This window comes from Rhinatrema bivittatum, chromosome 4, assembly GCF_901001135.1.
Source record: "Rhinatrema bivittatum chromosome 4, aRhiBiv1.1, whole genome shotgun sequence".
In the NCBI taxonomy this organism is placed as follows: Eukaryota; Metazoa; Chordata; class Amphibia; order Gymnophiona; family Rhinatrematidae; genus Rhinatrema; species Rhinatrema bivittatum.
In genome coordinates this window covers 328,442,486-328,564,381 of record NC_042618.1, presented here as the reverse complement: position 1 = coordinate 328,564,381, position 121,896 = coordinate 328,442,486, and the positions used below count along the sequence as shown (strand labels likewise).

Genomic DNA, 121,896 nt, shown 5'->3' with positions numbered 1-121,896 from the left:
ATTAACACTTTTTTTTTTTTTAAAGAGCCAAATCCATCCACAAAAGATAAAATAGAACTAGACACTAACAACTAATTCTGAAAATTAACAGGGGAACTGTAGGTGAGACCCGCATCTGCTGGAGTCAGAGGAATACTGAGGGGACACAGAGGGCGCTCTTACTAAAAAGGGTCCGCCTTCTCAGCTTTTGCTCTGACTCCATCTGCTGGAAGGGGGAAACAACCCACGGTCTGGACTGATCCTGGTACGTACAGGGAACTACATATTACCCCCATGCCTCATGGAAATGTTTACTAGAAAATGAAGTACCATCTGTCTTTATGGGCTAAATGGTATGATATTTAAACATAATTAGTTGTTTTGGTGTTTTTAAATATGTTACAGGCATTTTACTTAAGAACTTGATCTTTCTCTTTATAAATGCACTTCCACCTTTTTATCTAGACAAAGACAGGGATTAGTGTATCAGACGCAAGTCATCAAAATTTGGTTTGCAGAAATATTTCTAGCATCTGGATATCTGCTTTCAGAGCAGGAGCTTGTAATCAACAACCAGAAAACAAGTATAAAAAATTAATTTGAATGTCTTTCTCCTGCTGCCCAGTCTATGGATTTCCCCGTTCCTCAGCTAAAGGAGGGAGTGAACAGAGGCCCTTTCCAGTAATCTCTGGCTCCAGAAAACTGCAGACAAAAGTATATGGACTAGTCAAAGGGGACTGGTAGCGAAGAAAGAGGGACCATGTGAAAGAAAAAGGCCAAAAAGCCTGCAGGAATATAATACCAGTCTTATTCTTCATTCACCAGTCATAGCATCTTAGACTTTTACTGACAGGTAAAGATGTTTCAGTATAGAAAATAGTGATATACATTCTTTTTCTGTGGTCAAGAGCATAAAATGTAATTTGACAAAACAACTGGCAGTGAAAGAATAAATCTGAACCATGAACATTTTCAGAAAAGCATGATGAAAACTACCACCAGCATTGACTGTCAGCATGGTACTCTCACTCCCACAAGTACACACGCCTATGTGGGAAATGCCACTAGCAGCCTGATGGGCCCTCTTCTTCAACTGCTGGGCCTTCCTGTTGTTAACAGGGAGTCAGCATGTCATTTGAGTGCACCCACCACCACCATGGGGCCTTCCTAATGCTGACAGGAAATCGGCGTCTCTGCCAACCCGGCACATCATTTGACTGCAACACTGGTGCGTGGTCTTTCAAAAGCTGGCGGGGAGTGAGCACTCTGCATACTTAACCACTCGACCACTAAGATTCTCACACAGATCCTCTATCAATTCTGTCCTAGACAACTATAAAAAGAACAAACACCTCAAGCAGATCCTTCTCAAGAGCAGCACCTGCTTCTGGCATTTCCTCCCAGAAGAGCTCAGAGAAAACAGTACACAGCGTAATAATAACTCCAACAATCACAATTATGATCAACTATTCGCTATCAGAAGGATTGGTCCCAGATAGAGCAAAATTTAAACCAATCCTAAAAAATAAAACTGGCAGAATTGATGATTGGGACACTTATTGACCAACCTCCAGCCTACCTTTCATTGCCAAAGTCCTAGAAAAAGCAATGCTAACACAATTAGAAAGCTACTGAGAAGACAACAGTATTCTATACCCAACCCAATTTGGTTTCAGAAAAAATCGGTCAATAGAAACCCTACTCATTTCCTTAACCGACCCAGTACTACAGGGATTTGACTATGATGAATACTATATCCTGGTACTAATTGATCTTACAGCAGCCTTCAACACCGTGGACCACACCCTACTGTGCCATCGGTTGAGAAAAATTGAAATAGGTGGAAAGGTCAACAACTGGTTCTCTTCCTTCCTGACAGATAGATCATTCCATGTAAAATTAGACAATCACTTATCCGACACCTTCCCAATTGACACAGGCGTTCCCCAGGGATCTGCACTCTCAGCTACACTATTCAACATGTACATGCTACCCCTATGCACATTACTAGCTGATCTAGGAATCAAATTCTTCCTATATGCAGGTGACATACAATTCTACATATCATTCAACAAATCATTTGAAAAAACTGCTTAGTCCCTGTCCACTTACATGAAGGCAATACAACAAAAACTATTGCAGCTGAAACTAACTAAACATCAAAAAACCCCTGAAATTGTGTGGTTAAGGAGGAACACCACGTTAATCAAACCACCAACCTTAGACCTTGGAAATTTTAGCATTACACCCTCAGATCAAGTATGAGATCTAGGAATTCAGATCAATGAGAACTTTTCAATGAAAAAAACATATAAGTAAAGTAATTAAATCAGTTTACACCAAGCTGAGAATACCACACCGACTGAAACCATTGCTAACACTACAAGACTTTCACACAGTTTTACAAATATTAATATTTTCTAATATAGATTACTTGAACGCCCTATTACTAGGCTTTCCCGCAGGACTACTTAAACCACTAAAGTTACTATAAAAGGCCTCAGCCAGACTTTTATTAGGGACAAAGAAATTTGACCACATCACTCCCTCGCTGATAGCGCTGCACTGGCTTCCGGTACAATCCAGAATTCACTATAAAGTATTATCTCTAATTTTTAATACCATCAAAACATTAACCCAGGCTTAATAGGAGTGACTCTTCAGCCATACACACAGCAGAGAGCCCTAAGATCACAAAACAAAGGACTTCTAAAGGTACCTACAATGCAGAGCACACACCTAAAACAAATGACAGACTGTAAATAACAGAAAGAAAGTTTCAAACGAGAACTAAAAACTTGTCTCTTTATAAATGCATACGCACTAACGTAAATATGTTAATAACATAGCTGTTGGAACATTAGACTATGCTAACAGACTGAGCAATAAGTATTGAGTGATGTATACTGAAAATAACATGAAGGATAATTTATTGGAAATCTTAGATTATAACTCTACTTTGAAGCACCCCAATTAATGTTTGATGTATCAACCCAGAATATGCATTTACCATTGAGATTAAATAGATTATATATAAAATCGACCTAGAAAATATATTTGCTAGAAAATGCATATGCTGTTTTATATCGACCTGGAATATGAGCCTTGATCAGAATGAGAATGTTGACCCAGCAAGTGTCGGCTGATATTGTAAACCATTGTGATCTGATGTTGGAACGACGGTATATAAAACACCAAAATAAATAAATGATTACGCTTATTTCAAGAAACCTGGCTTTTCTATCAGGCCTTTAATGCCAAACCAGAAGCATAAAGACACTATGGGACACTATGTGGCATCATCTCGCATGCCTTACACATGCTGCTACAAAAAAACCAACATGTTTTACATGCTATTTCCAGAATTAAATCACTAGTATTTCCACTGTATTTGTAAAACTGGCAGGCAGATACAATACTCTGTCCATTAAATCTGCACTGAAGTCCAGCACACAGTTTCTTAATGCAGATTTAAACGTTTTTTTAAACTCCCGATGCAATAAGCTCATGCTATGCTAATGGATCGGAAGTTTAAAAAAGGCACAGACAGCAAAATTTGCATTCAGTGCTGGCTGAAAGCACTTTTTAAACCTTTGCGCTGTTACAGTAGAGGGGTGGGTGGGGTGGGGGATGGGCGGACGAAGGCTCTAGCCTGCCTGATGTTTGGCTGGGAGAGGACGAGAGGACTGCAGACCTTGGTGGTGGGTCCCTGAAAGGAGAATGAAAGGAAAAAAATCACAATGATGCCAGAGTCAATAGGTAAGGCACTGTGGGGTTTGGGAATGCTGCAAGGCAGGGGCAAAAAGACAAATCCCTGGGTACCTTAAACTTGGACCCTGTAGCATGAGATTGCTGCTGTTTTAACTTTCAGTGAGGCGAGGGCCAGGCCCTTGGCTAGGCCCACCTGAAGAAAGTCCAGATGTGTGCAATTTCAGCTTTATACAGGGAGGTTTCTTGCTTGTTGCAGAACTCTTAAATAGTCACCAGATCCCTAATGTAAGCTAATTATGTCAAAGGCTCACATGCTTCTAACATAGTTGAGATCACAGCTGAGGAGTAGCCCTTCTCTGCGCAGGCAAGCCCTCTCAAGGGCCAGGCTGTAAGCGATAATGGAGCTGGATCCTCCATTAAAACTAGTCCTTGCTGGAGGAGGCCCCTCTCCTTGGGCAAGGGCAGTAGGGCCTTTGCCAGCAGTCTTGTTAAATCTGCATACATGGCCTCCTTGGCCAATCCAAGGCTACCAGAATCACTAGGAAGGTCTGCCTCTCTATCCTTTTTATTGTCCTGCCCATCAAAGACCATGGGGGAAAGGCATACAGCGGGTTGACTTGCAGTCATAGGCATAGGAACACCTCTATCCCTGGAGCCTGGATCTGCCCTGTGACTGAAATAGACGTTGATCCTGACATTCTGTCTCTCCATTAGGTCTGCGCCCAGAAGCCTCCGGTGATCTGCTATCATCTGGAAGGCTTCCAGACTCCATTTCCATTCCCATTTCCCTGGTCCAGTTTAGTCCTGCTGAGGAAGTCAGCCAGACAATTATCCTTCCCTGCTATACATGCCATTGAACGCAGGAGTAGATTGTCTTTTGTCCACTTGCATAGTTGGGCTGCTTCTTATGCTAGAATATGGCTGAGGATGCCCTCTTGTTTGTTTAGATATGCCACTTCTGTGGCATTGTCTGACATCACAAGATTAGCCTGATGGCTTTTGTATCTAGCCTGTTTATTGTTCACTGATCCTCTTCCTTCATCCACTGTCCTTGGGCCACCTGGCCCTGACAGTGGGCCTCCCAACCTTCCTGACTGGCATCTGGGGGACCACAATCTAGTCGGGAGGCTCTAATGTTACCCCTTTCAACAGATTAGAGGACTGGGTCCACCAGTCCAGATTCCTCCTTACTTCTGGGAATACCTGCAGCTGGTACTGGTAATCCTGATGAATAGGAGACCAGCGTGATGGCAGGGATTGCTGTAAGGTTCTTATGTGGGCTCATGAGCTTATGAGGCCCAGTACCTGTAGGTAGTTCTGCACTCTGGGTGCTTCATGTCTGCACCCCTTGTATCAGTCTGGTCTCCCTTTTTGGGGACAACATATCAAATAACACTCAAAAATTAAAACATTTCCCACTGTCCACAACTGGGATCTTCTGATGTTATGATTATGTTATTGTTATGGATGGTGGGGTTGGGTACCACACAAACTTTATCCTCACTCACACTCCCACGCTTACACATGTTTATTCTCTCAAACATTCCCCGCATGCTCTCACACACAGGTAGGCACTCATACATGCAGGCAGACACACTCTCATAAACATACACAGGCAGGTAGGCACTCTCTCATAAGCACACACATTCAGAGAGGCGCTCTCATAGACACACATGCAGGCAGCCAGACAGACACTCTCTCATATATACACACATATGCAGGCAGGCAGGCTCATACAAACACACTAACACACACAGAGGCAGACACTCTCTCAGAACCTTGTCTTTGGCTGCCATAGGATGGGCTCCGCAGCAGCCCAGGCTGCTTCTCCAGCCACTGTGGCAGCACAGCTGGACTTCATTTTTGATCGTCACTTGGGGAGGGTAGGAAGGAGGTGGATGTGAAAGCAGGCAGGAGGATGGGGAGCAAGAGAAGAAAAGTTGCTGCCCTTCCAATCACGAGCTAAACTTATACAGGATGATTTTCAATGTCACTAACCCAGTTTGTTTGGCTTGGCTCTAGAGCAACAAAGCGTGACCGACCATCTGCTCCCATGTTTAAAGGGGAGCTGCAGGTCTGGTACATGCCTGGCAGCAGCAGAGGCAATTCTGAATCCTGATGGTGGCAGGTAGTCCGGTTGGCAGGTCAGCAAAGAGTGCACATCCAAAAGCAAAACAGACCTACATGTTCTAAGCCCCTTTTAAACTTGCTCACAGTGGGAGTTATGCCTTTAAGATGTAACTTCCCCTGCATGCAAGCTATAGCTCAGGCATGAGGAGGGGAGGGGGAGGAGAATTTGCTGCTCTTCCAATTGCGAGCATAGGAGTAGGGGAAGGGGCAAACTCACTGGCTGTGATGGCCTGAATTTTGGGGGGGATATGGCCCCTGAGGTCCTCCCTGTTCTGACGCCTCTGTGCTGCTGCCAGACCTAGAGAGACACACATATGCTCCCTATAGTATAACACCTGAGGCAGCCGCTGCATTTGCACCCCTCCTAGTCCCAGCAGTGGGACTCAATCAGGCAGAGGATGTACCAGGATTCTGTCTAACCATCACTACTGCTGGAGACCGAGACTATAGGGATTGGACTAGGACCACACCTCCCTTATAAGCCTAGAGTGAGGTCAAAAAGAGAGATGTCCTCTGTCTCCGTCAGCTATGAAGGAGGGAAATTCCATAAATATGGACTGGTCTAGCAAGAAGAAAAGGAAATACAAGTTAAGCTAGCACACCTCTCTACACTGAGAGAACATAAGAATTGCCATACTGGGTCAGACCAAAGGTCCATCAAGCCCAGTATCCTGTTTCCAGTAGTGGCCAATCAAAGTCACAAGTACCTGGCAAGTACCCAAACATTATATAAATCTCAAGCTTAACATCGCATCCAAATGTCCACATCTAAGGCACTTGCTGTGTCCAGTAATCCCAGCCCTGAAAGCTTGGTATGGAAAGTAAAACATTCTGATCAAAATTCTAAAATGCAGCTCTCTAAACACCACCCCCTCTGATAATCTATATAATGCATTCACACAAAGAAAAATATCATCATCATCTATATCGACAGCTAGCTCTAGTCTCCACACTTTAGCTAAAAATGTCAAAAGGCTATATGAGGACGTAGAATATAAAAATTTATATCAACAGAGTATGTTTAATGCCTTGGCACATTGCATAAAATCTTTGGACTGCACCAGAAGTATATTGTACCGTCTGAAGCTGACATTGAGATAAAATATAACTCCTAATCTGGAGATAAATGAGATACTGATACAGTTGAAACCCCAGACTAGAGATGCAATAGGAAAATGGGCGAATCCGCTTTGTTTGCAAATCAATAAACGGTAAGATCAATGCTCCTCGTTTGCTTTCAAGGTCTGTATAGAATGCCAAATTGTCCCCAGAAGGGAATCAAGGATTGCCCTTGAGAGGCAATAGCAACAATAGCTTCCAGGGGAGCGACGAGTGGCTCTTAAGGATCTCGAGGCAGCTCATGCAGTCAAATCCAGTTAGCTAAGTGTGATGGAAGGGATGTTCGGGAAGCATGAAGAACATATACCAGTGAGAGAGGAGCGACTAAGGTTCTTTCTAACTCTAAATCTGAATATAGGCTTGTGTTTCCCAGCCAATCTCCTCCCTGTCTTAAATTGCAGGCGATGTTATAAAAGCAAATATTAGGGAACCCACCCCCATCATCCTCCTTCGGCATCATAAGTTTTGCATGGGATAATCTCGTTTTCCTCTCTCTCCAAACAAACTTCAGCTAAATGTGGGAGATCAATAATACCTCTTTGTGGGATAAAAGAAGTGGAATCATCTGAAAAAGGAATAATAATTTAGGCAGCAACATCATTTTTATAAGAGCTATCCGTCCCATAAACACACCTGGAAAATGCATCCAGCGATCGCAGGCCTTCTGAAAGCCAGAAGTGAGAGGAGCCATATTTAAGAAGTGCCACATTTTGAGGTCCCTATGGATGTAAATTTCTTTTAATAATAATAATAATAATTTTTTAATAATTTTAATAATTTTTAAATATTTTTTATAATTTTAATAATTTTTTAATAATCATAATTTTATTTAATAATACTATGATTGTTAAGGATTGTTACACATTACTACATACAGTTAGTTGTAAAAAAGTTAAAATTTCTCTGCTGCTAATGATAACACCAACCTGTTGTTAAATATGCTGCTAACTATAACCTTTCTGCATTCACTGCTACCTCTCTGTATCTATTTTCGTTCCAGTTATGTTCCTATACCAGTTGTCTCCTCAATTGTATTGCATTGTTTTAACTGTAAACCGTAGTGAAGGCATCTAGCTAAACTTCGGTATATAAAAGCGTATGTATAAATAAATAAATAAATAAATAAATAAATACCTAGATATTTTAAATTGTCTGCTGTCCATCGCAGGGGAAAATTGGGCCAAGAAGAATGCAAGGTACCCGTAAGGTCCAATACCTCCAATTTATCCAAATTGAACTTCAATCCTGAAAAACTCCCATATAAAGAAAATAACTCCAATATACGAGGCAAATATTCTCTAGCCTTAGGCAAAAAAAGCAATATGTCATCTGCAAAAATAAGAACTTTAGAAAAGGGAGATTGTACATGGCCTTCCGCTTCTGCAATTAACTTAAGTAGTGTGGCTACTAGAGGCTCAAGAGTTAATATGAATAGCAGTGGTGACAATGGGCAACCTTGTCTTGTCCCTCTGTATAGTGAGAAGGGCAGGGAAAAAGTATTATTTACCCAAAACCTTGCTTCTGGGTTTGAATACAGGACTTGAATAGCCTGTAAGATAAGACCCTCAAATCCAAATAATGGCAATATTTTATGCAAAAAAGACCAAGAGACTCTATCAAAGGCCTTTTCTGCGTCAAAACTAATAAGTACAGGATCCTGAATACCAAGCCATTCCCAATATTCCAAGAGAATAAGGACCCGCCTCATATTTATGACCGCCCATCTGCCTTGTACAAACCCCACTTGCCCTTTAGAAATTAGGTGAGGAAGGAGCATCTTAATTCTGTTGGCAAGTACCTTAGCATATAGTTTAATATCTAAATTTAAAAGGGAAATAGGACAATATGATGTAACTAAGGATGGATCCTTCCCAGATTTCGGCAATACTATTACATTGGCACTCTTAAGAGAATTAGGCATCCTCCCCTGGTGAATCATAGTATCAAATAACTTCTTGAGTGCTTCAGGAATTTTCAAGTGAAGAGTTTTATAAAATTGAGCTGTTAGACTGTCTGGGCCAGGGGACTTTAATAAGGAGGGTTCCACTATAGCCTGTTGTATTTCCAAGGCATTAATTCAGAGATTCCACCTGGGAGACAGACAACCTAGGTAACCCAACATTACCTATACATTGGTTCATATTATCTATATTACTATCTTCAGCGGCAAAAAGATTGAGGTAATAATCTCCAAATGCTCTACATATCTCCTGGGAAGAAATAACAGATATCCCTCTACTGTCTCTAATATGAGCTACAAAAGAAGACTGATGTTTAGATTTTACTAAATTCGCTAACATTCTTCCGGGCTTATTACCATATAAGAAAAACTTATGTCCTAACCTCTTTAGTCTCTCCTCATAGGGAGACTAAAGAGGTTAGGACATTTTGGTAGCCCTTCTCTGTACCTTCTCCATCGCAATTATATCTTTTCTGAGATGCAGTGACCACAATTGTGCACAGTATTCAAGGTGCGGTCTCACCATGGAGCGATATAGAGGCATTATGACATTTTCCGTTTTATTAACCATTCCCTTCCTAATAATTCCTAACATTCTGTTTGCTTTTTTGACTGCTGCAGCACACTGAGCCGACGATTTTAAAGTATTATCCACTATGATGCCTAGATCTTTTTCCTGGGTAGAAGCACCTAATATGGAGCCTAACATTGTGTAACTACAGCAAGGGTTATTTTTCCCTATATGCAACACCTTGCACTTGTCCACATTAAATTTCATTTGCCTTTTGGATGCCCAATCTTCCAGTCTTGCAAGGTCCTCCTGCAATGTATCACAATCCGCTTGTGATTTAACTACTCTGAATAATTTTGTAAACAAGGAGTTATCTAGCTAGATCCTCAGCTGTGGAAACTGCACTCCTGAAAGCAGCTAAAAGTACAGATTAAAGAGAGGCTTTCCTTAAGGAGTGTTTAGAATGGGGAAGTAAATGTGTGTTTTACCCCCTCCCATTCTGCCATTTGCAGAAATAGCAGGATCCAAATAAGGGGGCACTTTGTACATACATATATCTACTAAAGCATGCACATACCTTGTCACTAGTAAAAATTGTCCCTTTAGGGGATAATTCTGTACCTGCCCATATTGATGTAAAGTCTGCAGGTATTTTTTTTTACCAGTTTTCAAAGGGAAAGTGCATGTGCACTTTCTATTTGAAAATTATCCCTCCTATACACAATTACACCTGCTAATTTTGGCACAGATTTTATTTCGTGGAAGTTCACACATACTATTGAAAATGCAAAAGCATGCATGTAATTCCAAATCACACCAACATGAACACCTCTATCCATTGCAGGCAAAAGTATGCACATAAAAGTCTATGTGCATACACTTTTCAGGCGGGGAATATTTAAAAAGCCCATTTGCACAAGTAAAGCTCCATTTTACCTGCCAACATTGCTTTGAAAATTGCTCTTGAAGGGGGTCAATTTTCAAAAGAGTTTACATTCATAAACTCTGGATTATGTTTCTAAATCAGCTTTTCAAAATTGTCTGGGAGGTTGTCTGGGGAAAAGTATGCGCGCAACTCGATTGTGTGCGTAATTCTCCCAGCACTTGCAGTAGGTGTTACAGGGGACCAAGCTGGGGAGGGCAGGGAAATTGTATGCTTTTCATTCCATAAATTATGCAAGTAACTGTATATCCAGAAAATTACACCTCCTTGGGAGCAGGTGTAACTTCCTGCACATATCATCATCATCTTTTATTTATTACGCCCTCTTCCAGCAAGTGAGCTCAAATCGTGTTACAAAATAACAAGGTCAACAAGGACCAATGTACAAAAGGCAGAGCAAGGATTACACATCGCAAGGAATGTGGGTAATAAAAAACAGACAAGAACAAAATGGCCAACTGGGACCACATCAGAACCAGATCCAGGGATTACAAAGGGAGCATGTGTTCACGCATACTATGGACACCTGCAAATTTTCAAAGCCGACTTCTGTGCATAAATCCACTTTAAAAATTCAGGTGTGTAATCATGTTGCGCACATACTTTTCCCCCCACACAATTTTCAAAAGCTGGGTGGCATCGGTTTTTCATATTCGTGTCCTGCACTGAATGGTTCCACTCACCCAGACTTGCTTCCCCAATCATGTAGATCTTCCCAGAGTCTGTCTGTCCTTAAGCAAACACCATAGTCTTAAATCCCTCAAGAAGGGGATGAATGCAAGAACACATGACTGAGTAGAAACCTCTCTAACAGGTCATTTATCAAATTGCTATAAGGTGTTTTTGCTTTTGTTAAGCCCCTTTAATGCCTGTGAAAGCACCATAATGCATGGTGTGATGCAAATCAGAAAAGGGAGGAGTTGCTGTGTGATAGGGCTTTATTGCACTTCCTGGAGGGCTAGCCTAGCTGTCAGGGCCCTTCTACAAGGGAGGGGGAGGGGGAGAGAGACTACCCATAGTGCCCTCATCCTAGGTAGGTATTTATATCTCTATAGGAGGCCCACCTAGTAACTCGAGGTGAGGTTTAGGTATTAGTGTAGGAGTTAGGGCCACTTTGACATTCAAAGTGAGACATACGAACAGAATAGTGCTCTCTTATGAAGATTTAATGACCTTCGGAGTGAGGAAACTCACCCAAAGATGAGATTTGTGCAATGTTCTCTCAGCCTAGCTTGATGTTACCCAGGTAGAGAGTCCATGAGGGCATTATGGCTAGTCTCTCTCTCTCTCTCTCTCTCTGTCTTCCCCTGGTTGTACTAAACATGGTCCCCCTAGTGGTTGGTTGTAGGAAATACAACAATTCTAGCACATCACATAGCAATTTGCAGTAACTTAGCGCTTTGCATAGGTATTAGTGCAAATTGCGATAAACTGCCTATTACCATAAAACACACCCCTTTTCTTATCACATGTGATATTTAGTGCATTTTGATAAATCCAGGCCTAAGATGGGCTCTGAGCATGATTTTTTTTTCACAGGTTATGTATTCCTTCCATAGATGATTGCCTGGAGTAAAACCTAGGTTTCCTATTGCATTCTGAGCCCCAAAAAATTGATATTGCTTGTCATCTGCTGATCACCCATCGAAGCCCCCTCACCCCTTCCCCTCTACCCTATCACTGGAATGCCTTTTATGATTCACTTATGACAGCCTCAATGCCATCTTTTGCTCATTAAAAAAAAAAAAATTGTTTTCTGACCTGAAGAAGAGAGCGTTAGCTCTTGAAAGATAGTCAAGAAATGCATTGTTAGTCCAATAAAAAGGTAGTGTAATTTTTTGTTTTTATTTGTTAACCTTTATTTTTGAAGAGTAAAACAGAAAGCATATTTAAGATTCACCTTTGGACTCATAGGGCACTCCCTGCCTTTCCGAAACATTCCGTAAGCTTTCAAGTCACAGATGCTTTCAAGTCGCAGATGCTGTTTCTGTTGGTAAAACTAAAAAAAGAAAAAAAAATATATTTTATAACAGAAAAACAAACAGTAGTAAAAAAAAACAACTTTACCCTCACCTGTGATGTGGTGTATGCGTCAGCAGTATCAGCAGTACAGGAACACCTCGGCACCCTTTTGTGGCTCACTTAGAAATGGATGTTTCACCTTTTCTTCCTCCCCTGCCCAGGGAAAGATGGATGGGGAACATTTCAATTAATTTTGCTTACACTGTATACAATATGCTAATAATTATATCTTAAATAGTATTTGATGCATTTGTTAGTACACTTACAATAATGAGTCAACACACTGACATCAATTGGCAACAGTTTCAAAATGCATTAAGAAATCAAGTATCAGGGTACCAAAACAAAAAATGATTAAGACAAATCTGATGAACTTTTTTTTCAGGAAAATTGGGCAAATAGTTACATTTATTATATCTTTAGTGTTTCTTTTTCTGCAACACATAAAAATAATTCCGGCCTTTTGGAATTAACATGGATAATTCACATCTGTCTGTCCATCACACTTTTTGTGTCATTTCTAGATGGAATCTGGGATAAAATTCGGTATGCATAAAAGGAAATCATTATTTATGGCCCAGAAAGATTTTAAATCTGGGAAAAGTGCAGGGGCGATGTTCCTGCTGATATTTTCCCATAATCAACAACAACAAAATAAGAATTTGAACATATCACAGAGTAGACCAGTGAAAAGGCGAGATCTTAGCCCAATAATAGCTACCAGGAAAAAGAAAAGGAACCCAAGGTCAAATGAAGAAAAGCACAGAAGGATGTAGACTTGCAGATGAAGAGTGCAAAGAAGAGTAACAATTGTAATTGTTTGTGAGGATGTGCACTGTTATTGTGCACATAACTTTGTAAGTGTCCATGCAGATGGGAGCAGTGGACCCTATTATGCCCTATTTCTAATGGAGTGCTGCTATTGTATATCTGCAGCGCAAGAGACAGCTTTAGCAGATACATTGTGTATGTGTGCAGAACGGCAATGGTGTTGCTCAAGAAACATTGCCAACAGGGAGATTTGACAACCAGACAAAAGGGACTCATGACAAAAGAGACTTATAGCAACCACAGGAGAGGTGGTGGGGCTGAAACTCAAATAGAAGAGAGAGAGCCTGTTAGAAAAGGAAAGATACTAATCTTGGGGCAATATGGGCTAAGATGAAAAGAAACACATCTATCTGTCTTGATGGGCGGAGATAAGAGGAAGCTGGTAAACAAGAGAGAAATTTTCTATATAAGCAACTAATATGCAAGCAGAAAACTGAAGGAGCTCTGACAGTGACTGTCAGGTCATTTGTCTCTCCTTCTCAATACTCAGTCTTATTTTGCATACCAATAAATGCTTCTAACCTGACTGAGTACAGTGAGTGTTTATCTGTAAAAACAGGGATACACACTATAAGAAGCCTTTACTATCTACCACTGCGGCCACCAGGGAGCTGTGCTACAGCTGCTTTCTTTCTTCTCCCTCATTCTCTCCATCTTTCTTGTCTGTTTCCATCCCTCTTCCTTTCATTAGCATCTTTTCTCACACCTCCTGTATTTTCTCATCTTTCATCTCTGCCACTTACAATTTCACTCCATGTTCTACCATTAAGTATTAGGCCAGATTGACAAATTAAAGAGTAGCAAATTACCTGGACCAGATGGCATGCATTCCAGGGTTCTGAAGGAACTGAAAAATGAAATTTCAGATCTATTAGTTAAAATTTGTAACTTATCATTAAAATTATCCATTGTACAGGGTGGCCCATGGAAAAGTAGCCCACCTCCAATACCAGTGCATTGGAGGCAGGCTACTTTTCCATGGGCCACCCTGTACCTGAAGACTGGAGGGTGGCCAATGTAACCCCAATATTTAAAAGGGCTCCGGGGCAATCTGGGAAACTATACATCAGTGAGCCTGACTTCAGTGCCTGGAAAAATAGTGGAAACTATTCTAAAGATCAAAATAAAAGAGCATATAGAACGACATGGTTTTATGGGAGGTATTATAAATGCTCTTTCTTCAGGTGCTTCATAGTTAATTGGGCTCTGCTTTTTCTGCATTGTTTTCTTTCAATGCACCCTATGTTTTGTATAGAAAGTATATTCCTGTGTGCCCTGCTATGATTGTTGTAATCTTTGCTATAGCTGAATAGATATTGTTATTTCAAAAAAAAAAAACAAGAAACACATGGTTTAATGGAACATTATGGATTTATCCAAGGGAAGTTTTGTCTCATAAATCTGCTTCATTTTTTTGAAGATGTTAATAAACATGTGGATAAAGGTGAACCAGTTGATATAGTGTATTTGGATTTTCAGAAGGCATTTGACGAAGTCCCTCATGAGAGGCTTCTAAGAAAACTAAAAAGTAATGGGATAGGAGGCAATGTCCTTTCATGGATTACAAACTGGTTAAAAAATAGGAAACAGACTATGGGATTAAATGTTCAGTTTTCTCATTGGAAAAGAGTAAACAGTGGAGTGCCTCAGGGATCTGTACTTGGACCGGTACTTTTCAATATATTTATAAATGATCTGGAAAGGAATACAATAAGTGAGGTAATCAAATTTGCAGATGATAAAAAATTATTCAGAGTAAGTTAAATCACAAGCGAATTGTGATAAATTGCAGGAAGACCTTGTGAGACTGGAAGATTGGGCATCCAAATGGCAGATGAAATTTAATGTAGACAAGTTCAAGGTGTTGCATATAAGGAAAAATAACCCTTGCTGTAGTTACACAATGTTAGATTCCATATTAGGAGCTACTATCCAGGAAAAAGATCTAGGCATCATCGTGGATAATACTTTGAAATCGTCGGCTCAGTGTGCTGCAGCAGTCAAAAAAGCAAACAGAATGTTAGGAATTAGTAGGAAGGGTATGGTTAATAAAACGGAAAATATCATAATGCCTCTGTATCGTTCCATGGTGAGACTGCACCTTGAATACTGAGTACAATTCTGGTCGCCGCATCTCATAAAAGATATAGTTGCGATGGAGAAGGTACAGAGAAGGGCAACCAAAATGATAAAGGGGATGGAACAACTCCCCTATGAGGAAAGGCTGAAGAGGTTAGGTCTGTTCAGCTTGGAGAAGAGACGGCTGAGGGGGGATATGATAGAGGTCTTTAAAATCATGAGAGGTCTTGAATGAGTAGATGTGAATTGGTTATTTACACTTTTGAATAATGGAAGGACTAGGGGGCACTCTATGGAGTTAGCAAGTAGCACATTTAAGACTAATCGGAGAAAATTATTTTCACTCAACACACAAGCTCTGGAATTTTTTGTCAGAGGATGTGGTTAGTGTAGTTAGTGTAGCTGGGTTTAAAAAAGGTTTGGATAAGTTCTTGGAGGAGAAATCCATTAACTGCTATTAATCAAGTTGACTTAGGGAATGGCCACTGCTATTAATTGCATCAGTCGCTAACCAACCTCTTTCCCTTTTCAACAATTCACCAACTCGAACATACAAGGGAATCCTTGTGTGGTGGTAATCTTGTACGGAGGTTTTCGATGAGGATAACCGATTTGCAGTTATCCTTTCTTTTGCCTCCATCTATTATTCTTTTATTAAGGTCAAAAATATTTTTTAAAGGTGCTCTTTCGTGTGCTTTTTCTTAAAATCCCTTCTCCCCTGCTGCTTTTCCGACCCACTGCTAGTCTTACGTCATACTTATCAAGGTCGTCGCCTTTGTTGATGTCTCATGGGTACGGAGCTGCTTGTCCGACACGGGCCATGTTTCGGCACGGGTGCCTGCTTCAGGGACTATGGGAGAGTGTGCTGTGTCCTATGTAGGGTTCACAGCATTCTAAAGTCCTTCAATGTATAAAGGTATTTAATTAAACATCAAAAACTTTGTGTCACATTCATTCATAACTCTCTAATTCTTACCCACCTTTTCATGAAAAACTTACTTGTCAAAAGCTTCTGCTGTCTCTCGTGCGACGCCTTCTGTGTTTGCCTGGGCGTCTACTCTATTCTCACTGTTCCTATAAGCCTGCCTGGGAAGTACACCACCCTCTCTGGCCAGAACGAGGCTATCTCAGGTGTGTGTTATGAGACTCATTAATTCTATTCTAACTCTCATATACGATGCTGGACCCTTATTGTAATCAAAACTCGATGGATAAACATCTTAGCAACGTATTATATATTGTGTTGACTTGTAACCGTGTTTAACTGGTATTGATTTCAGTGGTTTTGCATAGTTTCATATGCGCGGCTTTAGAGGACCTGATGGAGAACTTCATCTGATTAGCAACTAGTTTCCTCCTTGTCTCGGGCGGACCTGGTGGTGAACCTGTGCGTACCACGTCCGCTCATACTGCTTCTGACTCATTAGGTGTCGGTGCTGGTGGGCGTTTCCCGGGCGGGGCGCTTGTGCCGCACCCATTCATACTGCTTCTGACTCATTAGGTGTCCGTGCTGGTGGGCGTTTCCCGGGCGGGGCGCTTGTGCTGCGCCTCTCTGTAGATTAGCTGTCCACGATGCTCTTTTCCTTGACCTTTAATCGGATACTGTGCTGAGTTTCTGGGGCGAATCATTTAAGCCACATTTGTATACCAATCTGCGATCTGTTTCGTGCTCTCTTAAAAGTGCTCCGTTTTAATCCTGATGTTCACTACTCGAGGTTTTTGTGTGTCGGACCTGGTGGAGGACTGTAAGTCTGCTGGGTCCGATCTGTTGTCAACATGTGACTTAGCCATCTTCATTAGATGCTTCTCCTAGTTTTAAGCTTTTGATTGGTGTTTTTGAATGTGGCTGATGAACGCGGTTTTGTGTGGCTAAAAAGCCACGTTTACTAGTCAGTACTTTGTTTCTGCGGCACTGTTCATTAGTGCAGTGCTCTGAGACTTTTATTAATGTGATACGGGGCTGTAGGCATTTCATAACATTTGAGCTTTAAATGATGTAATAAACTCCTAAATTTCTTAGAGTTAGATTCCTTATATTAAGGAATCTAATCACAATGTACATTGTTGTCTTCTTGTTATGACCTCTTGTTGATTTCTTGTTGTTTAATCTATTTTCCCTACTGCTCTAGGTTAACCCCCTGCCCAGTTCGCCTCCCCTGTTGAAATGTACTTCTAAATCTTTTGTTAATATGTGAACCGGTATGATGTCCCCACTAATACCGGTATATAAAAGTTTCTAAATAAATAAATAAATAAATAAATAACATAATGGAAAACTAATACCCACTATTATTGTCAACTTAAATTAATATTGAACAACAGTCAAATTTATGGTTTCCTATACATCTTCACGGTGTGGATGGATGTGGTTGCTAATGATGTTCTCCTTTATGGTAGTGAACACCTCTATCTTCACCAATGATGATGGTTGTCAGTACACTGTCCAATCTATTTCTCGATTGAGTCCTTTGGGAGTCACAGTGTCCCACGTGTATATGAACTTCTGTTCCATCTGTATTAGTTTTATATTGAGGTCACCACCCCTTGGATGTTCCTGTAATTGAAACAGTACTGCCACTTTAAACTCTTCTGGTGGATGTCCCATTTGCTGCCAGTGGTCAGTTAGAGGCGCACCTTCAATTTTATGTCTCAATCGGCTAACATGTTCTTGAATCCTATTTTTAACCTTCCGCATTGTTTTGCCAATATACACTTTGTGGCAAGTACACCACAGTGCATATATAACTTTTGTAGATCCACACGTGTAATGGCCTTTGTAGGTGTATTTCCTCCGTCCCGGTATATTTAACTCAGTGCCTACATGCATGAACTGGCATGCACTGCATTTCCCACATGTTTCTTGACCTCTTCGTGTGTCCTGTGTCCTGTGTCTGATTCGCCCCAGAAACTCAGCACAGTATCCGATTAAAGGTCAAGGAAAAGAGCATCGTGGACAGCTAATCTACAGAGAGGCGCGGCACAAGCGCCCCGCCCGGGAAACGCCCACCAGCACTGACACCTAATGAGTCAGAAGCAGTATGAATGGGCGCGGCACAAGCGCCCCGCCCGGGAAACGCCCACCAGCACCGACACCTAATGAGTCAGAAGCAGTATGAGCGGACGTGGTACGCACAGGTTCACCACCAGGTCCGCCCGAGACAAGGAGGAAACTAGTTGCTAATCAGATGAAGTTCTCCATCAGGTCCTCTAAAGCCGCGCATATGAAACTATGCAAAACCACTGAAATCAATACCAGTTAAACACGGTTACAAGTCAACACAATATATAATACGTTGCTAAGATGTTTATCCATCGAGTTTTGATTACAATAAGGTCCAGCATCGTATATGAGAGTTAGAATAGAATTAATGAGTCTCATAACACACACCTGAGATAGCCTCGTTCTGGCCAGAGAGGGTGGTGTACTTCCCAGGCAGGCTTATAAGAACAGTGAGAATAGAGTAGACGCCCAGGCAAACACAGAAGGCGTCGCACGAGAGACAGCAGAAGCTTTTGACAAGTAAGTTTTTCATGAAAAGGTGGGTAAGAATTAGAGAGTTATGAATGAATGTGACACAAAGTTTTTGATGTTTAATTAAATACCTTTATACATTGAAGGACTTTAGAATGCTGTGAACCCTACATAGGACACAGCACACTCTCGCATAGTCCCTGAAGCAGGCACCCGTGCCGAAACATGGCCCGTGTCGGACAAGCAGCTCCGTACCCATGAGACATCAACAAAGGCGATGACCTTGATAAGTATGACGTAAGACTAGCAGTGGGTCGGAAAAGCAGCAGGGGAGAAGGGATTTTAAGAAAAAGCACACGAAAGAGCACCTTTAAAAAATATTTTTGACCTTAATAAAAGAATAATAGACGGAGGCAAAAGAAAGGATAACTGCAAATCGGTTATCCTCATCGAAAACCTCCGTACAAGATTACCACCACACAAGGATTCCCTTGTATGTTCGAGTTGGTGAATTAATTGCATCAGTAGCATGGGATCTTCTTAGTGTTTGGGTACTTGCCAGGTTCTTGTAGCCTGGATTGGCTACTGTTGGAAACAGGATGCTGTGCTTGATGGTCTGACCCAGTATAGCAATTTCTTATGTTCCCTTTCCTCTGTTCTTCCCCAGCATCTATCCCCTTGCCTCCCTCAGTTAATCTGAGCAGCCAGAGCCTGTCCTGCTCTTGCTGACTGCTCTGCCTCAGTGATACTGGCACCATTAGTGTACTCAATACTCACTAGCCGGCACTTCCTGCTGATTTCATGGTGCATGAGATTAGCAGGCAGGAGATGTTAGCCTGCTAGTTGCTCCCGTTATTCCTGTGGGGGTATGTGTAACAGACACATTAGAATGAAACTTTCTACACAGATAATTGTAAATGGCAATGTTGGATTTGGTTATGTTAATTCAATTAATAGAATTTAAAGTCTGGTTGATTTTGCACACGTAGACCAGTAAGTTCATGTATATTCAGGCAGCAGTGTAATAAATTGGTTTTACTGCTAAAAACTTGCAATTCCCCTATATAATGTTGCAGGATATTTAGCAGAGGGGGCAACATTCAAATTTTGTTATAGTTTTCTAGGAAGTAACCAAATTAGTGTGCAGTATATGCTTTTCTGGAGAAAGAAAACAAAAAAATAGCTTCTATTGAGATTTGAACTCACACATCGGATTTCAAATCAGGGATGTTAACCGTTATACCAAGGAATCTATCAATAAGGGACATTATCTACGTCTAAATTAAATAGCGCCCTCTACAGTGCAAACATGCATATTATTTCAATAGTATTGGAACTTTACTAGTTAATACTAATTTTAGTTTATTCAATTTATTGTACCATTTTTCACCCTGTTCAAAGTGGTGTACAATCAAAGTTACTACTCTACGTTAATTGCAAAAAAAGTGTTCTTTAATCTCTTGGTGATCCCAGTTCACAGTTGTAAGAACAGAACAAACCTTCATAAAAAACTGAAAATAAAATCACTAGCTTATTCAGTATATATACATTTTTTTATTGTATATCTCAGAAGCTAAACATTTTACAAAAATCAACTCATGGGTCAATACTACTGTTGTATGAGTTCTAGGGACATTTTTTTCTTAAAAATTTGAAAATTGTTTCTATATTAAAAATAAATCTACTTCTTAGAAAAAATCCTATGTCTTCCAATCAAATGGTTCAGTCATTATAGTGAACTAGCTGTCACCTGCTAACATTTCAGCAGAGGTGATTTAGCCCACTATTCCAATTTCCCTGTAATCCATATCCTGCTAGTCAAGTGGGAGGTCAACATGTGGGCCACCTTCCTACCACCAGAGGTCTAATGGTATGTACATCAGTGGACACGCACATGTGTATACTGCTGGCTCCAACAGAGCTGCCATTCACCATGACCTACTAAGCTTAAACCAATACCTTGAAATCATTTTGTTGACATAAATCTTGCTCAGTATTCACTTTCTTAGCAAACCTTTTTTTATTTTAAGATTTATAATGGAAAAATAAACAGTAATTATGCAGTGTCTATGTCAGTAGGACAGGGATATCACTGAATACTGTACAGCTCACTTAGAAAATGATATACATATTTTTTTCTATTCCGTAACCAGAAAGGATATATGTGAAATAGCAAACATGAATATTGTAAGTCATTAAGGTGCATTTATTACTGTAAATAACAATCAACAGTGACATCAATTGTTATAAATTAATATTTGAATTTGCATCAGTCTTTTAAAATGCTTTAGGAATATTAAGCACCCAGATACCAAGAAATCGATGGTTAAAAAGTGTATGACCTATTTTTGGCAAAAACAGACAATTGTATTTACATTTATGATATAGTTCATATTATTTCATTTTCTGCAATATATACAAAGAGTTCCAGTGTCACAAGCATTTGGGGTCTTTTCATAAATGTTCAAACAAGTAGCTTAATAAATTGGTTTTGGTGCCAAGAGCTTTAATTACTTTTGATTGTGTTAGAGGATTTCTCTCAGATGGAGCACATAATTGAGTTCGATGAAAGAATAGTTTTAAATGATGTAATAAAACTAGCATGACTCCTAAAGGGAAGAAAACTATCAAAACTTGAGGTCCCACCGAGATTTGAACTCGGATCGCTGGATTCAAAGTCCAGAGTGCTAACCATTACACCATGGAACCTGATCAGCAGTACTTTTCTTGAGCTAGATACACCCTCTACTAGGCAAACTAGTTCCTCTGTCTTGAATTTAAATAGTGTTACACAAATTATTTTAAAAAAACCAAAAGCAAGCATTCTTAAATCACAACTAGAAGCACAGATTAAATCCATAGAGAAAACTGATTAAAAAAAAATCACTAGTTTATATGTATGCATTTTTAATTCCATAACCTCACAAGTAATGCCTTCTAAACAAACATTTTTTTAAAAATCAGCTCATGGACAAATGTTATTGTTCCATTTGATTGAATCTTTCTTTTCTAAAATTTGTCTCTCCATATTCAAAATGTTACAACTAAATCTGGTAGTTTGACTGCAAGGAAACACATCTTTTAGCTGCTGCTCTGTATATTCAAAGCTACTTACATATTTCTGGTTTAAATATTTTATCAACTTAGATGTAGGCCACTTAAAAGTCTCCAGGATTCTCAAGAAGAGCAGATTCTACTAAATAAACACAGTATATTAACCCTGCAGCCACTATGTGATGGCTTTAGAGGTTTAAAAAATACCAGTAAAGTTATTGTGCCAAAGATGCTAGGCTTGGATGGATGAGTTGAAAATCTATAGTATGCCCTAAAGCTTATACTGTGACATTGTATGGGGCAGGTGGAAGCAGATAGTGAGATTCATAACAACAAAAAGCTCTCTTTTTAGGGTTATTAAAATCACAAAATTCTTTATGTTTAGATAGTTAGTACATAGGAAAATATTGCTTTATATTCTCATGTTTTTAAGCTTTTTCTGAATGCTATAACATGTTCCTTTCAGTATTCTTTAGCAGCCTGTTAGACCAGCTTTTGTATGAACTGCTCCTGATCACATGGCTCACAGATTATGACAAACATGCGCATGGTAAATGTGAAAAAAAAAAAAAGTCAAACATAAAAAGTGGAGATCTGTTGGTAACAATTTCAAAGGAGTGCAACCCATAGCAAAATTAAGTGCAATTTTCAAAGAATCAAAAGTCAGTTCTCCCTATCGGTAATAAAAGAAAATACCCATGTGCAAAACATTTAAATCTGAGGTAATAATTAAAAATAAAATATACCATGCAATTTTATTAGTTGCAGTTATTAATTTAAAAATGAATTCTAAGAAACTAGTAAAACAAACAATTTGACAGTTTAAAAATATTTAAATAATATAAATAAAAATGTTCACTAGCAGAGGATGGTTTCGATCCATCGACCTCTGGGTTATGGGCCCAGCACGCTTCCGCTGCGCCACTCTGCTTCTTTATGGAAGTGAACTCTAACTTACTGATATTTTCTTTTGTTTTTCCAGTGATTGCATCTGTAGAAATTATTTGAAATTTCTTTGTCTAACTGTAGAGAAAGCTGACACATTTTACTAGAGCCACCAACATCAAGAATATTAATTTTTTCAAGTACAAAATATTTCTTTTTCCTTTTGTGCACGACTAGAACACAAATGACAAAGTGTAACAATCTATGTTGACTTAGAAAATAGCCACTGTTATTACTAGCATCAGTAGTGTAGGATATACTTAGCTGTGGGGTACTTGCTAGATACTTGTATCCTACATTAGTTATTGTTAGTAACAATATGCTGAGCTTGATTGACTCTTGGGCTGACCCAGTATGGCAATTTCTTATGTTCTTAATAACCATCCTCAGAAATCTCATTTACTATATTTATTCCCATTTTGTCCTAACAATTAAATATGCATCCTTCCCCCATTTTACAGTGACATCATATGCATTAGAATAATAGAATTTAGTTTTTATCCTTACTTTTTTCCCATTACAAAGAAAACCAGATCTTGTGTAAAGTTTTAATTTTTATTTAATTCCTATATAGAGCTGAAATATAAATAGAAGAAAAATTCCAGTATTGGTCTCTTGTTTAATACATATATATTAAAAAAAAAAAAAACCAGCCAAAAGCATCTAACTTGACACTAATAAGGTATAATGCATTTCATTATTTACAATCAAGAATGTAATAATGAACTGGTAAAAATCTAGTAATGCAAGATGTAAAGACAACTTAAAATACATGATAAATGTTTTTTAAAAATAATAATTAAAACAATCCAAGAACAGCTTGAATCATTTACTGCTAAACTTTAGATCCAGCATTCTTTAGGTAGCCATTCCTCTTGAAAAATGCTTAAAAGTTTATTTGACAGATTTAGAAAAATAAAATAATATCTTGTTTTATGCAAAAAAAAAAAAAAAAAAAAGGACTAGGTTCCACCGAGATTTGAACTCGGATCGCTGGATTCAGAGTCCAGAGTGCTAACCATTACACCATGGAACCCATATAAATCCTTACTACTGAACATAATTCAAAATAATTACGGTATTTTCTGCATAAAATTAATTATAGACTAGATTTTTTTTAAGTGTACTAACTCAGTTCATCTGTGATTTGCTTTCCAGAACTAAAAATCCTTCCTCAGTTCTCCATGTTCAAGTGGATAAAAATTAGAAGATAAGGCTTTTAATTCATCTACTTGGGATTATAAATCCAGAAACTTTCTGTTATGCTAAACAACAAGAATTTATTTGTCCTAGGCAAGCAAGTATGTAGGGGCGGTTCTATCATGCAGCAGGGTGCAAAATTTGGGGAGTGGCAAAAAAGCCTCCCCCCCAAAACACTTGCAGGCCGATGAACTAAAGTGCTCACAGCCTAGCACACAGGTTAACCCATGGTTGGATGTGTGTTTTGGACATGCTAGACTAACACCTGATGCAATAAGGGGATTAGGGTGTCTAAAATGTGCATCCAAATGCATAGAGGTTGATTTTCAAAGGTATGTGTGTGGTTCCTGGCATATGGATGCACCTATTTTATAACATGTTGGCACACACATATTATAAAATATGATTTCTGTGTGCACATGTGCACCGGATTTTAAAACCTGCATATGGGTGTGAGGCCTCTTGTATGTGCAGGGTGGGGAATTTAGTAAAGTACACACGGCAACGCAATGGGACCTTTTCCCATTCGTTCCCAGTCTGAATCCAATTAAGGAGCAGACTGGGAGGGAACTTTCCTATACCACTACCTACCCTTCCTCCCATTTCCACTCTCCTCCATGACCCCTAACCCCTACCTAGCTACTCAAATTTTTTTTGTTTTTTGCCTTGTTGCTCTTTCGGAGCAGATGTAACTTCAGAATGCTGGCCTGCTGCAGGCACGTGCTTCCTCAGGACAAGACCTAATGGTCTAACTAACTTTTATCCTTCAATTTTAGATTATTTTGTTTTGGAACTGAATTGTAATAGTGATTAATATTTAGTTTTACCGATACTTTGTAATGTGTGTTTTAATTACATTTTGTATAGGTTTATTGCTATATTACTATTTTTTTTTATTTGTCATGTTTTCCTTATTTATTTATGTTTATTATACATTGCTTTGGTTAGGTGATTCATCAAATTAAAATAAACTAAACTGAACTGAACTATTAGTAATTATACTAGTAGGGCAAATGTTGTTTGGCATTGATTTATCAGATTTAAATGAATACAGTAAGAAAATGTTTTTCAAGAACATATTTATTAAAAAAATTTAGAAAGTTCTTGTTTAAAAAAAAAAAATGAAAGGTTCCACCGAGATTTGAACTCGGATCGCTGGATTCAGAGTCCAGAGTGCTAACCATTACACCATGGAACCTTCTATAAAGAACCCTTCCTAGATGTCAATCATGAGATAGCAAAGCATTGGGTTTGGATTTTATTTTTATTAAAGTATTGAATAATTAAATTCTGTAAATATAGAAAAACTGAATGCGTATTTTGATTTGTATTTAAGCTTTTCACTCCTGTTTCTTGCACAGAGCACTAGGAACTTGTGCTTCAGACTAAGAATGTGCAAAATGAACATTATTGCATGGAAAATGAAAAGAAATAATAAATTAAAGGAGAAAATCGATTTATCTACTGCTTTAGTTTTTCAAAGCAATATAACTGGTAACAAAATAAATTGCATCAGATTCAACAAGATTCATGAAATTAGTTGTCCCTACCCTTAGTGACAAAGAATTATCTAAAACATTTTGGTAAAATTATAAATACATTCAATTTTATTATTTACAGTTATGAATTTGATAGTGAATTGTAAGAAATTTAGTAATGCGGGCTACAGAAATAAAGTTTATTAACGATTAATTTTAAAAATGAGAGAAGAAAAAGTATACTTAGCAGAGGATGGTTTCGATCCATCGACCTCTGGGTTATGGGCCCAGCACGCTTCCGCTGCGCCACTCTGCTTCCTTGAAAAGCCAAACTTCTCTCTCTCTCTTTCTATTTTCCTGCGCTAAACATCAAGCTCCGACGTTCTATTCTTTATTCCAAACACGAAACTTTGCAAACTCTCAGCGGGACACACCGCATAGGGTTTCATGCAGCTGCAGCTCGTGGGAAAGGGACCGTACTCGGGTCCAGTAGCGCTAAACCCTTCTCTCGACTCACCGGACCATGAAACCGAGAGTCGAAGAAAAGGGCTTGAGCATATCCCCCGAGTAGCGTCTCGACTTTAAAAGTCCTTAATGCTGCTAATATGAACCACAGGAGCGAGGGAAGTGCGTCACGGCGCCGTCTGCAGAGAGGGTAAGCGAGCGCCCCCCAGTGCTTGCATTCAACAGTGCGGCGGGCGTGACAGAGAAAGACTTGCAGTGTATACAGCTTGAGCCTTTTATTTAATAAAGAAGAATTATTATTTTACTTTGGCACAATAAGGGATGGGGGGGGGAGGGGGATCATTTTGAAAGAAGGTCTGTTAGGCTTTCAGTACTTCTCTGCAAGCTATGGCGAGGTGGGCGCATCCTTCCCAGTATTTCATAAGGATAATTTGAGGGTCTGGAAAGGAAAACTTGATAGTTTGGGGCCAGTTTCTCATAACCGCCGCGCCCTCAGCTTTTCTAAAGGTTCACACACTTTTCACCCTGAGATTGGCAGCCTTCACTCGCTCTTAGAAGGGACTGTCGGACGGTGCAGCCCTCTGATCTTACACGATGACTCTTCCTGCGCCTGAATCCCATCTCCCCTCACCTTGTAGGGGCCTACTTGTATACTTTGGCCTGGCTGGTTACATTCTGACCTAACACACTCCCTCCACCATCTGCCACCCAACCAGAGGGCGTCATTTAAAGAGGACTTGGGGTGAAGAGGACGTGCAGAGACTTAGCCCTAGTCCTCTACCCCTGGGCTGAGTCTGAGGCCTCCACGACGGGACCCGGCCTAGGCCTGGCCTACTCGGGCATTACTATGAGGTCATCCGCATTTTGCATATTAATGTAAAGAATTCAAACTTGGAGGTAAAATATGCAGTCTTTTGCCATGTCACTGGGAAGTAAACATCCTGAGCCCATATACCATTGATTGTTTTTTATGTAGTTTGTGGTGGAAACTTAATGCTTTTGTATATTGTACACAAAGCACCTAGAAATACATCCCAGAAATGACTATCAGATTTTAAAACTGATTGCTTTTATTTCATTCAAATTTTAATTTGAAGCAAAAAGATTTTTCTAGACAGTATATTCCAAGGTAAGTGATATGGAATAAAAAATAGTACAAACTAATTAGAACTTCAAACATCATGTGAAACATTTTTAATATCAAATTGTAATCACATAGAGTTGGAATTAATACATTCTTGAAATCAAATGCATCTTTCAAAAGATAAGTAGCCAAATATACAAACCCTTTTTGTTTAAAATAGGTACAGATTGTTGCTAGAGATTTAAAAGATAAAGCTAGAACTAGCCAAACCATCATCTTAGTTTGACACTACCACAGTTAGGGCCTGATTTTAAAAAGCATTTACTCGAGTAAAAACCAGGTTTACTGGAGTAAATTCACTTTACTTGAGTAAGTGGGTTTTTGAAAATTGCTACAATATATGCCATTGACTTGTCTATAGGATTTACTCACATAAGTGCACTTTACTTGAGTAAATGGCTTTTGAAAATTGCTACAATAGTAGCTACATTTACGCATGTACCTCCTTTTGAAAATTATCCCCTTAGAGTAGGATTAGATATATAAATGGTAGATGTCCAATATTTTGAAAATTACATGTGGATGTCTAAAGGAAAACCATACTTAGGTGGCCATTTAACGATACATATTTGTTTGTGAATTTCAAACCCCAAAGCGAATAGAAGCTCGAATCAGGATGTTGGAAAACATTTATTTAATTAATTATTTATTTACTTGCATCTTCTTATATACTGCTAATTCCCAAAAATGGTTCAACATGTTTTACAACAATATATTTTATAGACATATTCAGAGATATCCATTGTAAAATTGACATCATTAAATAATTTTAGACTTTATAAGTGATGAAAAGGAGTTGATTTGTACAATGCAGCTAGCAGAGACTGAAGTGTACAAATCAACTCCTCTTGTTGGAATTTCATTACTTGTAAAGTCTAAAATTCATTAATGATGTCAATTTTACAATGGATACTTCTGAATGTGTCTGTAACACTCCCCCACCCACCCCTGAAAAATCACCCCGAATCAAAGTGCCCCCTTACAATTGTCATATATAGAGTATCAAATTGAGCCTTATAAAGAGGTTTGGTCTCTATCTCTCTCTCTCTCACATCTACTGAGGAGCTGTAGCAAAGTGGCGCGCATAACATACATGCACCAGCTGAGGAAAATTAGGAGTTATGTGCATCATTACTGGCCCTGCCTCTGGAACACCCATGCCCTGCCCCTTTTCTGCCTGCTTTTTCTAGGTGCACGTACATCTTCCCGGCAATTTAAAATTTGCGTAGCTCCCATTCGGCCCTCTTACGCACGTAAGTGGTGGGTTTTGCGCATGCAAGGCTTTCAAAATCTACCTCTTTGTGTATAACTCCTGAAGTTTTGACAACTACTAATAAGAAAAATCTATTGCATATGTTTCAAGAGCACTCATAAATGGTAAAATTCTTAAGTTTTGTGCATATTCCCTATTTCTCATATGTTTTACTATGTGACTGTACATTAAAAAAATTATTTACTGAAATTAGCCTTCCCTTAATGCATTAAGTAAGACTTTCTGCAATTGTTTTATGTGATAGAACAAGTTTTTGTTCACTTAATTTTTGTATTTCCCGTCGATAGCAGGGCTGAATTAGCCATGCTGTCATGGGATCTGTCAATCAGGCCCGGGAGGCGGAGCTTGTCAAAGCAGAGATTAGATTTTTGCTCTCTGCGGTTGTGCGTGTGTTCCCGTGCAGGAAACTAACGAAATCTCCCCAGTCTGTTCTTTCCATGCGCGGGATTGCACGCGGAGCTGTTTTTCTCATCAGCGTTAATTTTATTTTTCAACAATGTCTACGAAATCGGGGTTTAAACCCTGCGCTTGCGGCATGGTAATGTCGGTCACGGATAGCCATGACCGGTGTTACCGATGCCTGGGGCCAGGTCACAATCATGAAGATTGTGAATTTTGTTCAAGAATGTCCCCGAGAGCCCTGAAACAACGGGCCTACAGGCTTCGGGAACTTTTTGCCTCACCGGAGCCATCGGAGGCTCATTCGTCACCTGGCCCCGCGATCTTACAGGCTCCATCACAAAAAAGGGCATCATCGTGGGATCCTCAATCTTCCAAGCTTGGAAGTAAGGACTTGGCACACCGACCTAGGCCATTGAATTCGAAAGAACCGATAGAGCCAGACTCACTGGCGCAAAAGACAATGGCGCCAAAAATCTCGGCGCCTAAAACTTCTGTGCCTAAGATGCCTTATGCGCATAAAACAACGACAGCGCATATGACTTTGGCGCCCGAAACAGTATTGGCGCACAAAACATATGCGCACATGGAGCCGAAGACACTTGCGTGCACGATGCCAAAGACAACTGCGTGCAAGGCGCTGAAGACATCTGCGTGCATGGCGCCGAATGTATCTGTGCACACGGCGCCGGAGACATCGGCGCCGATAACAATTGGGCGCACCAAGCCGAAAACATGCGCACAAGTCTGGATCTGCGCACAAGCCAAAATCTGCGCACAAGACGCAGGAACACTCGAAACACCCATCTCATCTAATACAACATGGGTTGAAACGACGACGTGAATCCTCACAAATATCTTATTCCACCTCTCCATCTATAACCCCACCTCGCTCGGGTACTTCTCGCTCTTCAAGATCTACTTCGACAGAATTCACAATAAAACGTAGAAAACGATCGCCGTCTTCACGTAGAAGTCATACAGGCTCGTCGTCACACCATTATCATAAACATTCACGTCACTCGCACCACAAAAAGTCAGCAAAGATGAGTGCAACATGGGAAGTAAGCCCTTCGACTTCTATGTCGTCTCATACACAAGGTGCAAGCACCTTATCCCACAGAGAGGTAATACAAGTTACTTCCTCTAATGCTTCTACAGCCTCAGATGATTCAATGACCATAATACATGAAAAGAAAGACTATAAAGTTTCCAGTACTTTACCTCAAAACACTCCAATGCAACCTAAAGCATGTGAGTCACAAAGACCAGCTGGTCGTTCGATAATGCCCCCTCGTACAAAAGAGGCATTTGTTCAATTGTCCCAATCCTTAGCAGGGTTTTATGAAACCCTTGAGTCATTATTCAAAATCTCTAATGATAGCACAGTCAGTTCCCTGGAACATAAGACACATACTACTAGAGAACCGTCGGTGGAACCTCCAGCATCTCCAATAACAAAGCGACCAATTTCACCAATTCATAAACAGGATACACCTCTCGATTTCCCTTCTCCACAAACATCCCCATCATCATCTATAGCAGTGGTTCTCAACCCTGTTCTGGGGACCCCACCAGCCAGTCGGGTTTTCAGGATATCCACAATGAATATGCATGAGAGAAAATTTGCATGTTATGGAGGCAGTGTATGCAAATTTTCTCTCTTACATATTCATTGTGGATATCCTAAAAACTCGACTGGCTGAGGGGGTCCCCAGGACAGGGTTGAGAACCACTGATCTATAGGATTCCCATTGGACCCGCAGGAGCAACCTCAGGAGCCGTATTCCCCTCCAGAAGACCTTACATACCCAAAATGTTTAGAAAAATTGGGTACAATATTGCATCTAGAGGTCCAAAAAGAGACAGACCCTAGATCAGAAACCTTTGGTCTTCTAAAAATTTTCGATGCTCCAGGAGAACCAACATCTCTTCTAACACAAGAACTCCATCTCTTCTAACACAAGAACTCCTGCATTCAATCTAACAGAAATCCTGGGAAACACCTTACACAATCTCAGCGGTTTCCAAGAAGATGGACATAAAATTTTGTATGAGGAAAACATCACCTTACTCTATACCACAATTACCACATGCTTCAATTGTGGTAAAGTTGGCAATGCAAAGGTTCAAGAAAACAAAGTTGCATTCCTCATATCCACCGGGCAAAGGCAACAGATATTTAGATGAGTTTGGCAGGAAAATATACCATAACTCAATGTTGAATGCCCGCATTATGCACCATCAATTCTACATGGTACAATACCTATATGAATGCATACAAGCTACAAAAAGTATGCTTTCCTCAACGGCAGATCAGATACCTCCGCCTCTTCATGACATGGAAGAGTGTTCTCGACACCTTTTGAGGTCAATATATGAAGCATACGAAACATCTTCCAGGGCATCTGCAACAGCCATTGCAGCCCGAAGACTGGCATGGTTGCGCTCCAGTACGATATGGGAAAATTTACATGAGAAACTAACAAACCTCCCGTGTCAGGACATAACCTGTTCGGAGAACGATTTCAGGACACAGTGGGCAAACTGAAGGAGGAAGCTTTAGCAGTACAATCATTAACATCACAACCTCACTATTCGACAACACGTCGTTATGTGGGATCTACTTGTCGACAGCCATATGCACGGAGGCCTTACAGGTCTTACCAGTCTTTTCGTACCCAATCATACCCTTCTTACCAGCGTCCTGCTCTGCAACAGAATACCCCAAACCAACGTAGGGGTAAACCACGTAACCAAAGACAGCAGGCACAACAGCCGGCTGCTGTAGTGAAAACAACGACATCTTTTTAGTTACCCAGGCACCACTAAAACATCAAGCACCACTCGGCAGAATCCATTCTTGCCTGGCAGCCTGGGAGAGGATAACATCCGATCAATGGGTTTTAGAGATAGTACGACACGGCTACCAACTCCAATTTACGACAAAACCCATGCTACTTCATCTTTCCACTCTAAAGATTGCTTTGCTTCGCAAACAACAAGCAATTCGACAAATTTCCCCAGGGACCCAATCAGTAGGATTTTATTCCCTATATTTCCTCGTACCCAAGAAGTCGGGTGGCCTTCATCCTATCCTAGACCTAAGAGAATTGAACAAATTCATCACAAAAGAGAAATTCAAAATGATATCGTTGAAATCAATCCTTCCTCTGATTCAACCCAACGACTGGATGTGCTCCATCAATCTGAAGGATGCTTATACGCATATTCCGATCCATCCCTCCTCTTGGCGATACCTGTTTCCGCTACAAGCATTATCACTACCAATACAAAGTTCTCCCCTTTGGACTATCGGCTGCACCCAGAGTTTTCACCAAATGTATGGTTGTGGTGGTGGCTCATCTCAGACAACACAGTATAACCATCTTTCCATATCTGGACAATTGGCTCATAATCGCCTCAGCTCCACACTTACTCGATCACCTCCGTCAGGTGATACAATGCTTACAGGAATTAGGATTAGTGATCAATTTTCAGAAATCACACCTACAACCGACACAGCAGTTACAGTTCATAGGAGCATGCCTGGACACCTCTTGCAACAGGGCATACCTACCAAGCGACAGAATATCACAATTCCGTCCCCTTCTACATGCCTTGAACCATACTCAGAGACCTTCGGCGAGACAAATTTTAGTAGTCCTAGGCCACATGGCGGCAGCTATTTTCACGGTTCCAAACATCAGGCTACACATGAGACGCCTGCAATGGGGACTAAAACGTCAATGGAAACAACACTCAACCATTGACACAGAAGTTATCGCTGACCTCCGAGATGAGAAAGGACATAACATGGTGGCTCCTAGACTTCACCCTGTCCAAGGGAGCATTGTTCAGTTCCCCTCCTCACAATGCAGTATTAACCACAGATGCGTCTCGCAAGGGCTGGGGTGCACATCTCGAGATTTACGAAACACAAGGGTTATGGACAATCTCGGAACAAAACCTGCAGATAAATTTATTGGAACTCAGAGCGATTCAAAATGCATTACAAGTGTTTCAAGACCACCTGAAAGGCCACAGGGTCATGATATACACGGACAATCACGTAGCAATGTTTTACATCAACAGACAAGGAGGGTCCGGTTCATGGTCCCTTTGCAAGGAGACCCTGACAATCTTCGAACACGGTCACCAGAATTGCATACATCTGCAAGCAACTTACCTACCAGGCATGGCAAATACAAGAGCGGACAGGCTAAGCCGCATCTTTCATCCTCACGAATGGGCACTCAAGTAGCCCAAGACATATTCATGCAGTGGGGGACACCTTCGATAGATCTCTTTGCAACGGAGATCAATGCTCAAGTTCCCAAATTCTGCTTGATAAGATCAAGCCAATTCAGGATCGCTCAAGATGCCTTCCTCATCCCGTGGACGACAGGCCTTCTGTGCGCCTTTCCTCCCATACCACTCATAACAAGGACAATTCAAAAGTGCATAGCAGACAAAGCTCAACCAATACTCATCGCCCCGGCCTGGCCGTGGCAACCATGGTACAGTTTCCTTCTCCGACTATCCATCACGGATCGAATTTGGTTACCGAACCGCCAAGATCTTCTCTGCCAAGATCAAGGGATGCTTCTACACCCACTACACTCATCTCTCCACTTGACAGCGTGGAGATTGAGAGGCTCCTTTTAACAGAACAGGGAGTTTCCACTTCAGCACAATTCATCTTGTTAGAATCCAGGAAACTCTCAACAAGGAAAAATTATAGCTATAAATGGAAATGATACTCTACCTGGTGCACTTCAAAGGTGTACCATCATTGGACTGCTCACCTGAGTTGCTCATAGATTATCTTCATACACTATACGCAGCTGGTCTAGCAACATCATCCATTAGAGTTCATCTGAGTGCCATAGGGGCATATCATAGACCCAGCATAACAATATACCGATATCCAATCACCCCTTACTATCTCGTTTTATTAAGGGGTTAACTCACCTTTGTCCTCCGATCTCTAAGCCTCCAGTTCCATGGAACTGGAGGCTTAGAATATAGTTCTGGAACAGCTCATGCTTTTCCCGTTTGAACCCATGGATTCGGCACATATTAAATACCTCACATGCAGGCCGATACAGTACAGTGTGCTCCGACGGAGCACACTGTTAGCCTGCTATTGGACGCGCGTTTTCCCTTACCCCTTATTCAGTAAGGGGAGGAAAACGCGCGTCCAACCCGTGGCACCTAATAGGGCCCTCAACATGCAAATGCATGTTGAGGGCCCTATTAGGTATGCGTGCGGGATACAGAAAGTAAAATGTGCACTGGGAAAGTGCACAGAAAAGTAGTAAAAACTGCTGTTCTGTGCACCCTCCGACTTAATATCATGGCGATATTAAGTCGGAGGTCCCAAAGAGTAAAAAAAAGTAAAAAAAAAATTTGAATTCAGCCTGCGGCTGTCGGGCTGAAAACCAGTTGCTCAATTTTGCCGACGTCTGGTTTCCGAGCCCGTGGCTGTCAGCAGGCTCGAGAACCGACGCCGGCAAAATTGAGCGTCGGCTGTCAAACCTGCTGACAGCCGCCGCTCCTGTCAAAAAGGAGGCGCTAGGGACGCGCTAGTGTCCCTAGCGCCTCCTTTTCCCCATTTCTACCGCGCCACCCAATTTGAATACTGCATCGCGCGCACCGGCCCCTTGCCGGTGCGCGCGCCGGGAGAGCGGGCGTTCGTCCGCTCTCCCACGGACTTTACTGAATCGGCCTGATGGAAAGTTGTATTCCTGGTTGCAGTAACATCAGTGCGAAGATTCAGTGAATTACAGGCCTTGGTCCATTATTCTCCATATTTGCAATTTCATCACCAAAAGGTGGTTCTCCGAACTCACCCGAACTTCCTACCAAAAGTAGTTTCTCAATTCCATCTCAATCAGACCATAGAATTACCCACCCTTTTCCCTAAACCTCATGCAAATGATAGGGAAAAGCTACTGCACACACTAGATTGCAAAAGAGCTTTAGCATACTACAAAGAGAGGACAGACTCGGACTCCCATGCTTCTCAACTCTTTGTCTCTTTTGACCCGAAGGCACCTGGACTACCAGTGGCTAAGTGCACCATCTCCAGCTGGATAGCACAGTGCATCAAATTCTGTTACAATAAACAGAAATTATAACTACATTCGGACCCTAAAGCTCACCAAGTCAGAGCAGTGGCAGCCTCCTTGGCACACCTAAAGAATGTACAACCCATAGACATTTGTAAGGCAGCTACATGGTCATCGCTCCATACCTTCACATCTCACTATTGCCTTGATCAACAAACAGCCACTGATGCGAAGATAGGGCACGCAATTCTGCAATCTCTATCCTCCTGTCCACGGTGACTGCCACACTGACAAAGATCACGTACAAACATATATATCATAAACAACGTGATCGGGAGCTCGGGACTCCCATGACAGCATGGCTAATTCAGCCCTGCTATCGACGGGAAAAAGCAAGTCTGCTATCTACAGAAACGGTGTCTCTGCTATCTACAGAAACGGTGTTTCTGTAGATAGCAGGATGAATTAGCCATGCTGACCCACCCTTCTCCCTGGCAGTCACCAGTTTTTCGACTACACTACAGCTTAATCACAGACTGAGGAGAGTCCGTTCCTTTCCTGCGCGGGAACACACGTGCAGCCACAGAGAGCAAAAATCGAATCTCTGCTTTGACAAGCTCCGCCTCCCGGGCCTGCTTGACAAATCCCATGACAGCATGGCTAATTCATCCTGCTATCTACAGAAACACCGTTTACGGTAAGCAAACTTGCTTTTTTATTTGTATTGTATGTTTTTACTTTGTGAATGGAACACTTGTAAATCGCTTAGACAAATTTGCATTAAGTGATTAATACATTTTAATAAATGAAATGAAATGAAAATGACTACTACCTAAAATAATCTTTAAATTTAATATAAGCTATAATCAACATAATAATAAAAGGTTTTACTGAAATTAATCTGGATATATGCTAGGTGCTTTCAGCTTCAGCCTTTTTTCAGATTATATGCTGTGCTTACTGATGTAGCCAGTCAAGGAATAGGTTTAACTCTCAAAATACTAGTTGGCTTCAAATAAGTAGCAATCCTATGGTCTTATCCCCATTTTTTGCACAAGGGGGGGCTATGAGCTGTGTGCAATGAAGGGGAAAGAACTGTGTGTAGAGTATTCAAGGCTCCTTCTAACAAAGGGGGAGAAGGGAGGCGGGAAAAGATCAGGGGGGTTACCCACAGCCCACAAGCTTGTATTTTCTTTCTGTGTTATCTTTACTTAGCAAAAATATGCAGTACTCCCTACAAGCTATGTGCCAGCCTGGTGCACAGTGTTAGGATTTATAGTCATGTGGGCCCTGGGCTGAGGTGAGAGATGGTACCGCCCACAGGGAGGAGCCCTGTGAGCCTCACCGTCGGGAGGCGAGGTCTCAGCGGACGTCAGAGACAGCTGTGGAATAGAGTCTTTATTAGAGAGCTAGAGAGGCACTGCCCGTGAAGCGGAGAAAGACACAGAGTCTGTGCAATGGGGTATACCCAAGGGGAATACCTCTATAGTGAAGATACGGCAATGGTCCACGGAACGGGGTACACCGAAGATGCTCCTCAGTAGAGATGATACGGTAGTGGTCCGTGGAGCAGGACACACCAGTGAAGGGTCCTCAAAAGAAATGATATGGTAGTGATCTGCAGCGCGAGGTACACCGATGAGGGATCCTCACTTAGAGATGACATGGTAGTGGTCCGCAGCGCGGGATACACCGATGAGGGTTCCTCACTAGAGATGGTGTGGTAATGGCCCGCAGCGAGGGGTACACCGATGAGGGTTCCACACTAAAGATGTTACAGTAGAGGTCCATAGAGCAGAGGTATTCATAGTAGTGAAGGTTCCAGGAGAAGCCCCGGGAACGGGGCAAGCAGTAGTCCAAGGCAAAGGCCTTCCGAGGAGCAGATAGCCAGAGATGAGGAAGGCCCCCCCCCCGAGGAGCGGGTACCCAGAGCATCTCACGCCAAAGTAGCAGGAACTGGAACAGGAAGTCCTTAGTGAGCGAAGTGGATTCAGCAATGAGGGAGCTCGTTGCCAAGTCGTAGGTAGGCAGGGCTAGCCAGCTTAAATGTCCTGGAAGGATGACGTCATCCGGAGGGGATGCCCCCGAGGTTCCCGCCATGGTGTGCTTAAGACTGGTCCGTGCACATGTGCCTAGAGGATTCCGAGGGCAAGATGGCAGTCGGCAGCATCTGCGGCGTCCAGGGAGGCCCGGGAACGGTAGGCAGGCCGGCGATAGCTGGCAGAGGTCGCAAGTCTTCCCAACGGAGTCAAAGCTGCAAAGAAGGAGGTGAGCAACAGTGGTCGCAGCCGTCTGCGACCGATGGGCGTAACACACAGTATTGGAGTCTAAGTTGTACTTTCTGTAATACTAAGGGGGGAAAAGGGGGCTGGAGAATATATTAAAGCAGGAACTGTTTTTTAGTGACACAGAACTACATGCAATCTCCATAACTATATGACAGTATTTTTCTTTCATAAAGGACATAATTATACACACTAATACATTTGGTTCAGGCTACACCCAAGCCTTCTGTTAAGGTTAGTAGCAGCTGCCACTTTATACAGGCTACCCCCAAGGTATAATAGAGAAGTTACCCCATTTCTTCATTTCTATTCTATAGCCATCAGGGATCCTCTGTGTTTGTCCCATGTCCTGTTCAATTCCATTACCATTCGTCACCACCCTTTTCGGGTGAGCATTCCATGCATCCATCACCCTTTCCATGAAGAAATATTTCCTGGCATTCTTCCTGAATCTTCCCCCCTTGCATATCGTGACCCCCTAGTTTTATATCTTCCTTTCCACCAGAAAAGATCTGATTTTTCTGCCTCATTAATTCCTTTCAAGTATTTGAAGGTCTGTATCATATCATATATTTTTAGCAAAAAAATAATCACTGCCTGAATATTTTCCAAACGTTTTCCATGATAAAGTCACTTATAAGAGGTCAGTGAAACTTTTCTGCTTTTAAAAACTGCTTTTGCCTACCCTAACGTTACATTAGTCTATATAAAATATATACCATGTCTGTTATTCTGTTTTGAGCCTTGTTTTGTTGGCATTCATAGCTTTACTCGCTCACTTTTTTTCTCTTATTCATTCTGTCACACCTCGCTCATTCATACTTGCATTCCACATACTTTTGATATACATACAAACTTTTTTCCACATATATACTGCTTACCTACTGAAAAGTGAAAAGTGCAGCAAACACCCATGGAACTGCAGTGATTTTAAATGGCACATACAGTACTGACAACACTGCTGCACTGGTAAGCAGGACTCATTCATACAACGTACCCATCTTACGCATCCTTCATACCACATGCAAAATACCTTTTGACTGATGTGGGAGCCAGGTTTCCTAGCTCTGCCTTGATGCCCTTATTAAGGCATATATGAATACATCTGTAATTGGGATCCTCAGAACAGAGTTTTGCTGGGTGATGTGAGTGTTGTAAATTGTTCTATGCACTTGTTGTGTTTTTAGATGATAATGAATATATTCTCTTGCCCTGATTCTTCACTTTGGGGAGGATTTTAAAAGCCCTACGCACGTAAATCCAGAGGATTTATACACATAGAGGGGGGTTACATGCGCCGGGCCTATTTGAAAAAGGCCTGGCGACGCGCGTAACGCCCCGGGACGCATGTAAGCACCGGGGCTTGAAAAAAGGGGCGGTATGGGGCGGGGGCGAGGCCTCTGACACAGCAGCCATTGCCGCTGTGTCAGAGGATCGCGTGCCAGCAGGTTGCCAGCGCGCGCAACTTGCGCCTGCCCGGAGGCAGTCGCAAAAGGTAAGACAAGGGTAAGGGGGGGTTAGAGTTGGGCTGGGGGAGGAAAGGTTAGGGGAAGGGGTGGGAAGGTCAGGCTAGGGGGAAGGGAACGGGGGAAGGCAGCGCAGCTTGGCGCCCGCAAGGTGCACAATTGTGCACCGCTTTGCACGCGCCAACCCCTGATTTTATAACTTGCGCGTGTAAGTTATAAAATCGGGTGTACATGTGTGCACGCCGGGTAGCTCGCGCACATGTACGCCCGCGCGCACCCTTTTAAAATCTACCCCTTTGTTTCTTCATGCATTTGCTTGCTCAAAAGAGGACCACAGAATTACCCATCAGTCCACGTGAAATGCACTTTTGCTATGTGAACCACAATGCAGGCTTTCTGCTGCTGATTCCTGTCAAAATCTTCATGAGACCACTTTAAAAAAGAATGAGTGTAACATACATGAGGCATTTCCCTAGCTCTTATAAAACATTCTTTATTATTTCTTTTTTTGCACAATGAATGGAAGATTTCAATTTTTCCTTTATTTATCCTTGTTGCCCTGTTGATTTCTAAGAAGTAAGGCCATTTAAGTATTTTGGAGCACACTTGAATAAAGCAGTGAGGTGACTGAGCTGTGAGCAAACAGTTTTAACTTCTTAGCTGGAGCAGACATGATAGTCAAAGTATGCTCATAGTTCTTCCTCCATCCACTTCCAGATGTTGGTGACATCAGAGAATAACTCTGCGTACTGGCAAAGGGAGAATGATGTTCATGCACCTTGCAATGAAGCTGTTGCAGAGCGAGGGACAGTGTAAAATACATTTATATGGGGATTATTTGGTTTTTTTTAAAGATGTGCAGGGCCTTTGAACTGAATTTTTAAATACAGGGTCTGATCATATTTGTTCACCCAATTCAGCAAATATCATTCTGTCAGAAGTTTTTCTAAGTCCTGATACTGGATAAATTAAGGCGTATGGACTGGATTTTAAGAGGTACGCATGGGCGTAGATTTGTGTGCGCAACCCGGCACGCATAAACCTACGCCCAGTTTTATAACATGTGTGCGCAGCCGCACGCATGTGATAAAATCTGGGGTCGGCACGCACAAGGGGGTGCACACTTGTGCAACTCACGCGCACCAAGCCTTAGGGGAACCCTGATGGCTTTCCCTCTTCCCTCCGAGGCCGCTCCTTCTGCCCCCCCCCCCACCTTCCCCTCTCTTCCCCTACCTAACTCGCCCCCAGCACTACCTAAACCCCCCCACTAACCTTTGTTCCATAAGTTGCGCCTGCCTCTGGGCAGGCGTAGGTTGCGCGCGCCGGCCAAGTGCCGGCGCACGATCCCCTGGCACAGCCGCTGTGCCGGAGGTCTCGGTCCCGCCCCTGACCACCCCGCCCAATCCCCGCCTCTTTTTTCAAGCCCCAGGACATACGCGCATCCCGAGGCTTGTGCACATCGCCCTATGCAAAATAGGCTCGGCGCGCGCAGGAGTGGGGTGGTCACGGTTACGCACGTAACCCTTTTAAAATCCGCCCCTATATGTCTTCTTTTATAGTATTAAAAAAAATCCTTCAAAATATATATTTTAAAATTGTATCAGAGATGAGGGCCTCACTTTTTTCTTTTCTGTACTTCTATTTCTGTTTGCACTTTTATCGACTTATCATAAGAACATAAGAAATTGCCATGCTGGGTCAGACCAAGGGTCCATCAAGCCCAGCATCCTGAAGATCCAAAGAATTGCTTAAAGCAACTTACAGTTCATAAATATACAATAAAATATAATTCATAAATACAAAAGATACAATTCATAAATATAGTACAATTCAAAAATACAAATGGGGAATAGATCAGTGACACCACAATAAATACTTAAACAAACTGATATAGTACTAATATAAGTTTTATCCTCAAGAAAATCAGGGGAAAGCAAGAATGCAACCAGAAAATAATCCATGCTCCTCCCCCACAATGCAGTTGGGAACCACCATGCTTATCTGGATTTCCCTGGCAGTCCCTCAGGACCCACAGCTAAATACTGCCAATGCCTTCCTTCCCATGGCCTGCACTGCTTTCTGCTGTAGCTGAAATCTACAACTTCTTTTCTTGTCTTCGGACCAAGTGGCTCCATCTGCACAAGCAACATTAATGCCAGCAATGCATAATGCAGCAATCAGTGGTGGCCTTGTACCAGCATGCTCCACCTATGCTGTTCTGATGTGTTGCACTTCTGACTTCAAGTAACTAACCACATCATTCATCAAAATGCGTTATGGCGTTATCGCACATGAAAAACACTGTAGCACATGGCACAAATGCAAATTTTTGAGGAGGGCAGGATCGGGGAGGAGTTTTGGGCGGGAATTAGTTAAATTAGGGGTGATATCGCACCATGTGATAGCATAATGCATGCTATCGCACGGTTTTAATGCTGGTAATAGCTACACCTTTTTCCCTGGCATTGAGTGAGAGAGCCTCTGGAGAGGGCCTCACTGTGTGATCCTATTTATATATCTGTAGGAGGGCCATCTAATAGGGCGAAGTGAGGTGTTAATGGTGGTTTAGGGTTTAGGGGCCAGTTTCGCATATAGAGTGAGACGTACAAATAGCACAGTACGCCTTGGTGAAGATTTGACATCATTTGGAGTGAGGAAAGTCTCACAAAGATGAAATTTTGTACTATGTTCTCTCACCCTAGCTTGATGGTACCCTGTTATAAGTCCATCAACCTAAGTTTACCGCGCCATGCGATAATAACTATGTGTTATCAATGCTTTATTAACTCTTTTTGATGGATTATGGGGTAAGCTGGTGTTAGCGGCCCCTCCACCGCTACCACTGCAGGCCAGATCAAGCTTCTTTTGTCATTGCTGACAGTGGCTGGATGAAATTCTACCAAGTGCTGCATCCAGCCCTCCGGCCATAGTTTGGGAACCCCTGGAGTAATTTCTATGAAAATGCTCACAATAGCAAAAAGTATGCTTTCCAGTTTTTGGTGAGTTCTTCAACACAAAATCCTATTTTCTTATTCTAAACATCATGAGTTTATTCCAATTAAGAGGACAATTTTATAACATTCTGTATGAAAAGGTCAGTGCATAAGTCTGTCTGTGAGTTACTTGCATAAGTTCACTTTGAAAATTACTCCATCAACACTTCTGGTACAAGTTATACCTGCTAAATCATCTTCACAATTTTTTCCTGCAAATTTGCACTCAGGACTTTTTAAAATCCAAAAGTATGCCCATAAGTCCAAACCCCTCCCCAACTCTGCTCCCAGGAACACCTCCATTCAATCCAGGCAAAGTTACATGTGAACATATTTGCATTTAAGTTTACCCCCCCCATATCAAGTAGACAATATAGTAAAAGGCCTTTTTTGCATGTGAATCACTGTTTACCCACTGAAGTGCTTTTAAAAATTACCCTTTCAATGTTTAACTCTTTACTTACATGAGCAACTTTTCCTGCACAGCTTTATTTTAACCATTCAGAAATGTAAAATCTTAATTTTTTGAAGATGTAAAGGAATAGTTCTATATTCACTACGTACAATCTTGAATTGGGTTGGCTGTATATTCTGACCAGTACCTAAGCTGTAAAAATATATTGCTTTGTAAATGCTTTTCTCTTTTCATTTTTATCACACAAAGTATCACATTTTTAGAATACTTAAATATAATCTTATTTACAAATATTTATGAAAAACCATTTAGAAGATATACAGTGTGTATATATCTTCAAATCCAATCGTGATACTGCTGCCATCAAATGGACATGTCATCACATATGGTTTTTCATCAGAAGAAGCCATGGAAGCACAGCACATAAAATGGCAACCACAAAGACCATCGTTAATAGCGGAATTAATACAGGCCATTGGCAACAGCGTCTTTGTCTTGATTGTCTTGGTGTTGGCCTGACACTTTCCTCATTGTCCATGGGTCTTCCTTGATCACTGATAACAAAAATTTGGGATCCACTGGTAAACCTGTTTTGTGCAGTTGCAGAATCCAGAGGAGAATTGGCATGATAACTGGTAATGTCGAGTTGTCCATTAGTGGTTTCTCCTGGTAGCACACCGGAGTTGGGGATAATCAAAGTGTTACTGGGTCTCAGTGCTGGTGAATACCATGGGCATGTGGGTGAAAGAGGCATCTCCAAAGTCTGGTTATTTTGTACTGAACTGTTAGACCAGAGACTTTTCTTACTGAGGAATGTCACATACCTACAAAGCGGGCAAATTATATTCTTTTGCATGTGTCCCTCTTCATTGTTTGACAACAGGTACTTCACTAGACAGTCATGGCAAAAGACATGCCCACAGTTTAATCTCCTCTCTGCTGTGCCCATGCTGTGAAGTCTTTCGTAGCACACAGGGCACTCGTTTAAGGCATTGTCTTTGCTACTTTCTTCAGCAGACATTGTTGCTGCTGCTGAGTCCTCCCAACTCTGTGAATAGAAAATAATGCAGTCATACAAATTATCCAAAAATAATAAATCTTTCATGCAGTTAAAAGCACTAAGCAAGTCATAGAATAATGAGCTTGTCTTATGAAATGGACAGAAAAAAAGAGTTGTGCATATATTATTTATATGGGAAGAAACACAGAGGTTAAATTAACTAATTGAACTCCTTTATATTGTTTGTTGAATGAAATCATTTTTAGAAATTCTGTTTCAGGATTTAGACATATTAGATGGGCTACAGTGTCAAGTATTTATTTATTTATAAATTTGTCACCCGCTCAATCGAAAGCACTTGGTGTCTAACAATTTCCATACATAAAAGTACAAAATAAAAATGATGAAATAAAATAAAATAGCAATAAAAAACAAGAATTGTTACAAACATAAGAAATTAACGGGTATATTTTAAGAGCTGCATGTGGGAGCACATGTACGCGCGTTTGCCAGCTCACGCACATGGACATGGTGATTTTATACCATACGCGCGTATATGCACGCATGGTATAAAGTTGGCTATACAATCGTATATGTGCACATGGTATAAAATCAGCTATATGCGCATACATGTACGCACAATTTTTCATTGATGCGCACATCTGTGTGCAGATGTTGCCTCGATCACGTAAGTGAGAGGGATTTTAGTAGATACACACTCTGACACAATTACCTGTTTCCCCAGTTTGTTCCCAGTTTGCCCCAGAAAAGGAGAGGACTTCCTAAACACCCTAGCTATTTTGCCTCCCTTTTCCCCTTCAGCCCCTACCCTTAAAACCCCACTGACTAGCCTAGGTTTTTTTCTTCATGATTTACATGCCATCCATAGCAGAAGTAAAGTTACATGGATAGGGACCTCGGTGTGTGCTGGTATGCATAAATACGTGCTGGTTTCATTCATATTTCCTGGAATGCCTATGCCCCACCCAGACCATGCCTATACTCTGCCCTTTTCATCATAAAAATTTTACTGGTGTACTGGGAGATATGCATGTACCCAGGCGCTTCTTAAAAACCACGCGGTGCGCACTGGGCCAATATACCTGCATAGCTCCAGGCTTTGACACGTGCAGGGCTTTTAAAATTCGCCTTTAATGTTATAAAGGAACACATAGACCTACCAACCACAAAGTTACATGGTCGTACATAATCTGAAAAGATGGAAACAATTGCAAATTAGATTTTATAAACTTGCTGATAATAAAGAGCTTTTACATGTTTCTGGAAGGTAAGGTAAGACTGAATGTTACAAAGATCATTGGGCAAGCTGTTCCATAGACTAGAGTCTGCAACATAGAAAGTACATTCTCTAGTTTCATCCAAGTGTAGTTGCTGAGCCATAGGTATTTCCAACAAGTTGCGATTGGATGATCTCAAACTGCGCTGTATTGAATAAACTACTAGGCACCCTGACCTAGCAGATGCAAAAACAGTCAGAACTTCACCAAAATAATGGATGCTGTAAGGTGCTTGGACTGCACATACTGATAAGATGTGAAACAGCAAGGAATAGACTTGAAGAAACACTGACTAATCGATAAACACCATTTCCGCTTTGTATTCCTTTGATGTTTATTGTCATGTATGTATTTTGCTTTTATTTTTATTTGAATCTTAAAACAGTAAAAAGAGAAGTGTATACCCAAGGCTCAGGAATGGTAACTTTGATACTGGCACGCAGGCGCACATTTACATGCATATGCCGTCTTGTCAAAGAATGAGGCCATTTTATAACATGCATGTGTATATGCATGCATGGTATAAAATAGGCTGTATGCATGTTCATGTGCCCACAATTTTATATGGATGTGCACGTAAATGCCATCTCTACCATATAAGTAGGGGGATTTTAGTAGACACATGCACCAACGCATTTACTTGTTTCCCCAGTTCGTTCCCAGTTCGCCCAGGTAAAGGATAGGACTTCCTAACTCTCTATTTATTTATTTAGGGTTTTTTTATACCGACATTCGTTGTTGGACATCATATCGGTTTACATGTAACAAGGATTCAGCAACAGAGCTTTACAGTGTAACCAATGAAACAGCTTTTACAGAGTAACTATATTAACAGTTTAACAGATTAGCATAATCAACTAAGCAGACTATAATTGTTTAGTGCATAAGTAATAGGTTATAATGTGATAAATAGGGGTTGCTAACTAATACAGTATGGTACATGTATATATCTACAATTGGCTGGTATAATTAATGTCAAAATGTAATTAGGTATGTGAGCATTGCTGTTCTCAGTAGGGTCATTTTTGGGTATGTTGGAAAGTCATATTTATGGGAGGTTTAGAGTTCTCTAGGAGGAGAGCTATTGTTTGGTGAGGTGTTAAAGTAAGGGGGGCTTAGGTTGCTGTGATGTCAGGGAGTCGGGGTGGTATAGGATGTAGTGTGATGTCCTTGGATTCATGAGTATGCTTGTGTGAAAAGCCAAGTTTTTAGTTTTTGTTTAAATTTGTGCAAACAGTGTTCTTGGCGTATGTCGGCGGGCATTGAATTCCAGAGTGTGCGGCCGGCAATGGAGAGGGCGCGTTCTTTGGTAGTGTTGTAATGCGTGAGTTTGGGTGTGGGAATGTTTAGGATTGCTAGGTAGCGTGATCGGGTGGGTCTGTTTGTGTTGCGGAAGGTAAAGGAGTTATGGGGCCAGTTCATTTCCGGGTTATGTAGGGATTTGTGTATTATTGTGAGGGTTTTGTAATGTATGCGGTACTGGATAGGTAACCAGTGTAGATCTTTGAGTATTATTGGGGTTATGTGTTCATTTTTGTGAGTGTTGGTGAGGATGCATGCAACTGCGTTCTGTAGCACTTGGAGGGGGTAGATGGTGTTTTTTGGAAGGCAGCCTGTTAACCCTAGTTAAACAGCTTCCCTTTTACCCTGTTAGACCTGACCCTTAAAACCCTGCTGTCTAGCCTAGAATATTTTTGTTTTAGGGCATCCATAGCAGAAGCAAAGTTACACAGTAGGGGACCTTGGTGCACACAGGGCCAGATTTTCAAAGCCCTATGCACGCCGGGCCTATTTTATAAAGGCCCAGCAACATGCGTAAAGCCCCGGGACGCGCCCCGCCCCTTTTGTAAAGTTCCAGGGCTTTACAAAAGGGGCGGGGCCAGAGGCCTCTGGCACAGCGGCCATTTGCCGCTGTGTCAGAGAATCGCGTGCCCCTCTGTTATAAAATCGGGCATACATGTGTGCGCGCCGGGTACCGTGTGCACATGTATGCCCGTGTGAATATCTGAAAATCTACCCCATAAGTAGTTAAGTGCTGGTTTCATTCATAAATCCTGGAATGCCCATGCTCTGCTCAAACCACACCCATGCCCTGCCCCTTTGCGGTAAAAAAAATTTGTGCACATACCAGGAGATCCACGCATACGCGGGTGCCTTTTAAAATCCGCGCAGCTCACACCAGTCCAACTTCTGTGCGTATCTCCTGGCTTTGGCGCATGCTGGGCTTCTAAAATTCACCCCTTTGTTTTCTGTGGTAGCTTAGAAATAGATTTTGCAGTAAAGGTTAGACAATTGTGCAGCATATTTTTTTTTTAAGAATCTGTGGCAGATTTGCATAGATTTACATAAATATGCTTCTATGTGTGAATTACTTGATGGAGGTAATTTTCATAGAAATTACACATCGGTATAGAAAAACTCTTAAATAAATAAATACCATCATAGCAGTTTTCAAAAACTCATTTACATGCGTAAAGTGCATTTACATATGTAAAACCCAGTTTTAAACATGTACATCCTTTTGAAAATTACCCTCTTTGTGCACAAAAGGCATTTTATTGTGAACATTTGCAATCTCCCATGGTTCCTCATCAAATTCAGTCTTTCTCCCTCTGTCTCTCGCCCCCTCCCCCTTCCACTCTTCCCCTCCTTTCTTCTTTCCCCAATATAATGTCTCCTCTCACTCCTTACCTCTCATCTTACCTCTCACATTTGTTGCTCTCTTATCCCACTCTTTCCATGTCAGTCTTCCCCTCCTGAAAATAACACTGATTAGCTATACAGTGCGAAGAATCATACAGGACACCAATTGTTGTATAGACTAAAACAGCACTTCTCAACCAGTGTGTCGTGTCTCCCGGTGTCCCACTGCCCCATTGTACTTTCCTTCTCCCTTTTTCCAGCCCCCGTGGGCCAATTGGAAGCTTCCTTTCTTCCTACCCCCACTGCCCAATGGGAAGCCTCCTTCATTCTCCCTGCCTCCGCGCAGGCCATTCGGAAGCCTCCTCCCTTCTACCTGCCAGTGGGAGTAGGAAGAAGGGAGGGAGCCTTTGATTGGCCGATGAGGCAGGCATCGTATAGCCCGGGGGTTGGGGTGGGAGGAATAGCAGTGTTGAACTCCGACGAAGCAAGGCCGCCATGAGAGCCCATTCTCATGGCAGCGAAGAGGAAAACCAGACCCTGACAAAGCAAGACCAGCTCGGGAGCCCATTACCATGGTGGTGAAGAGGAAAACCCGACCTCGACCAAGCAAGGCTGCCACTGGAGCCCATCCCCGTGGCGGCGAAGAGGAAACCCGACCCCGACCAAGGCCACCACGGGAGCCCATTCCTGAGGCGGCGAAAAAAGAAGGCCTGCCAGAGTAAAGCCGCGGCGGAACTGGAGCCCATCCCTGCAGTCGTTAGCCGGCGTGGCCGTGGGAGACTGCGGTCGGCCCCTCCGACCTCCGTCTCCAGCGTCAGGAGTTTGGTCGGCCTCCATGCAGCCGCGGGAAGGTTCCCCCGAGGACGGCTCTTAGCTCCATCAGGTGCCATGGCTGCCGCCGCCGGCCCTGCACTGTTCTCTGTGGCAGGGGAGGCCAACCCCTGACTGCCTCTTCATGGCACTAGGCCGCAGGACCATGCTTCCTGCTTCCTCTCCAGGCAGGTTCTTCCTTAGTTGCACGGCTGCGCCCCCTTCACTCTTTTAAAGGGCCAGTCTCACCAAATTGAGTCCAGCCCTCTGGATGACGTCTGAGGCCTGAGGACTACTTAAGGGAGCTTCCTCCTCCAGTTCTTTGACTTGGCAACGAGTCTGCTGGCCTTGGTGAGGTCTTCTGTGCTTCCTATTGCTCCGTATCCTGTTCCTGCCTTCTGAGTCCTGTTCTTGCCTTCCGAGGCATGTTCCTGTTCCCATGCTCTGGCTCCCTCGGACAGATCTTCTGGCTTCTGACCTCGGAATGGCTTCGGTGAGTCTTCTGGCTTCTGACCTCGGACTGGCTTCAGTGACTCTTCTGGCTCCTGACCTCGGACTGACTATCGGTGACTCTCTGGCTTCTGACCCCGGATGGGCTACTGGTGACCCTCTGGCTTCCGAACTTGGGCTGACTATTGTCACTTCTTCCAGCTGCGATTCCACCATCTTCACAGGGGCCCACCTAAGACCAGCCGGCCCCATGAACCCAAGGGCTCAACCCACGGGGAACGGGGTTGGTATTGGTGAAGCTCCAGTCGGTCCCTGCATCAGTTCAGCCTCGGGACCTGTGGTGGTTTACCCTCACAGGTGTTGTAGTTATGTGTGTTTGTGGATCCTTGGGTGCTGTGGAGGTGACCACGCCCACGGGGAGGAGCCCCGTGAGGAGCCACAGCACTGGGCTAGACTCATACTACACAAACACAAGAGTTTTTTTATTAGATAGCTTGAAGAGAACCACCAGAGATGGCAGTAGTGAGGCAGTCTAGTAGTTGCAGTCTCAGGGACCTCGGCAGAGGGAGCCCTTCTCTCCTTGATGACAGCAGGAGATTCCGCAGCAGGTCTCCCAGCGAGGCTGTGGATGAGATAGACTGAGAGTTAGAGAACTCACTAGGTGTTTGCTGTTGATATGTGATTCCACCAGGTCTGTTGTAGAAGGTACAGGCACCGAGGCAGGGAGAGCAGGCCCTTGAGGAGCGAATACCTGTTCCCTGTAAGGCACCTGAAATAAAGCACAGGGCCCCCGAGGAGCAGGTACCCAGGTTAGCATATACCTCGAAGGGCAGAGAGAGAGAGAGCTTCCTGTGGCAGCATGGAAGCAGCAGAGTAGCATAGACAAGAATGGATTTGAGTCCTTGCTAACTCGGGGAGCTAGCAAAAGAGTGAAGGTAATATACCCGGATGGTGTGACGTCAGCTTGAGGGAACGCCCTCGAGGTTCGTGCCAAGGGTGGTACAAAGGCATGGGGTTGCGTGTGCGCGCGCACCCTAGTAGGTACCTGGGAAGAGCCATGGCGGGAGGCTGCACCATAGCCGTTCCGGGGACACCAGAGAGGTCAGCTTGTAGACGCGGCAGTAGCCATCTTGCCCAGGTAAGTGGGAGGAGCTGTGAATAAGGTGAGGCAAACAAGGTGAAACCGTCGAGGACCGATGGACGCAACAACAGGTAGCGCCAACTCCTCCTCGGGGAAGGGGTCTACTTTCTCCTCCGTGAGTACAACAGCAGTGAAGGAAGAAGAAGTTTTTGGGGAGAACTGGTGTGTCTGTTTGTAAATGAGTGCCTGGGTGAGAGCTTGTGTCTGCGGATATGAATGGATGCCTATGTGAGAGTCTGTGGGTGTGAATGGATGCATGGGTGAGAGCTTGAGTCAGTGGGTGTGAATGGGTGAGAACTTGTATAAAGTTCTCTTTGTTTTCCACAAAGTTTTTGCTTAGTTTGAACTGTTGTGCCACTCTCTGAGTAGCCTGTTCCTATGTACTTCCTATTCTGCGTTTTATAGTTCCTATTCCCCCCCCTACCTGTTTTATGTAATTTCCAACCTTTTTGTTTTTGATGTAAACCGATATGATGTCCCCACTAATATCGGTATAGAAATTTTAAATAAATAAATAATAAATAAATAAAACTTGTGCTGTGGGTGTGAATGGGTGCCAGGGTGAGAGCTGGCGTGAATGGGTACTTGGGTGAGAGCTTGTGTGTGTGGGTGTGAATGGAAGCCTGGATGAGAGCTGATGTGAATGGGTGCTTGGGTGAGAGCTTGTGTGTGTGGGTGTGAATGGAAGCCTGGATGAGAGCTGATGTGAATGGGTGCTTGGGTGAGAGCTTGTGTGTGTGGGTGTGAATGGAAGCCTGGGTGAGAGCTTGTGGGTGTGAATCAGTGCCTTGGTGAGAGCTGGTGTGAATGGGTGCGAGAGCATTTGTGTGTGATTGAGAGCTTGTATATAAGAAACCATGAGTGTGATTGAGAGAGAGACTGGTCAGAGAGGTGATGTGTTCTGTGTGAGAGAAGAGACTGGTCAGGAAGATGACTAGTGTGCGTATGTGAGAGAGATTGTTCAGGAAGATGACTGGTGTGAGAGAGACCGAGACTGGTCGTGGGATCTAATTGGGTATGTGTGTGTGTGTGTGTGTGTGTGTGTGAGTGACTGGTTGTGGGCGCTAAGGAAGAGGACTGTGAGGACAGAGCTTCAGCAGCCCTTGCTGCTTCTGGTGAGTGCTATTGGCCTGGAAGGGAAAGGAGTAGGAGAGTTGCTGGAGAGGGTAAGTAAAGGTGGCTTTTTAAATGTATTTTTCTTGATTGACTGCCTTTTTAATTATTGGGTATTATATGATGTCTGCTGTTTGAAATATTTTATTGATAATTGGACATGTTTTAATAATTTTTATGAGTTTTTAATTGTTGGATATTATTCTGTTCAGCAGCTGTTTTGTAACATTTTTAGTATAGCTTTACAATTATTTCTGTGTGGGGCTCTATAGCAGCTTGGCTTATTCTGTTTTCCCAATAGGAAATGTATTAGTGTTTAGGACCTGGTTTAATAGTTGTATGTCTTAGATAAGGTTGTTACTGTTTGAGTGTGTTCCATAATATAGATGTAACTTTGTGCGGGTTAGTTTGTGTGCATTATTGCAAATCCTGAGAGTCTGTTAGGTGCTATATTTCTCTTTTCATTTCTCCAGGTTGGCACTGCATGCAGAGTGGCTTTTTTGGTTTTCCATTCCAGTTTCTGTCTCCATATTTATAATTTGTGGTTTTTCTGTACTTGGTGAAGGGTGGGTGACCGAGGTGAGGTATTTAACTAGCATTTAGGCATTTGTATCAATCTTATTTGTTGTGTTTTCTCAATAGGATATGCATTAGTGGTAAATTACTGTCTTTTCATAAGGAAGGCTATTGTGTCTGGTAGTAAAAGGAGTTTGCTTTGCTTTTACTGGGATGTCATCAGAACCAGAATATCTTTTTTGTATGGCGAGTTGTACAGGGTAATGCCCTAGATCTGCTCTGCACTCATTGCTGGGGGTTGAGGGGATTCCTGTGGATGCAGAGTGCATGTTTACATTGAGCCCCGTGACGGTCACATGTTCAGTGTGTCACGCATGTGAGAACCATCTGTCAGGTGTGTCCCGGCCAAAAAAAGGTTGAGAACCACTGGACTAAAATACAGTATATTTTTTCAAATAGGTACAAACTGGAATGGTAACTTTGAAACAGTTGTGTGGGTGTATATGTATGCGTGTATGCAGGCTCGCGCGAATGGACGCTGCCATTTTATAGCATACACATGTGCATGGTATAAAATTGGTAGTACGCGCGTACATGTACACACAATGCTGGCAAATGCTGGCTCTACCACGTAAGTACGGGGGATTCTATTACATACGCGCCAACGCAATTACCAGTTTCCCGAGTGCATTCCCATTCGCCCAGATAAAGGCTAGGACTTCCTAACCCCCCTAATTAACCTGCCTCCCTTTTACTCTTTTAGCCCCAACCCTTCAGTCCTTGCTAACTGGAATCTTTTTTTTATTTTTTTATTATTATACTAGTTACACGCCATCCATAGCAGAAGTAAAAATACGTGGATAGGGACCGCAGTGCATGCTTGTGCACGTAAATAGTTAAGTGCTGTTTTAATGCTAAAATCTGGGAATGCCCACGCCCCATCCAGACGACGCCCCATCCCATCCCATCCCTTCCCCCTCCCCCCTCCAAACGTTTTATTCGCTTACCGGGAGATATGCGTATACTCGCGCTTTTTAAAAAATTCAAGCGGCGCATGTTGGCTTGAGAGGCGCGTATCTCCCGGCTTTGGCATGCACCGAGTCCTTAAAATTTACCCCTAATAGGACATCTTTCATCTTTCTCCGGCAAGGTTTATGATCAGTTCAGGGAAATCTCCTGATCAGTAATTTTGCAGTTAGCAAGTACGCTAGCTTGAAATCCTGTTTCCTTTACTAAATCATTCCCAGCACTCCTTGAATAGAAATGGCTGGTTTTGAGAATTGATGGCATCATAGTCCCTCCCACAGGGCAACTAGAATTGATATGTCATTGTCCTGAAATGTAAATTATCTCTTCAGAGTGAGTCGGCAGGTTGGAAGGTCTGTAAATTTATTGGCTTCAGTAGTACCTTGGCTGACATCATCTTACAGTGCAAAATGGTGCGAAATGTAATTGCAAATAGGTGAAGAAAAAGCAGCAGCATCTACTGTCTGACAGCGAAGAAATGAGTTTAAAACAATATGGGGGGTAATTTTCAAAAGGATTTACGTGCAGAAACCCCAGTTTCTGAGAATAAATCACTGTCTGAAAATCAGTTTGAGGTGTATACACCGAAAAGTATGTGCAAAACCCGATTCTGATCATACTTTTACATGCACAGTAAGAGCAGGCATTTCGGGGCAGGATTGGTGCAGGGAAAGGATTTACACACTTACTTCCATTTTCAAAACTATGCGATTATCTCAACATGCAGTAGGTTACATCTGCTCTCGAGGAGGAATACCTTTATGTATATGTGGCACAGAAGGGTCTGCGCACATCTGCACATTTTCAGAGTGGGTTTATATTCATAAATCTGCTTTGAAATTTCTGGCTAAGGTCTGTGGCAAAAAGTACCTGCAGAGTTTAGCCTGTGTGGGCCATTTGAAAATTACCCTTCCTAAGCCCTGGGAAACATGGGCAACTAGGCAGAGTTCCTAACTTCAGTTACTAGGTGAATGTTTACTATCTCTGTTGAGAGACTCATGAATACATCTGACTCTTCTTGAGTATATTTGGGGAGGGGAAGGTGTTAGCTTACATAAGAATTGTTCATTTTGTGTTACAAATGCATGAATCCTAGTACATGATGGCAATGGTAATGGTAATATTTATTTTGATTAACAAGTTTTCAGAATATGCATGTGATGGAGAAATAACTTTAAATTATGTTTTAAATGGTGCAAAATTTGGCTTTCATAAATGATGTCTCCACTTACCATCAACCTCAGGAGGTTGATGGTAAGTGGAATAATTTATGTAAGAAAACCATTCAGCCTGTATTAACATACATATGTTAAAATTCTCAGTGGAGCACAGGACTTGGTGAGAGAGGTAACGGTGGTGGGGCCGCTTGGCAATAGTGATCATAATATGATCAAATTTGATTTAATGACTGGAAGGAACAGTGTGCAAATCCAAGGCTCTCGTGCTAAACTTTCAAAAGGGAAACTTTGATAAAATGAGAAAAATTGTCAGGAAAAAACTGAAAGGAGCAGCTACAAAAGTAAAAAATGTCCAAGAGGCGTGGTCATTGTTAAAATATACCATTCTAGAAGCACAGTCTAGATGTATTCCACACATTAAGAAAGGTGGAAAGAAGGCAAAACGATTACCGGCATGGTTAAAAAGTGAGGTGAAAGAGGCTATTTTAGACAAAAGATCTTCATTCAAAAATTGGAAGAAGGATCCAACAGAAGAAAATAGGATAAAGCATAAACGTTGGCAAGTTAAATGTAAGACATTGATAAGACAGGCTAAGAGAGAATTTGAAAAGAAGTTGGCTGTAGAGGCAAAAACTCACAGTAAAAACTTTTTAAAATATATCTGAAGCAGAAAGCCTGTGAGGGAGTCAGTTGGACCGTTAGATGATCGAAGGGTTAAAGGGGCACTTAGAGAAGATAAGGCCATCGCGGAAAGATTAAATGATTTCTTTGCTTCGGTGTTTACTGAAGAGGATGTTGGGGAGGTACCTGTAATGGAGAAGGTTTTCATGGGTAATGATTCAGATAGACTGAATCAAATCACGGTAAACCTAGAAGATGTGGTAGGCCTGATTGACAAACTGAAGAGTAGTAAATCACCTGGACCGGATGGTATACACCCCAGAGTTCTGAAGGAACTCAAAAATGAAATTTCAGACCTATTAGTAAAAATTTGTAACCTATCATTAAAATCATCCATTGTACCTGAAGACTGGAGGATAGCAAATGTAACCCCAATATTTAAAAAGGGCTCCAGGGGCGATCCGGGAAACTACAGACCAGTTAGTCTGACTTCAGTGCCAGGAAAAATAGTGGAAAGTGTTCTAAACATCAAAATCACAGCACATATAGAAAGACATGGTTTAATGGAACAAAGTCAGCATGGCTTTACCCAGGGTAATTCTTGCCTCACAAATCTGCTTCACTTTTTTGAAGGAGTTAATAAACACGTGGATAAAGGTGAACCGGTAGATGTAGTATACTTGGATTTTCAGAAGGCGTTTGACAAAGTTCCTCATGAGAGGCTTCTAGGAAAAGTAAAAAGTCATGGGATAGGTGGTGATGTCCTTTCATGGATTGCAAACTGGCTAAAAGACAGGAAACAGAGTGTAGGATTAAATGGGCAATTTTCTCAGTGGAAGGGAGTGGACAGTGGAGGGCCTCAGGGATCTGTATTGGGACCCTTACTTTTCAATATATTTATAAATGATCTGGAAAGAAATACGACAAGTGAGATAATCAAATTTGCAGATGACACAAAATTGTTCAGAGTAGTTAAATCACAAGCAGATTGTGATAAATTGCAGGAAGACCTTGTGAGACTGGAAAATTGGGCATCCAAATGGCAGATGAAATTTAATGTGGATAAGTGCAAGGTAATGCATATAGGGAAAAATAACCCATGCTATAATTACACAATGTTGGGTTCCATATTAGGTGCTACAACCCAAGAAAGAGATCTAGGCGTCATAGTGGATAACACATTGAAATCGTCGGTTCAGTGTGCTGTGGTAATCAAAAAAGCAAACAGAATGTTGGGAATTATTAGAAAGGGAATGGTGAATAAAACGGAAAATGTCATAATGCCTCTGTATCGCTCCATGGTGAGACCGCACCTTGAATACTGTGTACAATTCTGGTCGCCGCATCTCAAAAAAGATATAATTGCGATGGAGAAGGTACAGAGAAGGGCTACCAAAATGATAAAGGGAATGGAACAGCTCCCCTATGAGGAAAGACTAAAGAGGTTAGGGCTGTTCAGCTTAGAGAAGAGACGGCTGAGGGGGGATATGATAGAGGTGTTTAAAATCATGAGAGGTCTAGAACGGGTAGATGTGAATCGGTTATTTACTCTTTCGGATAGTAGAAAGACTAGGAGGCACGCCATGAAGTTAGCATGGGGCACATTTAAAACTAATCGGAGAAAGTTCTTTTTTACTCAACGCACAATTAAACTCTGGAATTTGTTGCCAGAGGATGTGGTTAGTGCAGTTAGTATAGCTGTGTTTAAAAAAGGATTGGATAAGTTCTTGGAGGAGAAATCCATTACCTGCTATTAAGTTCACTTAGAGAATAGCCACTGCCATTAGCAATGGTAACATGGAATAGACTTAGTTTTTGTATACTTGCCAGGTTCTTATGGCCTGGATTGGCCACTGTTGGAAACAGGATGTTGGGCTTGATGGACCCTTGGTCTGACCCAGTATGGCATTTTCTTATGTTCTTATGTTATACATTATAATTAATGTCTCCTTCCATGCATATTGTGAGCGTAGCCAGATTTCACTTAACAGAGGAAAAACCTGCCAATAGTCAATTTTTCATAGCCATTCATATTCATATCACTGTCTGTTTCTTTCTCACATCGACCGGCACATTAAATAAAAAAAACTGCTTTTTTGACATTGTAACCACAATGTGTCCAGCTATATTGTTATCCATATGCAGTCACAATCACGCCTACAGCTATTAGTGTAAGATAGTTTGGCGTGACTCTCAGCGTTTTTAGTTCATAATTTAAGTTCTCCTTTTTGACATTCTGTTTAGTAGCAGACCAGCGCGCTGTCAGTAATTTAGCGTTCAGTAAGGTACACTTTTCTCTCGCCGATTACTGCTATTATAGTAAAGGTTTCGTTTGACTGTGCTTTAAAATATTTCCATATCATCATTATTATCAGTGTGACAGTGTCTCGTTTCCTCCTCCCCCCCCCCTGTTTTTTTGAAACTGTAATTCGCTTGTAATTTGCATCTGAATTTTTCTGGCATGGGTCTTATAGTCATATTGTTACGATCCCCCCGTTGCTGCGCTACAGGAGGTATCTCACCTTTCCACTGGAGGCTGCTTCGAAGCCAGGGCCTCGCCTGTGTACCATCCAGGATTTGCTCCAGGGCCTGGGAGGCCTAGCTGTTCCTGAGGCCTGCCTGTGGCTTGCTTGGCTGTGTTTGGACTTCCTGGTTTGGCCACTCCCTTCTCCCTAGGGGCCGGCCCGCAGCTCTCCACCTCAGTTATAGGGCCAGCGAGGGGCGGTCCAGGTGAACTCCTCCCAGGGAGTTGCCCACATACAGCAGTATAAAAAGACTTTCTCTTCAGTTCCTGTTGGCCTTCGGATTGGGTTTTTATTTAAGTTTATTTAAGTTTTTTTTTTATATACCAACATTCAAGACAGTAGTCCCATCATGCTGGTTCACAAGAAACAGGGGTGCAGTTATAATAAAACTTTACAATTTGAACAATAGTGCAGAAAAGCAGTTACATATAACAAGGAAATCAATAACTTGGAGTGAGAAGGAAAATGGAGATCAGATAATTATATATATGTATACATAACATTGTATAAATAACATTGTAAGAGGTGGCTATTAACGCTATTACTAGCGAAGCGAGTTGATTGATGGGAGTTAAATAATGTTGGAGTTAGGAAAGGCCTGCGTGAACAGCCACATCTTGAGTTTTTTCTTGAATGTTGAGATGCTGGGTTCCATTCTGAGATCCGGGGGAATGGAGTTCCATAAAGTTGGACCGGCTGTGGAGAATGCCCGATCTCTAAGCGTGATGTGTCTGGTAGTTTTGGCTGGAGGTACTTGAAGTGATCCTTTGTAAGCATCTCTTGTCGGTCTTGTTGAATGGTGTAATCGGAGGGGGATATGGAGATCGATTGGAGCTAATTGATGGATGTTTTTGAAAATGGTGAGAATGGCCTTGTAGATTATTCTGAAGTGGATGGGCAGCCAATGATGGTCCTTCAGGATAGGGGTTATGTGTTCTCTTCTCCTGGTGTTAGTGAGTATACGGGCGGAGGCATTTTGGACCATTTGCAATGGTTTGGTGTGTGATGAAGGGAGACCAAGCATGATGGTGTTACAATAGTCCAGCTTTGCGAAAATGATTGATTGTAGAATCGTTCTAAAGTCATGTGTGTGGAAGAGAGGTCGTATTCTTTTCAGCACTTGGAGCTTATAAAAGCAGTCTCTGGTGGTTTTGTTGATGTTAGCTTTCAGGTTTAGGTGATTGTCAATTAGAACTCCTAGGTCTCTCACTTGTGTAGTATTTGGTACGGTAGGATGAGTGTGTGTGAGGGAGCTGTTTTCTGGTGTGATGAGTAGAAGTTCAGTTTTTGATGAATTTAGTATCAGGTTGAGACTTGTGAGAAGCTGTTTGATATTTTGGAGGCAGGTTTCCCAGTGAGACAGTGTTTTTGCGAGCGACTCTTCGATGGGGATCAGGACCTGGATATCGTCAGCGTAGAGGAAGTGTTTGAGATTGAGGTCAGTGAGAAGTTTACATAAGGGTAACAGATAAATGTTAAACAAGGTAGGAGACAGGGATGAGCCCTGAGGGACTCCTACTGACGCGGGGTGAAGAGAGGATTCTTTATTATGAATCTTAACCTTATATCCTCTGTTGCTGAGGAAGGTTCTGAACCATGATAGGGCAGTGCCTGAGATACCTATGGCTGTTAGTTGGTTGATGAGGAGGGAGTGATTGACCGTATCAAATGCAGACGAAAGGTCGAGTAGTATCAGAAGGAAGGCTTGTCCTTTGTCTAAGCCTAGGATGATGTGGTCAGTCATAGAGATGAGGAGGGCTTCCGTGCTTAAGGTTTTGCGGAATCCGTATTGTGATGGGAATAGAAGGTTATTTTCTTCAATGTAGTTTGAGAGTCGTGAGTTTACCAATTTTTCCATTATCTTGGCTATGAATGGGAGATTAGCTATCGGTCTAAAGTTGTTAGAATCGTTTGGGTCGAGATTTGGTTTTTTGAGAAGGGGTTTGAGTGAGGCAAGTTTGAGGTTGTCAGGGTAGAATCCTTGTGTAAGGGAGCAATTTATGATATCTGCCAGGGTTTTGGAGATAGATTCTGGAATTGATAGTAGTAGTTTGGCTGGGATGTGATCCGAAGGGTGAGAGGAAGGTTTCATTTTCCTTAGAATTCCTTGGATCTCAGTGGATGAAGTTGTGTCAAGTTCTTCTAACCGAGTGTAGTTGATTGAGGGTTGAGGAGTGGTTAGTGGAACAGTGGGGTTCGTGGGGTTCGTGGGGAGCTGCGATAGAAGAGTATTGATTTTGTTGCTGAAGAATAGAGCTAATTCTTCCACTTTTGATTGAGCTTGGTCATGAGCAATCTCTGGTTGGTTTAATTGTGTGAGGTTGGCTACATAGCTGAAGAGGGCTTTGGCATCGAATACAAGGTTGTGTATCTTCGAGGCATAGTAGTCCCTCTTGGATCTTAAGGTGCTTGATTTGTATTGATGCAGAGATGATTTGTAGATTAAAAGGGTGTTGGTTCCTGGGTTTTTGCGCCATTTAGCCTCATTTTGTCTTAGTTGGAGTTTGAGCTTTCTTAGTTCTGAGGAGAACCATGGCTGTCTTTTGGAGGAATTCTGGTGTGGTTTTTTTGTAATAGGAGGGCATAGCTGGTTAGCTATAGTTTCGGTGATTGTATTCCATGATCGAAGTGCTGCGTTCGGATCTGTAAGGTCCAGTTGGTGGAGTTGTGGTGATAGGTGATTGTTAAGGTCTTCTGGGGAGCAAGTTTTCCTGTATTTGAAGGAGGGCGAAGGAATGCAAGCCGGGTTGGTATCTTTTATAGAGAATGAAGTTGTTATGAGGTAGTGATCTGACCACGGGACCTTTGTGCAATTTGGGATAGATATGGGCTTGATTGCAGCGTTAACGAAGATCAGGTCTAACGTGTGGCCGGCTTTGTGGGTAGGTTTGTTAACTAATTGAGTGAAGCCTAGCGCTGTGAAGGCTGTGAGTAGTGTTTCACAGTTAGGTGATGGGGTAGGGTTATCAACGTGCATGTTGAAATCACCTAGAATGATAGCTGGCGAGTCAAAGTTTATGAGGGAGGAGGTTAATTCGACCAGTGGTGAAGCATCTGATTCCAAGAGTCCTGGGGGAGCATATACGAGAAGGATTTGGAGCTTGTCTGAGGTGAAGAAGCCGAATTCAAGTTTTGAATTGGAATTGGATTGATGTAGGGAGAATCTGAGGTCCTTTTTAGTTGCTAAAAGAATACCTCCTCCCTTTTTTTTATGACGAGGAAGCGAGAAGAAGTCGTAAGCCTCTGTAGGTAGTTGATTAATTATTGCTGTGTCTGATGGTTTTAACCATGTTTCAGTGATCGCACATATCTCCGGTTTCACGTCGATGAGGTAGTCATTTAAGATTACAGACTTTTTCGTTAGAGATTGAGCATTGAAAAGGCTTAAAGAGAAAAGGGTGAGGCCTAGAAGTTGCGTGGAAGGAGTGATCAAAATTGAAGAGAGGGATTTAAGGTTGTGTTGTTGGGTATGTCGGAAAGAAATTCTTTTAGGTGGTGTATTATGTTGAAGAATTGGAATTGTGAAGAATGGGGCCATTTGTAGGGGCAATGTTGCGAGATTAGAAGGATTAAGAAAGAGGGGCTATGTGAAAGTTGGAGGCTTGTATGTGCAGGTTTGATGAATGCTAGAGGCTTGCAGGGGATGGTGTATGAGTGCTTGAGGCTTGCAGGTGGGTCATGAAGAGTGCTAGAAGCTTGTAGGTGAGGCTGGATGACTGCTGGAAGCTTGCCGGTGAGGATGGATGAGTGTTTGTAGCTTGCATGTGAGGCTGGATGAATGCTGGAAGCTTGCAGGTGAGGCTGCAGGTGAGAAGGGTGGATGGATCGAGGTTCGGGTGCGGAGGTAGAGAGGTTGTACGACTGGCGTTCTGACGGGGTGAGAGTCTTGTTGTAGTTGTCTGTTACGACGCTGTTGAGACTGGAATGGGTGAGGTTGGTTGAGTGGGACTTTTATTCCATACGGTTGAATCGGTTAGCTCCGTACCTTTGCTAGCTGCTACCTTTGTTGTAGATTTAGGTTATTCCGCGGGTATGGCTCCGGGCCTCCTCGGGGCTCTACGAAGGGGCGAGACAAAGGGGCAGGCCCCTTTGTCGCGCTCCTTAGGCGCGCGACGCACGGCGCGCGGCGCCGGTCTGACTCAGATTTAAAGCCCCTCTGGGCTGGCTCCTATTGGAGGCTTGCTTCGGCGGGCGGGGCTTCCGATCGCGGCGATTTTTGGCACGGAGAAAAGTTTGCGTTTGGAGGGCTGGTCGGGTCGGATCAGGATGCCGATGAGGAAGCCGCAGGTAAGTTTAAAATTCCCGCGTGGTCGGCACGGGGGCCCTCGGTGGTCGGGGCGAGAGGATGAAGGCCTTACCCCGATGGGCTCAAGCGCCGGCTGCGCGGGTCCCTCTCCCAGCTCCCGCGTGTGGATCCGGCGTCTGCAATGCAGGTCGAGGCAAAGGGAGGGTCAGAGAGCCTGCTCTCTTTTAAATCTGGCGGGGTCGCGTTGCTTTGACGTCACCGGCGCGACTTTTGGCCTCGGGTGTTGCTGGTCAGCGTCGTCGGGCAAAGGGGGGGGCCCCTCCCGGTAAACTCCTCCCTGGTTCGCGTTTGGAGGGCTGGTCGGGTCAGATCAGGATGCCGATGAGGAAGCCGCAGGTAAGTTTAAAATTCCCGCGTGGTCGGCACGGAGGCCCTCGGTGGTCGGGGCGAGAGGATGAAGGCCTTACCCTGATGGGCTCAAGCGCCGGCTGCGCGGGCCCCTCTCCCAGCTCCCGCGTGTGGATCTGGCGTCTGCAGTTGCCTTTGTCTTCAGACCAATCCAGGTCCTCCATGGTCTCGCTTGTCTTGACGGCTCCCTGTCTCATGTCTGCCTGTTTCCCTGATGTGGTTCCAGATGTTCCTGATGTTTGTATCTGATCCAATTCCGGATGTTCCTGGTTGCCTTAGGCTGCCAGGAGTGCAGCAACCTGCCTCCCTCCTCTTCCTGCTCTGGTCCGCTCCTGGGGCTGTAGGACAGGGTGGTCCGCGACCAGCCCATTGGGTTCGCCCGTGTCGGTGGGCTGAGTAGGGCGCCCTGAGGGACAGTGCCATCATCTTCCTTACCAGCCCTCGTCTCTGATGTCTCTGCCTGTTTCCCTGATATTGGCTCCCGATGTTGCCTTGATGTTTGTTCCTGATCTGGTTCCTGATGTTCCTGCTTGCTTCAGACTGCCAGGAGTGCAGTATCCCGCCTCGACTGCCAGGAGTGCAGTACCCTGCTTCTTCCCTGCGCTCTCCCATTCTCAGCGTGGTCCGTGACCAGCCTCCCTGGGCTGAGTAGGGCGCGTATGGGACAGGGTGGTCCGCGACCAGCCCATGGGGTCCGCCCGTGTCGGTGGGCTGAGTAGGGCGCCCTGAGGGACAGTGCCAATGTCTCTGCTTCAGCCCTTGTCTATGATGTCTTGCTTCAGCCCTCGTCTATGATGTCCTTGCTTCAGCCATCATCTATGATGTCTTCGCTTCAGCCCTCGTCTATGATGTCTTCTGTGTTCTAAGGACTCTGTCTGCCCTTGTCCTCTGTCCGGCCTGCAGCCCAATGCCGTTACCCAGCGGCAGGTCCGAAAGGGCTTGGAACAGTTGGAGGACCGTTCATCAATCAACATTGCGTTGTGGTTGCCATGGGCGTGCAGGTCTGGTTGAGGGTCAGACTCTGTTCCTCATTCCTGCTTCAGTACCTGCCTGGCTCTCCATGCTTGCATTGGCTCACCTCCCACCGTGTGGCTTGGGGCTCCGCCATGGGTCTTGCCGTGGCTCAAGGGCTCACTTTACCTGCTCTAGAGGCGACCTCGCTCCTTGCGCCTGCAACAGAGCCCGAAGGTCTCCAAACCCTCGGCCCATCAGCGGCGTGGCGGACGCGCTCGTAACACATATACCCACTGTTTTGAGTATTGGTGCGCATCACAGCGCTTTGCAAATCACTTTTTTCATCTTGTTCACACCCTCCCCCCTTCTTGTTTTGAAACTGTTTTTCATTTAATGTTTTTATTTCATCAGGCTATATGCCCACAGCTTTGAGTGTCAGCAGCCTCGGCGTGTAATACAAAATTACAATCACGTCTTGCAGAAGATCAGTCATGCTGGTGTTACACCATTCTAAGTAAGATCCATTACTTGATAACATGTCGGCAGTCGTTTACACTATTCCAGCTTAGATCTCCCTCACTTTTACGATAACTTATATATTAATTTCATCTGTACTTGAATTTGCCATTGTCATTTTTCCACATGCATCAATAATTAGCTCACCACAGTTTCTCACACAACATGCCCCTCCCATTTTTACTCATTCATATATCCTTTGATTTTTTATAGTTATAGTCATATTGTGAGAGCCTTTCATTTTTGCAATTTTTACTTCTGTTGTTTTTGGTTTTTAGTGTTTTTGTGATGTATTTAAAACACAGGCGCGCCATTTTACATGCACCATTATCAAGAATATTTTATCATTCAATCCAGTTGGCATTTTGTTTCATTTTTAATCACAATTATATATTTTTTATACAGGTCACAGCCTTTTTGAATATTCAATTGGCAAAAGACAATCTTCACACGCATATAAGATATTTTGCATACAGGTAAAATCATCTATTCTTTTACTTATTCTTGGTTCTATCATATGTGTTCAATTTTCTATATTGCATTGTACATGTTACCAATTAATTGTCTATATGATTTCATTTTTAATTTATGTTGGTTTTGTATTGTTAAGTTGTATTCGTTATTTGTTTATTGTAGCCCCTGAGGCAGCCCCTGTGTGGGGCGAAACTCGGCCTGAGTCGGGCGTCTTTGTATTGGATTAACAAGTCTCCAAATAAAGAATCTTAACGGACATTACCTGGCATCTATCGTTTGTGTTGCCCACACGACTTTTTTAGATAGCCTTCCTCCTTGTTTTATCAATCCTTCCTTGCATATCCTGGGACAATAGCACAGGGCAAAAAGATCTTGCAGAGAAGCCTACTGCTTGTGTGTACTACACGAGAAATGCAGCTGGATCCAGCTGCATTTCTTGTGGAGTACAATCACATCCAATTGGCCTCAGTGGCCAACATACCCACAGCCATAGACAAACCCAGAAGAAAAAAATACGTTTATGTACTGTCTAATAATCCATTGGCAACATATTACTGTCTAATATTTCATCTGTGCAAACACGAATCTGGTGTACTTTTCAGGCAAACAGTACATTGTGCAACCAAAAGTGTTAGCTTCAAATCCTATTTTATAACGTAATTACTTCACACAGGCTTGTACAATATATATATTCAGGTTGCTGGTACCAGTAGTAAAACCTGTATTCGAGCAATGTGCTTAATAGACAGGTACTTGATTAGGCAAGATATTACCCAATTGCAGCTTCATTAATTGTTGACTGCATAAAGCACTCACGCTACATGGAAAGCTGCCAGTGCTGAAGGCAGTAAAGAAAAAGAAAAGGCAATCTAAAACATAGTATTCTGAGCTGATGAGAAAGTGCAAAACCGTTTTAAAACAAAGGTGTCCTTATCCTGCCTAGGAAAGTCATTCATATAATACAGAACAATCTAAACTTCCTGGAGCATTCCTGGGACAGTATGGGCTGTGTGGGATACCGAGTAAATCTTCCCGGGCTGGAGACTCAAACACTCGCCGACTCCAGCCTTTCTTCACACACTTTCAGGTTTATTTAACACTTACAGCTTACATAGAATAGTAGACTGCCTTACCTCACCAGAGAGGGACAGGGGCTCCTGCTCTTGCAGGCCGATACAGTAAAGCGCGGCCACAGTTACCCCGTTTCTAACCCGCTGTGTACTCACAATTTGGCCGCGTAAGTCTAACCCGCGATTCACTATCTGTTTTTACCGATCCTTACAGCTTCTTTTACTTGATGTGTATCCCTTTCCGCCCGCGGCATGTATATGTATGTAAACGATCCGATTAGCTATTCCCTCCCATACAGTAACGTGCGCCCTGACTATCTCCTTTTTAACCTGCTATCTTACTGCGTCTTTTACCTGCTAATTTACCGCCTACCCTGACCCTGGCGTTAGTGTGGTCATTAACGCCAGGATCAGGGTAGGCGGTAAATTACGAAATTTCACACGAAAATTCACAGTCCCAAACCAAACCAACCCAATCCAAGCGTCAGGCAAGCCCCAGCAGAGAGAGACGAAATTTCACAGTCCCAGACCAAACCAACCCAATCCAAGCCCCAGGAGAGAGACGAAATTTCACAGTCCCGGGCAAACGTTCCCCCAGCTCCCGCTCACCTGCCCTGGCCGCGGCCACGTAAGCCCAAGCAGCAGCAGCAGTAGAAGGGCGGTGAGAGAGAGCGGCTTCAGCGGATCAGGCGCTCCCCATGCGAGGCGGCTTCCAGCAGCCCCGCCGGCGAAGGTGAATACGCGCACGCTGTGACCTCCGACGTCCAGCTGAGCGCTCAGGTCACGGCGTGCGTTCATGCGCCTGCTGCCTTGAGCGCCCATATTGGATGTACAGGCGTGCACGTATTCACCTTCGCCGGCGGGGCTGCTGGAAGCCGCCTCGCATGGGGAGCGCCCGATCCGCACCGGGCGGCTGAAGCCACTCTCTCTCGCCGCCCTTCTACTGCTGCTGCTGGGGGCTTGCGTGGCCGCGGCCAGGGCAGGTGAGCGGGGGCTGGGGGAAAGTTTGCCCAGGACTGTGAAATTTCGTCTCTCTCTGCTGGGGCTTGGATTGGTTTGGTTTGGTTTAGGACTGTGAAATTTCGTCTCTCTCTGCTGGGGCTTGGATTGGTTTGGTTTGGTTTGGGACTGTGAAATTTCGTCTCTCTTGCCCGTCCAAAGGAGGGTGCTTTGTTGCGCTCCCTGCCTCCGATTACCGGCTGCTGGGGCTTGCTGGCGCCGGGCGCTCAAGGCAGCGGGGTCTGTAGAAGAACCATCCACTTCCTGGTACCTGTCATTTCAAACGTCATTTGAAATGACAGGTTCCAGCGCACCCCGGATACTGTATAGGCGCTCTATAGCGCCTATACAGTAAAACGGATTGCGCTTCATGGACGTGCTTTGGACGCGGCTTGCATTTGTGTGCCATTTAAATATTGTATCGAGCAGTATGTGATCCGGACTGTGTGCTCGGCAAACGAGCGGGCGCCCGGCACTGCCACACTTTTTCTTACGCGCCCTTACTGTTTCGGCCTGTTACTTATTCCCCTCTCAGCAGGGTCCCGCCCACCTGGTCCTCTCATTAAGGTGGACCTGTCTAGTTGCTTGGTCCTGCCAGGTTAAGGAGGGGCGAGAGGGCCACTTCTTCACAGACCTCTATCCACGAGCGCCAGCCTGATGAGGAACACCTAGCACATTACTGTCTCATTTAGCATTTGAGTACGTATTATACCTAAGCTCTTTAGGAGGATTGCAGTCAGCTATAGTTTGAGAAGGTAAAATGAGCTACCCACTGTCCCACAGAATGAGTAGAAAATATATAACTGAAGCCTATAGCAGTGGTACCTAGCAGTCATTGCTCAATGACTCACCAGCAGCAAACTGCGTCTTAAATAGCCACGTTTAAATATTCTCATTTTAATCTTCAACATTTATGTATTAACTCCATTTATTCCGTACGTCACACATTCTAAGATGTCAAAGAGGGTTCTGAAGAGGCACTTGCTACTCTAAAGACAAGGTTAAATATCATTGCCCTAATGCATCATTTTCTAAAGCCATAACCAGCATTTCCCCGTGCCCATTAAGATATTCATTAACTGTACCCTTCTAGCCAGTACTGTTTTCCAAAATATTTTCTTCCATAGCTACAGAATGAGAGAAGCTCTTGAGAATTAATGAGGAGGAGGGAAGGGGGCACTTTGATAGAACTACATCCAAACCTCATTAGCTCTTGACTTCCAAGCCCTCCCTATATTTACTTGTCTCATCAGGTTAAATCTGCCAACAAAAGGAGAAACCTCCTTTGTAGCTGCTCTGCTGTTTGTCTAAGGAGAGAGGTTATAATTTCTGTGACTCCCAAAACCTGACATCATCTAACCCCCCAAATAAATTGTGGCACATTTACAACGTCAGGGTGTTTCCTCCATTAGTTACAACTTGTGCTTCAGTTCTATTGCATAAGAGTTCACATCTGACACGAACACCAAGATAACTGGAATGGTGAATGCTGTTCAACCTGTTTTAGATTTCAAGACTTCTCTGTAGTTTTTGATAGACTGTTTGGCACAGAACCTCAAGTGATTGTCAGAGCAGATAACCCAAAATATCTTATTGCTATAGGTAAAATACCATAACATTTTATGTAATGCCTTCCTGCACATTTTAAACACATTTAAGGAAAACGTCACTATTGCGTTAATTTAATGCTCAGGTGGACCATTACACAGTACTGGTATTTTCCTGAGAATTTATCAGTGAAATTTGGTAGAGACTGGCTTTTGTGTTCTGATAGAATATTTGTGGTAAATGTTTTTATTTTCTTGCATGCTGCATCTTTACCTCACCCTCAGCTTATTTGTTTTTGAGCCCAGTAGCTATGTCAAAGCTTCTTCTACTTTGAGCTTCTAGTTCAATTGGAATCTCTTGCAACTTGCACATTCATTGGAAGTTACCTGGAGTTTTGGCCACATTTTCAAAATGTACTCTCTACTCGCCCCATCTAGCCATGTCATTGCAGTGATAGTCTTCTGGATAAGCGGCATGAACCACAGCTTCCTCCTGACCCCGGCCTACAAGGCCCTCAAAGGCTATGCAATACTATAGTACCTCAACAGCAGTCTGACCCCCACATATACCTTCCTATCCTCTGCACCTGCTGCTATAAGCCCATCTTGTTGTGCCAACCCCCTCAAGAACTATGCCTTATAAGCACCAGAAAGAGGACCTTCTTAGGAATTTTCTACCAAATATCAGGCTAGCACCAGATCTCCTAGTTTCAGGAAGCAATTAAAAATGTGGCTCTTTGAAAAGCTATCGGTCCGCAGTCATAATCTGAACTCCCTGTTCATGAACTCAGATCACAATCACTGCCACAGAGAACTGCTCCAGACCTTTGATATTTGTTAAAACTGTTCCTACATGCTGCATTTGTTTTACCACACTGTGATCATTCTCTTGAAATATATTTACAAACTATCTCTCTCTCTTTTATTGTGGCTAGTGTTCTTGATTAGATATTTATTAGATGCATTCCTATTCCTAAACTGTGGTCATTTCCTTGTTTCCTTAATGTTGATGCAATTTGATGTTTTGATGACTTCTGTGCCTATTTATTTGAGATTTTAGAATTGTTAACGCTGTACCTTTTTATTTTATTTTATCTATCTCTGATGTTATAAATGTAAACACTGACCTGTTTCAACATGCTTCGAGCTCCCTAGTTATAAAAGTCTGACATAAACGATGGTGATGATGTCTCTTGAATCAGCCAGTAGGCGGCCTTCATGTGCAATGGCTGGGTCATGCTTTTGGAGTAGCAACTAGGTCCCATATTTGGAACTTCACTTTATAATGCATTGCTATGAATAAGCAATACCACCTCTGTCTTACAATTGGTCTATAGATTTATTGCAGTTTCAGAAACCTAAGTTTACTTTTTTTTACACTAGTGTGAACAACAAGTATATTGCTGGCATATTTCAAGTCTTGTCAATATTTTTCATTGTAACCTCTTCGAGGAAGCCCTGAATGAATGTAATTTTTTATAGATATTTCAAAATTTAACAAAAACACAAAACCTTAAAAGAAATATTGTTGCGATTCTGAAAGGTGGATCCCTTGTCCGAGGTGGAGTTGGCGCCACCGTCGGAAGGCGAGGCTGAGATGAATCAGAGACCCCTGCAGGAGCGTCACCACTACCAGCCCACGTTCCCCTTGGGTTGAGCCCTTGGGTGCCAGGGCCGGCTGGACTTACGTGGGGTCTCTGAATGCGGGTGAAGAGCTCGAAGAAATTCCCCGATCTGGGACCAGAAGTGGGCGGCAGTCTGAAGCGAGGAGCGAGGGCCGAAGCGGACCTGGGCCCGGCAGTGGAAGGTCCGATGAGGGTCAGGACCCGAGGGCAGACTCCCAGGCATTGGGTCGGACCAGGCGGCAGAAAGCAGAGTTGAGTTCCAGGCGAAAGGGCAGGCGGTGATACTCTGAGTCAATTCCAGGCAAAGGGTCAGAAGCCAGAAGAGTCAAGGAATGTGCGGAATCCAGGAGCAATCCTCCGAGGAGGAACAGGAAACACGGACCAAGAGCCAAGAAACCAAGGCAATGTCTGAGGGGCAGACCTTGCCTTAAATGGAGCAAAGCCAGGAGGGGCCCGAGGGAGAGACCGCGACCATTTCCTGTTGTGGTCCCTTTAAATGTAGAGAAGGGCCTCGTGCACGGCTCTAGGGAAGCCCGGCGAGGTAGGAGCCAGCACAGGAAGGGCAGAAAGGCCAGAGACGCGGCCTAGCCTTGCGGTGGCTGGAACGGCCAAGAGGAGCGACGGCGGGGACAGCTGCCCATCGCAGCCAGCGAACCCGGAGCGGCAAGCCGCGTCGGTAAGTGGCAAGCGCCGGTTGCGGGGCGCCGCAGCCAGCGGCCATAACAAATACTGCAAAAAGCCAAAAGAAACTAAATCACACATAGCTATGCAATTAGATCTTTTTTTGCATGTCAATTCACAAAGAATGTATATTTTTAATAGTATTAGGAAAACTAGTTAATCTTCATTTGCATCATTGGTTGAACCTAGATCTGCCATTTTAAAGGAATTAGCGGACCAATTTTCTGTTCATACAAGCATAACATTACAACTTTTCTTCTTTGCTTTAATACAATAAAGTACAAACTTATTTGACACATAAGTTGGAGACTCACAAATAGCATTTATTTCACCATTTTTTAATGAGTGTTTTTTAAAGCTACTACAGTATGTATGTGTGGGGAACTTCATTTTAAGATTTTATTTTTTCTGGGGATTTATCACTATTACAAGAGCAAAAATGGGAGAAATAAGTGGAAAACAATGACTCCTCATTTTCCCAGGTAAATAGATTTTTGTTCTTGTAATAAACACTGATAAATTCCCAGTAAAATAAAATAAAAACTGAAAACAAATGTCTCTCTGTCTCTCTCTCTCTCTCTCTCTATAAAATAGAACTGTGTGAAAGCATCATGTGAAAAAAGTTCATCATTATCAGTGAGATATAATAACTGAAAATGCTGTGTTTTTGATGGTAAATGATTATTGATGTATTTTATTATACACGAAGGGACATTTTTAGCCAGTGTTATATTTTCAGAATGCCAAAGCTACTGGGTAAGAACACTTTTGGAATTTTTATGTTGCTTTTATAACATTTATTTGTTTATCGGCATTTGATATTCTGCCTTTTACATGAATAGCCTCAAGGTGGATTACATCAATTTGGAGACAAATAAATTCATGTGTTTTGTAATTCCCTTGAGCATTTCGAAAAGGCAGAAATAATTCCAAATAAACAGTCATTTTGTTCCTTTATTAGCACATTTTCAGTTCTTTTTAAAGCAACCTACTTCAGGTTAGATGTTTCATAATAATGTATCGCCTGTCTTTAATAGCTTTCTCTTTTATTCCCAGGTATCCTGTCTTTTCCTGGAAAGGGTGGTGGAAACCTGGAATGCCCTCCCAGTGAAAGTGATGGAGAAAAAAAAACTGCACCATAATTCAAGAAGGCATGCGATAAACTTAAAGGATCTCCTGTATGGTAATGAAGCACTAGGATAACCTGCACAGAAAAGCAGTTACAATCCTAAACAGATGGCCTAGGAGTAACTTGCACAGAGCAGCAGTTGAACCCTAAGAGATCTGCTGGGCAGACTGGACGGGTCATTTGGGTCTTTTGTCTGCCGTCATTTACTATGTTACTTTCAAATCCTGCCATTTGTCTGGCTAAGTCGAAACTTAGACACATAGGGCCAAATTTTAAAAAGCCCGTGCACACAAAAAAAGGGGGGGAGGGGGGATAGTGCGTGGTCGGGCCGTGTGCACGCCGCGCTTATCTTACAAATGGCCCGACCATGAGTGTATCCCCCGATACTCACCAAAGTGCCGGGCTATGTGAAAAGGGTGGGCTGGGGGTGGGAGCCGACTGGGACAGCAGCCATTAGGCCCTGTCACGGGGAAGCACACGCCGGCAGCCAGCCGGCACGCATAACTTACTTCTGCTCATCAGAGCGGGGACGTTTTAAAACAAAAAAAAAAAAATAGGGTAGGTAGGTAGGGGTTAGGGGTCGGGGAGGAGAGGAGAGGGGACAAGGTAGGAAGGTTAGGTAGGAGTATAGGGAAGTTCCCTCGGACTGGGTGGGAACTGGGGGAGGCCCTATTGCGTCACCATGCGTTTCTTTACAAAATCCCTCCGTTGTGCGTGCGATTGTGAACCCGCTGTTGCGTCCGTCGGTCATAGACGGCTTCGCCCCGTTTGCCTCACCTTATTCACGGCTCCTCCCGCTTACTTAGGAAAGATGGCTACCGCTGCGTCTACAAGCCGACCTCTCTGGCATCCCCGGAACAGCTATGGTGCAGCCTCCCGCCATTGCTCCTCCCAGGTACCTACTAGGGTGCGCGCGTACACGCAACCCACGTCTTTGTACAACCCTTGGTGCAAACCTCGAGGGTGTTCCCTCATGCTGACGTCACGCCATCCGGGTATATTACCTTCACTAATTTGCTAGCACGTTGAGTTAGCAAGGACTCAAATCCGTTCCTGCCTACACTACTCTGCCGCTTCCGTGCTGCCGCAAGAAGCTCTCTCTCTGCCCTTCGGGGTAACTGCTAACCTGGGTACCCACTCCTCGGGGGCCCTGTGCTTTATTTCAGGTGCCTTACAGGGAACAGGTACTCGCTCCTCGAGGGCCTGCTTTCCCTGCCTCGGTGCCTGTACCTTCTACAACATACCTGGTGGAATCGAATACCAACAGCAAACACCTAGTGAGTACTCTAACTCTCAGTCTATCTCATCCACAGTATCTCCTTGCTGGGAGACTTGTTACGAGCGCGCGCGGGCGCGGTCGTCTCCAGCGGGTGGTGAGCCCTTGGGCCACGGCAGGACTCAAGGAGGAGCCCAAAGCCACACTGTGGGAGGTGAGCTGAGCAGGCATGGGGAGCCAGGCGGGTACAAAAGCAGGGGAGCAGGCACGGAGTCTGACCCTCAGCCGGACCTGCACGCCCATGGTAGCCAACACTGGGAAGTTGACTGATGAACGGTCCTCCGACTGTTCCCGGCCCTTTCGGACCTGCCGCTGGGAACGGCAATGGGCAGCAGGCCGGACAGAGTCCTTTACACTGAAGACATCGTAGACAAGGCAGGTGCAGACATCGTAGACAAAGGCTAGTGCAGACATCGAAGAGGAGGGCTGGAAGGAGACACGGGCACTATCCCTGAGGGCGCCCTACTCAGCCCACCCACGGGACTGAGTCGCGGACCACCCCGTCTCATACGCTCCCTACACAGCCCAGGAAGGCTGGTCGCGGACCACGTTGAGAACAGGAGAGCGCAGGGAAGATCCAGGCGAGCAGGAACTCCGATGCTGGGATACTGACATCCGAAGCCCCTTCGGCTGGCAGGCAGGGAAGCTCCAGAGCGCAGGGAAGAATCCCACCTGTTGGCCACTCCAGGGCCCAACAGGCCAGAAGGCTCAGGAGCCAGACAGGACGTAGGGCAGAACAAGCGGAACTGGATCAGGACATCAGGAACACATCAAGGCAGACGTCAGTAACATCAGGAAGCAAACATCCGGACAGAGACAGGACAAGGAGCCATCAATATAAGGCAGCCCACGGAAGACCTGGATCGAGGAAGAGGTACAGGCAACTGTAGCACTCAATCCACAGGCAAGTTGCAAGTGACAAGAAAGTCCTTATATACTGGAGGTTGTAGGCAACTCCCTGGGAGGAGTTTGCCAGGACCGCCCCTCGCTGGCCCTATAAGTGGGGTAGAGAGCTGCGGGCCGGCCCCTAGGAGAAGGGCGTCGCCAAACAGGAAGTCCAAACGCACGCATGCAAGCCACAGGCAGGCCACAGGAACAGCTAGGCCTCCCAGGCCCTGGAGCAAGTCCCGGATGGTGCACAGGAGAGGCCCTGGCTTCGCAGCGGCCTCCGGAAGGAAGGTAAGATACCTCCTGTAGCGCAGCAACAGGGGGGATCGCAACAAGACTTGCCTCAGAACCTCCTGACGTCATCAAGGAGAGAAGGGCTCCCTCTGCCGAGGTCCCTGAGACTGCAATTACAGACTGCCTCACTACTGCCACCTCTGGTGGTTCTCTTCAAGCTGTCTAATAAAGAACTATCTTGTGTTTTGTGTAGTACGAGTTTAGCCCAGTGCTGTGGCTCCTCATGGGGCTCCTCCCCATGGGCGTGGTCATCTCCACAGCACCCAAGGATCCACCAAAACACATGTAACCACAACACCCGCTGACACACGTGCATGCCGATTGTAAAATCAGGTGCGTATTTGCGTGCGGATGTAGTATTTTATAACATGCACGCGGCAACGCTGAATATGGACCTCGTGCTTCTTAAAATACTTAGATAAGTGGGTAAACTTATGCCTACTTATTTATTTATTTGCAGTCATTTATAAAACAAAACAAATTCAAATAAATACGCCTTCAACTGCTGGTGAAACTGTTTATAATCCACCATGGCACGCAGTTCAGGCGGGAGCTCATTCCAGAGGGATGGACCTGCTATGAATGCTCTCCTCCTTGTAGTGTGAAGATGATAGTCTCATGTTCACACAAACATTCAGCCAGACTGAGCAGAGGGTGTTTCCAGGGGAAGGACTGGAAAGGGTTTTGGGACTCAAAAGTATGTGAGGAGAGCGTTCTCCACAGCGGGTCCATCCCTTTGGCACGAGCTCCCGCCTGAACTGCGTGCCATGGTGGATTTTAAACAGTTTCACAAACAGTTGAAGGCGTATTTATTTTACAGTGTTTTGTTTCATTATCTAAGTATGTGTTTTATTGCTTGTAATTGTATGTTTCATTTATATTGTACCCTGCTCAGCAGGAGATTCCCTTTATGAGCGATCTATAAATGACTGTAAATAAATAAATATGCCTACGTTTACCCCCCTTTTGGGCAGGCAATTTTGTAAAAGACCATTTCTGCATGTAAAACACTGTTTTGCACATAGAAATCCTTTTAAATATTATATTCACTGTTTGATTTGATACAACTATATACAGTATATATATACATACACAAACATAGAGGGTGTTACTCTTTTTTTTATCCCCCATTTTCACTCTTTGTACATCTCAGACAGTATGTCCAGGCAACACTCATACCCTTGGAGGACCGGAGGAACATCTCCAGCACCTTCTCCTGCCAGGAAGGGTTGCAGCAGTAGCTGCAGCTAATTTCTCTCCTTTCCTGATCCTGAGCATGTTTCCTGAGAGCAGCTTTTTTTTTTTTTTACCGAGAAACGTTTCCTCACCGTAATATCCTTTTTCTGAAGTCAAAAGTTGATCCATTTCCCATACAAACATTCTGCCCACGCTGTCTTGTGTTTATAATGTAGGTCATTGGCTGACCTCGCTTTTGTGGTATTAGTGAAGAAAAGAGGTATTCCATTCTGGTGGTATCTTCAGTATAGATCATATGTCAAGTTTATTAGGTGGCAATTTATTTTAAGCCAGTCAGCTACTGGAGAAGATGCTTTTCTTTGCATATATGGATATGTTTTTCTGTCCAGTCTCTTAAGGCATACATAACCATTAGTGTTGTAAGACTTTAGGGGACTAGAATGCTGAGTGGCTTGGCACAGGCTTACAGGACCTTTCATTTGTAGGTCAGTAGTTCAGATGTGTCATGCTTGATACTCTATAGGCAAAGCAAGTTTTTGTCCACAAATTATTTCTTATAACTTCCATGAATTTTCAACTAATGCTTAGTCTATGCAATCTTGTTTCTTTAGGATATCAAAAGTATTCAGTTAGGCACTATTCGTAGGACATAATTTAACAAACATTAGCAAGAATTTTAAAACATGATTTCAAAAAGCAGGTGAGTTAGGTTTATAGTAGTAGCCACATTTTTTTTCAATCCCCCATTTGCTGATTTGCACAAAACCTGAATATCCTACCATACCAAATCATTATAATAGAGAATTGTCTTCAGTAAAATCAGGAGGAAAGCATTCTTGGGAGAACCTAAAGGCTCATTGGTGGTACTTGAAATTACCATATGGTATCCCTTTGAATCTCCAGTATTTTGATGGCATCACCAGCACTTTGGTCTCATACTTTGTGCAGTTTGCTGTGGGGTCTGATACTTTCAGCACCCGAAAAGCCATCTAATTGAATCTCTATCTAAAGAAGCAGAAAAATACCTGAAAAATCTCTAGGAGCACTCTTAAAGAAGGAATGGCGTGGGAGACTCAAGTTTAAATCCTGACCCTATTTGTACATCTCAGGCCAGTTGCTATCAAGAGTACTGTAGGATCAAAGATTAATTTAGTATCCAGCAAAATGTTTGGTATGGTCTTATAAATTTAATATCAATAAATATTGTTTTATATGCAGCAAACAGCAGATTACTGTAACTGAATGTAACTCGCCTTAAGCTAGCATTGAAAGATGTACGCTAAATATAAAAAAAGAATCAGTGTACGTCATTCTGCCAAGCAGTTTGGCAGACTGCAAATATCATGAAACTGTAACAAATATTGGTAAATTAGGGAGCTCAGCCCCAACGAAAATGAGAAGCTAAGATCTTACCTTCTCCGCTGACAAGTATCTTTAAACCCAGCTCAGGTAAGGACAATAAGCACTTCAATAACAAAGCTCAACTGTTTCCAACAGGTACCTTTCAGAACACTTATTGCTCAAGAGTTTCTTCTCACATTACAATGACCCAGGTCACTCACTTAAAACTACCCTATGCCCAGCCACTTCCTAGTGAGATCAGTGAGAGAAAATTTTATGAAGCTAGCTGGGAGTGGCTGAAAGGTATTAATTACTCAAGTGCTCTCTGCTCCACCCTATGGTGCCTGACCTGAATCTGAAACATTGTTTTGGACAGCATGACTATAGCAGTCCTTTTGTGTATAGTATGAACAGGCAGAGCTATGCATGTCACAGTAAACTCATAGGACCCAATATTCAAAGCGCGTTCAGTGCCACTTAGGCTGACGAACAGGACTTATGCCGGATATGCACCTACGCTCAGCAGCCGCCACTTAGCCGCAGAAGTCCCTTATATGGCTAAAAGTTACACCCACATAAAGTAGGTGGATCGAGGGTGGAGCGAGTTAGGCATATAACTTATACGCCTAACTACCGATATTCGTGCCATAGGGCAGGTCTAAACTTAGCTGGGTACACTTATCTGGCAAAGTGCACACATATATGTGTATATTCAGCAGCTTCACCGTGCCGCTGAATATACATTGCATCTTGGCCGGATAAGCTCCAACCGGCTAAGTTACTTACATGGCCAGATTTTACTATTAGGCCTTTACTTTCTTCCCCTTGATTCTTCGTTCTTTATTTAACTCCTTTCCACTAACATCATAAACTTGGCATTCTCAAGCAACACTCTCACCAATTCCAAGAACGGGGGGAGGCCTTTTTCAAGACCGCTACTGCTATTAATCATTTCTGTAGCACTACTAGACAAATGCAGAGTATCCTTCAGTAGCCATTTTTTTTCCTCTTCCGGCTTGAGCACGTCACCTACGCACTGTGTGTGATTCGTGCCAGCCCCGATCGCATACGTTCCTTGTGCCGGAGCGCACGGGGCCATGGCTTGAGCCATGGGGCCGACTCTGAATTGCTTAAATGAGTGCCATTCACATTGAACTATTATTTCGAGGGGTGAGAATCTGGCAGAAAGAAGTTGGAGGACTGAGGCTGCGGGAGGAAAGGATGGAGAGGTTGGAGAGAGAGTGGGAATAAAGGCTGGTGGGGGGGGAAGGATGGAAAGAAGGAAAGGAGAGAGGTTGGAATGCTGTCATAGAGGTGGGAGGGATGTGAGTCAAGAAAAGGAAGACTGCCAGAGAGAGCACAAGATTGGGGGGGAAGGAAAGGATGGAGAAACTGATGTGGAAGCAGGTGAATAGAGACATCTTTGGGATGGAGAGAGAGAGGATGTGGTATGAGAGGAGAGAAAGAAGCAGACATAGGAACTGAGAGAAAAACAAGAAGGGAGAAAAGACTGAACTGGAGAAAGACCGAAAAGAATGATAAAAGACATTTTCCAGACCCATTTGAAAGTTATTTTAGCTTGTTAAAGGAAAATAATTTTTACTTTTCCAGATTTTTAACCTGTATGTTAATTTAGAACTGCTGCAGAATCTACCCCCTCAGCTGCCGCAGAAAGGAAACGGAGGCTTTGATGATATTAGGGTGTTTCTGCAAGGGTAAACTTAAAGTGATATAACTAAGCAAGACTGGTTTTCAAAATGTTTTAAACATTTCCTTTTTTTTCATAATTTAAAATAAAAAACATGGATTTCTAATTATTTTAACCATCAGCTGAATTCTTTTAAAATAATTGCTAGTTCTGCTACTTTATGGGCCTGATGGAAACTAATTTTAATCTGTGTATTAGGCACCTGGATTACTTTTCACACCAGAATAGTCCAAATCAGTAAAATGAGCAACCGATTCTAACTCATCTGGTCCTTGGAGCAATCTACGCAGCCAATATAGGACAGGCTTTGGGCCCTACGTTCCTTGGTGAAACATTTTTGGCTAACCTGAGCTATTGCTTCAGTTTGGTTGGTTTGTGAGGTATTTGATATTTTATCACCTTTCATGGGTGCTGTCCATGAGGAAGCAGAAAGGCATGCCTTACAATCCAATCCCAAATTATGGCTAACCAAAAAAATGAGCTGACAGAACCAAACATCCAACCTGAAACATTTAGGAGCAAACTCGGTTGTTCCACATTTGGTGCCTGTGGGAAAAGACTTTGATGAATCAGGCCATCAGTCTAAAAACATCTGATTCATTATTAATCTTTAGCACTTTCCCCCCACAGAATTATAATAACGACAGGACATGTTCCTTCACCTCCATTTCATTAGTAGGGAAATGGATCACTGGTGCTGTATCACTTCTCTGAAAGAGGATGTTGTACTAACTTTGATTTCATGCGATCTAAGGGGGTTATTTTCTAAACTTTATCGCGTGCGTTAGGGCCTTATCGCACGCGATAAGGGGCAGATTTTCAAAGGGTTACGCGCGTAACCCCGAAAACCTGCTCTTGCGTGCGCTGAGCCTATTTTGCATAGGCTCGGCGGCGCGCACAAGCCCCGGGACGCGCGTATGTCCCGGGGCTTTGAAAAAGGGGCGGGAAGGGACAGGGCCGTGGGCGTGGTGCCGGTCCGGGGGCGGTCTGGGGAGTGGGACCGAGGCCTCCGGCACAGCGGCTGTGCTGGGGGATGGTGCACCGGGCAGGCGTAAATAATTGAAACAAGGTAGGGGGGGATTTAGGTAGGGCTGGGGGGTGGGTTAGATAGGGGAAGGGAGGGGAAGGTGGGGGGAGCAGTAGAAAAGTTCCCTCTGAGGCCGCTCCGAATTCAGAGTGGCCTTGGAGGGATCAGGAAAAGACATCGGGGCTCCCCTAGGGCTTGGCGAGCGCAAGGTGCACAAGAATTCAGCTGATGGTTAAAATAATTAGAAATCCATGTTTTTTATTTTAAATTATGAAAAAAAAGGAAATGTTTAAAACATTTTGATAACCAGCAAGATATGTTTTCATGATTGCCGGTATATAAAAACCTTAAATAAATAAATAAAAAAAATAAGTGTGCACCCCCTTGTGCGCACTGACCCTGGATTTTATAACATGTGCGCGGTAGCGCGCGGCAGCGCGCGCATGTTATAAAATCAGGTGTACATTTTTGTGCGCCGGGTAGTGCGCACAAATGTACCCCGCGCGCGCAGATTTTAAAATCTGCCCCAAGGCCCTAACGCACGCGAAAAGGGGCTTTTCGCGTGCAATAGGATGTTAATTAGCTGGAGGGGAGGAGTCGGCCACAGCACCGCTGCCAGTGATAATGAGAGGAACATTATCGCCGGCAGTAGCGTGGCGAATAGCACCACCTTTCACGGTGGTGCTATTTGCATGAAAGGCTGCAGCTGGCTGCACTGCGGCCGGCGAAATTGCACCACCGTGATACGAATGGCTGCGGCCTTTCACAGGCCCCCCCCCCCCCTTCACCCCCTGCCCCCTTTTTCTCTGGATTCATCATTCTGCTAAGAATGATGAATCCAGCCCTAAAGGGGCCATATTTTGCAATGCTTTCTTTTTACAGTGCTATTCATTGAGCTTTAGATCAGATTTAGGCAACTCCGGTACTGGAGAGACACAAACAGGTTTGATTTTCAGGATATCCACAATGAATGTGCATGAGATATACTTGCATGCAGTGGATATATATTCATTGTGGATATCCTGAAAATCAGATCTGTTTGTGGCTGTCCAGGACCGGAGTTGTCGATGCCTGATTTAGATTTTCTATTTACCGTAGTTATTCGCCTTTCCAAATCCAAGTTTGAGTTACAAATGCAGGTACAGTTGGTAGGCTCCTCCCCACAGGGTGTGCAGTCTGTTTGTGCTCAATGTTCGAAAGACATTATCAATAGATATAGGAAATAATAACCAAAAGGGGATGAAGAAAATTGAGACTATGAGTTTCATAAATCCATGGTACTGAAACCAGATTTCTGAGTAACTTTCTTTAGGGTGAATTTTAAAAGCCTGGTGCACGCCAAAATTGGGAGATGTGCGCCCAGGTTGGGCTTACGCGCACCCACCTAATTTTAAAAGAAGCCCAGATGCATGCGTATCTCCCGCAGCATTCACATCAAAGGTTTTCAAAAAGAGGGTAGGATATAGTCATGGTCTGGGCGGGACATAAGCATTTTGGGATGTGGCCAAGAGATGTGCATGTAAATGCTTACATACCTGGGCACATGTCCAGATCACCTGCCACGTCTTCTGCTGTGGAAGAGGTGTTAAGTTTAAAAAATAAAAAGAAGGAATCTTTTTGCAGGGATTTAAAGGGTCTGGGGTAACTGGGGGGAGTGTAGATAACCAAACCAGGGAGGTTTGGGGGACCTATCTGATAACTGGTGGAGGAACTGGTGAAACTGGCAATGGTGTGGACGTGTGCCCCTTTTAAATTCCCCAATTTATGGAGTAGAAGCGGGATTTACGTGCATAGGTGCATTCACATTTAAAATTGGTTGCACATGGGCCTGCGGTCAGGCTATTTTATAACATGCGCTCAAGTTATAAAATGGCCACATCCCTGGGCATGCGCCTACACACCAGTATAAAGGTTACTGTCCCTGAATTTTTTCATCTGATTTTTCTTTTGTATACTTAGAGCATGCCACGTCTAGCTGGAGCTGCTGCAGCCCATAGAGATTACACTGCTCCTTGTAGAAGAGAAGTTTTGGTTAACCTGGGACCCCTTTTTCCTTCTCCCTCTTATGTGGCAGGCAGAACAACAGCAGGCCATGAGTTGATGGTGCCTGAAGATGATAATTTTCCCTCTCACCTGCGCACTTCCTGTTTGTAAACGAATGAGGAGGAGAAGCAGCTAGGTGACAGCGAGTGAGCAATTTTCTGTTTTGCCTACTGCAGCCCGAGGAGGGCGAGAGGAACATGGAACGGAAAGGGGAACATGTAGGGGGAGAACAGAGGATATAAGAACCTGTCCTAATGTATTCTAATAAGGTTGTTTGTAAAGTTAGAAGAGAATTGTTTGCCCATACGCTAAAATCCAACTCTAAAATACTGCAATGTATAGGTAAATAAGGAAACAGTTTACTGGTGTATTTCAAAAGTCCTCATTGAGCCCACTGTAGCAGTTACATTAAAGCCCTTGGTGAAGAATTGTATAAGTAGTACCTCAGGCAGCATTCATATAAATGTTGTTTTGTTTTTTTTATGGTTCTCCTTCAACAAGCAGGATGAAATCAACCACACTAGTAGGTGATGTCATCTGATGAACATAAGAAATTGCCATGCTGGGTCAGACCAAGGGTCCATCAAGCCCAGCATCCTGTTTCCAACAGAGGCCAAACCAGGCCACAAGAACCTGGCAATTACCCAAACACTATGAAGATCCCATGCTACTGATGCAATTAATTGTTCATCAACAAACCTCTTCGACATGGCCCATGTCGGGCAAGCAGACGCGATCACCGCAAGAAGCACTTGAGACGGAAGCCTCGATAAGTATTGACAACCACGCAGCGGGTCGCCTCATAAAACGGGGAAATAAGGGGATTTTTTAGAAAAATAGAAAACAAAAGAATAAAAGAATCTGCATTGAATTTAGGATAATAAAGATTAATAGACGGGGCCACAGAGAAGGACATCCACAAAATTGGCTGTCCTTGAACAAGAGCCGCCGTACATAAGCAATACCAGCACACAAGTGTCCCTTGTATTGGTATTTGTTACAGACTGATGCAATTAATAGCAGTGTCTATTCCCTAAGTAAACTTGATTAATAGCAGTTAATAGACTTCTCCTCCAAGAACTTATCCAAACCTTTTTTGAACCCAGCTACACTAACTGCACTAACCACATCCTCTGGCAACAAATTCCAGAGCCAATTCAGACCAGCTCTTGCCTCATGAGACGCCTTGGTCCTTTGGTTTCCCAGTTAGTGCATGACACCTGTTTTGTCTTTAACATATATATTTTTTTCTATTTCCTGCCCCTTCTTTTCCCTTTGCATATCCCCTGCCCCCTCTTCCTCTCTCAGAAAAAAAAGTCTCTCTTTATCCCTCCACGCGTCACCATTGAGTTGAAACTCACAGATTCCCTGTTTGCGATGCCTGATATCATCAGTAGTTTTAAGCCCTGCCAATGTAGGCAGAAGATATCTATCACTAACACACATGCCATATGCTACGAATGCTGTTCCCAACTGTTCGCAATGTGGCCAGATGATGTCCGGCATGAAACATTTTTGTGCCTTTAAAATGGATGCCATGTGGTCCCCTCCTTCCACTGCCAGGAGATCATTGGAGAAGGGAGGTAAGGTTAAGGAATCAAAGGGCCACAAGTCTCAACCTTCAGATGGAGGCAACAGGAGAAGCTGCTCTGACTCTAGAAGTGAGTCCCAGGGAGGCTGAAAAGGAAGCCATGCCGCAGAAAGAAGCAGGCCAAGGAAGAGCATTCCAAGAGGTGAAAGATAGAACCACTTCCAGTGCGACAAGTGCCCTCCATGGACACAGTCCAGAAATTCCTCCACCCCCTTTGGGCAGGTCTCAAAGTGCTCCCAGGAAGGATCCACTGCTCCCTCTCCCCTTCCAAGGGTGACCACTCAGCGCAGAAGTGTAAGGCATGGAAGATGTGTTTGGTGCTGGAAGCCCACCCCCCCCTCCCCATACATATAGGACCCTTGTGGTGCTGGAGACCCCTAGCAGAGTGGGAGTCACTTTTTTAAATCACTTGTCTGGATTTATGCAGCAGCTCACTCCTGTATGAGAAGAATTAATTTCCTTTTTACACAGCACTAGACATTCTTGTGAGGAAACTTTTTTTTTTAAGTTATTACATGTGTAGTTTTCCTTTCAGTGAATGCCTGAATTGTTTTCTCCCCTTCTCTGTGGATTTTATTGGAAATAGTGAGTGATCCTTAGACCCAGTATCAAGAGAGAACCCAGTTGGGGGTCATGTGCCACTGAGGAGTAGAGAAAAGAGACTAAAAAGGCAATAACCGCCAAATTGATTTTTCTCAAAACTTATTCAAGCAGGCATCACACTGATGGAAAACAAAAGTACAGCATGAACCCCTGAAGTGTGAACCTAGGCAAGGAGATTCTTAATAAAAAAAAAAAAGGATCATAGTTATAACTAAAGGCGCCCACCTTTTATTTCAAATGGTATGAATATATTAAAATAAAAGAAAGAGATCTTGTAACCTCAGCCAGGGTACATACAATAAGAGTCCTGCACCAAGGGTTCTTCTTCTGGCACCTGGTCTGTGGGTTCTAAAAGGTGGTCAAGAGGCGGGTGAAATGGACTGGGCTCAGAAGGGAAAAGGAATGAGGGTCTCATACTGGGCAGGGAAACAGGAAAAATAAGCCAGATTTTTCTGCTGTGACTCTTAACTGCCCCCCTCCTCCTCCTCCCCTCAAATAAATCCAGCCATCTTAGCTCCAGACTTTCCTTTTTAGATTCAAGATCTTGAGCCCAAACCCAGGGATCAAATAACTCCAGTCCACACCAAGGCTTGACGGCTGCAATGTGCAATCAATTTATTTGCTCTTCTGGAGAATCATCAGTTTACAAAATCAATAAAATGAGTCACAGGGCCCAGCACCAGAAATAACAGCAAGAACAGCCAGGATAATGAAAGCCACAACCCATTAGCAGAAGGCAATTACAGTTCAATTAACTCCAAGAAAACAACAATAAGACATTGAGGTTGTCTCACCAGATAATTCAGGTATTACTCTTGAGCACTGAGTTCATCAAGTAATTATTATTATTTATTAAACTTTATATACTGCCTGCAAAATGAATTAGCCAAGCGGTTCACAAATCAAAACATACATAATAAAATACAAAAACTAAAATTACAATCTGTACATCTATTGCAAAAGTGGACCCTTGGGCCAAGGTGAGGTCGACGTTACCCACAGGGAGGAGCCCTGCAGGTGCTCACCGTTGGTAAGCAGAGCTGGCAGTAGCAGAGGCCCAATAGGAACTTCACTAATACCAACCTTCCTTCCTCTTAGTTTGAACCCTCGGGTGCCGGGGCCAGCTGAACTTAAGCATGGGTTTCTGGGGAGGGAAAGAATCCGTCGCTGAGGAAGTCAAAGGCCAGCAGGAAGAAGACAAAGTCAGTCCATGCAGAAGTTGGGGCAGGCAGCAGGCAGCAGGCAGCAGACAGCAGAGACAAAAGCAGGCCGAGGTCAGGGTGGGTGCCGAACAACATGGTCAAGAAGCAGTCTGAGGTCAAGCCAGGAATCCAGATGAAGACGAGCCGAGGGTCCGAGCCAGGGTCAAGCCGAGGAGACAATCCAGGAACAGGAGGAAGGCGGAACAACAGGAAGACACTGAAGATGGACTAAGACCACAGGACAAAGGAACTCCAAAGACACGGGGAGGATGCAGGAACATGAAGACAAGGCACCGGAATGAAGTCAGGTACAGGAATCAGGAACAGCATGGTAAACAGCAACTCTGAAGAGTCCGACCTATTGCTGAAGCATCTGAGGGAAGTCCAGGCAGGCCTTATATACCCTGGGAGCTGTGATGTCATCAGAAGGTGTTTCTTGCGGCTTCCATCCACTGACCCTTTAAGGTGACTCAGACAAGAGCATGCGCATCTGGGGGAGGCCCAAGACGCAGCATGGAGGAAGGCTGCCAGCAGCAGCAGGGACAGCCATGACACCAGCAGTGCCCGGCAGACCAGACGTCCAGGAACGGGGACCCTCCCTCAACGCCGGGAGGTGCCACGTCAGGCTGGGAGCTGACTGTGCTTCCAGCACGTTGCATGGGAAGCAGCACCCCATGCCAGAATACAGCACATTCGCTTGACCTGCCAGTGGGTGAGTGCAGTGGCTTGCGGACCACCCAGTGTAACAATATGCAGTGAAACATTTCTAAGCAAGACAGTAAACTAACTAAACACAATCCAATAAACAACTCTGGTCTGAAACAAAACCATCTGCAAGATGTTAACATTCAAAGGCTTGTGTAACTAGCCAAGATTTATCCCAAAAAAGAAAATTGGATCTTGCATATGGCAGTGTCCATATTTCCTTCTAGGACCGCTTGAGTTAAAACTAGGCAATAGCGCCTAGGAGTTTACCTTGGCAATCCATCTTCAATGGCAAGACAATTGAGGCTGCTTCTGGATTAGGAAAACCTGAAGGCCTTTAAGGAATGCAGCAGAACTGCAAAACAAGTTCTGAACCCTTGAGTTCCAAATGTAAACTCTTTTCGACAACTCCTCGCGTCAGAAAAATCAGTGTTATGTATCTCCTCTAGAGGTTATCTGTTACTCTATACTCAAAAGCAAAATGACGTACTTACAGCCTAATACTGCAGAACCACCCACCCAAGTAGAGGTTAAGTAGGAAGGGGGAGTTCTGTGGAGGGGTACTGTACGGCAGAGTTGTATATGTAAAGGGAATTGTGGGGTATGACTCGTTTAGGTGGTGGGTGAGGGGATGTAGTTAGGGCGATTGTGTGGGGAGGGGTGTTGAGAAGCTGTGTGTGTTGAGTTGTGGGGGCTTGTTTTTGTGGGCATGGATGGGATGTGTGGGAATAGTGTGTGAGTGTGTATGTGTACTTTGGAAGTACCTTTTTGCTTCAGTTATTTTCCTCGTCTCTGTTTCTTTCTGCCAGTGTTGCTCTGACCCTGTTGTGACCATCGCTGCCCGACGTCTCCACTACGCCCACCTTACCTCTTTGGCGACTCCCTCTTTGCCTGTTGGAGGTTTGGCTGCCGCGGCGTCATCCTGCCATTCTCCTCCGGCGTCCCCGGACCGGCTAGACGCTGCAATCCGCCATGTTTGCCAGCAGCCTAAGGGCGCATGCGCGGCGCGGCCCCAACTCAAGTACCAGCAATGGGGCGAACCTCAGGGGCGTCCCCCTGAGGTGACGGCATCTTCACCAGATATTTAAGGTCTCTGAAATCGCTAATGTATCGAGTTAGCAAGGACCAGTTTTGCACTCTCCTAGCTACTCTGCCTCCTCGGACTTACCAGGGGTACCAGCTTCTCGGGGGCCTCGTTTCTCTTTTGCTTTTCAGATCATAGTCTGGAATCGGTCCTTGCTCCTAGAGGGCCCATGTTCCCTGACTTACTTCTGAATACCACTTCTGCCAGGAAACATCGCTGCCTACAACACCTGTGAATTACCATCTCTCTCTCAGAGCTTTCCCTGGAACCAGGTACTCGTTCCTCGAGGGCCTACTTCATTCCAGCTCCTGGGCTGCTTCTAAGGGACTATTGTGTGAGTGTTAACATCAAGGTTCTGTTCCTGAACTCTGCATACTCTGCCTACTCAATATCTCAGTTTCTCTACAGCTCATTTATCCAGGATCACTGTTCCAGTATCTGAGGGACTACAGCCCAGCCGGGCACTTCCAGCTCACTACTGCCACCTCTGGTGGTTCAGTATACTGTTTAATAAAAGAACTAGTGTGTGTCTGTCTCCATACTCTGAGCCTGACCGGTGGTCCCTCTCGGGATCTTCCCCCGGGGGCGTGGTCATCTGCCACCGGCCCAAGGATCCACCCACAACTACCTCGAACACTAACAGACCCAGAGTGCTGGAAAGGTGAAGGTGTGAGTGTGTGGGGGTTTGGAATGGAGCACAGGTCAGCATTCTAAGGGGTGGATTTTAAAACGCGTGCGTCCATATTCGTGCGGTTTCCGGCGTGTACATGGACGTGGCTATTTTATAACATGTGTGCGATGGCGCGTGCATGTTATAAAATAGGATTCCAATAAATGAGCAGACTGAGAGGGAACTTCCCTACTCTTATCCTTCTTCCCTCTTCCCCTCTCCTCCCCAACTCCTAAACCAACCCTACCTATCCCCAAATTTTTTATTTTTATATTTATTGCTCCTCTGGAGCAGAAGTAAACTCTACGCGCCCGCCAGCGCTTCCCCAGGACAGTGTCTAATGGTGCTGTCCTGGCCTGGCCTCCCTGCCCCGCCCTTCCCCGTCCCACCCCTTTTCAATCACCCGGAACGTCTGCACATACCGTGGGTTACACGCATGGCCGAGCCCTTTTGTAAATGTGCTTTGCGCATGCAGGGCCCGGCCACGTGCGTAATCCCCGGTTTTACCACGCGCAGAGCTTTGAAAATTTGGCCGTAAAAGTACAAACAGCTTTTTTTTTTTTTTTATTTTTATTCATCTTATAAACAATACAAACAGCAATATCCGCTTGTTTAAACAATAGGTGCATATAATTATGTTTGGAAAAAATAGGAAATAAAGGAAAATCACCTGTTATAAAGAAAAAAGAGACTAACTGATTACCATCCAACGAGCAAAAACGTAGTAATATTAAAGAAATTTTGGTGCATAACCTTTACTTATACCTAAGACTAGGTTATAGTGACAGGTAATTTTGCATTAAGAAAACTTCTCAACTCCCTTGGTTCTAAGAACACATACCTTTCCTGCTGGTACTTCACTACACATTTACAGGGATAATAGATAGTACACTGAGCCCCTAGAGACTTTACTTCCTGAACCATTTGTAGGAAATTTTTTCTATGCACTTGAGTTACCCTCGTAATGTCAGGAAAAGTCCAGATCTTTTGACCGAGGTATAATTTTTCTCTATTCCTTAAACACAACTTAAATATCTTATCTCTATCTACACTCTTTGAGAATTTAACACATAAGGTACCTCTAAACTCAACTTGCTCTGACATAGTCTGTTCCAAGAAGGCTGTTAAATTACCTGATTCTCCATGTTGTATATTTTGCGAATTTTCTTCTCTTTTTTTCCCCATGGAAATGAAGTATATTTTCTCAAGAACTGGTATCTCTCCTTCCGTTAAATTCAGACCCTCCATCAAGAAGTTTCTAAATTGCTCGAAAGGAGATATTAATTTTATATTGGGGAAATTTAAAATTCTCAAATTATTATATCTAATCTGATTTTCAATCATTTCTAGTTTCCTGGCATTCAGCATATCCCCTTGGATCAGGCCTGTCTGAATTTTTTCAACCTGAGTAAACCTGTTTTCCAAACTTAATAGCTTTTCTTCATGTTTAACTATGACAGGTTCAACCTTTGAAATCTGGTTTTGTGTACCAATAACAGTAGCGTTTAAATTTAGAATTATTGTCTTTAAGTCTGTAAGGGTCGTCCAAATGGTTTCCAGGGTAATAGGCTGTGTTCGCGACTCATTGTAGTTGACCAATATATTCACTATTCCTTGAGGGCTATTTTCACTTCTCACAGGAGAAGCCTGTGCCCCCCCTCTACTCCCATTAGGTGTTGATGTTGCGAGTACACCGCTTTTTCGGGTGTCCTCCAAACTTGAATGTCTAATCATCACTTCCTCCATAATTCCTCCGACAGGGGTAGGATCCTGTAACCCTTTAGGTTGGGTATCCAACTCCAAATTTGGAGTTTGTGAAAGACGTGGGTGTAGAGGAGTCTGAGGTTCTCCGGGGCTTAAAGAGGTGTTAAATTCCAGTGGTGCTTGTGTTTGCTCTCCACAAGCTCCAAAGCCTGGAGTTGCTCCCGGAATATCTACACCATACCTCGTGAAAAAATCTCCAATTAAAGTTTGGGAGGGAATATTAGCTATTGGGGTCAGGGGTTCCTCTCGAACTCTTCCCTTCCTCTTTGTATGTGGCATATTATACGAAGAAAAGGACTATGGGTTCTTCACGTTGGTATATCACTTACCAACCAGTCAGTCTCTTGTGGCAGCTGTATATGAGGAGCTTCCCCCACCTGTCCACCGAAGTCCGGATGAAGCTGGACAAAGCCACGCGCGCCTAAGGGGCGCGCGCGGCTTTGGCGGCACGCTGGCGGCAGCGGTGCGCCGCAAAGACGCCGATTTTGTAGGCGTCTGTTCCTCCCCTCAGCGTCGCGAGAGTCCAGGAGCGGAACCAATCAGATGTAGTCTCTGGTTCCAAGCCAAGCAGGTTTGCTCACCCCAACAGCTGTGGCTAAGCTCTGCAGTAGCGCCGATTTTGTAGGCGTCTGTTCCTCCCCTCAGCGTCGCGAGAGTCCAGGAGCAGAACCAATCAGATGTAGTCTCTGGTTCCAAGCCAAGCAGGTTTGCTCACCCCAACAGCTGCGGCTAAGCTCTGCAGTAGCGCCGATTTTGTAGGCGTCTGTTCCTCCCCTCAGTGTCACGAGAGTCCAGGAGCGGAACCAATCAGATGTAGTCTCTGGTTCCAAGCCAAGCAGGTTTGCTGACCCCAACAGCTGCGGCTAAGCTCTGCAATAGCGCCGATTTTGTAGGCGTCTGTTCCTCCCCTCAGCGTCACGAGAGTCCAGGAGCGGAACCAATCAGATGTAGTCTCTGGTTCCAAGCCAAGCAGGTTTGCTCACCCCAACAGCTGCGGCTAAGATCTGCAGTAGCGCCGATTTTGTAGGCGTCTGTTCCTCCCCTCAGCGTCGCGAGAGTCCAGGAGCGGAACCAATCAGATGTAGTCTCTGGTTCCAAGCCAAGCAGGTTTGCTCACCCCCAACAGCTGCGGCTAAGCTCTGCAGTAGCGCCGATTTTGTAGGTGTCTGTTCCTCCCCTCAGCGTCGCGAGAGTCCAGGAGCGGAACCAATCAGATGTAGTCTCTGGTTCCAAGCCAAGCAGGTTTGTTCACCCCAACAGCTGCGGCTAAGCTCTGCAGTAGCGCCGATTTTGTAGGCGTCTGTTCCTCCCCTCAGCGTCGCGAGAGTCCAGGAGCGGAACCAATCAGATGTAGTCTCTGGTTCCAAGCCAAGCAGGTTTGCTCACCCCAACAGCTGCGGCTAAGCTCTGCAGTAGCGCCGATTTTGTAGGCGTCTGTTCCTCCCCTCAGCGTTGCGAGAGTCCAGGAGCGGAACCAATCAGATGTAGTCTCTGGTTCCAAGCCAAGCAGGTTTGCTCACCCCAACAGCTGCGGCTAAGCTCTGCAGTAGCGCCGATTTTGTAGGCGTCTGTTCCTCCCCTCAGCGTCGCGAGAGTCCAGGAGTGGAACCAATCAGATGTAGTCTCTGGTTCCAAGCCAAGCAGGTTTGCTCACCCCAACAGCTGCGGCTAAGCTCTGCAGTAGCGCCGATTTTGTAGGCATCTGTTCCTCCCCTCAGCGTCGCGAGAGTCCAGGAGCGGAACCAATCAGATGTAGTCTCTGGTTCCAAGCCAAGCAGGTTTGCTCACCCCAACAGCTGCGGCTAAGCTCTGCAGTAGCGCCGATTTTGTAGGCGTCTGTTCCTCCCCTCAGCGTCGCGAGAGTCCAGGAGCGGAACCAATCAGATGTAGTCTCTGGTTCCAAGCCAAGCAGGTTTGCTCACCCCAACAGCTGCCACAAACAGCTTTTAACAGCTTCACATAGAAAGCAATGGGGATTTTTTGCATTTTGTAAATGCTGCTGTATGTAATTGGTATTGATACTGAGTTATTTTAATTATGCTGTATATTGCTCTGAGCCCTAGGGTTGGAGCAATTAATAGCCCCAAATAAATAAATGGGGAATTTTTTTGCCATAGACAGCCATGTTTATTTTTTTGTGGCTCTGTTCTCCCAAAATACTGACCTGATGTTTCTGGATTTCAAACTTGTCTAAGACAGTCACATTTTCTTTCTGCGTGCCTAATTTGGTGAATTTCCATCCCTGTTTTGGAGAATTATTGTACCTATGGATGGACAGACAGACATTGCTCCCTTTTATATATTATTCCCAACATTCCATATGCTGGAAAGCATAAAAATGAGCCAAGTATTGTAGTTGCCATTAGTCCTTTCATTATGTAGAAATAAGGGTCAACAAACAACTTGTAAGTGAGATCTTTTTATTGGACTAATTCAATACATCTGTGATTAGTCCAATACAAATTTCTCTCCTACAACCACTGAGAGAGAGAGAGAGAGAGAGAGAGAGAACCTATCTACAAGGCCCCTGTAGTAATTAGCTATTTATATCTCTATAGGAGGCCCACCTATAACTCGAGGTGAGGTTTAGGTAGTAGTATAGGGGTTAGGGGCCACTTTTACATGCAGGGTGAGACCAGAACAGTACACTCTTGTGAAGATTTGATGTCCTTCGGAGTGAGGAAACTCTCACAAAGATGAGATTTGTACAATGTTCTCTCAACCTAGCTTGATGGACTCTCCACCTGGGCACATAACGCACGATATCACACAGCTTAACACAATTGAAAATGGTGTAGTTATTTTCAGCAATAAGAATGTGAGATATCGTGCGTTATGGCTTCGCGAAGCCAGCCCACTTTTTCGGAAATCCCACCTCTGACTCCTCCCTCCCCTTTAAAAAATTTGCATCGCACCACGCATCATGGTGCTTTTCACATGCGAAAACACCATAACGCGATTTGATAAATGATCCTGTAAAATTGATATGCTAGCTTTATACATACAACCTAATGTAAGAAGTAACTATAAGTGAGCAATATAAATCTTTTCACAGTGTTTATTTGCTGAACATTTAAATTAAAAGCCATTAGAGAGCTTCAAAAATCTTTCAGTGTTTCTGCAAATATGATGCATCTCTTAAATCTTCCAATTAGTTTCTCAAAGCTCTGCTTCTTGCTAATATTTGCATCGCATCTATGATGGTTTTTATGCACGGCTCAAATATGTTACAAAAATAAACATGATTTCTTTTGCATTCACACTCGTTTATACAGAGGAAAATGGGGAAAGAGGATTGCAGGAATTTTGCATAATCTGTGAACCTGGTCCTATATCTGTTCTCCAAAATCATCTCTCAGTCTTAAAGCCACCTTTTTCAAAGACTTCATGATCTTGTATATTTACTTTTAGGTGGGTCACAGTTAAACCATCATCCTGCTTTCCTGTTTTTTTTTTTGTTATAAACCTTTTTTTTTTATTGTTTGTGTTTTGTAAATACTTTAGCAATATCTCCTTTAATGTTTGGATACAGAATGTTCATAACAGCATTCCATTGTGAAGTCAGGGTACATCCTACTCTTTATTCTTCAGTAAGCACAGAACATGTAATGATGTCATCAAAGGAAAATGACTAAAAGCACAGTAAAATAGCTTTGTATATATTATCTTTCTCAGAACCACAAATGCTATGTTAGATGAAAATGTCTAAATGCAATTTCTATAGTGCAATCCAGTGATGCCATAAGAAAGTGAATGGGGAGAAGCGAGAGACAGTTTACTCCCCCTACTGTAAATATTTCTATCTGTGCATCTTGTGTTTGTGCTAGTAAAATGAATATTTAGTTGATCCTCCCCGGATTCAAACATTGCTGGCTAAGATAACTCTCCATGTAGTGCAATCTGCATGTTCTCTTGATAATTTGTGCCAGCACATCTCAGCCTGCTCATGCCCACCTTTTAGCTACAAAGAGAAATGGCACTTACACAATCTGCTTTAGGGGCACGGGGTCATAAAATCTTAGTGCAAAGAGACATGCTGCATATTTACATGCAGAGTATTTATTAGCATTATAATGCTAATTATTAGCACTCTGATGTATAGAGCTTGAGCAAAATAAATTAGAATTTGCTTTGTGCTCATTCCAGTTTTCTGGGCTTATCCTAAAGAATTGCGCCAAAGATTAGACAGATTAGAACATGTTTAAAACTTATAGAGTAGAGCGCTTTTACCTAGAATGGTCAGGGGGGGACAAAGGATATTCTGAAGAAAAGGTTTTCTGGATAATGGAACTTCCTCCTTTGCATTCATATCTCTCTTCCTTCCCTTCCCTACTTGTGGCTTGATCTGACAACCCTGGGGCCCAACTCATCCCAGCTCTTCTGCAATTTGCTGCTCCAGCTGCTGCTGCTACCTGTCCTTCCTCCACCATTCACAGTCTCAGAGCAGCTGTTTTAATTGTGTGGTGCTCTGTAGGTTTCATCTATGGAGCACCCTGTGATTTAAACAGCTGATCTGAGAATTTGGACCACATGGAAGGGATGGCCGATGCAGCGGATTACAGACAAGCTGGGCCACCAGGCTTTTCAAGATATTAAGAGTTTCTGGATAATGGGAATTCAGATAAAAAGTTCCTTATTGTAGTATATGGCTTATGATTATTTCTCATGATTAAATTTTATTCACAGTGGTTCTGATATGTATTGTATAGTGTAATATTTATGGATGATTTTGGTGCATTAATGATTGTTATAGAATAATAGCTAGAAATATAATTGTGGTGGGTTTATCAGGAGAGCATAGCCAAGATCCCAATATCTGTGTCAGAGAACCTTCCTGTGAGAAAAGGCTTACAGGCTAAGTTTAAAATGAGCATGTGTGTGCCCATACTGTTGCGGAAGTGGACCCCTGGCCTGAGGTGGTGTTGGCACAACCTGTGGGGGAAAACCCCACAGGTTCCCACCATCGGGTGGCGAGGCCATGCAGGAAGCGGAGACCAACTGGAGCTTCACCAATACCAGCCCTTGTTCCCCACAGGTTGAGCCCTTGGGTACCAGGGCCGGCTGGACATAGGTGAGCCTCCGCGGGGTTGATCCTGATGAAGGAGACCAGAGGCAGAGTGCTGGAAGGCAACGGAGATGGAGGATCCCAGTAAGACGAGGCGAGAGCTGAGGTCGAGTCCAGACAGAGGGTCGAAGCAAGTGGCTGGAGACAAGGTCAAGTTCAGGCTGAGTAGTCGAAGGCAGATGGCTATAGGCGAGATCAGGTCCAAGCAAGAGGTCAAAGGCAGGCGGCTATAGGCGAGGTCAGATTCAGGCAAGAGGTCGAAGGCAGGCGGCTATAGGCGAGGTCAGGTCCAAGCAAGAGGTCCCAAGAAAGGAAATACTCCCAACGATGGCCTCTCTTTCGGACGTCCAGGACTTCTTGCACCCCGATAAAGGGTGTCAGTTTCAGAGATGAGGTGCGAGGGCTCAGGAGTTCTACCAGAAGGCCTGGAAAGAACCAATGGCTTGAGAAGGGACACAAAGAAAGAGTTGTGTACTCCCAGCATGGGCGAAAGACGGAGCTGATAAGTCACTGGGCCAATGCATCGAGTGACTAGAAATGGACCAGTGTTTCTGGGGGTCAAACGCTGTGAAGGGAGCTTCAGACAAATATGGTGCATACTCAGCCATACTTTGTCGCCAGGTTGGAACTCTGGAGCTAGTCTTCGAAGAACATTTGAAGATTTATTAGCACATGCAGTTGCCTGTTGCAGTCTTTGATTTGTGTGGGTCCACAGAGCATGAAGGACATCCGCAGTCGCTTGGGCTGCTGGAGAAGAGACTGTGAGAGGTATCGATAGAGGTGGCCATGGTTGTCTCCCATATACTACGGAGAAAGGGGAGGCTCCTGTGCCTGTAGAGATATATATGTTATGAGAAAATTCTGCCCACAGGAGCAGTTGAGCCCAGTTGTCCTGTTGGTTATTGGAATACGAACGTAGAAACAACTTGAGAAAACAGTTCATATGCTCAACCTGGTCATTGGCCTGAGGGTGGTAGGCCGTAGTCAATCCAACCAAAATACCACATTTCTTACACAGGGAACGCCAATACCGGGTGATGAATTGAGGTCCTCTGTCGGAAATGTTATGTTCAGGTAACCTGTGGAGACGGAATATGTGCAAGAAGAACAGGCATGCTAGTTCAGGTGCAGAGGGCAAGCTAGGAAGTGGGATAAAGTGAGCCATCTTGGAGAACCTGTCCATAACCACCCAGATAATGTTATTGCCATTAGATGCAAGAGTGGTGGACAGGTGAGTCCAGAGCTCCCTGGGGGCCCGCAATTGCTGTAACAGCCCCCAGGGTCAACCCATGGGTGACTTTTGTTGCGTGCATATAAGGCAGGAGTCCACATAAGCTCGTGTCCAAGGACATGGTTGGCCACCAATAGTAGCATTGAAGAAGGGACAACGTCCGTGCACATCTGGAGTATCTGGCAACTCGGGAATTGTGTGCCCATTGTAGCATCTTTTCGTGGAGTCTGCAGGGTACCACCGTCTTCCCCACAGGCACGGTCATGGCGGCAGATAGGTAAATACAAGCCGAATCAATAATATGCTGAGGCTCTTCCAGGGAATCTTTGGGCTCAAAGGAGCGAGATAATGCGTTGGCTCGCAAATTCTTTTCTGCAGGGCGATAACGTAAATCAAAATTAAACCGGGTGAAGAACAATGCCCAGCGGGCCTAGCATGAATTCAAACGCTGGGCATGTTGGAGGTGCTCCAGGTTCTTATGATCTGTAAATATTGTGAACCGATGTTGGGCGCCCTCCACCAGGGATGCCATTCTTTCAGGACGAGCTTAATCGCGAGGAACTCACAGTCCCCAATACTATAATTTTGTTCAATGGAGGAAAACTTGTGCGAGAAGAAGGAGCACGGGTGGAAAGTACCCTTAATTGAATGTTGACTTAAGACTGCACCTATTCCGATGGAAGAAGTGTCCACTTCAGCTATAAATGGATGGCTAGGGTCAGGGTGCCGTAAACAAGGTCCATGTACAAAGGTCTCTTTCAGAGCCTGAAAGGCTGCAATTGCTTCTAGAGTCCAATTCTTAGAATCCGCTCCCTTACGAGTAAGCGCCATAAGGGGGGCTGTGACAAGGAAGTAATTTGCTATAAAATGTCGATAATAATTTGCGAAACCTAGAAATTGCTATAATGCTCATAAAGCTGAGGACTGGGGCCAATTTTAAATGCTCTGCAGTTTACTAGGGTCCATCAGGAAGGCGTGTCTACATATGATATACCCAAGGAAAGGCAAGTTCTCCTTCTCAAACAGACACTTGTCTAACTTGGCATAGAGGCTATTGTCACATAGACGTTGAAGCACAGTGCGGGCATCCTGGCAATGGGTGACAATGTCTTTTGAAAAAATGAGTATGTCATCCAAGTAGGCGATGACTTTCGTATACTGCAGATCACGGAATATCTCATTTATCATGTGCTGAAACACCGCAGGGGCATTACAAAGGCCAAATGGCATAATGAGATATTCATAATGCCTGTCTCTGGTACTGAAGGCGGTTTTCCAGACGTCCTCCGGACGTATGTGAATCAGATTGTAGGCTCCTCGCAGGTCTAATTTAGTAAAGATGGTGGCCCCTTGAAGATGATCAAATAGTTCATTGATTAATGGTAGAGGATACTTGTCCTTACGAGTTATGGCATTAAGCCCACGAAAATCAATACATGGTAGTAAGGACCCATTCTTCTTATTAACAAAAAAGAAGCCTGCGCCAGCAGGCGACATGGAAGGACGGATAGATCCCTTGGCCAAGTTCTCACAGATGTAATCCGACATAGCTTTGGTTTCCAGTAAGGAGAGAGGATAGCTTCTACTTCTGGGAGGCGATGTTCCAGGCAAGAGATCGATGGGACAATCAAACCTCTGATGTGGAGGAAGGATTTCGGTCTTCTGTTTTGAGAAGACATCCTCAAAGTCAGCCTAAGGTTCTGGAATGCCTGAGATGGTAGCAGCCAGCGGAAGCATGGAGGGTAGTTTCACCTTTCTTAAACAGGAGTGACGTCAGGAAGGACTCCACTCTGACAGCTGCAGAGCCTCCCAATTGAACTGCGGAGAGTGATGCTGAAGCCAGGGTAGGCTTAGTACCACCAGGTGGATGGATTTGTTGAGTATGAAGAATTCAGCCTCCTCATGCAAAGGGAGGAGAACGGGAACGTTCCGCAGCTGGACGACGAGACACTCAGGCTTCCCGGTGGTGCTCCTGGAGGCGATGGTCTATGCGACAGGTGAGGTCGATGAGGCCCTCGAGAGAAGTCGGTAGTTCGCGGGCTGCAAGATCATCCTTGAGCTGAGGCAAAAGACCATGTAGGTAAATGGATCGAAGGCAGTCTTCTTGCCAGCCCAGCTCAGTTGTTAAGAGTGCAAAATTCAATAGTATATTCGTTAAGCACCCGGCGGCCCTGCCGCAAGTGCAGACGGTCCAAACTGGCCATAGCCTGCCTCCCTGGATCATCAAAAATCCATCAGAAGGTAGAGACGAAACTCGGTATCTCTTGGAGAAGAGAGTCCGCTCACTCCCATAAGGGAGAATCCAAAGCCAGCATCTTGCCTTCCAGGCGAGAAAGGATGAAGGTTACATCCGTGATATCATCCTGGAATACGGAAGGCTGCAAAGCGAACTACATGTAGCATTGGTTTATGAAGCCCCTACAAAGCTTCAGGTCCCCATTAAAACGGGGTGGAGCAGGTAGGGAAAGTGAAGCCCTGACCAAAGAGGCCGGTGATGAAAAACTGGACGAGACTGGCGTGGAAGCCACTGGGGCTGGATGCGTATTGAGGTGTTCTATGGATGCAGCCAACACCTCAAGGCACCGCTGCTGTTTCTGGATCTTCAGGGCCAGGCCCGGAATGGTCTGGAGGGCTGATGGCTCTGCCAGGTCCATGGCCTTGGCAACCTGTTGCGGAAGTGGACCCCTGACCTGAGGTGGGGTTGGCGCCACCTGTGGGGGAACCCCCCACAGGTTCCCACTGTCGGGAAGTGAGGCCAAGTGAGAAGCAGAGGCCAACTGGAGCTTCACCAATACCAGCCCTCATTCCCCGCAGGTTGACCCTTGGGTACCGGGGCCTGCTGGACTTAGGTGGGTCTCCGCATGGTTAATCCCGATGGAGGTGTCCAAAGGCAGAGTGCCGCAAGGCAGCGGAGAAGAAGGGTCCCAATAGGGCGAAGCAAGAGCTGAGGTTGAATCCAGACAGAGGGTCGAAGCAAGCGGCTGGAGACAAGGTCAGGTTCAGGCTGAGTAGACGAAGGCAGGCGGCTATAGGCGAGATTAGGTCCATGCAAGAGGTCGAAGGCAGGCGGCTATGGCCAAGGTCAGGTTCAGGTCTGGGTCAAGCCAAGGAAGTCTGTCCGAAGGTAAAGCAGGAATAGGAGCTGTAGTAGGAATGGGTATTGGATCAGGAACTGGAACAGGAACTGGATCAGCAACAAAGCGCACAGCAGAGAAGCGTGGAGACCTGTTGCCAAGGCAAGTTCTGAGAGTCTGAGCCTGCCTTATATAGTGGAGCTGGTTGACGTCATCACTTGGGGCCACAGGAGGCTTTCCTGCTGTGGCCCCTTTAAATCCCAGAGAGATGCATGCGCTTAAGGCCAACAGGCCAGACAGGAGGAGGAGGAGGTGTTCAGCACCTCCCCACGCCATATGCGGGGAGGCCTGGTCGGCCCTGAAGGAACTTGCGGCGGCACAGGAGGGTCCTGGGAACACAGAGGGAGCACAGGCATGGAGGCAACTGCCCACCGCCACCAAGGAGGTTCGGCCAGCTCTGGAGGCCCAGCATCAGGTTGAGTCAACCCGGCCACGGGCCTGCCATGGCCGGGGAGCACAACACATACATGTGCATATTGGCACGCAAGCAGAGATACGCTTGAATTTTAAATCATTCACGCCCTTGTGCACGTATGATTTAAAATACATCTACTACACATAAGTATGCTCTCAAATTTAAGAGGCTTCTCGAGCAAACCTACTTCGCATACTTAGGACTTTGCCAGCTACTTAGGACTTTGCCTACTTAGGACTTTGCCAGCTTTAATATGCATACGTAATTGGATTTTAAAATATGCTCGCGTGAGGGACATTCCCAGTTTTTCCAAATAGTCCACCAGTTTGCCCAATCAATCTTGAGGTTATGCAGATCCCTTTGGTTCTTAATCCTGCATGCCCTCCCCCCCCCCCCCCCCAGTTGACCCGGACCCCTCACCCTGTTGTGTAAGGCCAAAAATGCGAGATCCGCAGACTTGCTCCTCATCAGGGACAGCAGTAAAGTCACACGGCTAACAAGCCGCTACATGCTGCAGCCTCTCGTTTTAAAATACAGAGTTATGTGGGTAACTGGTGGCCCCGCCCCCAGCTCTGCCCCTTTTCCACCCCTTCTTTCTTTACTCTCACATGTGTATATACCCGCATAATTTCTGGCTTTTAAAATACGCATCACTTGTGCGCAGCCCAGATACTTGCATATGTGGGCATTTTAATGCATGCAAAGCTTTTAAAATCGACCCCTAAGGTTTTACATAAACTATTGGCCCAGAATAACCTCAGACACTTGGATTCTCAGCATAATCAGAAGAGGATACAGATTGTCTTTTGGAAACCCTGACAAATTTCCTCCCTTCCCCCTCCCCAAGGTGTTCTTAGTTTGCTTCTAAACATCTGGAACTACTACAAAAAAAACTCTCCTCCCTCCTCAATGCGGTCAAACCCATTTCACCAGAGGAAAGAGGGCAGGGATTTTATTGCAAGTACTTCTTGATTCTGAATAAAATAGGGAACACCATCCTATCTTAGCCCTAAGGGTTTTAAACAGATTCCTAGTGAAGGAAAAGTTCAAAATACAAGTTTCCCTGGTCACCTTTATTCCCTTCATAGAAAAAGGGGATTGTTTATGCTCCCTTGATCTAAAGGATGCTTATACTCACATAGAAATATTTTCAGGTCACAAGAAATATCTCATATTTGTAGTAGGGAAACAGCACCTCCAATATCGCTTACTGCTGTTAGACCTAGCAACAGCACAACCTGTGTTCACAATATGTCTTGCAATAGTGGCTGCACTTATGCGCAGACTGGGGGTGCACATATTTCTCTACTTGGATGATCAGCTGGTCAAGAGCACATATCAGGCAGGTGCCATAGAATCAATGAGCAAAACCATCCAGGTGCTGGAGTTGCTAGAATTCATCATAAATTAATTATCTCAAATCTCATTTGAGTCTGTCATCTCAATTGGAATTTATAGGATTTATAAACTGTACACACATAAAATGTAAATGGCTTTGAAAATTACCTCCAAGAGGATGATTTTGTAACAGCTCACCTAAATTAAGCTACAAAAACATAAAATTGCACCAATTTTCAAAGTGGATTTCTGTGCATATCTGCTTTGAAAATAATCCCACCAAATTTATCTGTGCACAATTAACATCTATTGTTCTGTCCCCAGCAGTGGGTACATGTTTGTATCTGTCTGTATTGTAGTTTAACTGTGTTTAGTGCAGTCCTCCCTTCTGAGGATTCTTAATACTGAAGCACTGTTTGTAACCTATGATAAAAATCTGTGAGCCTTTGTCTTTAAGAGGCCCCCCCTCCACTTTCTCTCACCATTGGGAGAGCTTGAATCCTATGCAACCTAACTTAAGTTTTCTAGGGTGCCTTATAAGTTCAAAGGACTGCCCTTCATGCTCCCTCTGTGTTACATGGTTCTTAGGCTCGCTGCCATTGGACCCTGTCCCCTGCCTCTAGCTTGTGGAGGCGTTTCTTTTGGCAGCTCCAAACAAGAGTCAGTTGCTCCAAGCTTGCCTCTGACTAACTCTGCGCTCTGTGTTACCCCTGAAACGGATTGGGTTTCACCTTCCCTCTTATTGCCATCATCTATGGATAAATCAGCCTCATATTCCCCTCACCCTTCTCACCTCTACAATAACTAACTCCTGCAACACAAGAAACTCCCTCCTCCCTTCTCCTGTCATAATTCAAGTTACCAAAGATTCTTGCCTGGGGCTTGCATCTGAAGTGCAACAATTGTAAGTAAGTTTACTTGTACAATAAACAATTTCAGACTTACAGAATCTTTGTTATGAGGACTGATTGGGGGAAAGTTTAGCTGCCTGGATAATAAACACGGATGTTTATGTGAGCCAGAACATCTATTAAGGACAATTTTCATTAGTGTGTGTAATTCGTCACACACACATATAAGTGTGCATGAAGTTATATGCACATTTTATAAACTGTGCAGCATCAGTCATACAATTTTTTAAATATGCATATCTTCATTCCCAAAAGTACACACATATGTGCAAATATATAAGCATACTTTTTACACACATAGAAAGTATGCACATGTGTGACACAGGTACCAGTTCCACTTCCGGCAATGTGAGGGGACAATGACAAAATGGCACCCAATGCAAGCCAGATTTCATTGAGGCAGATGAAAGGAGGCTGGCCCACTTCATTGTTTGGAATTAGGGGAACTGTTCCCTATCTGTGGGGTGCAGTGGAATAATGCAGGATGTCCCGGGTCTGGTAGGGCCTATGGCAGGAGTTAATCACAGAATTCCTACCCCTGAGAAGAGCTTTCAAGGAGGTGAACTAGGGAGCTGCAGTGTGTAGATATGGGAAAGGCAGGTGCTGTTAAGTACTAAGGGGCCAACTTATTTGTGTGTCTGCCCCAGATGCTGCATTACAAAGATGGAAGACAAAGGCTGTCCTGCAGAAGGATATATCTACCAGGTGGGAGCAATGTGTTAGCAAATAGTTAATATCCTTAGCAATGGGAACAAGTTAACTGAGCGGAATGGAGGGCCAAGATGATTTTATTCTGCCAGCATCTACTGTGAAACTATGATGCTATGGTAACAGAAAGGTGATGGATGCATGGAATGCTTTCCCAAGGGGTGGGGGGTGTTTGAATGAAATGGGAACTTAGTTCTAGAAAGCATGGTAGAAGCGCTACCCGGTGTGCACACATGTACGCTCAATTTTATAACCTGCCGGCACGTGATCCTCTGACACAGCGGCAAATGGCCGCTATGTCAGAGGCCTCTGGCCCCACCCACTCCCTGCCTCCGGACCGCCCCTTTAGTAAAGCTCTAGGACGTACACACGTCCTGGGGCTTTACGCGCGTCGCCGGGCCTTTTTAAAATAGGCCCGGCGCACGTAAGGCCGGATTTACGCGCATAACCTTTTGAAAATCCGGCCCTATATACTAAATAGTTTGATCTGGTTTAAATAAAGAACATGAATATAAAAACGCATGGAGATACATCAGGCAGCTTGGAAATAGTGCTATGCAGCAGGGTGGGGATATGTAAGTGTCTGGCACACACTATCAGCCAGAACCATTGAGGTCAGATCAGTTTCTTTAAGAAAGAAAAGTTAGCACTGAGCCATTAATATGCACATTTCATGAGGTAGGAGGAATCCCTTCGAATGAATGTAAGTCAATCAGTAAATGTTCTTCAAAGAAGCCCTCTTTTGATAATTTTTTTTTTTTTTTTTTTTTTTTAAAGAATTAGACCTCTGGGTGGCTTGTATGCGGCTGTTATGTGACTTAAAGTTCATTAGTTAAAAATCAGATTTTTGCACAGAAAGTAACTGTAATGTAAAAATGGAATTGCCCCTAAGGATATGTTCTTTCTTGTGCAGGCATCATCAGACAGCAGTACTGAGATTAAGACTGTGCACCCATAGTCTTAATGAAACCTTGTATATAGGATGCTTGTGAGATGCATCCAATTTTTTCTTTTTCACACCCCTCTTTCCACAAACATCAATGCACTTTCTTTGTGGTTATGGCACCCCAATGAGCAGCTCATCTGAAATACAATAAAAGTAGTACTAGTAAGACTGATTGGAAAAAAGGTTATATGAGGTAAAAACTAGAACAAAATATAACCTTTCCACTGCATGGTTCCCCGCCTCCTTCCCAAAGCCGAATTTATAGTCTGTGTTAGCAAACACAGAAATGCATTTTATTGTGTAGTACTAATTTTTATCTCGCGTTTACTAAATACCTTCTCAGTGCATTTATTTTTAACTACAATATGAGTAACGCTTGGACCTTAGTTAACCCATTGTTAAAATAATCTTTTATTATAGACTACTTTTTCAGCATCTTACGCCACTGCTAAATTCAAGGTAATCAGTCCTCAGAACAAAGGTCAAGTACATATTAGTGTTTATCTACAACAGCAACCAGGCAAAATGTATCATGCATAAACTACAGAGAGCAAATCTAAGATTATATCAGTGTGACCCTAAGTTATATCAGATTATATCAGTGTGAGCCTAAGTTATATCAGTGTGACCCTAAGTTATATCAGATTATATCAGTGTGAGCTTCTTGCGGCCTTTTGTTTTCACAGAGGCAGCGTATATTCTTTCCAGAATTTTTAGCTATTCAGAATGGCTGACTTTCAGAAACAACTGCCAAGAGCAAACTGAAAATGATATGTAGGCAGTGCTCAGCTTAAGGTATTTCAAATCACAATGATTTGAAGTTATGACATTTTTTAATTTGATACCCAATATTCAACTTTACAACATTTATTTCGACTTACATGGCGCAAGCATTTCCCAGCAGGTGCACATTGGCATGCTGATGACAACTGGAGGAACAGCCAGCCCCAGGAACTTCCTCTCCTTGAAGCAATGTCCTGTAGGCATGCTATTGTTCTTTCCTCTTTAGACATAAAAAATGTAAGACTTTAAAATGTGCCTGCTTTGTAAAGTACCATATGTTACAATATTCTGGATTATTTTGGTGCTAATAGGCTATCGGTCCTTGGTGCTGGAACCAGTCCCCCATTTATAACATTGTTCTTATGGGACAATAGGTTTCATGTTACAGCGTTTCAACTTAAGACACAGTTTACAGGAATCAACTGCATCTTAAGTCTGACAACTTCCAGTAGCAGGATTCTTTGCCATCTGACTGACAGCTGTTATGGTCAACAGGACCTTTCCTGCCTGAATGAGAGAAACCCAGATAACTGTTCCCAAAGGCACACAATAATAAAATATACCCTACTTGCCACAAATCTCCAGGAGTACAGTTAACATCTGAGTGGTCCAGGGCTCCCTATGGATAGGAAGCCTAGCTTCAAGGCCCTTTTGCATGCTTCATAGTTTCATAGCCTCTTATTCCTTTTAATTTTTTATTTATGAATTTTCATTTTTCAATACAAGAATCTTACCAAATGTCTTGTCAGAAAAGAATATAGAACATTTACATCAGCCATGAAATCAGATATATAATTACAATATTGCAAAAGAAAAATCATTTGAGTAAATGAACTTCTAATTACAGGTAAATGTTGAGATTCCTGACAACTTGAAAAGGAGCCATATTATCAAGGTATAAAACTAAGAATATCAAAGTACAATGGAATCTCTACTATTTACTATTTAAATTCCTACTGTTGTTATACTGTAAACCGATATGATGTTGCCATGAATATCGTTATAAAAAAGTTTATAAATAAATAAATAAATAAATCTATTTCCCCGAGAAGGTTTTTTAACTGTTCAGGATCTGAGAAGGAATAATCCTTCCCCCCATATTTAATTACACACCTACAAGGATATTTTAGAAGGAAGAAACCCCCCTTATCTTCTACTTCTTTTTTAAAACCCAAAAACTTTTTCCTACGCAACTGAGTGTTTTTTTCCAAATCGAGGAAGATCCAAACTTTCTGCCCAAAGAACATTTTAGTTCTATTGCGAAAAAATAATTTCAAAATATTATCCTTGTCCGTTATAAAAGCAAATTGAACTAAAAGGGTACCTCTATCTTTGATGTCAATTTCATCTTGAGATTTTTGGAGTAATTCCTTTTAAGTCCCTCTATAAACAGTACTGATGATCTCCACAATTTTTAGCAGCAATAAACACACAGGTAGAGCTGAGTGGTTACTGATAGTTGTTTGAATGGATGAAGAATGTTCCTTACAGTTCTTTGATGTTAAATTAAATTGATGTACAATATTGAAGGAATGTAATAAATTTGTGACCTTACTCTTCCAGTAAAATTCTTGTTGATCAAGCCAATTCTTTATTAATTTCTTTCTTTCTCCATTTCAAATTGAAGAAAGTGTAGTTCTTCTTCTGACTCCCAATTTATGTTAATCTTCTCCCCATTGTAGAATTGTTAGAACTTAGTCCCAATTACTTATCAAAATGCAAAGTCCCAATTCTCATAACTTTTCTGAAGTCTTGATCTCCTTCTGGTAGCACCAAATGGGCACTCACCTCTCAAGTGAAGCATACTCGAGTCAACCGTGAAAACTCTCTTGAAAATTTCCTTAATAGCACCTTCTCTTTAATAATGGATGGGAATCCATTCCTCTGGATGATACAGATTCTCCTCAGGTTCTTTCAGGAGAAAGACACTTCCTCCTCTAGATGTTTGGAAAACTGAGCCCCCTTGGTACCAAAATGCACTCAGCCCCAAGATAAAATCAGAGGATAAACTTACTCATATAGGGAAATTCAAAGAGAGAAAGGGCAGAAAAACTTGCTTCTCCAAACAAAAAGCCTCTGAAACTTGAGACCAAAAAATAGGGTTTAGATACTCTCTTTCCACTCTCTTTACTCAGGTCTCTGTGAAGAGAACCCTCAGAGTTATTTCCCAGGCAAAATAATCGATGGAGAGACTGCAGAAGCAGGGCTGTTCCTCAGAAGGGCATGAAAAAAATCAGAACTAAGAATCCACGTCTTAAGATGGTGGCGGGGGTATAAAAAGGCTCAGGCTCATGCCATCTCTTTCTCCCACATGGGGGAGCTCAGACCCCAACCTTCTATTCATTAATCTCTTTGTTCCTCCCCAACACTCCTTTGGTAAGGAAACCTGAATGCCAAGATATGAGGGAAGGTGATGAGTCAAAACTCATTTGGAATGATGTAGTCAGAAAGTTTTATATCCATGTTCAGGAATTATGTTCATGCCGTTAGAAAGCTCCCATTTTCCTATTAGAGTTTTAAGCACTGAATGCACGCCTCTGACCAATTAGCTGTGCTTAATGTGATACACAGAACTGCCTCCCAGGTGGCAATGGAGAAAAAGAAACTAACAGAATTCAAGAAAGCATGGGATAGGCACAGAGGATTTCTGGTTATGGTAAAGCCAAAGTGAAGAGAAAGCCAGGGGATCAATGGGTCTATGGCACTGCATCAGAAAATATATTGGGCAAACTAGATAGATAAGTCTTATGTTCCTTATCTGCTGTCATATTATATGTGTTTCCGTGAGACCGTTTTAACTATCAGTAGCAGCTTTCAGTATCAGATAAACATCACAGACATTTTGTAGCAATTATTATAGCGGACAGTTCAAATAGGTATCTTGGTTCTGAAGAAAATTGGAGTTTTTGTATTTTGCCATACCTTTTAAGGAACAACAAAAGAGACAGTAGTAAATGAGATTTTATTGGAACAAATAGGTCCCTGCCTCAGATGTTACAAATAACTAAAGCATTTTAACCACGTAAATCAGCGAACTGAAAATTGTCTACCCTGTATGTGAGTAAAATCATGCTCATCATTCCATTAGGCACATAGCTTTACTGCATTTTGGTGGGGATATTTCCAGGACGGGGATAGGTCATGGGAGAAGACTACATGTACATGTTATGTTTTTGTAAAAATGTGAACCCTGGGCTGAGATGAGAGGTGTCTCTGCCCACAGGGAGGAGCCTTGTGAGCCTCACCGTCAGTAGTCGTAGTCTCAGTGGTGTGGGACACAGCTAGAAGTAGAGACTGTATTATGAAGGAAGGAAAAAGTAATGTCCACAGAGCTGGAGATGTAATAGTACAGTCCTGAGCAATGGGGATTACCCAGAGCAAGAGCACAGATGAGAACTTACGGTAGTCTTTGAAAGACGTTGGCAACGTCTACTTGATGGCTCTGTAGGTTTTGAGAGAAAACCAGTATGTCATCGAGATATACTACTACACAGTTGTACAACATGTCCCTGAAGATTTCATTCATCATGTTTTGAAATACAGCTGGTGCGTTGCAAAGGCTGAAGGGCATGACTAAAATTTCAAAATGGCCATCGCAGGTATTAAATGCTGTCTTCCATTCATTGCCCTGGCGTATTCAGACCAAGTTATGTGCCCCTCTTTGTGAATATTTTGGCCCCTTGGAGCCGATCAAAGAGTTCGGAGATCAATGGCAATGGATAGCGGTCCTTCATGGTGATCTCATTTAAGCCACGGTAGTCTATACATGGGCGAAGGGATGCATCCTTCTTACCCACAAAAAAGAATCCGGCTCCGGCTGGAGATTTAGAAGGCCAAATGAAACCCTTCACCAAGTTCTCTTAAATATAGGCTGACAAAGCCTGGGTTTCAGAGAGAGAAAGTGGGTACACCCTTCCTCTGGGAGGTTTGGAATTAGGTACTAAGTTGATGGTGCAGTCAAAGGATCGGTGAGGGGGCAGAGTATCTGCTGCTTTCTTAGAGAACATGTCTTGATAGGATGAATATTGCTGAGGTAGGCCCGGAAAGGAGGTGGTGGTGGTTAGGCATGGCATGGGAGTGACCACTTGTAGGCATTTTCCATGGTAATCTCTTCCTCGTTGGGATAGTTCCAAAGTGTTCCAATCAAACTGGGGTGAGTGCGTCTGTAACCATGGTATTCCAAGTACTACCGGGTGTATAGCTTTATCCAAGACCAGGAAGGAGATGGTCGCCAAGTGGAGCGACCCCGTGCAGAGACAAATAGGTTGAGTAGAATAATTGACCTCACCAGGAAGTGGCTCGCCATGTATGGATGATAGCAACAGTGGTGAAGGTATCTGGACAGTGGGGATTCAAAAGTGCTCTATGAGTTGTCTGAGTATAATGGTTCCCCCGGCACCAGAGTCTAGTAGGACTAATGTGTGGAATTCGAGAGTATTCAAAATGATGGAGACTGGAAGAGTCAGTGGAGGAGATGGAGAAGTTAGACCTAGGAGGAGTCCTCTGGCAGATCCTAGGTCTGTGAGTTTCCCGGACAGATAGGACAGGAGGGGACTGCATGGCCAGGTTGCCCACAGTACATGCAGAGGCCTAATCTTTTACAATAATGCCTCTCCTTGGCTGTTAGGTGGTTGCGGCCTAATTGCATGGGTTCTTCCTCCTCGATACTGGGTATGGAAGTAGTCTGCGTAACCGCTGCAGGAAGAGAGCGTGGAACTTCAGGGGTCATCTTCTTAGGACCCTTTAGCTCTTGCGACCACTCATGCAGACAATGATCAATTCGCCCCACAAGATGAATGAGGGAGTCCAAGGTATCAGGGAGCTCACGGGCTGCTAATTCATCCTTGATGTGATAGTTAAGACCTTCCAGAAAAATAGTCCGCAGACAACCCAGGTCCCAAAGTAACTCGGAAGCCAAGGTTTTAAACTCAATAACATAGTCAGTCAGAGGTTTGGTACCTGGTTGGAGGTGTAGGAGTGCAGATCCAGCGACGGTCTTGCGAGCGGATTGTCAAACACAGAACAAAAGAGAGTAAGGAAGCCTGTCAAATCACTGAGAATTGGATCATTATGCTCCCAGAGAGGAGAAGCCCAGGCCAGGGCTTTCCCGTCTAAAAGAGACACAATGTACATAGCTTTGGCCACTACGTCTGGGAAGTAGGTAGGCTGTAAGGAAAAGTGCATACAGCACTGGTTCAGGAAACCTCTGTATAATAGGGGATCACCTGTAAAACGAGTGGGTGCAGACAAGGGCACAGAAAGTCTTACAGTTCCAGCAGGTGAAGAGGCGGTAGCCTTGTCAGGCAGGGAAGCAGCGTTCAGTCAAGAACTTCACTGATTGAAGGCATTAGCTAGTGTCTCTAATGTCCTTTGCTGTTCAGCCAAACACTGGGCCAGGCCAGGGATGGCCTGGATGGCTGAGACCTGAGCCGGGTCCATGGAGTTAGCAATCTGTTATGTTTTTGTAAGAATGTGAACCCTGGGCTGAGATGAGAGGTGTCTCCGCCCACAGGGAGGTGCCCCGTGAGCCTCACCATCAGCAGGCATAGTCTCAGTGGAGTAGGACACAGCAAGAAGTAGAGACTTTATTATGAAGTAAGGAAAAAGTAATGTCCACAGAGCTGAAGATGTAATAGTACAGTCCTGAGCAATAGGGAATACCCAGAGCGAGAGCACAGATGAGAAGATCTGGTAGTGACCCGTGGAGCGGGATACACCAGGGATCCCCTCTGATGAGTGGAGGCACCTCAGGAATACAGATCCGGTAGTGGCCCGAGGAGCGGGATCTGCCGAGGAAGTCTGTACAGTAGATGTTGAAGAACTGACAGAGATGCCGGAACCCAGAAGTGGCTCCCATAGTTGGTGTGTCAATACTCTGCAGCACAGGAAATGCTGAATAGTATCTACTGAAGGAAAGGCGGTAGTGGCCCGAGGCTTGGGGTACACCGCGGGAATTCCTCAATACAGTTCATATAGAAGTCAGTAGAGGTATTCACAAGAGATGTTTCCAGGAGAGTGAGAGAGACCTGAGAAGCAGGTCTGGTAGTATTCAGGCAGGTAGACCCTCCGAGGAGCAGATAGCCGAGAACGCAGGGGAGCCCCTGAGGAGCGGGTACACAGTGTTAGATGCCAAGACCAAAGTCAGGAACAGGAAGTCCTTGAATGAGGTGGATTCAGCAAGACAGAACTCCTTGCTAACTCGTAGAAGGCAAGGGCCGGTCAGGTTAAATACAATAGCGAATTGACATCATCGGGAGGGGACGCCCCTGAGGTTCCCGCCATGATGTGTATAAAGGAGGCCTTTGCGCGCGTGCATGCGCCTAAGTAATCCCAGATCCAAGATGGTGGTTGGCAGCGCCCACGCTGTCCCGGGAATGCCAGAGAGGTCGGCGGGGATTAGCTTAGACCGCCATTCTTCCCAGACTTGACGGTGCAGGGAGAAAAGAGGTGAGCATGAGAGGTGGCAGCCGTCTGCGACCGACAGGCGTACCTGTACAGTTTTGGATTTTTAGTACTCTGCTTGTAGTTCTGGTCAGAAAAGGTATCTGCTGAGTGGGCAATTTTCATATTGCCTGTATTGATGCAAAATCCATGGATACTTTTTACCGTCAGTCTTTGCACCAATTTTCTAATGAAAATCGTTTTGCTTTGAAGATTGCCCCAGGGAAAAGTACCTGTAGAGATTTGCATCTTTGCCCATAGCTTTAACAGGTAAAAAAATAAAAAAAAGCTGATTTTACACCATAGGCCATATGGAAATCATCCTTTCTCTTGTGTACTGCATGCTGCACAATGTTTGTGTCCAGGGACGACATTTAGGGGTGTGCACCCTGTGTGGCTGACAGGGCACCATGCTCAAGGGAGCTTTGCTGTCCCTTTTCTCCCGCACACTTCCATATGATGTCTGCAAGCAAGAGACTCAGGACCGTTACATGAGAAAGGAGGCTTCTGTTTGTGGTGCTAGATGAAGCATCAACCTGCAGGGAGGATGGGTGGCAAGAAAAAGTGGGGGATGCTGTTGGACAGGAAAGGGGAGAGAGAGAAGAGGATACTAGGAAAGAGAGAGAGAAAGAGATGCTGAGCACTGTGGGTGGGAGGAAAGAGGGCAGGACAGAGGGTGAGGAAAGTGTGGGGAGTGGAGGGATAAGTACATAAGATTTGCATATTGGGTCAGCAGAGGTCCATGAAGCCCAGTATCCTGTTTCCAAGAGTAGCCAATCCAGATCACAACTACCTGGCAGGATCCCAAGAGGTAGATATATTCTAAGCTGCTTATCCCAGGGATAAGAAGTAGATTTCCACCTTAATAATGGTTTATGGGCTTTTCCTCCAGGAACTTGTCCAAAACCTTTTTAAACACAGCTTTATTAATAGCTATCTCCATATCGTCTAGCAACAAATTCCAGAGTTTAATTATGCATTGAGTAAAAAAAAAATTTCTCTTAGTTTTAAATGTATTACTTGAGAACTTCATTGTGTGTCCCCTAGTCTTAGTACTCTTTGAAAGAGATCTCTATCTTATCTCCCCTGAGCTGTCTCTTCTCCAGACTGGAGTCCTAACCTCTTTAACCTTTCCTCATAGGGGAATTGTTCCATCCCCTTTATCATTTTGGTCACCCATCTCTGTACCTTTTCTAATTCTGCTAGATTTTTTTTTTTGAGATGTGACCAGAACTGCACACAATACTCAAGATGAAGTTGAACCATGGAGCAATACAGAGACATTATGATATTCTCCATTCCTTTCCTAATAATTCCTAGCATTCTATTTGCTTTCTTGGCTGCGGCTGCAGACTGAGGAGAAGAATTCAATGTATTATCAATGTATTATCAACAATGATGCCTAGATCCTTTTCCTGAATGGTGACTCCAAATGTGTAATTATAATTTGGGTTACTCTTCCCTAAGTGCAGCACTTTGCACTAGTCAACATTAAATTTTATTTTCCATTTGCATGCCCAGTCTACCAGTTTTGCAAGGTCCTCTTGCAATTTCTCACAATTCTCTTGTGATTTACTGTAACAAATTTGAATAATTTGGTATCATCTGCAAATTTGATCACCTCACTCATTGTTCCCATTTCCAGGTTGTTTATAAATATATTAAAAAGCAGTGGCCCCAGAACAGATCCCTCGGGCACTCCATTATTCACCTGCTTGCAGAGTTGTTTTTTTTCTGGGGCCTTCTGACTTCAATTTCTACTATAGCAGGCCCATGGGTCTATTCCCACCTATGCAGTCAGGGGTCAAGCAGTAAGTTAGGGCTGGACAGGTCAGTAAATGTTTTTGTTTTCTCTGCCTCATGTGAGTTATCTGTTTGGTGAGCTGGCCCCAAAAGGAGATAAAATGGAGTAGGTAATATAGGTCCTGGCCATAGGACAGCAACAGCTGCAAAACCTTGTACAAACACAAACAGATAAACAGCAGTGGCTACAAGACCAATTAACACAACAAGGCACAGTCTTAACTCAGCTATTTGAGACCCTGCATTCGGCTATGTCCAGAATACCTCAGGAAGATTCACCTTCACATATCCTGTTTAAGATGAAAGGAGGAGGGGAACTGGAGGTCTTTCTAAAGAACTTTGAACAGACTACTCGCCTCTCGGCCTGGCTGGAGACCAGTTAGACAACTTACTTAACTAATTTTTTCACCGACAAAAGTCAAGCGGCATTCCAAGCCGCTAATCCAGATGTAAGGGCTTCCTATGAGGATGTCAAGGACGCTATACTACAGAGAGTCAGGTACTCCCCAGAATACTATCAGCAGCAGTTCTGACAGGCAGCCCTAAAGCTGCCTGTCAGAATTGTTTGAAAGATGCCAGCTGGAAGTGGCTCTAGTTAGAGGCAAGGTTGGAACTGGAAGTGGCTTATTATATACTCCTGGAGCAGTTTCTAGATGGTCTGGACCAGCCCTTGAAGAATTGGGTCTGCTGACACACTGGGCTCACCCTGGAGAGAGCTCTGGAAGTGGTGGAAGCTTTCCACCAGGCACAGTCAATGCCTTCTGGCATAAGGGACTTTGAGAGACAACTCATAACAGTGGCCTGGCATGGTACAGAAGATAGAGAACCTCAGCAATGAACCTCCGAGATAGGGGATTCAGCCTCCATATCCAGGTTCCAGACACCAATATTATCAACATATTTTAACTGTGGACAGAAAGGACACTTTCAAAAGGACTGTCGGTATGGCCAAAGTTAACCTATGGATGTTAGCCTGGTGACCCAGACAACGCCCAAGAAAGAAGTATGCATACTTAAAAGTAATGTTCTGAAGCAGCAACTACCTGCAACCCAGAAAAAAAGGGGAATCTGGAGAGGCAGGAACAACCCAGAAAAGGGGCATTACAGAACCTCTCTTTTTCTGCCCTTTGTGCAGAGATCCTGCAACCATATGGCCGACCGATCTTCCTGTTTTGGGGGGGGGGGGGGAGCAGAAGCGCCGCGCACAGCTTCCACTTCCTCCCCCCAAAGCAAGAAGATCAGCTGGCCTCTCCTGCTATCTTCGGGCCGTACGGCCGTATGGCCGACCGATCTTCCTGTTTGGGGGGGGGGGGGGGAGAAGAGCGGAAGCGCCGCACACAGCTTCCGCTTCCTCCCCCAGAGCCTCTCCTGCTGCCACCAGCCTCCTGCATACGGCCGACCGATCTTCCTGTTGGGGGGAGGAGAGTGGAAGCGCCGCACAGCTTCCGCTTCCCCTCCCCCCCACCCCAGCAGGAAGATCGGTCAGCCGTACGGCCCAAAGATAGCAGGAGGCCGGTGGCAGCAGGAGAGGCCAGCTGATCTTCCTGCTCTAGGGGGAGGAAGCGGAAACTGTGCACAGGCTTGAATGTGTATGTGTGGATGAGAAAGGGAGCCTTGGTGTGTGTGTGTGTGGGTGAAAATCGGAGCCTGGGTGTGTATGGGAGTGAGAATGGAGTCTTGAATGTGTGTGGGTGAGAATGGAAGCTTGAATATGTGGGTGAGGATGGAAGCTTGAATGTGTGTATATATGGGTGAGAATGGGAGCCTGGGTTTGTGTGTGTGTGGGTGAGAATGGGAGCCTGGGTTTGTGTGTGTGGGTGAGAATGGAAGCTTGAATATGTGGGTAAGAATGGGTGCTTGAATGTGTGTATGTGTGGGTGAGAATGGGACCTTAAATGTGTGTATGTATGGGTGAGAATGGGAGCTTGAATATGTGTATGTGTGGGTGAGAATGGGAGTATGAGTTTGTGTGTGTGGATGAGAATTGGTGCCTGGATGTGCGTCTGTGTGTGCATAAGAATATAAGCCTGGGGAGGGGTGAGAAAGTGAGAGCTTGTATGTATATCTGCAGAGAATGTGAGCTTGGGGGGGGGGGGGGGGGGAGAGCATATGAAAGTGAGAGCTTGAGTGTGTGAGGGAGTCTGTGAGAGAAAGCATGAGCCTGTATGTGTGTGAGTGTGTGTGGAAGGGAAGAAAACAGTAGTAGAAAAGACACTGAAGAGGAATTAGAAAATGAGCGACAAGGGAAAAAATGGGAAAAAGAGACCAGGACCAACTGATTAAAAAAATACAAAGATCAGATAACAAAGGTAAAAAAAAAATAATATATATATATATATATTTTTATATATATATATATATATATATATATATATATATATATATATATATATATATATATATATTGAGATGTTAGCAATTTAAATGTCATCTTTGGGAATGTGCATTCTTATATTTTTGTATTTTGCTCTTTCTTAAGTATTCCACTGTTCAGACATTTTAGTTTCTCAGGCTTTCTATTTTGGCTTTATCTGCATGTTTCTGTTTCTAATTTATAGTCTCTTATTTCTATATTAGGTAAGGTCAATCTCAGTTTTGTCTGTGTGTGTGACGGAAATGCAGTATATTTCTAGCATATAGTTTCTCTGTAGTAGCAGTCCAGCTTGTTCTGTTACTCCAGTAGGTGATGTATTAATGTTTTAGGGCCTGGTGTAGTATTTGCATGGCTGCTTTTTCATAAGGTTGCTGTTTGAATCCTGAGAGTCAGTGCTGTGACTGTATGGCAAGGTTCCAGATGCCTCTTTCTTTGCAAGAGTTTGTTACTTCACAAAATAGCAGTGGAGGGTTATTTTTTGCTGAGAATTTTAATTTTTTTTTTTCATGTTACTTGTAATGTGAATTGCCCTAACTCTGCGCTGCACCTGCTCTGATGATTAATTATATTTTATTGTATTTATGAAGATTTCTGGGTTTCTGCAAAGATGGTTCATGAAAGAATACATTAATTTTTGTTTTATTATATGATTGGATTTGATTGTTTTCTATACTTGAAATAATTAAAGTAAATTATTTTAAAGTTTCATACATGACACATAATGGCTGTTGCAAACTACTTAGAAAGCCATTCTAGGGTGCAGTATATGGCATTATTTATCAGTAAGAAAACAACTAGTAGACCTGTATGCCTTGTGCCCACCCATGTTAACCTTGTGCCCACCCAAAAAATCAATTCTGGCTATGCCACTGGGCCATGGGAATCCCTCTTAGGACCTCCATGCCTGGAACGCGGCCTGCTGCGGCGTTCTCCCTGCGAGGGAGACGCTGTCGACGATCCGCTACTAGCCCCGCCCCCTAGGCGTGCGCGCTGGGGTTCGGGATTTAAAGGGGCCAGCGCGGGAAACGAAGGACAGCCTCCGCGATGACATCAGACGCTGCCAGGTTATTTAAACCTGGCAGCCACAGCTAGACCTTGCCTTGCAACGAGGTTCACTCTTCGGAGTAGCTAGTTGTGCGTCCTGCTTCCCGGTTCCTCTTTGTTCCCGATGTCTGGCTCCTGACCTTGCATGTTCTTGACTCCGGCTTCTGCTCCTGTTCCTGGTTTTGGCTTCCAACATCTGATTTCTGGCTCCTGACCTTGCTTTGTTCATCGACTCCGGCTTCTGCTCCTGTTCCTGGTTTTGGCTTCCGACATCTGACTTCTGGCTCCTGACCTGGCTTCGTTCACCGACTCTGGCTTCAGCTCTCTCCGTTCCACAGGTATCCGGTTCTTCACTCGCCTGGAGGTTTCGCCTAAGTCCCAGCGGCTCGGGCCTCACGGGCTCCTCACGGGATCAACATCACTCTCAGTCAGCCCAAGTGTCCACGACCATAACAGTACCTACACCAGCCCTTTTAGTAAAGTTAGTTACTTCTACTGAATGGGTTATCATTCGTTGATTTTTTGAGTGAATTATCAATCCAGACCCTTTATATTCCTCCAAAGACATCATATTACCCATTGCTTTTCCCTAATTGGATTATCCATTCATAGATCTTGAGCCTAGACATCTGTCCAACCTAGTTAATGAAATGGCTGCTGCCTTCTCCATTTTGCATGGCCTGAGCATAGTCATCAATGAGGATTAATAAACCCATGGGTATCACTTGCTATATGTTTGTGTAGATATGCACTTTGTCTCCAATTTCCAAATTCGGCCTCTCATTGTTTTTAACCACGATAAAGGTAGAACCTTCCATAGATCCTTAGAACACATGATACAGTTTTCAGTTGAAATATATATTTTGTTTATTAATTGCTTTTACATGTTTATTAACTATTTCTTTCACTTAACAAAATGAATTATACATCAATACACACTTTTTCCTCTTCACACGGCATTTCATGTTCAATATATATTTCTGAAAATATAGATACAAAAATGCATTGAAAACACACATTAGGAGATCAATATTCAGACACAGTCCAGCTAGCAAAGTTAGCCAGATATTATCTGGCTAACTTTGGAGGTATATTCAATAGTGAAATTGCACTATTGAATTTAGCTGGCTATCTTAAAGTTAGCCGGCTAACTATAGCAGCCTAACATTAGGACAGCTTTTTGGCCCAACCAGACATTCGGCTAACTTAACCGGCTAACTCAAGTTTCTCCCTGTTACACCCCTGGAACGCCCCTAACTTAGCTAGCTAAATTCTAGCCAGTTATCTTATTAGCCAGCAAGAATTAGCTGGATAAGTGTCCAAATATTTATTTAGTTGGCTTCCAGAGATGATGGCATTTATATATTTTATCTGTAGGCCTGAGCATACTGTTCAGATTTTACACAGGATTTAAAGCACTTTTTACACCGTGTTTAAGGCATTTATTTGTTTTTTATTGCATTTATTTAGACATTTATCAATCACCATTCCACAGGTCATAGCAATTTACAAATAAAGTGATAATAGATTAATTTAAAATGTTAAACATCACAACGCAATAAAAGTAAATAAACATAAAATACAATAAACTCACATAAAACAAATCTAATATAAAACCATTCAATGTTGTTTAGCAGGCTGGAATCAAGGATCACCCCTGCAGAAGTGGCACAGGGCTGCAAGGCAGGACTGGAGTTGGTCTTCTGCCTAACCAAGCCCCTCCCCCGCAGGCTGAGCGCTTGGGTTCTGGGGGCCAGTAGGACTTGCCTTCTCATGAACATCATGGCTAGTGCTGGATTTAGACACAGGTTAGGAGCTGGATACAGGCAGGACTGGACCAAGGCTGGTACTAATGGCAGGCAAGAACTGGATACAGGCAGGACTGGAGGCTGGACTGTAACTGAGGGTAGACAGTAGATGGATTTAGACAGGGCTGGAAGCTAGACAGGCTGGAAGCCGGAATATGGTACAGGCTGAGAGCTGGAACATGGTACAGCTGGGAACAAAGGCAAAGGCAAGGCCTGGAAAGGCATACAAGGGACTGGTCTGGGTGGTACAAGTCAAGGACAAGACAATGACAGGACTAGACAAGGACTGGACTAGACAGAACAGGCAATGATAAACAAGAAGGCCCAACAGGGCATAAGGCTGGCTAGGCAAAGCTAGAAGGCGTAAAGGCCGCAAGGATGGACAGAAAAGCCCAAGAGGGCACTGAGCATGGCAGGTGGGCCTAAAAGGCCACAGAGCAAGGCCAGCAGACCTGGAAAGGCACAAAGCAAGGCAGGCAGGTATGGAATGGCACAGAGCAAGGCCAGAAGACCTGGAAAGGCATAGAACAAGCTGGAGGCCAAAATAGACTGCAAGGCAGGAAGCCAGGGTAGGACACAAGGCAATGCAGGATAATAGGGCAAGGATGGCCAGATCAAGGAATCAAGGTGACTCAATGAAGAGGCACCTAGGGAATGGACAGGCTGGGTTAAGTAGGGCTGGAACTAAGGTGTCATGTGATCATAAGAACATAAGAACATAAGAAAATGCCATACTGGGTCAGACCAAGGGTCCATCAAGCCCAGCATCCTGTTTCCAACAGTGGCCAATCCAGGCCATAAGAACCTGGCAAGTACCCAAAAACTAAGTCTATTCCATGTAAACATTGCTAATGGCAGTGGCTATTCTCTAAGTGAACTTAATAGCAGGTAATGGACTTCTCCTCCAAGAACTTATCCATTCCTTTTTTAAACACAGCTATACTAACTGCACGAACCACATTCTCTGGCAACAAATTCCAGAGTTTAATTGTGCGTTGAGTAAAAAAGAACTTTCTCCGATTAGTTTTAAATGTGCCCCATGCTAACTTCATGGAGTGTCCCCTAGTCTTTCTACTATCCGAAAGAGTAAATAACCGATTCACATCTACCCGTTCTAGACCTCTCATGATTTAAACACCTCTATCATATCCCCCCTCAGTCGTCTCTTCTCCAAGCTGAAAAGTCCTAACCTCTTTAGTCTTTCCTCATAGGGGAGTTGTTCCATTCCCTTATCATTTTGGAGGCCCTTCTCTGTACCTTCTCCATCGCAATTATATCTTTTTTGAGATGCGGCGACCAGAATTGTACACAGTATTCAAGGTGCGGTCTCACCATGGAGCGATACAGAGGCATTATGACATTTTCCGTTTTATTCATCATTCCTTTTCTAATAATTCCCAACATTCTGTTTGCTTTTTTTGACTGCCGCAGCACACTGAACTGACGATTTCAATGTGTTATCCACTATGACACCTAGATCTCTTTCTTGGGTTGTAGCACCTAATATGGAACCCAACATCGTGTAATTATAGCATGGGTTATTTTTCCCTATATGCATCACCTTGCACTTATCCACATTAAATTTCATCTGCCATTTGGATGCCCAATTTTCCAGTCTCACAAGGTCTTCCTGCAATTTATCACAATCTGCTTGTGATTTAACTACTCTGAACAATTTTGTGTCATCTGCAAATTTGATTATCTCACTCGTCGTATTTCTTTCCAGATCATTTATAAATATATTGAACAGTAAGGGTCCCAATACAGATCCCTGAGGCACTCCACTGTCCACTCCCTTCCACTGAGAAAATTGCCCATTTAATCCTACTCTGTTTCCTGTCTTTTAGCCAGTTTGCAATCCACGAAAGGACATCGCCACCTATCCCATGACTTTTTACTTTTCCTAGAAGCCTCTCATGAGGAACTTTGTCAAACGCCTTCTGAAAATCCAAGTATACTATATCTACCGGTTCACCTTTATCCACATGTTTATTAACTCCTTCAAAAAAGTGAAGCAGATTTGTGAGGCAAGACTTGCCCTGGGTAAAGCCATACTGACTTTGTTCCATTAAACCATGTCTTTGTATATGTTCTGTGATTTTGATGTTTAGAACACTTTCCACTATTTTTCCTGGCACTGAAGTCAGGCTAACCGGTCTGTAGTTTCCCGGATCGCCCCTGGAGCCCTTTTTAAATATTGGGGTTACATTTGCTATCCTCCAGTCTTCAGGTACAATGGATGATTTTAATGATAAGTTACAAATTTTACTAATAGGTCTGAAATTTCATTTTTTAGTTCCTTCAGAACTCTGGGGTGTATACCATCCGGTCCAGGTGATTTACTACTCTTCAGTTTGTCAATCAGGCCTACCACATCTTCTAGGTTCACCGTGATTTGATTCAGTCCATCTGAATCATTACCCATGAAAACCTTCTCCATTACGGGTACCTCCCCCAACATCCTCTTCAGTAAACACCGAAGCAAAGAAATCATTTAATCTTTCTGCGATGGCCTTATCTTCTCTAAGTGCCCCTTTAACCCCTCGATCATCTAACGGTCCAACTGACTCCCTCACAGGCTTTCTGCTTCGGATATATTTAAAAAGTTTTTACAGTGAGTTTTTGCCTCTACAGCCAACTTCTTTTCAAATTCTCTCTTAGCCGTCTTATCAATGTCTTACATTTAACTTGCCAACGTTTATGCTTTATCCTATTTTCTTCTGTTGGATCCTTCTTCCAATTTTTGAATGAAGATCTTTTGGCTAAAATAGCTTCTTTCACCTCCACTTTTAACCATGCCGGTAATCGTTTTGCCTTCTTTCCACCTTTCTTAATGTGTGGAATACATCTGGACTGTGCTTCTAGAATGGTATTTTTTAACAATGACCACGCCTCTTGGACATTTTTTACTTTTGTAGCTGCTCCTTTCAGTTTTTTTCTAACAATTTTTCTCATTTTATCAAAGTTTCCCTTTTGAAAGTTTAGCACGAGAGCCTTGGATTTGCACACTGTTCCTTTTCCAGTCATTAAATCAAATTTGATCATATTATGATCACTATTGCCAAGCGGCCCCACCACTGTTACCTCTCTCACCAAGTCCTGTGCTCCACTGAGAATTAGATCTAAAATGCTCCCTCTCTCGTCGGTTCCTGAACCAATTGCTCCATAAAGCTATCATTTATTCCATCCAGGAACGTTATCTCTCTAGCGTGACCCGATGATACATTTACCCAGTCTATATTGGGGTAATTGAAGTCTCCCATTATTACTGCACTACCAATTTGGTTAGCTTCCCTAATTTCTCTTAGCATTTCACTGTCCATCTCACCATCTTGACCAGGTGGACGGTAGTATACCCCTATCACTGTAGTCTTCCCTGATACACAAGGGATTTCTACCCATAAAGATTCAGTTTTGTATTTAGTCTCATGCAGGATGTTTATCCTGTTGGACTCTATGCCATCCCGGACATAAAGCGCCACACCTCCTCCCGACTGCTCCTCTCTGTCATTGCGATATAATTTGTACCCCGGTATAGCACTGTCCCATTGGTTATCCTCTTTCCACCATGTCTCTGAGATGCCAATTAAGTCTATGTCATCATTTACTGCTATACATTCTAAATCTCCCATCTTACTTCTTAGACTTCTGGCATTAGCATACAAACATTTCAAAGTTTGTTTTTTGTTTGTATTTTTATTCTGCTTTTTAATTGATAGGGATAAGTTAGAATTTTTTAGCTCAGGTGAGTTTTTAGTTACAGGCACTTGGACTACTTTTCTAATTATTGGAACCTCACTGTCGGGATGCCCTAATTCTAATGCATCATTAGTATCCTTTAAAGATACATCTCTCCGAACCATGCGCTGCTGAGCGACTGTCGGCTTTCCCCTTTGTTCTAGTTTAAAAGCTGCTCTATCTCCTTTTTAAAGGTTAGCACCAGCAGTCTGGTTCCACCCTGGTTAAGGTGGAGCCCATCCCTTCGGAAGAGACTCCCCCTTCCCCAAAAGGTTCCCCAGTTCCTAACAAAACTGAATCCCTCTTCCTTGCACCATCGTCTCATCCACGCATTGAGACTCCGGAGCTCTGCCTGCCTCTGGTGACCTGCGCGTGGAACAGGGAGCATTTCAGAGAATGCTACCCTGGAGGTTCTGGATTTAATCTTTCTACCTAAGAGCCTAAATTTGGCTTCCAGAACCTCCCTCCCACATTTTCCTAAGTCGTTGGTGCCCACGTGTACCACGACAGCCGGCTCCTCCCCACCACTGTCTAAAATCCTATCTAGGTGACGCGTGAGGTCCGCCACCTTCGCACCAGGTAGGCATGTTACCAGGCGATCCTCACGCCCACCTGCCACCCAGCGAAGAGGTAACGTGCAGCTGTGAACGAGGTTCACTGAGGACCCCTGGTGGTGGGGATGCTGTGTAGCAAGTGGAACTGAAGCAATGATTACATTCAAATCATCATTATTTAGACTTAACACACCTCTTTTGTACATTGCTAATAAAGTTTAAAACATGTTCCCGGAACAGCTTGGTACAAATTGTTCTCAATTATTCCTGTATGTCGAGGGCATTCCACAGTACATAATTGTGATGTTTTTGAATTGTGTCAAGAACATATCCAAAACAGTCGTGACAAATACCTTGAGCACCCCCATCCCTATGATAAGAACATAAGATATGCCATACTGAATCAGACCAAGGATCCATCAAGCCCAGTATCCTGTGTCCAACAGTGGCCAACCAAGTCACAAATACCTGGCAAGTACCCAAACATTAAATGAATAGATCCCAAGCTACTAATCCTTATTAATAGCAATTTAAGGACTTCTGCTCTAGGAACTTATCCAAACCTTTTTTAAACCCAGTTACACTAAATGTTGTCACCATATCCTCTGGCAATGAATTCCAGAGCTTAAATATGCGTTGAGTGAAAAATAATTTTCTCTGATTTGTTTTAAATGAGCTACTTGCTAACTTCATGGAGTGCCCCCTAGTTCTTGTATTATCTGAAAGAGTAAATAACCAAATTACATTTACCCAGTCAAGTTCTTTCATGATTTCATAGACCTCTATCATATCCCCCCTGAGCCATCTCTTCTCCAAGCTAAACAGCCTTAATCTCTTTAACCTTTCCTCATAGGGGAGCAGTTCCATCTCCTTTATCATTTTGGTCAACCTTCTCTGTACTTTCTCCAGTGCAACTGTATATTTTTTGAAATGCGGCGACCAGAACTGCACACAATATTCAAGGTGCGGTCTTACCATGGAGCAATACAGAGGCATTATGATGACATCCACCATTTTATTTGCCATTCCCTTCCTAATAATTCCTAACATTCTGTTTGTTTTTTGACCACTACAGCACATTGATCTGACATTCTCAATATATTATCCACTATAACGCCTAGATCTCTTTCATGGGTGGAAACTTCTAATGTGGAACCTTAACATTGTGTAACCACAGCAAGAGCTTTTTTTTCCTTATTTGTATTACCTTGCACTTGTCCACATTAAATTTCATCTGCCATTTGGATGCCCAATTTTCCAGTCTCTCAAGGTCTTCCTGCAATTTATCACAATCCGCTTGAGATTTAACTACTCTGCATATTTAAGCACCTCACTCATTGTGCCCCTTTCCAGATCATTTATAAATATATTTAAAAGCACAGATCCCTGTGGCACTCCACTGTGTACCTTTTTCCTCTGTAAAAACAGACCAATTAATCCTACTCTCTGTTTCCTTTTAACTAGCTTGCAATCCACAAAAGGATATCGCTTCCTATCCCATGACATTTTAGTTTTCTTAGAAGCCTCTCATGAGGGACTTTGTTGAACGCCTTCTGAAAATTCAAATACACCACATCTACTGGTTTACCTTTGTCCACATGTTTATTCATCCCTTCATAAAAATGTAGATTTGGGAGGCAAGACTTCTCTTGGGTAAATCCATGCTGACTGTGTCCCATTAAACCATGTCTATCTAAATGTTCTGTGATTTTATTCTTTATAACAGTTTCCATGATTTTTCCCAGCTCTTAAGTCAGGCTCACCAGTCTATAGTTTCACAGATCTCCCCTGGAGCCCTTTTTAAATATTGGTGTTACATTAGCCACCCCTCCAGTCTTCAGGTACAATGGACGATTTTAATGATGCTTACAAATTTTTACTAATAGGTCTGTGGTGTATACCATCCGGCCAATCTGGCCGACTACATGTTCCAGGTTCACCCTAATTTGGTTCAGTTTACCTGAATCATCACCCTTGAAAACCTTCTCCAGAACGGGTATCTCCCCAACATTCTCTTGAGTAAACATTGAAGCAAAGAATTTGTTGTCTTTCCGCAATGGCCTTATCTTCCCTAAGTGCTCCTTTAACCCCTTCTTCATTTAATGGTCCAACCGACTCCCTTGCAGGCTTTTTGCTTTGGATATATTTTTAAGTTTTTATTGTGAGTTTTTGCCTCTATGGCCAACTTCTTTTCAAATTCTCTCTTAGCCTGTCTTATCATTGTCTTACATTTAACTTGCCAATGCTTATGCTTTATCCTATTTTCCTCTGATGGATCCTTCTTCCAGTTTT

The 121,896-nt window shown here is 43.7% G+C and overlaps 1 protein-coding gene and 5 non-coding genes across 6 annotated transcripts; all 6 read right to left on the bottom strand.

Moving 5' to 3' along the window:
• Window positions 1-21,394: 21,394 nt before the first annotated feature.
• On the bottom strand, window positions 21,395-21,466 carry TRNAQ-UUG. Its single transcript has one exon. It is a non-coding gene; the product is annotated as a tRNA-Gln (tRNA).
• Window positions 21,467-22,670: 1,204 nt separating this feature from the next.
• Window positions 22,671-22,742, bottom strand: TRNAM-CAU. The gene has a single exon. It is a non-coding gene; the product is annotated as a tRNA-Met (tRNA).
• A 978-nt stretch (window positions 22,743-23,720) lies between these two features.
• Window positions 23,721-23,792, bottom strand: TRNAQ-CUG. The gene has a single exon. It is a non-coding gene; the product is annotated as a tRNA-Gln (tRNA).
• A 1,290-nt stretch (window positions 23,793-25,082) lies between these two features.
• TRNAQ-CUG lies at window positions 25,083-25,154 on the bottom strand. The gene has a single exon. It is a non-coding gene; the product is annotated as a tRNA-Gln (tRNA).
• A 524-nt stretch (window positions 25,155-25,678) lies between these two features.
• On the bottom strand, window positions 25,679-25,750 carry TRNAM-CAU. The gene has a single exon. It is a non-coding gene; the product is annotated as a tRNA-Met (tRNA).
• Window positions 25,751-41,164: 15,414 nt separating this feature from the next.
• On the bottom strand, window positions 41,165-75,117 carry RNF222 (ring finger protein 222). Its single transcript, XM_029600350.1, has 3 exons — window positions 74,987-75,117; window positions 46,375-46,504; window positions 41,165-42,996 (listed from the first exon to the last, which is right to left on the bottom strand). Exon 3 carries the CDS (start codon window positions 42,967-42,969, stop codon window positions 42,328-42,330), a length of 642 nt encoding a protein of 213 aa, XP_029456210.1. The 5' UTR covers window positions 42,970-42,996; window positions 46,375-46,504; window positions 74,987-75,117; the 3' UTR covers window positions 41,165-42,327.
• Window positions 75,118-121,896: the final 46,779 nt, after the last annotated feature.

What these genes read in the sequence shown, in the direction of transcription:
- RNF222 (XM_029600350.1), bottom strand. Translation starts at nt 42,969, where the DNA reads ATGTCTGCTGAAGAAAGTAGCAAAGACAATGCCTTAAACGAGTGCCCT.